Raw genomic sequence first — 118,369 nt, 5'->3', positions numbered from 1 at the left:
CAGAGTAAACCTGGGCATTCCCTTCCTCACTTGCACAGCCTGGCACCCTTGGGAATAAAAGCTGTCTATGCCTGTTTAAGCAGCCTGTCTCACTCCCTTCCTTTCTTGAGGCATGTCTGCTGAAGAATCCAACTAATGTGTGTCACACAGAGGCAGCAGGGCCTGAGGTCAGAGTGGGAAGGGGTCTCACAGGGGGTCTAGGAGTCAATTCAAGTGGCCATCCAGCCTCTGCTGGAAGCCCTCCAAGAGATGAGTACACCAATTATCTCTCAAGACAGCCCATCATGATTTGGGGCACCTCTGATGTTTTCTAAGACAACCATGCCAAACTAGGTTCTCTCCAAGGCCTTCCTGTGGCTCCTCCTTCTGCCCTTTGGGACCCAGTAGTCAGTGTGTTTGGTTTTCCCCTACATCCGTCTTTGTGGAACATATTTCCTTGATGAAATTTTGAACTTGTGAAGATCTGTATTTGACTCTTTGTGCCAAAAAAACCGAAACAAAACAAAAAACCCCAAATGAACAGAACCCAAATCATGTTCTATTTCACTTAAAAATTGATTTGAGCAGCTACTTATTGAAGAACTCTTTCAGTTTTCTGCTTGAACCAAGACATTTATTTTCCTTGGGACTATTCCCTTCCCAACTCACCCTCTGCTCTTAAATCCCTCTCTACTTTCTTCTTGTCCCTAAACATTGATCCGAATATATTTCAGTCCATTGCCCTAGTGGTAAGCCAACCTAGGGGGGTTCACGCTGGCACCAGCATGGTGAGTCCCTCCCCAGAAGACAGACCATGCCCACCTACAGCCCAATGCTTCATAAATAGTAAATGCTTGTTGACTTGACTTCAACACAGAAGTATGGGTCCCACATGTACCAAAATGTCCTACTAACAGTTGACGACATAGCAAAAGACTGTATATGCTTTCAAAGTGGAGTGCCCATCTCTTAGGAAATAACTGAACAAGTGGTGGTGTACGAAATGATGAAATGTTATTGTACTATAAAATGATTAATTTAAGAAATTCAGGAAGCCATGGGAAGACGTTTAAACTTGTATGATGCAGGGTGAAAGAAGCAGACTCAGGAGAACCTGTGGACACAGAAACTACAAGAATACAAAATTAAAACAGGAGAAACATGAAGCAACTAGCATCTATTAAGTGCCTACTGTTTGCAAGGCATACGATGACAAACAAAATGGCCCTGTCCTCAAGGAATTTTATCAGGAAAAACATGCCCACAGAGTTAGATGATTTTACTGTTGTACAGTTTTGTCTGACCCTTCCTGACCCTATTTGGGGTTTTCTTGGCAAAGACGCTGGCGTGGTTGGCCAGTTCTCCAGCTCATTTTACAGATGAGCCAAAGAGGGTGCAGGGACTTGCCTAGGGTTATATAGTTAATAAATGTCTGGGGTTGGATTTGAACTCAGATCTTTCTGAGTCTGTGTTTTCTCCACTGTACTATCCCCAAGATAATTTAGTGAGGGGCAGATTGGGGGACAGGGGTAGCTGGTGGGAAACAGGAAAGGTGGGGCATGGATGTGGTGAAATGGAGAGAGCTGGACCTGGAGTCAGGAGGGCCCAAGTTCAAATCTGACCTCAGACACTTACTAATTGTGTGACCCTGGGCAAATCTCTTAACTTCTCTCTGCCTCAGTTTTCTCATCTTTAAAATGGGGATAATCGTAGCACCTATCTCCTACGGTTGTTGGAAGGATGGAATAAGATATCTGTAAAGCCCTTAACACAGTGCTAGGAACATGGTAGGAGCAATATAAATGATCTTCTATGGATCCAGAGAAATTCTATAGATAAATGATATTTTACAGAAGGTGGTGCTTGAATGGAGTTTGGAAGGAAGGAAGGCATTCTGAGGCCTGATGTGAGAAGGGAGATTGTGCAAAATCCTGGCATCTGCTGGAAGCTGGCATCTGGAGATGTGTAGGGGCACTCCATAGGTGTCAAGGGGAGCAAAGCAGAATAAAGCCGAAAGGGGGGTGTTTTGTATACCAAATAGAGGGGCTTAAATTTGATCCTAGAGGCAGTAGAGACCCATGGGAGCTTGTTGAGCTGGGGAAGGACATGGGCAGACCTGTGCTTCTGCAGTTTGGCAGCAGAGTGGAGGATGAATTGGAGAGGGGAGAGAGTGGACCCAGGTGTCCACTGAGGAGGTGGCTGGAATAGTCCTGGTGAGGGTTCAATGGGGGCCTGAGCCAGGGTGAGAACCAGGTTGTGAGTGGAATGACAACGTGGAGGGAGAATTGATGAGAATTGGCAACTGATTGGAAATGTGGTTGGTTCGAGGGAGAAGGAAGAGTCCAGGGTAATCCTGGCTGGAAAGAACCTCATTCTATAGGTCCATCTGGTTAGAGCATTGGGCCTGGGGGTTATACAGGGACAAAGACCCTTGGGTAAAGGAGAGCTCTGGAGCTGCAGGCAGAGGGCATGCAGGAGGAGCTGGCTTCCACTCGCTACCCCTCCATGAAGGGGAGTTCACTACCTCCTGAAACAATCCCTTCTACACAGGCGGGTTCTCACTCCTCCATTTCTCTGAGTCCAGGCCCAGTCTCTCATCCTCCACACAGCCCTTTTTGTCCTTGGGGACAACTTCGGCCGGACATCTGGTCTCCACCCACTGTTTTTTGTTCCGCCTTCCAGGGCCAAGGACAGACTGACAGAGTCTCAGAGCTGGGAGCCCTATGGGCTCAACTAATCCAGCTGATACCTGACAGAAATCAACAACATTCCCATGACAAGAGGTCATTGTCCCTTGTGTCCCTTGCGTAAGCCTTCCAACTCACTGAATGGCAAAGTGGCCCCTTCCATTTCTGGATGGGCTCCAACAGCCAGAAACTTGTTTGCTTGTCCAGGGGCCAAATCTGTAACCTCTCTGCCCATCACTTCTCATTCTGGGCAAATGGCCTTGTGGGGGAAAGGGGATGTCTGGGGGCAGGGACCTGGGAGGAGGAAGGTAAAAGAAATTATACCTGGGGATCATGGAGGCTCTTCACAACTTTATTGTGGTCCAGCCTGACTTCAGATCTTCCTGGGACAGAAAAAAATACCACCACCACCACCCCTGCCTGCCCACCATACACCAACCAACCTGCTGTGCCATCATTCAGGCACTAGAAATCTTGGGCTCCATGACATTTCTCCTTGGAGTAGGCAGACATCAGTGGTTCATAGGTTGCAGAGACAGAAAGTCTTGGAGTTCATGTGACCCAAGCCCCTGGCTGTACAGCCCAGAAGTAAATCAGGGTGCCCAGGGGCATCTGCTCCCATTTCTGGACATTTCCATTGCTGGTTACCACTGCTTCCCCTTAGGTCATGTCTTCCCTTTTCTACCTCCTTGTCATTTAAAAAATAAGATTCTTGGCAATTATCAAACATTTATTTTTTCTCTTTCTCAACCCCTTCCCACCCCCCCCCCCCAACCCCCATACACTGAAAAACCAAAGAAAAGCCTTGGAACAAATAAATATAGACAGGCAAAACAAGTTTCTGCACTGTCCATGCCAAAAATCATCTCCTTGCCATGGAGGAGGAGCCTGGCCCTGGCCTACCTTGGTGGGGGGCAGGCAGAGTGTGGTGGGATACACAGGTGTGCAGGGCCTTCCCTTGGGGCTTTGCATCCCTAGCACCCACTTCACAACTGACACAAGCCCAAATCTTAGGCAATTCCAAAATATCTGGTGATTGATGGATTGATTTTTCAAAAAGACTGCTGGACAAGAAACCTGGCAATCTGGTTCTAGATAAGGCTCTGCCTCATGGCATTGGGCACAGAATCGCTGGATCTGAGAACTGATAGGGATGGCACTCACCTACATCTACTCCAGCCTAGGATCCCCCCTAGGTCCCTGACAAGTGAGCCTCCGGGGTGGGGGGGGACTCCACATCTGGCCGGTGGACAGCACTTAGTGCTTGGTTTCCTGAAATCGATCCTCAGTGAGCCTCTTTGTAAAAAAAACAAAACTCCCCACAAAGGGCTTCAGGCTCTTCGGCCATCCCTTCCTCCACACGACACCCCTTTACATACTCAAGCACAGCTCCTAATTCAACCCTCAGTCATTCAACTGATCCTTCTATGACTCGACTGGGACTCTTCATCTTTGTGGCCTCCTCTGGACACTGCCTAGGTTTCCTGAACCTTTCCAGATCTGGGGCCCTCAGAGGGAAACAAGATTAAACTAGGTTCCCTTTGAATCCAAACATCCCAGAACAAATCCCCTTCATAAAAGGATTTTGTTCTGTAAAACTTGGACCCAGTCAAAAGGCCGCACCCAAGGACCTAGAAGGCCACATGTGACCTGGAGGCCCAAGGTTTAATGACAGACTCCACCAGCACTTGTGAGCTATTCAATTCAGTACCTGCTTATTAGAACCAAAGCATTCAATAAATCAGAATCTACTTTAATGCTTTCTTTCCTTCCTCCCTTCCTTTCCTCCTTCTTCCTTCTTGAATGATCAGGACAAAGTTCTCTCTTACTATAGCCTACCACCTCATGAGCCTTTGGGGGCGCCCCTACATCATATGGAGTCAGCAGTCCATTAGACCCTCCTGACAAACCGAGCTCCCCCCCACCCTCGGCCTTGTGGAGCTAATTCCTAAACTAGATGATACTTTGCTTTTTCCTAAAGAACTCAATCTTATCAGACATGGATGAGACCGAGGAAATCCTTGGGCACTGGGACTTTGTCCTGCCCCGGCTTTGTGCTGTTTACAAGTAATGAGCATCCCAGGGATGCCTTTTCTGGACTTTAGTGGCCTCAGCCATGGATAGCTCAAAGCCTCAGGGCCACCTCTCTAACTAGATTGATTGCAGAGAAGGGGGGAGCACCTGTGCAGACAGCCAACTGTCATCGGCCAGGTCATAAACAATAAGGCCTCCCTGGAGATCAAGGCCGAGTGGAGCTCTGGCAGGATCCTGTTATCTCCATCTGATTACACGGCTTGCTTTCCTCACTCTCCTTGCAAGCCTGATTCGCTAGCTCTGTGGTGCCACTATCATGCTCCTCGGGAGTTGGGTTCCCATCTGATAGGACCGTTGATTTGTTCCTTGGGGGTCTCAAAGTCCTCTGTCAGCAGAGGAGGAGCAGGGAGACAGGCCACTAATCTGGGAGGGTTCACCCTGCACTCTGAGGACATAATTTGTTTTCCCCAAGAAGCTTGTCTGTGGGCCAAGATACAGCTGGAAAAGTAGTCTTAAGTTCCTGACCCTGAACTCCCTCCCTCCCACCACACCCATCCCCTCTCCTTGGCTCATGGGGCCTCAATGGGAGAATGAGAGCACTTTCCAAGGTCTCAGAATCCAATGCCAATACACGCATCCCTGAAAAGGAAGCCTCCTGGACTGGTGAAAGGGACATATTGATAGATTGAATAAATAAGGCTGGCGAGTGCCAGGGTGATGCTAAGTGCTAGAGATACAGACACAAGGGAAAACACAGATCCTGCCCTCAAAGAGCTTACACTCAAGTGGGGAAAGAAAACTATTAAATGGAGCTGGGGGGGGAGAGGGGCAGTAGTTCTTAGAGACTTGGACTGGACCAGGCTTGAAATGAGCATGGCTGGTGTGAATGGGTATCTCCCCAACAGAGGCTCCACAAAGAAATTCACCCTGAGGAGGAGGAGGAGGAAGAGAGGGCAAGAGGGAAAATGCCACCGAGACTGAGTTGGACAAGTTCAGGGAGTCATGAGGTGAGTCTGCATTGTCTAGAGCTATGAATTGGTCCAATCATCAGGTAAAAACAATTTACAACCTTAGGAGAAAAGTCACTTTGACATCCTAGAGGACACTGGCTGGTCCCTAAGTAAGTTGGTGCCAGAAAGGAGGATGTCATATTTAACAAAATAGTCATGGCAGCACTCCTTGTGATAGCAAAAACCTGAGAACAAAGTGGATTCTGAGGAATGGCCTCCAAAGATGGTGGCATGGGAATTCGATGGGCCATGAAAATGGATGAGTATGAAGAATTCAGAGAAAACCAGGAGGACTTGTGTGGACTGATGCAGGGCCAAGAGACCCAGGCATACAGTGATAACAACAGTAGAAATGAAAATGGTCAAATGGAGCCCAGTATTATATGATTCTAATGACCCACCTTGCCCTAAGAAGACATAAGGATGTGTCCTCGGCAGATACCCGAAGATGGCGAAGTAGAAAGACGCACATACACATAGCTCCGAACCCACAAACCACAGAACGGCTAGAGGGGACCAAACCAGGGCGAATTCTGCACCCAGAGACCACGGAATATTGGAGCGAGGGAGATTTCTGTTCCGGAGAGACCTGCAAACCTCTCGCGGGGGGTCCTTCGCGCCGTGGACTGGGCGCCCGGATGGGGAGCAGAGGGCAGCCCTGCCGCGGCCACGACACCATGAGGAAAAGATCCGAGAGGGCTACGGGGACGGGATCTCCAGCGGCCACGCGGGTCCCCCCACCCACAGAGGGACCTGCAAACCTCTCACAAAAGGTCCGTCGCGCAGCAGACGTGGAGCCCAGCCCGAACCTGCGGCGGCCGCGGCTCTGAGAGGAACAGATCTGAGAAGGCTCCAGAGACGGGATCTCCAGCAGCGGCACAAGCCCCCCCACCCACAGGTGACTGACGGGGGTAGGTGAGAGAGTCTCTTTGGCAGGTTGAGAGGGGAGTGGGGTGCCCCCATGGCTCGGGCCCCCCCAGGAGATAGAAGCTGAGAGGCGGCTACAGACAGGGGCTCCCCAAACGGGCGGGAGCCTGGATCCATTGTGGAAGGTCTGTGCATAAACCCCCTGAGGGAACTGAGCCAGAGAGGTGGCCCTGCCCCTGACCACCTGAACTTAATTCTCACACTGATTAGCAGCCCTGCCCCCGCCAAAAACCCTAAGGCGGGAAGCAGCATTTGAATCTCAGTCCCCAAACGCTGGCTGGGAGGACCAGGAGGCGAGGTGGGTGTGAGGAGAACATTCAGAGGTCAGGTCACTGATTGGGGAGAATGCCCAGAAAAGGCAAAAGAAATAAAACTATTGAAGGGTATTTTCTCGGAGAAAAGACACTTCCTCCCTTCCTTTCTGATGGGGAAGAACAATGCTTGCCATCAGGCAAAGACACAGAAATCGAGGATTCTGTGTCCCAGCCCACCCAATGGGCTCGGGCCATGGAAGAGCTCAAGAGGAATTTTGAAAATCAAGTTAGAGAGGTGGAGGAAAGACTGGGAAGGGAAATGAGAGGGATGAGGGAGAAGCATGAAAAGCAGATAGCTCCCTGCTAAAGGAGAACCAAAAAAATCTTGAAGAAATTGGCACCTTGAGAACTAGCCTAACTCAGTTGGCAAGGGAGGTGCAAGGGGCCAATGAGGAGAAGAATGCTTTCAAAAGCAGAATTAACCAAATGGAAAAGGAGATTCAAAAGCTCACTGAAGAAAATAGATCTTTCAAAACTGGAATGGTACAGATGGACGCTAAGGACTTTATGAGAAAGACAGATATCTCAGAATATACCGCGCAGATTCGAAAAATGGAAGATAATGTGAAATATCTTATTGGAAAAACAACTGACCTGGAAAATAGAATCAGGAGAGACAATGTAAAAATTCTGGGACTACCTGAAAACCATGATCAAAAGAAGAGCCTAGACATCATCTTCCATGAAATTATCAAGGAAAACTGCCCTGAGATTCTAGAACCAGAAGGCAAAATAAATATTCAAGGAATCCGCAGAACACCGCATGAAAGAGATCCAAAAAGAGAAACTCCTAGGAGCATTGTGGCCAAATTCCAGAATTCCCAGGTGAAAGAGAAAATATTGCAAGCAGCTAGAAAGAAACAATTCAAGTATTGTGGAAATACAGTCAGGATAGCACAAGATCTGGCACCCTCCACATTGAGGGATAGAAGGGAATGGAATAGGATATTCCAGAAGTCAAAGGAACTAGGACTGAAGCCAAGAATCACCTACCCAGCAAAACTGAGTATAATACTTCAGAAGAAAAAATGGTCTTTCAATGAAATAGAGGACTTTCAAATTTTCCTGATGAAAAGACCAGAGCTGGAAAGAAAATTTGACTTTCTAACACAAGAATGAAGAGAACCATGAAAAGGTGAACAGCAAAGAGAAGTCATAAGGGACTTACTAAAGTTGAACTGTTTACATTCCTACATGGAAAGACAATATTTGTAACTCTTGAAACATTTCAGTATCTGGGTACTGGGTGGGAGTACACTCACACACACATGCACACACGCACACACACATAGAGACAGAGTGCACAGAGTGAATTGAAGAGGATGGGATCATATCTTAAAAAAAAAAATGAAATCAAGCAGTGAGAGAGAAATGTTGGGAGGAGAAAGGGAGAAGTTATATGGGGCAAATTATCTCTCATAAAAGAGGCAAGCAAAAGACTTATTAGTGGTGGGATAAAGAGGGGAGGCAAGAGAAAAACATGAGGTCTACTCTCATCTCATTCCACTAAAGGAAAGAATATAATGCACACTCATTTTGATAGGAAAACCTATCTCATAATACAGCAGAGTGGGGGACAGGGGCACAAGCAGGGTGGGGGGGAGGATAGAGGGGAGGGGAGGGGAGGAGAATGTAATACAAGGTCGACACTCATGGGGAGGGAAAGGACCATAAGAAAATAGAAGTAATGGGGTACAGGATAGGATGGAGGGAAATATAGTTAGTCCTATACAACACAACTAGTATGGAAATCATTTGCAAAACTAAACAGATATGGCCTATATTGAATTGCCTGTCTTCCAAGGGGAAGGGGTGGAGAGGGAGGGAGCTAAAGAAGTTGGAACTCAAAGTGTTAGGACCAAATGTAATGTTCTTACCACTGGGTAACAAGAAATACAGGTTAAGGGGTCAAGAAAGCTATCTGGCCCTACAGGACAAAAGAGAAGACGGAGACAAGGGCAGGGAGGGAGGATAGAGGAGAGAGCAGATAGGTCACAGGGGCAATTAGAAAGCTTGGGTCTGGGGGGGGAGGGGAGAAAAGGGGAGAAAATTTGTAACCCAAAATTGTGTGAAAATAAATGTTAAAAGTTAAATAAAAAAAAAAAGATGTGTCCTCTCCCTTATTCTAAAGACTGGGCACAATGTTTCCTTGTTTAGTTGCTCAGAGATGTTTCTCTGTTTAAGAAGGGAAGGTTTAGGTGAGGTGGAGTTGAGTGGGGAGAGTTGTATCTGGCAAAAGGCATCATTAAGACTTTTTAAAAGGTACTTCTTAAGTCTCTCAATTTACCCAATGGATCTGAATTCAAATCCCAGCTCTTCCATCTACTGGAAATAGAATGGAGAGTGATGAGAAAGGTTCAGGAGTCACTAGAGATCCCTGGCAACCTAGCCTGGAAAGAATTCACTGGACTCAAGCAATCTTAAGTCAAATAGGCAAAAAAGTTTATTACTGCACCTTTCAGTGGGCAAGAGTTCTTAAGGAACTTGCAATTTAAGAGTTAGAGATAAAGTTAATATAATTATTCTATAGTAAGATGTGTGCCAAGTATGCTAACTAGGTGCTTTGGGGTGTAACTAGAGAGTGGTTAAGGAGTGGTCAGTTCTTAAAGAAACATGCACTTTTGGTATCTACTGCTCAGGCATTTTAGCCAAGATTCATCTGGAAATAGCCCCAGGCGGGGGGCTACATGTAGGTGTGGTTTTGGGTCTGAAGCGTCACTAAGTCAACCAATGGTCAGGGCTGACCAGGAAAAATCAGGCTGCTCTCATCAATGTCTTGTTAGACAAGATTAATGTAAGAGAGCATACATACATCCAAGTATAGGATGCATAGGATTGGTCAGTGAGTAGTAAATGTTTTATGACCCAGTACACAGCCAGTTCAGTCAGTATGCAACTGGTTCTAACTGACAAATTCTATAGGTACAGCTGGCTACTATGGCAGGAAGCGAGATAACAGTTCCTGCTGGGACAGGCTGTCCTTGAGCTGGAGGAAGACTGCCTGAGATAGTGTTTTGAGGTTAGAGAGAAATGTGATTTTTAAAGGGAAATATGATTTTAGAATTAGGGTCCAAGCACGTGCACCCAAACATCCCATCAGGGGGACTATGTGGGTGACTTGGAGCAATTTACTCCCCTATTGGAGCCTCAGTTTCCTCCTCAGTAAAATGAGAATGTTGGATTAGATGTCCTCTAAGGTCCCTTTCATCTATGAAACCCAGAAATGCTCTGACTTATAGGTTCCTTCCTTATGTTCTTCCCTCTGCAATGGCCCTACCCTCTAGTCAGAAGGCTTGGACTCCAGTCAATGATGCCATGCTGGTTTACTGTAACTCACCTCCAATTACAATCCTTAGCAACTCCCCTCCTCCTTACCAGATTCAGTTTATCTAAGTGTGAAATGGAGTGAAATACATAAGGGGGAGTGGTACTGTCCAATGGGATGTCCTGGTACCTGGAACCCAAACAAGGTTTTCTGCTTCACATCTAGGTGGAGATTTGGGGAGCCTGCCTCCAGATATGCATGAAGACACATGAGGAAGGGGCTTTCTACCCATCTTCCCACTTCAGTGCTCGTGATTTCACTATGTAAAGCATTTTAATGGCTGCTGAGTCAGAACAACGGAAAGTGCATACATAGGATCTAAGGAAGGGATTCAATCTCTCTCTCTCTCTCTCTCTCTCTCTCTCTCTCTGTCTCTGTCTCTCTGTCTCTCTGTCTGTCTGTCTGTCTGTCTCTCTCTCTCACACACACACACATACACACACACACACACACACACACACACACACACACACACACACCCCTCCCTTCTTCCCTATCTGTTCTCTGCTCTCTCCATTTCCCACCCCCAGCTTTCCAGTAAAAAAGGAGACAAGCAGAGCCCCACGGTGGTGAGATCCCTCCCTACCTGGGAGTCTTGTACAAGTGACCATTTTACTCTTCCCTCTTTACTGTATTTATTCTCACCTGATCCTAAGCTAATGAGTATCAGACATGAAATAATTTTTTGAGCTTTCAAAGGTCAGATGGGCCACCCATGGTCCAGTAACAGTGCAGAGCCGAGCCTGCTCAGCTGAAGATGCTGAGCCTGATGAGCTCAAACAGCCCTGAGCCTGAGAGCAGCACTCACTTTACCTGGTAATCAAGGCATTATGTTCTTCCGAGCAAGGGGACCAACCCACCCCCCTCCATCAAGGGAGCTTATTGGGAGGAATGCTATGGAGCTGTCCCATTGAATTTAAGCCCACTCTCCCTCAGGCCAGAGGGATATGGGAAGGATGCTCTGGTTGTGGGTGTGTGTGTGTGTGTATGGAGGGGAACATTTTTCTTCTTTGCCTCTTGCTCTGCCTTTTCATCCCTTTATAAAAGCTAATTGATACTAACTGGTTATCAATGATATCAAGGAAATAGCAGCTATTAAAACGATAGTAGGTTGCTAAGTATGATTAGATGACATTGGGGAAATATTAACTGGTGTTGATATGAGGGAGATACACCAGATAGGAGGTTGTGTGTGAGGGGGACACTCTAGCCTCCTTAGGGTTACTCTTGGAACCTAGGCACCAAGTTAGGTGATAAGGAAACAGTCCCTGCTCTCAAGAAGTTTACATTATATCTCAGAAAACATCTACATTTAATAATAACGTATTTCTCCCGGAACAAGGAGAAAGACCCAACCTCTGGGAAGCTGACCTGTTAGTTGGAACCTGGGTTGGGAGACTGATGCCAGATCCTGTATGTGCTACAAATAAAAAGCCAGCTTTCTTTGCTTCCTAATTAAAAGAATAAATGAGATTTCTGGCATTTAGAAGCTCGAGGTTTATAAAGAAATGGCCCATCATAGATGGTACCACCATCCAGAAATCCTGGGTGACAGACAAAGAAGTTCTGAGAGATCCAGATGCTTGCCTGAGGTCACACAATGTGGTCAAAACTTTCCCAACCAAACTCTCTCCCAGGCCACCTCCCCCTGCTCCAGGAAGGCAGATGTGATGTATCCTCTTCCACACACGTACATGCACTCGTGAGAGTTCAGTGATTTATATTTTTGTTCACTCAATTGTAAAATCCAAGATTTATTAAGCACCAAGCCACCCTCTCCCCCACCTAGATTTACTGCTCTCAAAAGGCTTGGATTGTTAGAGGGAAATGGTGCAAGAAACAAATGACGTCAGTTAAACTTTAAAGATGTAAGTTGAGTCCAGTGGAGTAGAGTGTCTTGGAGTTAGAGGATGTGAGTGGGAGTCATTTGCCACATGTGAGGCCTTGGGCAGGTTGCTTAACAACCCTGGCAGTCAGTCAATCGTCAATAAGAATTTTTGAGAAGGCTACCATGTGTGGGATTAGGTAACAGTGGATAGAACACCAATCTTGAAGTCAGGAGGACCTGAGTTCATAATTCAGACTCAGCCTTTACTAGCTATATGACCCTGGGCAAATCACTGAACCCTGATTAACTTTTTTTTTAAAAAAGCCTGCTATGCACCTGGCACTGTGCGAAGGCTGAGGATACAGACAGTCCCTGGCTTCAAGGAGCTCACAGTCACAAATGACTATGTAGAAATAAGCTCTAGACAAAATAAAGAAGAAATTACCAATAAAGGAAAGAGGCCAGAATGAAAAGGAATTAAACAAGAATCTTTGGAGAAGGTGAGATTTTAGCTGGGAAGCTGAGAGGAAGAAGTAAGAAGGGAAGGTGGTCCAGGCATGGAGGGCCAGCGGTGGAAATGCCTGGAATGGGGAGATGGAGGAGCTTTTCTAAAGATTAGCAAGGAGAGTTACTGAATCAGAGTGCTCAGAGGGTAAGAAGGCTAAGTTGGGGGTAGGGTGCAGATTCTGCTAGACTTTAAAGGCCAAACAGGATTTTCTATTTGATACGGAAGGTGCTAGACAACAATAAACTGGAGTTTATTGAGTAAGGAAGTGACATGGTCAGATCTGTGCTTTAGGAAGATCACTTTGATGGTTGATGGACTGGAGTGGGGAGAGACCCAACAGTGTCATGAGGTCAAGAGGACCCACCAGGGTGGTAGCCATATAAGAAGAGAGAAGGGGGAGAATGGGAAAGATGTCATGAAGATAAAATTGACAGCCTTAGCAACAGATTGGATATGGGGAGGTAAGAGAGAGGAGTCAAGAATGATGCCTAGGTTATGAGCTTGGGGGACTAGGAAGATGGTGATACTCTCAACAGTAACAAGGAGGATGGAGTGGGGAGTACTGGAGGGAAAGAAAGTGAGTTCATTTGGGGAAATATTAAATTTATGATGTCTATGGGACATCCAGTTTGACATGTCAAATGGGCAGTTGGAAATGCAAGAGTGGAGATCAACACAGATATGTAGATAGGTACATATCAGCATAAAGATGACACTTGAATCTATAGGAGCTTTTGAGATGACTAAATGAAGCAGAATTGAGCTAGAAGAGGTCCCAAGACAGAGCCCTGTGGGACAGCCACAATTACTATGTATGACTTGGTATAAGATCTAGCAAAGAAAACTGAGAAGGTCACATAGGCAGGAGGAGAATCAGGGGAGAGAGGAGTGTCCCAAAAACATGGAGGGAAGAGAGGACCCGGAGAAGAGGGTGCTAGACAGTGTCAAAGGTTGCAGAAGGGTCAAGAAGGATGAGGATGGAGAACAAGCCATTCAATTTGACAATTAAAAGATCACTGGTAACTTTGGAGGTTAATTCTCAACTTTTGACTGAGTGATGAGGTCAGAGCCAGATTGTAGAGAATTAAGGAGAGAATGAGAGGAGAGGAAGCATTAGCACCTATGATAGCTGGCCTTCTCAAGGAGGCTGGTCACAAAAGACTGGAGAGATAGGGAGTGATAGGCAGGGTATGGAAGGGTCAAGAGAGGGTGAGAGAATGTGGATGTTTTTGTAGGCCATAAGGAAACAGCTGGTAGAGAGGGAGATCCTGAAGATAAATGAGGGAGGGGGCAATCTCTCAGAGAACATCTCTCATGTTGTGCATGTAGAAGGGTTAGCCTTGGTAAGGAGTAAGGCCACCACCTCATGTGAGAAAGGGGTAAAGAAGAAGATAGTGGCAGAAGGCATCTGGGTGCTGGCAGATAAGGAAGAGTAAGAAGAGAGAGCTCTCTTTTTTAATAAAATATGAGGCTGGATTCTCCTCTGAGAAGGGAAGGGGAAGGGGAGCCATGGAAAGTTTGAGAAGGCATGGGAAGATTAAGAAGAGCCACTGTGGAGAGAGGGAAAGTGACTTAATTAGGGAGGTAGAAGGATTGCCTAGCAGCAGTGAGGACCCAGTTGGGGGTGTGTAGCATAACTTTGTAATAGACTAGGGCAGAATGGTCTTCTCTACCTTTGTTCATGAGTGTGTGTGTGTGTGGGGTGTGTGTGTGTGTGTGTGTGTGTGTGTGTGTGTGTGTGTGTGTGTGTGTCTCAGACAGATGGGAGAGATACCATGCTGAGGCTTGGCAGGGTACAATTGGTGATATGATAAAGGGGCAAGAGATTCAAAAAGAGGAGGACCATTGTGTTGAACTGGTTTGCCAAAGGGTCAAGAAGGGGAAAGAAGGAATCTGTGGCCTGTGCAGGACTGGGAGAAAACTAAGGGATTGAAGGTCTCAGTATAGAAGAACAGGGTTTGATATGTGCAGGCAGTAGGAGAAGATCAGATCAGGGAATTTCAGGGTTCATGAATACGGAGGCAGTGCATGGGTAGGGGATGGCATGACCAAGAGTACAATCATCTTGTGTGTGGCTGAGGTGAGGTGGAGGAGGAGGTCACGGGAGGTGAGTAGGTGGAAAGATATTTGAACAGATAACCCCACCCAGTGGGAAGGTGCAAGAGCCAAAGCTTAGGGATATATTTTTTAACCCCAGGCAGGAATTTATGTGTTTTATCAAATCTACAACCCTTAGCCTCCATGTCCATGGAGAGCAGCTTCCATTATTTAAGGAACAAGTATTATTCCCATTTTGCAGATGAAGAAACTAAGAATCTGAGAGCTTAAGGCAGAGTGGAGCAAAGTCTGGCTCTGGAGTCATAGGAAATAGGTTTAATTCACCTTTGTCACCTCTGCCCCCTGTGACTTTGAGCAAGTCTCATGCTCCAAGCCTTACTGTGCCTCAATTTCTACATCTGTACATATGTGGTGGTTGAGAGAGAGATGGCCTTGGCCATTGGTGACTCAAGAAAAGTGTTTGTAGAGAGAAGGTGGTGCTTCTGCTGAATCTGGAAGGGAATGAGAGAATTCTACAATGAGCACTGCATGGCTCACCCTAAAGCCCAGACACCCATAAGGGAGGTACCACAAGGCTGATTTGGTGCCCAGGAAGGAAAGCATATAAGTTGAGGCTAAGGAGACTAACGGTGACACCTCCGGGGATTTTAGGGGGCCTGAGTTTGCTTTATACTCAAGGTCTTCAAACGTGGAGTCAGGCTTCCCAGAGTTACCCTTGGAGGGCGGACCTCCAATCTTTTTTTTTTTTTAATAGTATTTTATTTTTTTTTCCAATTACATGTAAAGGTGGTTTTCAACATTCATTTTTTAAAATAAAATTTTGAGTTCCAAAATTTTTTCTCCCTCCCCACCTCCCCAAGATGGCAAGCAATCTACATAGGTTATATGTGTACTTCATATATATACATCATTAACATATCTCCACATTAATCATGTTGTGAAAGAAGAATCACAACAGAAGGGGAAAATCACAAAAAACAAAAAGGTAAAAATAGTCTGCTTTGCTCTGCATTCAGTCACCATGGTTCTTTCTCTGGATGTGGATAGCATTTTCCATCATGAGTCTTTTGGAATTGTCTCAGATTTTTACATTGCTGAGAAGGGCTAAGTCTATCAAAGCTGGTCATCGAACAACGTTGCTTTTACTGTGTACAATGTTCTCCTGGTTCTGCTCACTTCACTCAGCATCAGCTCATCTAAGTCTTTCCTGGTTTTTCTGAAATCTGCCTGTTCATCATTTCTTATAGCAGAATAGCATTCCATTACATTCATATGCCATAACTTGTTCAACCATTCCCCAATTGATGGACATCTCCTCAATTTCCAATTCTTGGCAACCACAAAAAGAGCTACTGTAAATAAATATCCTTGTACATATGGGTCCTTTTCCCTTTTTTGTGATCTCTTTGGAATACAAATCTATTAGTGGTGTTGCTGGAGCAAAGCGTATGCACAGCTTAATAGCCCTTTGGGCACAGTTCCAAATTGCTCTCCAGAATGGTTGGATCAGTTCATAACTCCACCAACAATGCATTAATGTTCCAATTTTCCCATATTTTCTTCAACATTTATCATTTTCCTTTTCTGTCATATTAAGCAATCTGATACGTGTGAGGTGGTATCTCAGAGATGTTTGATTTGCATTTCTCTAATCAAGAGTGATTTAGAGCATTTTTCCCTATGACTACAGGTAGCTTTAATTTCTTCATCTGCAAACTGCCTGTTCATATCCTTTAGCCATTTATCAACTGGGGAATGACTTGTATTCTTACAAATTTGACTCAGTTCTCTATATATTTGAGAAATGAGACCTTTATTGGAAATACTAGTGAATAACCCTCAATCTCTTTGCTAACATTTTATCTAAAATTTGGTCTATAATTATCCTTCTCTGTTTTGGTTCCTCCTGATTTAGGTATCAGCACTATTCTCATGTCATAAAAGAAATTTGATAGGATTCCTTCTTCACCTACTTTTCCTAATAGTTTGTATAGTATTGATAATTGTTCTTTAAGTATTTGGTAGAATTCACTTGTAAATCCATCTAGCCTGGGAGATTTTTTCTTAGTGAATTCACTGATGACTTGTTCAATTTCTATTTTTTTTTAAAAGTGGAGTTAAGTATTTTATTTCTCCTGTTAATCTGGGCAATTTATGTTTTTGTAAATATTCATCCATTTCACTTAGATTATCAGACTTACAGTTGGGCAAAATTTCTCCTAATTTTTGCTTTAATTTCTTCTTCATTGGTGGTAAATTCACCCTTTTCATTTTTGATACCAGTAATTTGGTTTTCTTCCTTTTTAAAATCAAATTAACCAAAGGTTTCTCTATTTTATTGAGGTTTTTTTCATAAAAACTGCTCTTAGTTGTATTTATTAATTCAATTATTTTCTTATATTCAATTCTATTAATCTCTCTTTTGATTTTTCAAATTCCTAATTTGGTATTAAATTGGGGATTTTTAATTTGTTCTTTTTTCTAACTTTTTAAACTGCATGCCCAGATCATTAATCTGCTTTTTCTCTATCTTATTCATGTAAGCATTTAGAGATACAATATTTATCTTAAGGGTACTGCTTTGGCTGCATCCCATAAATTTTGGTACGTTGGCTCATTACTGTCATTCTCTTTGGTCAAAGTATTGATTATTTCTATGATTGGTTGTTTGATCCACTCGTTCTTTAGGAATACATTATTTTTAATCTAATCTTTTAATCTATCTTTCCAGAATCTATCTTGCCCCAGAATTCTTTTAGGAACATGATTTAACATCGCTTCTGAGGGAAACTGGGGAGAGTGCAGGCAACTTCCTCACTTCTCTCTACCTTCTTGAATCTCAGACCGTCAACCTTTAATGAAGCAAAGTCAAACCTCAGTGACGAAAAACTCGGAGAGATTGGCTGGGAGTTGGCAATAGAACCACTGAGGAAAGATGGCATCTAGGCTTCCCCACTCTAGTGCGTGAAAGGCTCCATCTGCCTGAATCACAAGTGAGGCAAAGCTGAAATGGACCTTAGAGTCATCCAGCCCAAACCTCTCTCCTTTTTACGGATGAGGAGACTGAGGCCCAGAGAAGGGAGGCTACTTTCTCTTGGTAAATGGCTGAATCTCTGGCCCCAAACCCTTGAGATATAATTCTCTCTACTGCCTCCCACAGGTTGTATAGTGTGTTTTTCAGAGGAACAGCGCTGGGTCAAACAGAAATCTTTACAACAGGTCAGGCACCCTGTCTTCCAGTTTCCCTTCCTGGCAAGTCACTACGCCCCATCCTGTATGTCCTTGGTGTCACAGAGACTCAAGAAATTTGGGCCCTGAAATTGACCTAGATGAATCAAGTTTAGACACCAAGGGTTATCCAAGGCTCTTCCCAACCCTGACTGACACTCTATGTTCTAAGGCAATGGAGTTCTCAAACTTTTTTGGTTTCAGGACCCCTTTTTCCTCTTAAAAATTATTAAGTACCCCAAATATCTTATGTTCATGGGTAACTATAACTATTGATATTTACTGTATTAGAAATGAAAGCACATAAACTGACAAAATGTTCATTTAGTAACTCATTTGAAATAATAAGCCTATTATATATTAACAAATAAAATTTTTTCGAGAAATAACTATATTTTCTAAAGCAAAAAAATTATGGAGAAGAGTGGTATTGTTTTATGTATTTTTACAAACATAATGACTGGCTGAATAGAAAATTATAACTTATTGTTATCATTATTATAGCTTATATATAGCTTTTACTATAGAAGACAGCTGGATTCTCCTGTCTCTTTAACATTCAATGTGTTGGGATAGGTTGTTTTGGTTGAGGTTGAATAGAAAATTTAGGGTCACACAGACATGTAGTTCAAAAAGGGAGGAGCATTTTAAGAGGCAAATAACATCTTGGTATTGTTATGAAAATAGTTTTGACCATGTAGTCCCTTGAAAGGGTATCAGGAACCCCCAGGGGTCTGCAGACTACTTTTTGAAAACTGCTCTTGTGAGGTAATAATAATTTTTGTCTGACTCTTTGTGACCCCATTTGAGGTTTTCTTGGCAAAGATAATGGAGTGGTTTTGCTAATTCCACCTCCAACTCATTTTGTAGATGAGGAAACTGAGGCAAACAGGGCTAAGTGACTTGCCTAGGCCACACAGCAAGTAACTGTCTGAGGCCAGATTTGAACTCAGGTCTTCATGACTCCAAGCCTGGCACTCTATGCCATCTAGCTGCTTAATAACAAATGTTATAGCATTTTAAGGTTTGTAAAAATTGTAAAGTTTCTAAAAATATTGTCTCATTTTATCCGTATAACAAGTCTTGAAGGCTGGTGCTATTATTAACAAATAAGGAAACTGAGGCAGCTCCAGCAGTTAAATTAGTCCAAAGTGACAACTCTAGTGTAGGGTTTGTACACAGGACTTCCTTACATTCAGACTCATACTCTGTACTCCATCACTTACTATTCTAAGGCCTCTTCTAGCCTTAACATTCTGCTTTCAATAAATACAAACTAACCTACAACCATGCCCAGCTTTCTGAATCCTTCCTATCTGGGAAGGGGCCACATCAGGTTCTTATAAGTAGGTGCAGTGTAATTATCTAATGTAATTAAGTGCTAAGTAATTAAAAACATATGCTATGTAAAGGTACAACTTTGGAATCATAACAAGTTATGAAAATTTGCTAGGATGATACAATAGCAACTATTGAGCCAAAGAGGGTGTGTTCAACTTTCGTTGTCAAAGAAGACCATGCCATCAGAGAAATGATGACATGTGTTGCACTTGACTTTGTTTTGAGTGAGGAAGGGCTGTGCAGGTCACCAGCCTCACTTTTCCTCCAGAACCATCTGAATCCAGTAACCAGATAATCATCAGGATGACTGGAGATGACCCAGGATGAGGCAATTGGGGTTAAGTGACTTGCCCAAGGTCACACAAGCTAGTGAATGTCAAGTGTCTGAGGTGAGATTTGAACTCAGGTCCTCTTGACTCCTGCACTGATGCTCTATCCACTGCACCACCTAGCTGCCCCATGCCAAAGAGGGTGGGTCATGAAAAAACCTTGAAAGAGAAATGCTGGAGAACAAAAATGTATCTCTCTAGCAAATAATGACTATCCAGTTCATAGAAAGGTATTGACAATGAAAAATGCCAGATAATTGAGACCTTTCCCCTTCTCCCCAATGGACAGATATATGTTTGATGATAATCAATGTAATCTCATGGTATCGGCTACAAAACAACAAGAAATGGGTGGGATTGTTTAGAACCTATGGACGGAGAAACTCCAAATATGTCATCTCTATAAGGATGATTGTCAGAGCCATATTCTCTATCCAAATCTATACTTTTTTTTGAGCAGTAGTACCACATTACCCACTACTCAATGGACATTTCAAGCTGTGTATCCCATAGACACCTCCAGCTTAGTATGAACAAAGCAAACTCCATTGTCTTTCCCCCAAAACTTTCCCCTCCTCTGGACTTTTCTCTTTCTTTTGATAATTCCACCACATAGGTTCATAACCTGAACATCATCAGTGACTTCCTTCACCCTGGCCTCACATATGCCACCCACTGGCAAACCTTGTCTTTTCTGCCTTCACAATGTCTCTTGCATCTCTCCATTCACAGAGCCACCATCCAGATTCAGGCCTTTATCACCTCTCACCTGAATGAGCACAGTCACTTCAAGTCTCTCCAATCCACCAGTCTTCCATTTCCAAGGACTCTGATCCATCCTGAAGCATAGTTTCCTAAAGTATAATTCTGACCCTGAAATCCCCTGTTCAGTTGGCTCCAACAGTGCCCCATTACTCCCAGAATCTAATAGTAATGCCTCAACTTGGCATTCAAAACTCTTCATAACCTGGACCCTTCCCAGGTTTCCGGTCTTGTTACATATCATTTATAATCTGGTTACTTGTTCCTGGCAGACAACACTCAATCTCCCATCTTTGTGCCTTTGCACAGGCTGTCCTCTATACCTGGAATTGTCCCTCATCACCTTTCACTTGCTAACTTCCTTCCAGAGGCCCCTTCGATCTCACCTTCTAGAGGCCCACCTTTCCCAGTCTCCTAACTGCTAGAGCCTTCCTCTCTGAGATGACTTTCCATTTACTCTGTACATATCTTATAGGTGCCCAGTTACTCCTAATGTCTCCTCCCTTAGAATGTCAGCATAGTGAATGGCATCCAGCAAGCTCTTAATAAATTCACATTCACCGATTAGTTATATAAACAATGACAAAAGTTCACATTTATAAATGGTACTTTAAGGTTTACAAGGAACTTTATAATTGTTATCTCATTTTATCCTCACAACAACTTTGAGAGATAGGAGTTCTTCTTCTCCTTTTAAAGATGAGGAAACTGAGGCAGACCTTGCCAAAATCTGCCAGTTAGTATGTGATGCCAGGGTATGAACTCAGGCCTTCCTGACTCATTCTGTTATGACCAGACCAGTCATAATAAGCATCTTGAGTTGTTATGATGGTATAATACCACTGGTGCCTTATGAGGTACTTTGGGGGGATGGACCCAGGTCAGCCTTCTGGGCTCCCTTCTCTGACTCCAAGGATGTTGTCACAATGACTCAAGCGCCTTGTTGCCTCAGTGCCCCAGGCCCTTCTTATTCTGCAATATCCTTCTGCCCTCCTGTCTCCTTCCTCCCTTGGGTCAGTTCCTTCTGAGGCCTCCATTTTGGAAGGAGGCCAGTCGTGATTCATTCCCCAACCCTGTTCTGCCCCCTTCCCCCATGCTTCTGACTAATGACTCTAAGGACTCCTGCATGGAGATCCCTTCCCATCTTCTTCCCTGTCCCCTACATTTCAGCTCCCTTTTATGTCCAAAGTATTTTTCACTCCAAAAGCAGTTCAGACTTCAGGAAGAAGGGAAAAGAGGCTAGAAGCTGGCCCAAACAGCTGAGTTGTTAAGGAGTGCTATCTCTCAATTGGATGTTCCCAGGAAAATGTATCTCATGGAGGCTCTGTTGGCCCATTTCCCTGTGGACAGTATTAATGGAAAATGTGGCCTGAGTGAAACAGATCACTGGGGTGGTTGCTGCTGATGAAACTTGGTCCTCACCACCTCTTGTCTGAGAGCAGAGCTCTGAGGGGTTCCCTGTGCTTTGATACCCTTTATTCTCTGTGGGGAAACAGGAAAGTTTCATCAGCCTCATAGAGCCTCAGTGACTGATTTCATGAAATCTTCCATTTCTTTTATCTCTGAGTCTATCAAGAAATCTGATTTCCTGGATATCTTGATACTGAGAACTGGGTGCTTTGCTTAGCAGAAATTGATATCTTATCCCTAGAGAGATAGACCACTCTAATATACTCTGTTCCTGGTAGAGAACAATTCACATAAGGCTGCTTAGAGTGCCCCAGTGGCCCTGGAGTCTGAGAGCTCACACACGTACTCCCAGCCCCACTGAGCTGGAAAACTTGACCTTGGCCCATGATGCCACTGACAAAACTGTATGGCAGAGCTCATGAGGGCCAGCCTTGGACTCCTTACCAGCCTTATCCATAATGACCCCATTCATTCAAGTAACAAGCATCTTTTAAGTGCTTGCTGTATGCCACATACTGGACTAAGTGCCGAGGATAGAAAGAAAGGCAAAAAATAGAAGGAGCGAAAAACCCATAAGGGCCTTGGAAGGGTTTTATTTAAAGAAAGGCACTTAGATGGGTAGACCATGTGACCACATTCCACGGATTTTATTCCCAGTAAGTCTGAGAGTCTGTCAGCAGAAGCTGCGTCATGAAAAAAGGAAAAAAATACTGAGTTCAGATTCTATCTTCAGGAGACAGGTCACAGGCTTATCTGACAGCAGTATCCCAAGGCAAACTTTCAGACAGAAATTAACCTGAGATGGAATCTCCCTATGTCAGGCTCGACCAGATGTTCCCCAGCTATGGGGCTCCTCGAGTGACCAGGGGGTGTCTGTCCAGTGTTTTCTTTCCTGTTTATAGGAAACCCACACAAGCACCCTCCAAGAACTCATTGCAGCAAGGAAGAGAAGCACAGGTGTTCAGAATGACAGTTGGAGTTGGAAGGAATCAGGTTGGACATGACCCTTGGCAAGTATCTGAACCTCTCTATAAGAAGCGGCCATTAGATCAGATGACCTTGGAGGCCTCTTCCAACTCTGGATCCATGAACTTATGAAATGATAACTCAGACAAAGGTCTTGTAAGAGGGAGGTGAACACAAACCAACATGGCGGAGTCAAGGCAAAGTTGGAAATGGTCCATTGGAGAGATCCCCTCCTCCAGCCTGACCCAGAATCCTTTGTGGGATCCTCTTATGCCTCTACTGGAGTGGTTTATTTACAGGTCTCACGTCCTCCTAGTAGAATATAATGAGCAACCTGAGTTCTCTGTATCTCTTAAGATACCCAGCTCATGGTCTGGCAATCAATCAATAGGAAGTATCTGCTATAGGCCAGGTCACTATGCTAAGCACTACAGCTGAAAGCAGGTGTTTTGTATTGTTTTCCTTTTGAGGCAATCAGGGTTAAGTGATTTGCCCAGGGTCACACAGCTAGCAAGTGTCTGAGGCTGGATTTGAATTCAAGTTCAGATGAATTCCAGGGCTGGTGCTTTATCCACTGCACCACTTAGTTGTCGCAAAATAGGTGCTTAATAAAAATTTAGTTGAATGACCTGTGATTCCGTAGATGGAAAGTTGCCCCTTCCTTCTTCCCCAGTGCAGATGCCTGGATTCCAACACCTCTATATCTTAGTGGGCAGTCAGGTGGTGCCATAGTGCACTAGAGTCAGGGAGATTCATCTTCAATTCAATTCTGAACTCAATTACTAGCTATGAGACCCTGGGTAAGTCACTGCACCCTATTTGCCTCAGTTCCCTCACCTATAAAATGAGTTGGAGAAGGAAATGGCAACTCCCAACAAAACCCCAAATAGGGTCATGAAGAGTCGGAACAGCTCAAATAACAACAAGACAGGGGTCTCCGGGAATGGCCACTGCTGAAAAAACAGCATCATCCTTTGTCCAACCTGGCCACGGGACTTTAGGCAGATCCTCAGAAAACAGTCACATATTATAGTATCACACGGAGCTCATGCTTAATAAAAATTAACAGTTAATATTTATATAAGCTTATTATATAACATAATATGCATTATGCATATTACATATATAATATATATTACATATAAAAATGTTATAAAATAATACATATAAATAATATTTACATAAATCTTTAAGGTTTGAAAAGCACCTGATGTGTGATCTCATTTGGTCCTCATAACAACCCTGTGAAACAGAATAATAAGGAGCATTCCTCTCAGTGTTGAGGTTTGCCAAGCACTTTACATTTAACCCTTACAATGACTTGATGAGGTAGGTCCTTTTACCAGATCAAAAGAGTTGATATTTGTAAAGCACTTACAAAAGTGCCCAGCACATGGTTATCACTCTATAAATGCTTATGCCCTTTCTTTCCCTATTATCATCCCCATTTTACAGATGAGGAAACCAAGGCAAACAGAAATTAAGTGGCTTGCCCAGGGTCACACAGCTAGTAAGTATCTGAGGCAAGACTCAAACTCAGGTCTTCCAAACTACAAGTCCATGGCCCTATCCACCATGCCACCAAGGTCTAGGCTCAAGCTTCCCAGTTGGGTCAGGTAGAACTTTGTTGGTATTGAGTTGTTTCAGCCTGATTCGTTGTTTTCTTGGCAAAGATATTAGACTGGTTTACCATTTTCTTTTTCAGTTCATTTTACAGACTAGGAAACCAAAGCAAACAGGTTGAAGTGACTTGCCCAGGGTCACATAGCTGCTAAGTGCCTGAGGCCAGATTTTAACTTGGGAGAAGATGAGTCTTCCTGACTCCAAGCCCAGGAATCTATCCACTGGGCCACCTAGCTATGCTATATACTCAGTCTGTTGGGCCTAGAGGCAAGAAGACTCATCTTCCTGAGTCCAAATCTGGTCTCAGACACTCACTAGTTGTGTGACCCTGGACAAGTCACTTTACCCCACTTGCCTCAGTTTTCTCATCTGTAAAATGAGCTGGAGAAGGAAATGACAAATCGCTCCACGATTTCTGCCAAGAAAACCTCAAACGGGGTCTCAGAGAGTTGGATGCGAATTAAATGACTCAACAACACCAACAAAATACAGATTCACTGAAACACCTTTACTTCACCCAGAGCAACTTTTTGTCATGGTCTTTGCTCACTGAACTAGGGCATAAAAGTTGCCAGTAACGTTGTTGGTCAGCCTTAGTTTTGAAGAGGACCGATGACGTCAGTGGGCAGTGTGTTGACTTGCGTGCGGATTGGATTTAGGTGGGAGTCGGTGGTACAAAGTCATTGACCTTGCTCTCCCTTTCAGTCATCGATGTCCCCCTCAAGAGTCAGGATGACAGTGATGGCCCAGGATGCAGTCGTGACCTTGGAGTTTTTGATGTCTGACCAGGCTCTAGGGACTTCAGGACCCTCCATGGGCATTGGGAGAAATTATTCTCATCTACCCTTGCCACCAGGGAAAATTCAAATCCAGCCTATGATACTTACTAGCTGTGTGACCCTGAGCAAGTCATTTAACCCTATCTGCCTCCGTTTCCTCATTTGTAAAATGAGCCAGAGAAAGGAATGGCAAACCACTCCAATATCATTCTAAGAAAACCCAAAATGGGACCACAAAGAGTCAGACACAACTGAACAATTCATTTTATAGAGGAACAAAATGAGACCTAGAGAGAAGAAACAGCTTGTCCAGGGTTACATATGCACAAAGTGGCAGAAAGTCAAACTCAGGCCCACCTCCCTCTATCACACCACCTGGCCTTCCCCTGACCTCCTCTACCTGAAGGATGGCCCTGGCCCTTAGACAGCCCCTCCCCAGGCTGCCCCTAGCCTCCTCTCACTTCCTTCCTGGCTCAGTCTTGCCCCAAGTCTTACCTGAGGGGCCCAGTCCCAAAGACTCTGACTCTCTCCTTGGACTTTCTGCCCCTCCCCACCCCCCTTTCCCCATCCTGCCCTGGATTACCGATGTGGCAGCTCCTTGAAAGCAGAGCCTGCTGGTCTTTCTCCAACATAAACTATAGGTCCTTAATCAAAATACTATTGAATTGAAGTAATTGAAATGCTATTATGGAGCACATTCCAAGGCCCTCAGATTTTATCAGGATGAGTTGTAGGAATATTTCAGATTTCACCAGGCTAGGACTCTCTGTCCCTACAAGGCCATTAATCAGACCTCTCCAGAACCAGGGGGAGTTGCCCTTCAGCACCTGCCATGACCCAAATAATCCATCCCCACTGTGGACAGCCCAGCTGCAGGACTCTTCTCTGTGCCAGGCTGGTCCTTGGACAGCAGATGCACAGTCCATCACTAGGCCTGGCCCTGGAACCTGCCTTCAGCAAGCCAAGGCCACTCCCAGGGGATTGCTAGATGGGCTCAGTTAAAGATGGGGCCCTGGGGTGGGATGGAAGCCAGTCCAGACAGCCCCCTTCTGCCTCTTCCTTTAACCAAAAGTGGGTATTTACAGGGCTCAGAACTGGTCGTTTGCAAACCATACCAAGGAGAGAATCTTGAAACCTCACCTGGCAAGAGACTACAGAGGCCTCAACCTGTACCTGAGAAGGATCCACTCCAGGACATCCCCAAGGAGTCCCTGTACAGCTTTGGAATGAATACTTCTGAAAAGGATGAACTCACCATTTTCCATGATGGGCCATTGCCCCTCTGGACAGACTGCCCCCTTTGGCTCCAGAGCCCCTGCTCTGATGAAGGCCTCTCAAGGCCCACTCTGTCTAACGAGCTTCTCCAGTTTTCTTGCCTTAGACTCCCTTCCACATACAGTATCCTGCTCTGTAGCAGTTCCCCAAATTCTCTCCAATAAAATGGGAGCTTTGGGAGGTCACAGACTGTTTTTGCCTTTCTTTTGTGCTTAGCCCAGAGCCTGAGGCTGCCCAACCCTTTGCATGGTGCTCATCCACCTCTGGGGTCCATCAGTCACCCAACTGTTACCAGGGACTTCGAGAAGCTGCAGCCAGTAGAGTGGCCTCATCCCAGTAAACAATCTTGGCAGATGAGCTAGACCAGGTTGAGGGATTTCAGAGCCATCAGTGAGTTTGGGTTATCTACCCCAAGTGTAGGAAGCCTTCCCATGGATGAAGTTTAGAATTGTTAGATCTGGTTCAGGTGTGAAAGAATTCACTTAGACCTTCTCTGTAGTCATTGTGAGCTTTGTTGACCCAAAAGCAGTGGACCTGAGATTTAGCAAGGAGCTAAAAGGCACTGATATAGGAAATGGATCAAATTTATATAGGATGATTTTAGACTTTCCTTATGGTGGTTGGAGATCTAGAGTAAGTCTTGCAAGATAAAGAAGTCTTGCATGATAAAGATATCAGATGAGGACGATGAATGACACAAGATAAGGGAGACTGGGAAATCCCATTCCCCAGGATGGGGGGCAGGGAGAACAAAGAATTTTATAGTCCAGGATAAGGGGAAGTTTTGTGGTAAAGGGAGATTTTAGGGTGCCTTCAGGTTAAAAAATAAACCAGGGGCTTCACAAAGTCAGTCCTTCATATATTTTTAATTCTTAGAGCATTGTTTGTGTTTACATCACCATGGTGGAATGGGTCAGAACAATTTGTTCCAAAGGCCAGGAAGGTGAAGGTAGCTTAAGTAGGCAACTGGGAGTGCTTAGAGCTTGGTTATGCATCAGAGACACCCAGGTCATCCCCTGCATCCTGGGCCCTGGTCAGGTGTCTTGACTTTTGTCTTGACAAAGCCTCATGGTCTCAATTTATGAAATAGGGACTTGGACTATATCCTCCCTGAGCCATCTCCTGGCTTCATGCCACCCCCAGTTCAAGGACCTCCACTAATTCCCTCTTGCCTCTAGAATCAAATACAAACTCTTCTATTTGACTTGTAAAGCCCTCCACCATCTGACCTGGATTGCTACAAGTTGCTCTGCTTCATTCCAGACCATCTAGCTTACTTGCTTTCCTTCATCAATGAATGAAAAAATATTGACTAGGCCATTACTATGTGCAAGACCCTGAGATCCAATGGGAGCAGCTTTGATCCCTGTTAAAAGGCAAATGAATATTTTAGGTTGTTACCAATCATTTCTACTATCATTTGAATGAAGAGTCTGAGAGTCCTGCTTGTTTGACAAGTGGAATGGGAGGGGAAAAGAAATTGGGGGTGAGTATTGGAGCCTGGGAGCCCCCACTGACAAGAACCAACACCATGGACTATATTCATTCTGAAGGCAAATTTTACCTACTTCTCAATCTTGTCTCAGTCTCTGCACCAATGCCTTCTACCCTTGAGTGAACTTTGATGGGAGAAGGAATCCTTTCCTCATCTCCTGGTCCTCCTCCTAAATCTCCAGGCTGACTAAGTGGGTGTTATTTATGCCTGTGGTTAGAAGCCATCTATTCCAGTCTACTGTCCCCAGAAAAGATGTGTATATGTTAGGACAGGTAGTCACCGTCCTGTTCTAAGCACAACCACATTATGTTCAAGGAAAATTTCAAAAGACCTGCTGTAACAGCTCTTAATTGGAGAACTCTTCCTTTTCCATGTAACCTTAATACTTTAGCCAAATACCTCTAGCCTTTTTTTTTTCTGGGGTATTTAGTCTAATCCTTTAATGATTATAGAAACCCATTGGGGATACATAATGGAAGAGACCTCCCCTTTTCAGATCAAGCAAAAAATATTCTCTGAGCTCCAGGTGGAAGGAAGCCTTCCCCTCCTTCCCAACCCATCCCCAGCACATGACCTCTAATGAAAGCCTATATCTAGAATGTCGTCACCTACATTGCGTTAAGGTAATGCATATTTATTCATTTCCAACTATGTACCAGTCCCTGACCTCAGATGACTCACTTTGGTATAGAGCCTGTCAAATCTCGAAAGTTGAGGAACAATGTGTCATTAATTAAGTTAATAGGGTAGCAAATCTGCTATCCTAGGGCGTATCCCATAAGTGCAGAGCACAATGGATTTCCCAACCCAAAACCTCCTTATACCTTTAGGAGGAGTAAGGAGGAAGTCCTAGAAGGTAGCAAGGTCAAGCAGTCATGAGACTCCAGTGGTTCTTGACAATCTGAGCAAGGAAATCCACTTCATTCTGGCTGGTTTTGCCCTTTATGATATGAATCTCAACAGAAAGGGACAAGAACATGAGAAGCTTCTATCCAGTTTAAGTTGGATTCCTTTATATGATAAAATCTCTGGATAGGGGAGATTTAGGGTATGGTTCAGCTCAACCTAATCAAGAGTAAATATCTTAAAAGTAGGAATATAAGGACTTTACTGAGATTCTGACATGACAAGGATCTTATAAGGGAGTAGCAGTCCATTGGTATAAACACTTTCTGTCATTATACTAACAACTATGTCAAAAATTTTCTGTCAAGCTCCTGGAGCCACTTGGAAAATAGCTGCCTTCTTCCCCTTTTCCCAGCACCAGAGCAGTGAAATATCTGCCAGATTAGTTTCAGGGACAGTAGTAGACCAGCTTTGAGGGAAAGAGGGGCCCTTAGAAAGAAAAAACACCCTAATGGAGGTGGAAAGGAAAGAAGGGTCTCATTGAAAGCACCCCATTTTGCTCAAGTGACTAGAATGGATGAAAATACATTTCCATTGAATCAAACAATCAGAAATGAGTATGAACAGGGCCTGTACACCTCCCAGAACCAGTCAAAGCTACTATGTAAGAAACTGTATCTGCCTGAGGGCCATTTGTATAAAAAGAATAAACTATCTCAGAGCAGAGGGAGAGAGATCTGAATTCAAGGAGTTAGAGTAAAGTAGGTATTTCCAGAAAATCTTTGGGGAAGAAAGGGAGAAAAGAGCTGTGGCAGATTTGGGGAAATATTGAAGAAAATCACTGGCTTTCCAGCATCTCCTAGCAGAAAACTCAGGCTGAGAGGTGTCAAGAAAAGGCAAGTTCCTTCCCCAGGTTACCCTCTTGATGTCCCCTCTATCCATAGGCACCATAATATAATCTCTTTTGCTACTGTTTCCAATAAACTGAATTTTGCCATAACCACAAAGAGGTCAGAGGTTGCCTATAGATAAAAGTAAAGAAAGGTGAGGAAGAGACCTCAGCCTTTACCCAAGGATTAGGAATTTTCCTAAGGGGCCTTGGGAGTGATTGTGGCTGAACTCTGAACTTTTAAAATAAATTCACTAAAGCAATAAAAGAAGGAACCAAGTAGACCTTCTCTTCCCACCACCCCCCCCTTTTTTTTTTGGCTTTTCTTGGTAGCACTTCAAGGTATAGGTTTGGTAAATGGGCAGGTACCCAAGAACAGAAGCAGTGAGGGGGCAAGAGAGAATGGGCCCAGACAATTCAGCTGGAAGATTGTGGTAGGTGGGCTCTTTGGGTTCCTTCTCAGACAGCATCGGGCTCTTTCTTCTCATTGGAGAAGTCTAAGGGGGAATCATGGGTAGAGCTATGGCCAGAACCAGGAATTCTCTTAAAGTCCACCATCCCTGCAAGTAGGACAGCTGTGAAAGAAGTTTTTCCTTTTGTTTTTGACTCTTGTAGATATTTTTCTGGACAGTGAGGCTGGTAGGAGCTAGAAGTAGAGGTAAGCATGCTCTGTGCCAAGCCCCTCTCCATCTTCCTATAAGACCTACTGATGTGGGTGGAATCCACTCCATAGTACTCCCCCACCATGATTTATCATGAATTGTGTTTGTTTCCAATCTGGCCCTGGAGAACTGTGGTCTGGATCCCACTCGGGATCACTTGGATCCACCCTTCCATGATTCTGGCCCTTAGAGGGGCAAACCTTCCTGCACTCTGTGACATCACCCCTCACTATTCACTGACTCCCAACACATACAATCTCCCCAGAAGTTTGCATTTCCCAGAAGTTTTGTAACCTATTATCTCCTACCACTTGATGGTTCAAGGAGTAGTCACTTTGGTCAGACCTCGTGAGAAAAGTCTCTAGGAAATCTTGAGCTCAAGATGATAATTCCTCCTGAATATGGTAACTTAGAGTCAGAGAGGCTGATGAACAAAGTACTGTGCTGGTCAAGGGATGTGGGCTCTAGACCTAGTTCTGCTTACTGCCTCAGTGTGTGACCCAAGACACATCCCTCAATCTCTCAGGGAACCCTGAACAGTGTATGGGTGACCCCTCTGCCAAGGAGATTTGGTAGGGCTAAAAGATGCTGGCCTGCCAGCTCACTTCAAGTTCTCCAGGGCCTTTTGACCTTGAAAAGGACTTCATTCCTCTAGAAAAATTCTAGCTCAGAAAGAGGAATGCCACACAGAGAAACACAAGAGAAAGGGGAAGGAAGAGAGAAGCCATGCTGAGTATGGAGCCGTGTGGTGCCCCGGCACTGACTCTGGGTGATAAAACAGGGAAAGCCTGTGGATCAGAGACCTGACAGCAGGAGGGAGGGAGAGGAGGAGGGAGGAAGGGGGAGAGAGACAGAGAGGGGAAGGAGAGACAGGGAGAGACAGAGAGGAGTGAGGGAAGAGAGAGAAAAAGGGAGGGAGAGAGGGAGGACAGCAAGGGAGGAGAGCTAGACAGAGGGAGAGACATAGAGATAGAAAGATGGACAGATTGAGAGAGAGAGCATGAGAGACAGAGGGACAGAGACATGAAAGGCCACACAATCGAATAGTCCACGTTGACTGGGATGGGCTAGACAGATCACCTGTGTTCTCCCTCTTTCCATTCCCCTAGCCTCTTCTAGACACATAGCAGCACAGTGAGTGCTTCCTGGTTAAGCTGTCCTTTACCAACGCACTGGTCTCCCCCTTCCTCTTGGCAGGGTGGGAGAGCTAACTAGTCCAGGAAAGGGACTCCACCCCCTCCACTCTCCGGCAGAGATCAAAGCCTGCAAGAGCAATTCCTTTAAATGTTTATTTGCATTTCTGTGACTAGAGACTAATATTTAAAATGAAGGCTATTTACAAGGATTTTAGTTCAAACCAGTAAGTGCCTGGCTGAGGTGGGGGGAGGGGGGAGGTAACCCCAAGGGGAGCCATTTTCCTCAGCTCCACCTGAAATGGGGACAAATAGATGGGAGATCAGACTTCTGTCCTCTTGGTTCTCTCCTCTCCACCCAGTGCTGACCCTGTCCTAGGCTCCTAAGAAACAATGAAGAGATAGAGGGTCTGGTATTTCCTGACCTGGTTCTCTGTGCTCAAGTTGGGGAGACAGAAGAAACACAATAGGAAGACAGCAACCTCTATTTGTCTGTCTGTCTGCCTATCATCACAAAGTAGTGGGTGGTTAACACTCTACACATGTCAGGTCAACAAGCATTCATGAATCTCCTAGAAAGTGCCAAGCACTGTGCTAGGGGCTGGGTCTACAAAAAACACCAAAAAATAAAAAACACCCAGGTCCTTCCCTCAAGGAGTTTCCAGGTAAAATGGGGGCTGAAAGGACATCCTGACTGAGTGGAATTAACTAAAGTTAGTCATAATGGTAAATCTTGTTTTCATAGAAGCTTTACTCTTTCTTCCCACCTACACAGTGAGAGGGTTGTGTAAGTATTCTTGTTTGTACAGATATGATAAGGAATCTCCTTTGAGGATCTGAACCCATAATTTCAGGCTCTTAGCCCAGTGATCTCTCTAACCCACTATTACACCCTGAGTTTTTTTTATCTTCTTTTGGGGGGGAAATGGCCACTTTGGGCATTCAGTCTGGTGAAGCCTCTGTGCCCCCTCTCAAGCTCAGGTGTGTAAATGCACAAAATCTGGTAGACTGAATTGCTGAAGAAACCAATTACACTGAACACTGAACTCCAGTTGTTAAAAGGCATTAAAAAAAAAAATTCATGGACACTAAGAACTCCTGTACTAGGTCAAGCTGCCTTTCAGGCCAGAACAAAGGTCTTCCTCCCTGGGTGCTTGCAGGAACTACAAATCGTCACAAAAGACAGAACAAAGTAGAAAAGGCAAGAATGACAGTCATCTCTGGGGCCATCTTCTTTAGGAAACAGCACCAAGGACAGAAGGTAGCAATTCGGCAAGCAGAACCCAGGACAATGGGCTCACCCACTCTGAGATCAGGGAGGATTGGCATCAGAGAGGCAGAGGTCAGCTCTCTTGACAATCCTTTCAAGACATGTTTTTTGATTTTTTTTTTTTTTTTTTGCAGAATCATAGGATGTAGTGGGTGACATGTGACAGGTCACCTAGTATCTGAGTATACCTCTGCTTGGAAAAGAGCAGTTCTTAAGAGCCTTTCCAGCTTTCAATTTGTCTCTGTGACTTTTGGGAAATTAAAAATTCCCCCAAGAGAAACTGAGGAGAAAGGAGTCACATTCTCTCCTCCCTCCCCTCAACTTATCTTTCTAGCTGCCTATGCTATTTCTGGAGGAACACTTAAGGGGGATCTAGCCCAGTCCCTCCATTTTGCAGTTTAGGAAACTGAGGCCCAGGGAGTTGAAATGACTCCTCCAAGGTTGTACATGTACAATCAGAATTTTGCTTGTAGTGGGTCCAGCATTCAAAGCCAGTTCCTCTCATCCTCTGAACTAGTGGATCTTTTAAAAAAAATTTTCTTGGAAATAGTATTTTTTTTCCAATTACATGTAAAGGTAGTTTTCAACATTCATTTTTCCATAAAATTTTGAGTTCCAAATTCTTTTCTCCTCCCACCTCTCCCCCCTCTTCAAGACAGCAAGCAATCTAATATAGGTCATGCATGCGCAATCATGTAAACATATTTCCATATTAGTCATGTTGTAAAAGAAGAAAGGGAACAAAAGAGGAAAGCCGTGAAAAACAAAAAAACCAAAAAGAGAAAATAGTCTGCTTTAATCTGCATCCAGACTCCATAGTTCTTTCTCTGGATGTGGAGAGCATTTTCCGTCATGAGTCTTTTGAAATTGTTTTGGATCACTGTATTACTGAGAAGAATTAATAAGCTAGAGGATCTTAACCTTACTTACTTTCCCTTTCCTCCCTTCTTTCCTTCCCCTCTCTCTTTCTCCCTCCCTCCCTCCCTCCCTCCTTCCTTCCTTCCTTCCTTCCTTCCTTCCTTCTTTCCTTCCTTTCTTCCTTCCTTCCTTCCTCACTGTCTTTAGACCCTTTATCAAAATAATCCTTTTAAATGCATATAACATAGAATTACTAAGGACAACAACTATATTTGTTTTAAACAAGTTCGTGGACCTCAGCTTAAGAAATCTAAAGTCCCTGATCCTGCCTCATCCCCACACCCTCAGCTGAAGTGGGTCGACCTCAAATTTCCTGCAACCCTTTTCAGGGCAAGCCTCCCCTTTGCGGCCCAGCACCCCACTCCTTTGTCCCGTGTGTGTGTCTGTGTATGTGTCCATGTCTGCGTGTGTGTCTGTGTATGTGTCTATGTCTGTGTGTCTGTGTCTGTGTGTCTGTGTGTGTATGAGTGAGTGTGTGTGAGTGTCTGTGTGTGTGTGTGTGCCCGCTCCCGCGCCATCTGCTCCCTGGCTCTGCTTTCTGGTTCTTCAGGTGCTCTCTTGTCTCTTCCCTTCCCTTTCAGCATCTCAGACGGGCAGCGACAACCTCACCTCCACTGCCGGCCTCCCTCCAGCCTCCACTCACAACCCCCTCAAGTTTCTTGGTCCCCCATCCCCAGCCCCCATGCTTCCTTCTGAGATGGTCACTTCCCACCTATTCTGCAGGGATCGGGCGTGTATATCCCGTTAGCGTGATGCCCAGCTCTCAGCAAAGTGTCCAGGGCATAGTAAGTGTTTGCCAAATGATACGGATCACACGGCTTTATTATCCATAAGCTAGTAGGGGCTAAGCTCCTCGAGGGCAGGGGACATGCTGTTCAGTTCGTATTACCAGAGACCCTGGACAGGTTCTCAACCCACCAATCAACAAGCACTTATTAAGAGTCTCCCTACTCTGTGCTACGCGCTGTCTTCCAGGAGTAGCATGTGCGGGTGTCTGCCCCAAGCGGCGCTGGCAGGGCTGGGGCCTCAGTTTCCCTGAATGCGCTGGGGGGGCAGGGCTGGGGCCTCAGTTTCCCTGGCTGAGCTGGGGCCTCAGTTTCCCTGGCTGAGCTGGGGCCTCAGTTTCCCTGGCTGCGCTGGGGGGCAGGGCTGGGCCTCAGTTTCCCTGGCTGAGCCGGGGGGCAGGGCTGGGGCCTCAGTTTCCCTGGCTGAGTTGGGGCCTCAGTTTCCCTGGCTGCGCTGGGGGGGCAGGGCTGGGGCCTCAGTTTCCCTGGCTGAGCCGGGGGGCAGGGCTGGGGCCTCAGTTTCCCTGGCTGAGCTGGGGCCTCAGTTTCCCTGGCTGAGCTGGGGCCTCAGTTTCCCTGGCTGCGCTGGGGGGCAGGGCTGGGGCCTCAGTTTCCCTGGCTGAGCTGGGGCCTCAGTTTCCCTGGCTGCGCTGGGGGGCAGGGCTGGGGCCTCAGTTTCCCTGGCTGAGCCGGGGGGCAGGGCTGGGGCCTCAGTTTCCCTGGCTGAGCCGGGGGGCAGGGCTGGGGCCTCAGTTTCCCTGGCTGAGCTGGGGCCTCAGTTTCCCTGGCTGCGCTGGGGGGCAGGGCTGGGGCCTCAGTTTCCCTGGCTGAGCTGGGGCCTCAGTTTCCCTGGCTGCGCTGGGGCCTCAGTTTCCCTGGCTGAGCTGGGGCCTCAGTTTCCCTGGCTGCGCTGGGGGGCAGGGCTGGGGCCTCAGTTTCCCTGGCTGAGCTGGGGCCTCAGTTTCCCTGGCTGCGCTGGGGGGCAGGGCTGGGCCTCAGTTTCCCTGGCTGCGCTGGGGGGCAGGGCTGGGGCCTCAGTTTCCCTGACTGCGCTGGGGGGGCAGGGCTGGGGCCTCAGTTTCCCTGGCTGAGCCGGGGGGCAGGGCTGGGGCCTCAGTTTCCCTGGCTGAGCTGGGGCCTCAGTTTCCCTGGCTGCGCTGGGGGGCAGGGCTGGGGCCTCAGTTTCCCTGGCTGAGCTGGGGCCTCAGTTTCCCTGGCTGCGCTGGGGGGCAGGGCTGGGGCCTCAGTTTCCCTGGCTGAGCTGGGGCCTCAGTTTCCCTGGCTGAGCTGGGGCCTCAGTTTCCCTGGCTGCGCTGGGGGGCAGGGCTGGGCCTCAGTTTCCCTGGCTGAGCCGGGGGGCAGGGCTGGGGCCTCAGTTTCCCTGGCTGCGCTGGGGGGGCAGGGCTGGGGCCTCAGTTTCCCTGGCTGAGCCGGGGGGGCAGGGCTGGGGCCTCAGTTTCCCTGGCTGAGCCGGGGGGCAGGGCTGGGGCCTCAGTTTCCCTGGCTGAGCTGGGGCCTCAGTTTCCCTGGCTGCGCTGGGGGGGCAGGGCTGGGGCCTCAGTTTCCCTGGCTGCGCTGGGGGGGCAGGGCTGGGGCCTCAGTTTCCCTGGCTGAGCCGGGGGGCAGGGCTGGGGCCTCAGTTTCCCTGGCTGCGCTGGGGGTGGCAGGGCTGGGCCGCAGTTCAGAGCTCCTCCCGGGGCGTCGGGGGCCGCGGGCCCAGCGGAGCCCCGCGGGGGTGGGAAGGGGTTCGGCGAGAGCAGCCGCGCGGTGGCGGGGGCCGGGGAGAGGCGGGGCGGACCCCCCGGGGCCCCCTCCTCCCGCCCGCGCCACGCGGCTCAGCCAATGGGCGCACGGGCCCCGGGCTTGGCCGCCGTCCGCCGCCGCTGGTGCTGAAAAAGGCTTCCGCGCGCTCCCGGCCGCACCGAGCCAGCGCGCCGCCGCCCGCTCCGGCCCGCAGCCACCATGGCCCCGCACTCGGAGTCCGCGGGCGCCTCGCCGCGACTCTTCACGTGGGACGAGGTGGCGCGGCGCTCGGGGCGCCAGGAGCGCTGGCTCGTCATCGACCGCAAGGTCTACGACATCAGCGAGTTCAGCCGCAGGCACCCGGGGGGCTCGCGGGTCATCGGGCACTACGCGGGCCAGGATGCCACGGTGAGAGCGGGGCCCGGGGCCGGGCGCGGGGCGCGCGGACCCCCCTGCTGGAAAAGCCGGGGAAGGAGGGCCAGAAGGGGCGTGGGGACCACGGCGTTCCTGGAGGAGAGGTGGCCGCTGCCGGAGGGCCTGGGAAGCCTGGAGCCGGGTTTCCTGGGGGGATGGAAGGGCCGACGGGGGCGGGGGTGGGCTTCCAGCTTGCCAAGCTAACGGCCAAAGCTGGCGGAGATGGGGTATGGCACCGAGCTGGGCACCCGGGAAGGGTGGGCCGTTGGCTGGGTGACTGTGGGCCCGACTGGCACAGATGTTCGTGGGTCGAGACAGCACGTGCCCGAATGCTGTCCGAGTGGGAAGGGAAGGTCCTAAAGGAAGCGCCGGGATGCCCGGGAATGCGGGCCGGCTGTCAAGACACGAGGCTGGCATGGAGCCTAGCTGGGCCCGGCCGCTCTCAGGAGCTCGCGCTCCAGGGGAGACAGCGCTCCGGACACAAACAGGGCACGGCCGGAGATGCCCCCGAGGGATGCGGGGGATGTGGGCTCTGGCTGGCACCTCGGGGACCCAAGGAGGTCATGCCAGGCCCGGGGGCAGGACAAAGAAGGATCGAGGACCAAAGGGCAAGGGCACGGGAAGGCGCCCCTGGGGAAGGCGCCCCGCATCCTCCGGGAGACCAAAGCTCCATCTGGGCCCCCCGGGAGCTCCCCCGTCCTCCCGCCCCCAGCTTGGGGGAGCCGCGTGTCTCCGGTACTCCTTGCCCTGGCTCTGGTTCTGGCTGACCACCCAGAGGCCCCGAGGGCAGGGCTTCTCCCTGCCCTGCCCCCTCCCTTCTTCTTCCCCTCCCCGCCCCCAGACTCTCGCGACCCGGCTTGAGTCCCCGCTGTCTCCCCTGGAGAAGGAGCATGCGCAGCGCCGTCAGTAGGCCGGGAGCGGAGGGCGGGGCGCAGCTGCCCGGCTTCGGCCTTTTCCGTTATGTGACTTTGTTCCCACTGCGGGAGCGGTGATTGGTCCTCACGAGTGGTACCACCGCACCTTGGTCCCTCCTCTGCCTCTGCTCGCCCAATAGGGGCGTGGGAGCGGTCCTTGACCCTGGGGAGGGGGCACGGGGGCGGGGCGAGCCCCCACGCTCCGCGAAACAGGGTGAACCTCTCTCAGCGAGCAGCCGGAAACCGCTGCCGGGTAACTGGAGGTGGGGAGGCCAAGAGGAGGCCCTTGGGAGGAGCCCCGAGGGGGCCGTATCTCCCCTGTCTGCGCTGCAGCCACCTGGGGGAGCCGCCAACAGGACCCTCATTTTACAGATGGAGAAACTGAGCCCGAGACGAGGGGAGTCTCCTGGGAAAGGAGTCCCCCGGGCTTGGATCCCTTCCGGGATGGCCCTGCAGCCCCCCCCACACACACACACACCCCAGGGGGCAGGTCTTGTCTACACCTACCTGGAGGGGTTGGGGGATGCTGGCCCCGGGGAACCCCCACCCCCGCTCGCTGAGAAGCCGGGGGAATCACACAGACCGGGTCCATGCCGGCCAGTCCAAAGAAAGGCAGAAACAAAATATGGAGATTGGTACCCAGAAGTCATCGCTTCTCTCTCTGGACGTGGGCAGCATCTTTTCATGTTGGGTCAGCCGGTCCAAGCCAGAGATCCTGGAGCGGATCTTCTCCAGCTCCTTTTACAGATGAGGAAACTGAGGCAGCCAAGGTCACCCCACTAGAAAGTGTCTGAGTCTCCCTGAGTCCGGGCCCTGCATGGCATCCTCTGCAGCACCTAGCTGCCCCTCCTGAGTCCTTTGGAATTGCCTCGGACCACGGTGTGGATCAGAGTTGCCAAGTCTTCCTCGTCACAACATCGCCCTTACTGTGCCCAGTGATCTTCCAGTTCTGCTCACTGCCCTTTGCATCAGTTCAGCCAGGGGGTCAGCCCCCGATGGCACCTTCAGCCCTTCCCCGGTGGATGGGCATCCCCCTGATTTCCAATTCTTTGCCACCACAAAAAGAGCTGCTATAAATATTTTTGTTCATATAAGTCCTTTCCCTTTCTCTGGTCTTTTCATGAGGAATGCTTGAAAGTCCTCCATTTCATTAAAAATCTACTTTTTCCCTTGAAAGATTATACTCAGTTTTGCAGAATAGGTTATTCTAGATTCTTTTCTCTCTAGAATATCATTTCAAGTCCTCTACTCCTTTAATGAGGAAGCCGCTAAGTCTTGTATGATGCTGTGGCTCCATGGTAGTAACATTGTTTCTTTCTGGCTGCTTTTTATGTATATATATGTATGTGTCTTTGACTTGGGAGCTCTGGAATTTGGTTACAGTATTCCTGGGAGTTTTCATTTTGGGATCTCTTTCAAGAGGTGATCTGTGGTTTCTTTCAGTTTCTATTGTATCCTCTGGAGCAAAGATATTGGGGTAATTTTCCTTGATAATTTCTTGAAACATGATGTCTAGATTCTTTCCTTGGTCGTGGCTTTCAGGTAATCCATTAATTCTTCAATTCTCTCTCCTTGATCTATTTTTCAGGTCAGTTGTTTGTCCAATAAGGCATATTTCACATTTTCTTCTATTTTTTTCCACTCTTTTGATTTTGTTTTATTGTTTCTTGACGTCTCGTGGAGTCATTAACTTTCTCTTGCCTGAATCTAATTTTTAAGGAATTATTTTCTTCAGTGAGATTTTGTACCTTTTTTTTTTTTTCCTATTTGGCCAATTCTGCTTTTTAAAAGTTCTTTCCTTCGGTGCATTTTTGTGCCTCTTTCACCAAGCTGTTTAATTCTCTTTTCATCATTTTCTTGTGTGATTCTCATTTCTTTTCCTAATTTTTCCTCTTATTTCTTAACCCTTCCAGGAACTAGCTTTTTCTTGGAGGCTTTTTGGGGAGCTGTTTTCACATTTTTATTTCATCTGAGTTTGTGATTTGGTCTTCTCTGCCACTGGAATAATTTTTTATGGTCATTCTTTTTTGTTGTTTTTTTTTTTTTTTTGCCTATTTCTCAGCCTATTTCTTGACTCTAAACTTTATGTTAAAATTATTTCTGTGTTGCTATTTTTAGAGCTAATCCTGGAAGTCTGCAAATTTTTGTTGCTTGCATGGTGGTGTGATTCTGGGGAATGTGTGATCAGTGCTCTCCTGTTCTGGGCTCTGGTCTTCGCCCAGACCTATGACCAGGGCCCCTGCTCCCTTGGAACTGACCATCAGTGCTTCTCTTTGCCCTGGAACTGCATATGGGCAGTAGGGTTGCCAGTCAGTGCCAGCTGTACCCAGTGGTAGCAGAGGGTCCCCTATAATCTCTTTCTGACCAGTTGTCCAACACCATTCCCACTTCTGGGCTGAGGCTGCTACTGCCCCATGTGTGGGTTCCAGACAGGCTTCCCCTCTGGTGTCATAGACATGCCAACCTCATAAGTTTTCTTCAGCCAAAAAATGTCTCACCCTGACCTTTCGTTGACTCTAATGCTCTAAAATTTCTTCAAGGTGTCATTTTAAAGTTGTTTGGAGGCCAATGTTGAGAGAGTTCAGCTGGGTTGCCTCTTGGCCCCCACGGAGCATTTTTAGACACCCCCTGCCCATCCTAGCTGCCCTCATAGGAAGGCTTTCTAGCTTTTCAATGTCCCCCTTAAGATGTTGGTGCCCAGAACTGAGCTCACACTCTAGGTGTTGTGTCTGGAAGCCCTGAGGATGAAGACATCCCTTCCTCTCCAGAGATGCACAAGCAGTTCTTGGAGGCTCTGGATTCTCTCCTGATCTCCACCCCTCTGGCCATGTCGTAGATGGTGATTTCCTGGGGTTGACCAATCCTCTGCCCTCTGGCTGTCCTGGTGGTGAGCCATCCCTGAGGTCTTATGTTCTGCTGCTCTGGCTCTGGAGTGCCCAGGTCACCTGGCACAGAGGATGACTTGACTCGAGGCCTTCTGTTACTCACTATCACTTTTAAAAATATATGTAGGCTTTATGCTTCACCCACATGTAAAAACACTTAAGACAGCCCCTCCCTCTAACCTCTTTATTAGTGCCTGGGTTTCAGTATTTTTCTTTAGGCAGAAAAAGGCTATGGAGCATTTAGAGAAGGAGGTTAGGCCCTGGAGGCCAACAAGGTGTTCATTTTATAGCTGAGTGAATTCCATGACCGCAGAGTCTGAGGCTGACCAGGCTGCTCCTATCTGTTGCTAAAATCATAGAGCTGTTTTAAGTAGGACTCCTTGGTCAAGAGGCGTTCCCGAGCACCCAGATCCTAAGATGTATAATAATAACAATACAAGTTTCTAAGGTTTGCAAAGCCCTTGTGTTGCAACCACTCAGAGAAGCAGGTAGGGGGTGCTGAATTATTTCCATTTTCCATCAGGGTCACCTCTCCCCAGGCACCTGTGACTCCACACAATTGGGTGCCAGAGCTTACCACCCCCCACCCCCCCACCCCCTTGCTGGGATGACAGGGAGGAGCTCAGGAGCACCTGGTGGAGCTCTAAGAGGTCTCCTCTTGCCCAAGTCCACATTTTACAGAGAAGATGAGCCTGAGGTCACAGAGGTTTCCATATTCTACACACTCTCTCTGCCTCTGCCCACCTCCTTCTTTTAGTTTGGACCTCATCTCTTTGGAGGTGCCTCTTGGGTCTTCCAGGCTCCCCCTTCTCCAGCCCATCCCAACATGGCTTCCATAGCAACCTTCTTGGGGCACAGTTCTGATCTCATGTTTTATTGGAGTATCTCCCCCGGCTTCCTGCTGCCTCAGAAGCTTCTCAGCCTGAATTTTGAAGCCCCTCTCTTCTTCACATCACTCCAGCCTTCCGACCAAACCAGCCCATACTGCCCTCTATGCCCAGAATGCCCTTCCTGGTCAATGACCCTTCAGGGCATAAATCAAGCACCAACTTCTCTGGGAATCCTTTCCCCCCACTGGGAAGTACCCTCTCCTCCCAAGTTTGCCAAGCTATTTACACACTGGGTTCCCTGGAGAATGGGAGCATCCCGAGGAGAGGGGCTGTCTGGGCACCTCCTGCAGAAGGAGGCAAACAAACAGGTGACTGCTTTAATTCAGTGCTCACTGAGGAAGCTGGGGCTCTGAGAGGCCGAAACCTGCCAGTCAGTCTGGGCAGCAGGATGCAGACCGAGCTTCTCCTTCAAAATATCTGTCCCAAGGACTGGGGTATTTTAGCAGCTTGGACATGGCCCACTGTGTGTTTTTTAAGGACTCACCTGACCTTGGTAAGCGCCAGGTCATGGAGTGTGAGTTTTATCCCCTAGGACTTTTATCCTTCCTGCCCAAAGGATTCAAGGTTCTCTCCTCCTGACTCTGGTATTCACTTTGGGTTTTAACCTAAAGTTACTTAGATTTTAACATCTTAGAGAAGCTGGAAGAACATTTGCTCCTTCCGCCATCAATGCTGACTGGGGTCATGTCCTCCCCTGAAAAGCCGTTTGGGGACAGGGCTTCCAGCCTAGAATACCAAGGTGGGTATTGTGGGGGAGAGCCAAGTGCCCCCTAGTCCCAAGAAGGGATGGCCTGTAAGCCTCACTGACCCTTACTGGCCTTGTGCCCTTTCTGTGGTTCAGTGTCCTCAGCTGAATGTGGGGGTGCGTGTATCTGTGGGGGTACGCACATCTTCTGTTGTCCTTATGGAGGAGCCTGAGGTAAGAGTCAGTGGGGTCAGTGGTCTCTGTGACCAGGTAGGGCTCAGGGTGGGTCTTCAGTTGCTTTTCCCTTGTCTTCTCCAGGATCCCTTCACGGCATTCCACATTGACAAAGCCTTGGTTCAGAAGTACATGAATTCGCTGCTGATTGGGGAGCTGGCTCCAGACCAGCCCAGCTTCGAGCCCAACAAAAATGTGAGTTGGTTAGAGAGCCAGGAGGTTGATGGGGGGCCTGGTCTGAGGTTTCCCTGTACTCCCAAGTATCTCAGATGCAGAGCATCCTAGAGAGCCCTTCTGAGACCAGCCAGTATTTCTCTAAGGAAAGAATAATCCCACAAAATGGCATCTGTGCCTCTGCTTGAACATCTCCAGGGATGGGGAACTCACCACTTTATATGGCTTCAATTGTTAGGAGATTGTCTCTTGGATTTCCTCCCTCCCCTCATTTTCTGTGCCCATCCTCGTGCTGGACCTTGCAGAACAATTAGGTCTTTCTCCAAGTGACAGACCTCCCTTTCCCATCAGCTTCTGACCTGGCTACATGGCCTCGGCCTTTTTGGCCTCCCCTTTCAAGCAAGGGCTCTTTCCTCCCCAGCCCAACTCCCATTCTCTCAGACACACTGCAGGTGGTCAGTGCCGTCAGTCACTGAGCACAGCCCCAGGGCGCAGGCACAGCCGCACCTCTTGGCCATAACATTCTACTAAGACCTAGCAGGATGTCCATAGCTGCCCAGATGGGCAGCCTACTCACCATTGGGGGGGGTCAGAGCAGGACACTGCCTACCCTTTGTCCCACAGAAACAACTCACGGATGAATTCCGGGAGCTGAGGGCCACTGTGGAGCGCATGGGACTCATGAAGGCCAACCCCATCTTCTTCACACTCTACTTGCTGCACATCCTGCTCTTGGACGTGGCAGCGTGGCTCATACTCTGGGTCTTTGGGACATCACTGGTTCCCTTCCTTATCACCGCAGTGTTGCTTAGCACTGTCCAGGTAATGATACCCAGGCTACCTGCCTCTCTTAGCGGCCTGAATGTCCGCTCTACTTCTGTCCATAGCAAATGCTTTTTCTCTTTGAGAGGATGTTAGTGTGAATTATAGAAAGGAAAGAGACCCCACACTCAGGCAGAGAACAAGCATGTTAGTGAGAGAAGAGATCTAAGAACATGGATCATTTAATATCAGAGCTGGAAATAACTTTAGATAATGGAATGTCAGGGCTGGGAGGGCCTTAGGACATGGAGAGTCAGAGCTGGGAGGGCCTTAGAGCAGGGGATGTCAGAGCTGAAAGAGACAAGCCTTTGGATGGGGAGCCCCATTCTGTAGTCCCAGAACATGAACATACTGGAGACAATCTAGGATCCCAGATCCTCTGCCTCCAACAGACCAAAATCCATCTCCGGCCCGGAAAACTGGTCTAGGGTTGCCTGCAGCAAGGTAACTTGCCTAGGGTCACTGCCTGTCAGGGTCGCTGACACTGGACCGGAAACAACTGGTGTCAGGATTGCTCTGGCCAGGGGCTCAAGAGAGGAAGGCAGGCATTTCCAAAGGTGAGAAGCTGACATTTCATTGCCACCCATATCTCCTATTCTGTTCCTTTTCTCGCTACCATGCAGAGCGAGCCCCCAGCTCCTTGGGTGGCCCCTTCTCTCTCCCCCCACTCTTTGTCCTCCTGCTCACTCCCTGTGAAGTCTCCCCAGGCCCCTTTGAGCTTGGCTCTTTCCCAACCCAGCCCCGTTCCCACGGGAATCGATGCTGCTCCAGAATTGAGACTCTGGCTTCCTAGAAAGGAAAGGCTTTCATTCTGCGCTTGCCTGTGCTTCCTGCATACTGATAACGCCAGAGCTGGTGCTGAGATCTGGAGCCTCTTCATCTTGGGCCCAGCTCTGGCCTCCTCAAGGTGCTGGTCCCCAGGCTTCGAGAGTAATTGTACAATTGTCCATCAGTCCCCTAATAAGCACTGACTGAGCACTTGGCATGTTAAGGCACTGTGTTAGGCACTGGAGATAAAGAAAAATTTTAAAAAACCCAAAACCTGCCCTCCCAGCCTCCTGGAACTCACAATCTACTGGGAAAAGCAAGCCCTATAAATCAGTATGCAGGATGCTGGGACAGCATAGGTGAAGGTTAGCCTCAGAAGGGTTGAAGCAAACAGCTGGGGTGGGGGCGAGGGAACCAACAAGGGTCCACAGGAGGCTGCCCTTCAGCCAAGGGGCCGAGGACTCCTCCAGGTGGGGGCAGGGAGACGAGTTCAAATGTTGTGTGTACAGAATGGCAAGGGGGCAGACTCTGAGGAGGTTGGAGAGGCAGGATGGGGGCCCATAAGAAAGTCTCTGCCCTTCTCCAGATGAGGGGGGACTCAGGCCCTTGGGAGAGGCAAGGGACAGAGATATGCTGACAGAGGAGACCACTCAGAGCTGAATGGGAGGCAGGAGGCCCCTGAGGTCGGGCATCTGGGGAACTGGGATAATGGTCTCCTTGAAGGTCAGAGGGGAGGTTTGGAGGAAAACAAGTTATGGGTCATCCACTGGGGAGTGAGGTCAGTGAGGTCATTTCATTTTAAGGGTGGGGAAACTGAGGTGCAAAGAGGAGTCACATGGTTAAAATGCTTCCTGGCTGTGTCCTCTTGGCCAAGTCAGACGACTTCTTAGCCTGCCTGTTTGCTCCTTTGCAGAGTGGGGCTAGTGGTGGGTGATAAAGCTGAGGGAAGGGGTGCAGTGGGAGGCATCCTCTCCTCAGAGGACTTGGGGCCCAGCCCCGCTGGCTCTGCCCTCTCTTCTAGGCCCAGGCGGGATGGCTGCAACATGACTTTGGACATCTCTCAGTCTGCCGCACATCTGCGTGGAACCACCTGATTCACCACTTTGTGATTGGCCACCTGAAGGTTGGCAGGCTACAGCGTTGGGCCTGGGGATGGGTAGGAGCCCAGCTTCTTCGTTACCCACTCAGTCTGTGCCTCTCATGTCCAGGGGGCCCCCGCCAGCTGGTGGAACCACATGCACTTCCAGCACCACGCCAAGCCCAACTGCTTCCGGAAGGACCCAGACCTCAACATGCACCCCCTCTTCTTTGCCCTGGGGAAGGTTCTGTCAGTGGAGGTGAGCCGGGGCAGGAGGGAAGGGGGAGATCCAGGCTGCCTCCATCCTCCTCGCTGTAGCAAGGCCTAGAAGGCAGGGCCCCCCAGATCTTAGGGGACCTGAGGAATGATGGGGAGGAGTCAGGCTCAGGCAATTCCCAGGCCCATCCTTCTCACCATGCCTCTGGCCAGGGGCTCAAGAGAGGAAGGCAGGCATTTCCAAAGGTGAGAAGCTGACATTTCATTGCCACCCATATCTCCTATTCTGTTCCTTTCCTCGCTACCATGCAGAGCGAGCCCCCAGCTCCTTGGGTGGCCCCTTCTATCTCCCCCCACTCTTTGTCCTCCTGCTCACTCCCTGTGAAGTCTCTGGATAGACCCACGATGGGAAAGGAAGACAACGCTGGTGACTGGGGAGTCTGGCAGCCTGGATCTGTGAGGTCAGGATCTGGGTTAGAACAGAAAGCCAGGAGGGCAGGCCATTGAGGGGCGTTCACAACAGACACCAGCAGAGCGCTACAAAGGCAGCAGCTGCCTGGAGTCAGGAGGGCCTGAGTTCAAATCTAGCCTTATATACTTACCAGCTGTGTGACCCTGGGTGAGTCACTTCCCCTGTTTGCCTCAGTTTCCTCAACTGTAAAGTGGGGATGATAGCACTGACCTTGTAGGGTAGTTGGGAGGATTGGGCAAGGTAATCTCCATAAAGGGCCCTATATAAATGTTAGCTCATTCTTATGCAACATTCACCCAAGACGCCATCCCACATCCCACATCCCAGTCTAGAGGAGAGGACGTCCAAGTGAACTGTTATGAAGCCCAGCGTTAATTACGCAGCGAGGGTGCTAAGGGAGGGACCCAAGAGTGCTGTGATCCTTGGGATGGGGGACCAGAGGAGGCTCCTCCAGGGAGGGCGTGAAGGGTCCGGGGTGGTGGCAGGGGAAGAGGGCAGATTCACCCACAATGTGTTGGATCTCCCAGCATTTGCAAACTGAGAACCTTTTATGTGCCTCACCTCACCCCACCCTCAGGACCACCCCTAGAGGGACTGCACATGGTCTTTCCCCCATTTTACAGATGAGGAAACAGGCTTGAAGAGGGAATCAGTCATTCAACCAATAAACATTTATTAAGCACCTTCCATGTGCCAAGGACATAATAGTTGGTATTAAGCATCTGAGGCAGGATTTGAACCGAGGTTCCTTCTTCCCTCCCTCACCTGCTGCCTGCCTCTGACCCTTGGAGAGTAAGTTCATCATCATGTATCTCTTGATGGAGGGGCAGGAGCCAGATGAGGTCAGGCAGGGAAGGTTCCAGAGGCTTCGACCAGAAGAGAAGGGGAGGTGGCATGGCAGGAGAAAGGAGAACAAACTTAGCTTTCCAGGTGGAGGGCAGGCTGTACCAGGTGTAGTCTCGGCAGGAGAGGTCGTAGTGGGGAGGGGCAGGGCCTGGGTGGCTTGGGCCTCTGCCAGCTGCTGCCCAGATAGGGAGGCTCCCATGGGTCGGGGCCTTGGCCCTGGACAAGGTACTTGGCATTTCTTGGCCGAGGCTTCCCTGCTAAAGGTCTTACAGAGGCAGCTTTAATCTGGTTCCCTCACACATGTGTCTCCAACCACCTAAGAGCCTTACTTTTCTGGGAGGGAGCCAAGTGTTTATCCCATTCTTTCCCACACACTGAGAATCACAAGGTATTTCAGTGGGCATCTTGTCACACTGGTGCCTCAGCCCAGGAGCCCTTAACAGCCTCCTCCATTATATGCTGGGATAAAAGAGGGGGCTGTGGGGACCTTGAAGCTGTGGGTCTGGGGAGCAGGCACTCCGCTTTTCCCTGGGGGAGAAACTGGGGAACTGTGTAAGGAAACTGAGCTTGCTTGGTGTCCTGGGACATGACAGAGAGCTTTAGATGTGCTTTCTAAGCTGCTTCTGGCCCCTCCTTGGGGAGGGGCTCACAATGTTGGGTCCCTCAGACCTAAATGACCTCAGCGACCATGGGCACCCAGGCCTCTGACCTTTGCAGCATCACTGGGCAGGCAGAGTCTGGTAAAGGGGCACATGGCCAGCCTGGGGGGCAGGAACTGGCCCTAGACCCAGGCTGGGGGGGTGAAGATCACAGCCCTTTCTGGCATCCCTCTTCACCCTATCCCTCTCCTCTTTCCAGCTGGGGAAGCAGAAGAAGAAATACATGCCTTATAACCACCAGCACAAATACTTCTTCCTGAGTGAGTGTCCTGTCTGGGCCATGGGGTCAGGCGGGCCAGAGAACGCAGCCTGGCCAGCCCAATGAGGCCCCTTCACACTGAACCCACCTGGGCCCCTGGGGGGAGGTGTTCCTGACCAGGTGGGAGGGTCATTTCTCTTGAGGTGCTTGAAGGTCCCACTTCCTTAGCTTCTCTTTCTTGAAAATCCCCTTTCTCCTCCTGGGCAGAAGGACCCTGGACCCCAGTCAGCCCCTGGTGCATTTGGGGGGACAGGTTCTGTGGTCAAGTGAGTACTAGCCAGGCCCCACAGGAATGATTTCCAGGAGAGGAGCCTCACTCTGGGCATCGGCCTAAAGAAATGGAGGCTGGGCCAGAAGCAGCCCTGGAGGGAGCCCAGAGGCCAGGGGCAGATAGATGCTGGGCTTGCTGGGTAGAGAGGCAGTAGCAGTTCTCAGGGCCCCTTACTGCAGCCAGGCCCTGCAAGTCTGCTTAGAGTGACCATCCCTTTAAAAAATGAAGACACTCCTGAAAGGTCAGAAAGGCCTGTACGTGAGTTAGCTCAGTCACATTGGGTTTGCTTCTGAGACCTGCCTTGTTTAGGATGTCAGTTATGGGCAAAGAAGAATTTGTGGGGGAGGTCATGGCACCTCCTAGTTGGGAGTGCTCTGAGGAGGGAAGCTGGGGTGCTGTTCTCACCCTCCCTTCCCCTCCCACTGATGGACAGATGAACAGGCATCTTGCCAGCTGCTCCAGGAGGGCTTGACTTCTCCTATCTGCAGGTCTGTCCTCACACCTGCCCAGGAGAGCTCCCTGCAGATCTTCCCTCCTCCTCCCCTTCCTCCTCTCCGCAGATCTCTGACTGGACATTTTGGATTCGTTCACATGCCACCATTTTGCTTCCCCTTTTTCTTAAAACCCCGGGCTGTTGTCTTGTAGCCCAGTGATTAGCACATGAGGTGAGCAGGGCAGGCTGACCTGGAGGAAGTAGCTTGCTCGGTGGCTCAGCCTGAAAGGCCCAGCATCCCAGTCCTGCTCTACCCCTTGCTGGCTCTGTGACCACAGGCAGCCCACTTTTGCCTTTGGAGCCTCAGTTTCCCCATCCATACAATAAAAGGGTCAGACTAGGGCCAACTCTCAGGTGGTTTCCAGACCTCAGTTCTCTGAGCCAGGGTGGAGTGGGCAACTGGGCCCCTCGAGGGCCGCTCACACTTGTGTCTTTGCAGTTGGCCCTCCCGCCTTGTTGCCTGTCTACTTCCAGTGGTATATCTTCTATTTCGTGTTCCAGCGCAAGAAGTGGGTGGTGAGCGTCCTTGGGCCAGCACCCCTGGCTCCCCATTGTTCCAAGGGCTCTAGGGGAGGAACAAGGCTGGGGTCTTTCCCCGAGCCAAGGACATCGTCCTGTAAATAAAGACATGATACCATCAGACCTCTCACATTTGGCTCCTCAGACAGGAAGCGCTTGGGTTGGAGACAGGCACCAATGTCTCTAGAATCCTTGGACATACATTCATTTCAGACATGTCTGTCGAACACCTGCTATTGCAAAGAGACAGACAGACAGAGAAACATGGGAGGCGAGGGGGAAAGAGAGATAGGGAGGGGAGAGAGAGGGGGATAAAGAGACACAGGGTGGGGGGCAGAGTGGCCTCTCCTGATGCCTCCTCCCTCTACATCTTAGGACTTGGCCTGGATGCTCACCTTCTACCTGAGAATCTCCTTAACTTACATTCCCCTGCTGGGCCTTAAAGGCTTCCTGGCCCTCTTCTTCATTGTCAGGTAGAGGCTGAGGGCAGGGTGGGATGGGAGGGGCCCCGGGGGCTCATGCTCACTTGGGGTGGGGGACATTTTACAATATCCACTATGTCTCTGCTTGCCTAGGTTCCTGGAGAGCAACTGGTTTGTATGGGTGACCCAGATGAACCACATCCCTATGCACATTGACCATGACCGGAACGTGGACTGGGTCTCCACTCAGGTACCACCTGGACCTGGTATTTGGGAGGTCCCAGGGAGGCAGGGGGACACTGGAACCTTTGGGTGGGCTTAAGCAGGACTCCTGAGAGGACTGTGGTAGTTGGGGAAAGGCCCCTGGCTATGGCCTTACTGACCCTGGGATCACTTTCTCCGGCAGCTGCAGGCCACGTGTAATGTGCATGAGTCTTTCTTCAATGACTGGTTCAGTGGACACCTCAACTTCCAGATTGAGCACCAGTGAGTCTGGGGGGCTGGAAAAGGGCAGCAGCCAGGGTGGGGGATGATGAGGACTCAGCAGGATTTGGGGCCAGGCCAGGGAGACAGGACACCCAGCAGTGTGTGGGGACTGGGGAACAACAAACCAGAGAGGTCACATGGGCAGCCCCTCTTATTTTACACATAAGAAATCTGGGCCCCACAGAGCCTTCCAATGTCTCTGTTCCAAGAGGAATCCTACTAAATGTCTCCCTTGCTGTCCCCTTCAGTCTTTTCCCCACCATGCCGAGACACAATTACCACAAAGTGGCCCCCCTGGTGAGATCCTTGTGTGCCAAGCATGGCATCGAATACCAATCCAAGCCTCTGCTCTCCGCCTTTGCCGACATTGTCCAGTGAGTGCACAGTCCTGAGAAGAAGGCAGGCGGTGGGGAGGGGGAGGGGCTGTGCTGAGGCCTCGTGGGCTTCTCCCCAGCTCCACCTGCCCAGGGCCCCCTCGGGATCTCCTCCAGCTTCTTTTCTCCCCTCCGGCCTTCGTTCTCACCCTGCTAGCCCTGAATTGGCTTCCCAAGCCAGCAGACTCCTTCTTGGTTCCCTCCTGCCCTTTATACTTTATACTCTCCCCTGGGGAGAGAATGTGGGGCATCATCTGGCCTGCTCAGTTCTGCGTCCTGCTGTTCCTGGGTGTGGATGAGTTTTCTCTCTCCAGTTAGATTGAAAGCTGAGGGCAGGACCTACCATGTTTGGCCTCTGTAACCCCAGGATCTGGAAGGTGCTTGGCACATAGCAAGCATTTAGTCAGTCACCTAGCGGGTTCCCTCTCAAATGCTCACGAGGGCCAGACCCAAGTGAAGCAGGACCGTCCTGTGAGGAGCTTACCCTCAAGGGAGACCACACGTACGTCCAGCTCTAAACATATACAAAGCATCAGGTGTTGGAGCTGGACTTTGAAGGATGCCAGTGATACCAGGAAGGGGACCTTGGGAGGGATTCTGGGAGGCTCAGACAGAGGAAGTCCAGTTGGCCTTCAAGCTCTTGCTTGCACTTACACTCTTGCCCACTGCTTCCCCGGAGCCAGGATGGGGAGGTCCCCACACATCCTCTCTTCTCTGCTTGCCTCCACAGCTCACTGAAGGAGTCTGGGCAGCTCTGGCTGGATGCCTATCTTCAAAAATAAAGCAGCAATCTCTGGAGCAGGAGGAGGAAGGGGAGGAGATCTCGGGGCCAGAAGGGGAGGGATAAGGGACTATGCCACTTCAATTTGAATTTCCAGCAGGGCCTGGGAACATGGGGAAGGGAACGGCTGGGCATGACAATAGGGAGAAGCCAGTGGGTGGGCAGTGACATGCGGGATCCTTTCTCTCCAGGATGACAGGCACCAAGCTGAATACCAAGAAATGTGAACTTTTGGAACTCAGAAGGTCAAGACAGATTTAGTCAAAATACTTAACCACTCGAGGTCCCACCCCTACATCATATGCCAAAGTCAGAGGAGGGCAAGGTCCTTCTCTTTCAATAAGGGCCCTGGAGGAACTGAGCTCCTGGGCCTCGCCCTCCTTCCACAATGACTGGTCCACTAGAAAGAGCAGTTTGAGCCTTTGGAGATTTAAAGGGAAGACTCAGGAATGCTTCCTTCAAACCTAGAATGCTTTAGCTTGACCTAATCTCTTGCTTGAGTGTTTCAAGACATGGGCCCAGAAGAGATGGGCAGCCCCAAAGCTAACTACAGCAGAAGGGCCTATATCTCTGGGTAGGGTTTGGGGAACAGGAGACTCATCCTGCCTCCTTCCCCCGCACCCCCTCTGGGCACACCAAGGGAACTGGGTTCTAGCTGTGACTAACATATCCATTTCACATTTGGTATACAATGCTGTGGTGCATTAGAAATCCATTCCATGTGCTGAAAACCCCTCATTTTTCCTCCATAACTTAGCCTATCTCCGATCTACCGATCTACCGAAAAGAACTCCAGGAGAGACCTACTCAGTTCTTCTACCCCTCCGTGGGGTTCCATGGGAAGGCAGGCCTTTCTTTCCTCCTATCAACAAATGGGGTTCCCCAAGGTTTCCCCTTACCTCCCCACCCACAAGTTCTATGTAACTACAGCCAGCCAGGATGGAGGATAGGAAGGCACCTGCCAGTGCTCTCACATGGAAAACATTCAAGGCACTCCTTCAGTGGTGGTTGGATCCTACTATAAACCCAAACTGCCTCAGGCTTTGTTGAACGTAAAATTAATGCACTGCTCTTAGCCAGAGAGAGGATGATGAAAGCCACAGGAGATGTGCTCATCCCATCTCGTGGCACAAGATGCAGATACTGCCTTCCTGACACAGAAACGACCTTTGGAGGCGCATCCTCCAGGCGGGTGGCCCTCTTTTCTCCTCTCAGCAACATTCCTGCCCTCTACTCCCTAGGGTCCAGATCTCACCCCTCACCCCACGCCTGCCATTGGTCACCTGATAGATTATGGGGAAGGACTCTGAAACCCAGCTGTGTTACAGAGCTGGTTCCCTTCAGAGGGAGAACAGTAAGTGGGAGGGTGAGGGCATGGGGCCAGGGCATAGCTTGGATAATCAGGGTGACGAAGGGTAGACCACCCCGGCCTACAAGATGTTATTGTAAGCAAATGCCTAGTAAGTGCTTGCTGACCGATGGACTGTGGAAGCATAGATTAATGAGGTCATGTGACAAACTGAATGTAAGGTCAGAAGGGAACGTGGACTTTTAAACTTGGATATCCTTAAATTGGCCCTGCCAGGGAACTGTGTGGTCAGTCTCGTTCCAGTCTGCAGCCCTTTGCCAAGCCCCCCCAGGTGTCAGCCTCTGCCTCCTGGGTTTCGGTGCTACCATTCTAGCTGGAGAAGGGGGAATATGACTTGTTCAGCCAACCTGGGGACCTCAGATCCAGAATACTTTTAAACAACGTGGCCTTCCCTATTCTCAGCCTGGCCCTGTGGTCAGCAGCAAGGAATGACCCAGAGTAGGCTCCAGAAAAGGGCAGTAACAAAACTACACCATTTTGCTGCCAAGTCTCCCCATCAGGGGGCGGGTCTCTGCTAGGGCTGGCTCCGTGCCTATGCCAGTGATGTTGCTGTAAAAAAATCAAGGATGGAACTTGATGCTAATGAATAAAACTAATGTCTTTTGGGTCCAAGTTCTTCTGTGATCAAAGGAGCTGTGAGCACTGTCCCTCTTGATGTCTTTGACCATACCAAGTCCTGGGCAGGGGCCTAAAGTCTGGGGTGGGAGTGGTGACTGACCTTGGGGAAGTGCCCAGGCACCCCTGGAAGCCTGCGGCTGTTCTCTAAGCTCTCCTTGACCTCCTTTCCTCCCCCTCACTCTGTCCTTGTACTTCCAGCCAGGTCTCCTTGTGCCCACTAAGTTTGGGTTGGCTCTGAAAAATTTCCCAGCCTGAACAGCAAACTTGAGCCTTCTTAGCCTTACTAAGCCTAATGCTACTTGGAATGTATAAAGCTCCTGGGCCCAGCTGCCAACCAGGCTCCCCTCCTGCTGCAGGGACATTTAGCTCTTAAGAGTTTGTTCACTCATCAAATGCCAGGCAGCGGTAGCCTGAGAACAAAGTGCCCACCGGCCACCAGCTGTTCGGAATGAAAACTGCCCCCAAAACTGTCAAAATGCCTGCCCCAGGGTATGGAGCCCAGAGGGAGGCCTCCAAAGGCTCAGACTGGTTTAACAAAGTTCTCATAGGCCTCTGGCTCACCTGGGGACCTGCTTGTGGCTCACTGGCCTCTGCCATTCCTGTCCAGTTGAGTTCTTCACAGGTGGACCTTTCTCTGCCAGCTTCCAATGGCCCCCAGGCATCATCTCTAAGCTCTCCCAAGCACACCTACAAGTGTGATGTAAGGCTTGGGCAGGTAATCTCCTGCGCCAACCACCCCCCACCCCATTAATCAAGCCACCCTGCCTTGCAAGCACCAAAGTGCCTAAAAATTCCATGCCTGAAATCAGCTGGCATATGATGCCACCCACACTCACCCACGGTTTGGGAGTAGAATCTGGGAGGCTCCCTCCCCAATTTAATACCATGGTGGCTGAGGACAGCTATGACTGGTCTGCTTTCCCCTAGGATAAAAGCTCGGCTTCATTTAGAGGTGGTCACTCCCTTGGAAGGCAGGATCTCATACCCCTCCAGAGCAAGGACATAAATTATAACCTTTGCTCCTACCTCAGGTTAAGTTTAAAAAACAACGAAGCCCACAACTTTAATTCCTTGGTCAAACTTGGGCTGGAAAAATAACTAGGCCCACTAGACACGCCCCACCCCCCTTCCCCCATCAGCTGCCTGGGTGCACAGCAGGAGGGCAGAGCTCCTCTCAAGGCCTGCAGGCACAAACCACTAAGCAGTCTAGGAGGGCGGGGCTGCTGGGGCTATTTCATAGGGCATGGTGCCACCTTGTGGCCACTCCCCAGCATCCCTCCATAACCCACAGCCAGGAAAACAGAGGCTCCAACCCTGGCCAGGCTTGCTGCATCAACGGCTTTCAAAGACGTCCCTTGTAGCATCTAACAACTTTATTAACATTTTCTAAGAAGCTTAAGCAAACATGAAAACAACTATCTTGTCCCGAGGACCCAGGTTGGTGAGATTCTCGGGCCAGGAGAACAAGTACAAACATGGTGGCTTCTGCCTCATCCCAGACTTAGGGGGATAGGGACACTTTTGAATCCTCTTGGCAGGCCCCATTGCATGGCATCAGGCCCCACTGCCAAGGTAGTGACAACTCAAGAGCCAGTCCTGGCTGTTCCCTGACAAGCTCCCTGAGATGGACATCCACTGAGCTGACCCACATCATAGACAAGGAAACGGCAACTCCCCCAGCCCTAACCACAAGACCCCAAAGGCATGCCAGTGGAGAGGGAAGGGCAGGGCTTTATTTCCCCTTTGTGAGCTTGCCTGCGGCGGCAGACTTTGCTTTCTTCTTGGCAGCCCCCTTGGGCTCCGGCCCCTTCCGTTTGGCTGAAGTGAGGCAGCCTGTGACCTTGAAAAAGTCGTCCAGTCGACCCTGGGTGCTGCCCTGGCGGCTCTTGCTCAGCCGCTTGACTCCATTGCGGATGCGCTCCTCATTGAACTGCTTCTCACCGCACATGAACTGGACCAGGCCCTCCTCATCGGGCTCAATCCACCGGAGCTCCACAGCGTCAGGATCCAGCACCTCGGGCTCCAGGAAGAGGCGATGGGCTTCCTTGTGTAGCCAGTTGTCAGGCACCGGGTACTTGGTGGGGTCCAGCCGCCGCACAATCTCCTCAATGCTCTTGTGCTGCTGGATGAGGTCCATGGCACGCTTGGGCCCAATGCCGCGGATGCTCTCACAGTAGTCGCTGCCCAGCAGGATGCACAGGTCCACAAACTGCTCCTGGGTGAGGCCCAGCTCCTGCAGCACGCGGCTCAGGTGGAACTCCTGGATGGGCAGCTTCTTGGCCTCGCTGGCGGTCAGGTGCCGCATCAGCACAGGGCTGCCAAAGGTCAAGCAGTCCATGTCCTCGGTGGCAGCGGCATAGACCTTGCCAGCCTTCACCAGGGCGGCGCAGCTGGCCTCGGCCTCGCTGGGCGCCTCCAGGTAGGGGATGCCCATGAGGCGCAGCAACCGCTTGCATTCATCATTGTGCTGCTTGGTGACCTTCACCAGCCGCTTGGTAAACTTCTCCACGTCCTCCTCCGCACCCACTTCCTGGGCCTGCTGCAGCTGCTTCTCAGCTTCAGCCCGCCGCTCACCACGCCTGGCCAGCTCGCCTGATTTGAGCTGTGGTGGCTTGCCATCAAAGACATACACAGGCTTGATGCCGTTCTCCACCATGCGGATGGTGCGGTAGAACATGCCCATCAGGTGGCTGGTGGCCTCGCCCTCTTCATTTTGGAGCACATCTCCACCTTGCCTCACCGCAATCAGGAACTGGTAGATGCTCATGGAGGCGTCGATGGCTACCTTCCGTCCAAAGTAGCTCTTGATGTCATTCTCCCTAATGGCACTGGGCGCCACATCCGCAATCAGTTTGGCCAGGCCGTGGATTCCCATGGCAGTCAGCGGCACCTGAGAGAGGGAGGGAGAGGGAGGTCAGAAGAGACACCACCACCCCCTCCTCCAAAGAAGCTGGACCCATTCTTGCTCCCCCATGGGACTCTCAGTGTTGTGCTGGGTGCCTCTTAGGGCCAAGCCCTCACCCCTTTCAGGACCGTGGCAACAGGTAGCCTTGATGAAGGTTGACTAACTCTCACAGCACCCTGCTTTCCCAAGTATACCCAAATCTTATTCTCTACTGGGCATGACCTAGACATTTATGCACATGGCCTCTATTAATTTGTACATATTGCTATGGTCCCAGGGTAGGGAGGTGGCCCCACAGTGCACAGGGTGCTGGGCCTGGAGTCAGGAAGGCCAGAGTTCAAATCTGTCCTCAGACACTTCCTAGCTGTGTGATCCTGGGCAAGTCACTCCAACCTGTTGGCCTCAGTTTCTTCATCTATAAAATGAGCTGAGGGAGAAAATGGCAAACAGTCTTTGCTAAGAAAACCCCAAATGGGGTCCTGGGGAGTTAGACACAACTGAAGTGACTGGACAATAACAAAGATGTTTCTAAGTTTTCACATTTTCTTATGAATTACATCTAAGGGTGTGCTGCAGCCAGTTCAAACCAGAGACGACTGTTAAATTTTCAGCAGCCTCACAAAATCAGGGAGTTCAGAATGATTTTTGCATTTTCTAATCAAATTTTGGTGCACTGAACTCAAGGGTGGCCAGCTGGAGTGGGCCCTCTGCCTGCAGTTGGCTGAGCCCTGGTGGAGACTTAGGGAAGCAGATTTAACTGAAAAGTGAGGCCTGCCGTGATCCTGGGACCATCAGAAGCAGCCAAAGAAAGAACAGCTTTCCTCCTGGGCCCCCATTTCAATGACAACTAAACAATCTTGGGCGTCCAGCCTGACAGCGCATGATGCTTCTTTTAAGAAAGAGACCTTTCATTCCTCAACTGATAAAATGGTCAAAACAGGCAGTTTTCAGAGGAAGAAATTAAAGATATCTATAATCACATAGAAAAATGCTGGGAATCCCTATTGATTAGAGAGATGCAAATCAAGACAACTCTGAGGTACCACATCTCACCTATCAGATCGGCTAACCTGACAAAACAGGAAGATGATAAATGTTGGAGAAGATGTGAGAGAGTTGGAACACTAATTCATTGTTGGTGGAGCTGTGAGCTGATCCACCCATTCTGGAGAACAATGTGGAACTATGCCCAAATAGCTACAAAAATCTGCATACCCTTTGACCCAGCAGGATCACTGCTAGGACTGTATCCCCAAGAGATCATAAAAGTGGGAAAGGCTCCCACATGTACAGAAACATTTATAGCAGCTCTCTTTGTGGTGGCCAAAAACTGGAAATCAAGGGGATACCCATCCATTGGGGAGTGGCTGAACAAGCTGTGGTATAGGAATGTAATGGAATACTATTGCGCCATAAGAAATAATGGACAGGAAGACTTCAGAGAGGCCTGGAAGGACTTATATGATCTGATGCTGAGCGAAACGAGCAGAACCAGGAGAACTTTGTACACAGCAACAACCACAGTGTGCCAGGAATTTTTCTGATAGACTTGGAACTTCATTGCAATGCAAGGACCTAAAACAGTCCCAAAGGACTCTTGAGGCAAAATGCCTTCCACATGCAGAGAAGGTACTATGGAAGTGGATCACAGAATGAAGCAGACTATTTTTTCTTGGGTTATGTTTTGTCCTGTTTTGGCTTTTCTCACGGTTTCTCCCATTCATCTTAATTCTTCTATGCAACATGACTATGGTGAAAATGTGTTTAATAGGAACATCTGTGTAGAACTCCTATAAGATGGCATGCCGTCTTGGGGGGGAGGGGGAGAAAATCTAAGACTTATGGAAGTGATTGCAGAAGACCAAAAACAAACAAATTAACTTTTTAAAAAAGGAGACCTTTATGAAGCATCTGCGGAACAAGGCTGAAGCTGGCACAGCTGGTGCCAGGACGCTCACCAAGCAGAGAGAAGACACATAGCGCCAACGCACAAGAGAACAACGCTGGGAGTGGAGGCAGAAGAGCCTGGAAGGAGGATGGTGGCCCGACTGTGCACAGGGCATGCTCCCTCCTGCCTCCCCCATCTCTGGCTGGAGGGGCCCCAGCACCGTGGGTGGTTTCGATGGGCCTCTTCCCTGGGCACAGTTGGCACGGCTGGCACATCTCACCCACGTCCCCCCGCCCCGGTTGTTTGGCACCGGTCCTGCATCGTCCTCCCTCTGGCTTCCTTCAGAGTCACACAAAGCCAAGGAGGGGAACAAGCATTTATAGAGCGCCTCCTGCATGCACTTTACAAACACTGTCTCATTTGCTCCAGGAACGTCAGCGCTGTTTTCATCTCCATTTTACAGAGGAGGAAACTGAGGCAGGCGGCTGGCTTTGAACCCGGTGCCCGGTGGTGCTGCCTTGTGCCCGCTCGGACCCCTGCCTCATTTTCCCCAGGAGGCGTCCGGAGCCCCCCCGGGGGCAGCGGCCCCGACCTGGCCCAGTCACCTCCCTGCGCCTGCCTCAGTGAGCCCGTCTGTAAAACGGGGATAACACCACCGCCTCCCGGGGTGGCCCTGAGGGTCACACGGTCCCGGTGCACGGTAAATGCCCACCCCCTGTCCCTTCCCTACGGCCCACGGGCTAGACGGCGCCTGCACACAGCAGGCGCTTAATGAATGCGCCGGAACAAAGGGGGGAGGGGAGGGTCATTTGTACGGGAGGAGGACACAGGGCTGCGGGCCCTCCGGGGCACTCTCCGCCCCCCCTGCGGTCTCGGTTTCCCCCCGGAGCAGCGAGCGGGCCAGGTCTGGGTGCGCGATGACCACTCACGATGACCACTCACCTGGTCCGTTGGGTCCTGGCTGCGCGCGCGCGCTCTCGCTCCTCCTCAGCTCCCAGACGGTGGACGCCGGCGCCTTCCAAAGCCCGCGCTCCCGTCACGTGGCTCTCTCGCCGCGCTCGGCATGCCGGGACTTGGAGTCCACGCTCGAGACACCTCCCTCCGAGGGGCGGCCCGCGGGACTACGAGGCCCACGATGCTCCGCGCGGGCGCCGGCGCCTACGTAGCAGCCGCTTCCGCTTCCGCTGCGCTCTCGACTTCCGGCGGCAGCGTTCCCGTGTCGGCGGACGTGGCCTTCCGGTCCTGGAGTCCTAGCGGAGACCCCGGCTGCCGGCAGCATGGTGAGGGGGCCCGCGGGGAGGCAGGCGGGGACACCCCGGCCCCGCTGTACAGGCCGGGAAACTGAGGCCCGCAAAGCCTCGGTCGACGCCGTGCCTCAGTTTCCCCATGAGCAAAATGAGGGGTTGGGGTCTTCCCCGCTCACGGAGCCGCCGTGCGGTGCTGTCGGGGTCCGCATTTGACAGATGGGGAGACCGAGGCAGACGGGGTCGGGGATGCCCCCTGCAGCGCCGGAGAGCGCCCCCTGCCGGGCCTCCCCACCCTCACCCGAGCGTGTCTCCCCAGGAGTTGGAGGCCATGAGCAGATACACGAGCCCGGTGAACCCGGCCGTGTTCCCGCACCTGACGGTCGTGCTGCTGGCCATCGGCATGTTCTTCACGGCCTGGTTCTTCGTGTATCCTGGGGGGCCTGGGGGGGGCAGGGGGCGGGGCCGCCTGGGGCGGGGGGCGGGGGGCGGGCCGCCTGGGGCGGGGGGGGGCCGCCTGGGGCGGGGGGGCGGGCCGCCTGGGGGGGGGCGCCCGGCTCGCGGCCTGGCCCTTAACGCGCCCCAGCTACGAGGTCACGTCCACCAAGTACACGCGCGACATCTACAAGGAGCTGCTCATCTCCCTCGTGGCCTCGCTCTTCATGGGCTTCGGGGTCCTCTTCCTGCTGCTCTGGGTCGGCATCTACGTGTGAGCCCCGGCGTGGGTAAGAGCGCGGCCCCGGCCCGAGCCTGCCAGGGCAGGGACGGTGCCTCAGTTTCCCCAGAGGTTTGGCCCTCTGACCCCGTGCTGAGCGGGGGGAGCCCCCTGGCTTTTCCCCTCGGCTCCCCGTATCTCTCCCGCAATGACTACCGTAAAGGGTCGGGGGGGGCTGGGGGGGCCTGCCCGGGTCACTCACTGGCTTCTCTCCTCGCAGGTTCCGTCTGCATGAAGTCACCCCGTCCTGCCTTTGTTTCCCTGCCATTTTTGTACCACTGGCTTCTAATAAATGGAGGTGTTTGCCTTTGTAAATAAAGCAAGGCCGGCCAGATCTCAGTGTGGGGGGAGCCCCTGGGCCGGCGAATCGGGGTGCTCCCGTACAAAGCAGGAGGGGCACCCCGCCAGGTGCCTGCTTCCAGGAACGCCCTGCCTCTGCCCCTTGGGGCTGGTCATCAGTGGGGGAGGGGAGACGGGGCCCCAGGCCTCTGCCCCCTGCTGGGTTGTGACGGGCCCTGGCATTTCTGTACCCTGGGGAGTTTCAGACAGGCTCACCACCAGCCTAAATCAGAAGGCTGTGGGCAGCTCTTGTTCCAGAATGTCATGTAGTGGACGTGACTCCCCGGGGCCTCCCAGGCCTGGCCAGTCTGTGAGAAGGGGTGGAAGCACCATGAGGCTGCACAGCATCTGTCATGCTCTTCCAGACGGGACATCGGGCATCAGGCACCGTCGCGCTTGGTTAAATGACGGAACCCGAAGGGTGCTTGGTGATTCCACTCTGAGGGGGTACAGCGAGGGAGGCGGTGCCCAAGCCTGGAGGACGGCACAGCGCCCACGCTTATTAGACAGAGGAGAGACGCAGCTAGTGTGCCAGGTGACTGCACAGTCTAGTCTAGTCGTGTGGCCCTGGGCAGGTCACCTACTCTGCCTCAGTTTCCTCAACTGCAAAGGGGAGATAAGCACTTCCCTCCCGGTAATTATAAAGTGCTTAGTGCTGTTCCGGCACCTAGCAGGCGCTTACATGAATGTTAGTTATGTTACTTGTGAGTCCAGGACCCCAGCGGCACACAGCAAAACACAGGTCACAGAGGAAACCAAGTGTCAGGGACTGAAATACTCTTTAGAAAGTTCAGGGATCCCAGGTTAAACTGCCTTGGTTAGGCCTCCTGGGCCAGCCCCACCCAAGACTGAGTCAAGAGGGCTAAATGTAAAATGCTAGCGGACCGGGGACACCATTTGAATGAAAAAGATCCTGGTGTTTGAGTGGGCTTGGTACTTGGAAGTGAGCAGTCTTCTGGGGCTGCTCTGGGGTCTGGGCCCGCATTTGCTCGCCAGCCCTAGTGGGACCACAAGGGGGCCCCACATCTTAAAGAGGAGGACACTGATCAATCAATGCTTGGCTGCCCAGTAGGCGCCTCCCCCCAGTTCTTGTGGGCATGTGACAACTCCCCACTATGTTGTCCTCTCCTCCCTGCTCAGCGCTCTCCCCAGCATTCTAAACCGTGCCCTCTTCAAGCAGCCTTGACCAAGGGTCCCCCCTTTTGCCTAGCACCACAGGACGCCCAAACAACGTACTGACTTCCTCCTGAAGACTCCAAATGTCCCTGAGAAGCCAGAACTTTGATGGGAGAAGGGGGGGATGTTGAAGGGCTCACTGCCAGAGCCCTCAGCAGCAGGGGTGAGAGAAGGGGTTCAGGGCCTGCAGTGGCTCACCATGGCGTGGCATTGTGGGAGGAGGTGCAAGGTGTACATGTGAAGGGACCAGGGATGTGTAGGAAGGCCCAAAAGGGAGGGCTTTCTTTCTCCCAATCAAGGCAAAGGACTTTGTAAGTCATTCAAGGTTTGAGCCAAGGAGGGTCTCAGTCTGACTGGGGAAGGTACTTTTGGCACCTTTGTGAGCCCATTCCCCTGGTGATTTGTCATAACGTCAGCCATCCTGGGGTCCATTGTCACCTCTGCACACAACTGACCTTCCAGTCTGCACAGCCTGCCATGTCTGACATCACTACTGAACTCGTCCCCATTTCTGCCTTCCAGTCACTTGGGTCCAAGGCCTGAGTGTTCCTTGCTTCTCCACCTCCCTGACCCCCACATACAATCAGTACCTAGTCTTATTGGTTTTCCTGCACCCTGCTCCTCTTCATTCATGAGGCTACCACTCCAGTTGGGGCCTGTTCACCTCCCACCCAGGCAGCTGGATCTGCTGGCCTGCAGCCTCTACCTTCCCTCTTCCATCATCTCACCCCCTAATGCACTCATCCGACCATGTCTCCTGCTCAAGAACCTTCCATGACTCCCTAGTGCCCCCAAGATAAATCCTTTGTAGCCTGGGGTGTACTGCTGTGACCTTCCTTCCCAGGCTTACTTCATTTACCCCCTTCTCTTTTGCCCCTGTGTTTCAGCTAAACTGGACTCCTCCCTCTTCCCCACTCCCAGTTGCCTCTCCATGCATTTGGTGACTCAGGCCCATGCCTGGGATGAACCTCCTCCCCCTTGCTCTATGTAAGTCAGCTATATGACAACCCCCAAAGGACCCTCCATTGGATATGGTAGGGGAGGAGATAATCATGTCCTGTCAGGGCTGGTTAAACCACACCTGGCCTCAGTTCTAGGCAGCACCTTTGAGGAAGGGCCTTGATAATCTATAGTGTCCAGAGGGGGAACCCACTTTAAGGAAGGGTCCCACCATCATGACTGGAATTATTTGAAAGACAACGTTGAATCTGGAGGATTATGTGAAGGGCAACTCCCAGGAAGAGAGGCTAGAAAGGACAGTCACAAAAATGATGCTGGATGCCCTGGCAGGTGGTGGACTCCTCACCAGGGGTCTACAGAAAGCAGCTCACAGGTCACTGACCAGGGAACCATCCCTCGGATGCTAGGCCACGTGCTCCCTTCTGCCTGAGCTGATACTCGTGAAATCTTAGGGTCCATCTGAGTGAGGCCCCTGCAGGTGTGCCTTCCCTCTTCTCGTCTTCTCCAAGCGCTGGGGGTCTCTGTTCCTCTAATACATTACCTTGTATTATACTGAATATCTTCCCCAGTTGATAAATGGTCAAAGGATATGAACAGGCAGTTTTCAGAGGAAGAAATTAACGCTGTCTATATCACTTGTTTAGAGAGATGCAAATCAAAACAACTCTGAGGTACCACATCACACCTGTCAGATTGGCTTCTGATTGGCTAACATGCCTAAACAGAATGATGATAAATGTTGGAGAAGATGTGGGAGAGCTGGAACACTAATTCATTGCTGGTGGAGCTGTGAGCTGATTCAGCCACTGGAGAGCAACCTGGAACTATGCCCAAAGGGCTACAAAAATGTGCATACCCTTTGACCCAGCGATACCACTTCTAGGACTATCCCAAAGAGATCATAGAAATAGGAAAGGGTCCCACATGTACAAAAATATTTATAGCAGCTCTTTTTGTGGTGGTCAAGAACCAGAAATCAAGAGGATGTCCATCAACTGGGGAATGGCTGAACAAGTTGTGGTATATGAATGTAATGGAATACTATTGTGCTGTAAGAAATGATGAACAGGAAGACTTCAGAGAGGCCTGGAAAGACTTATATGAACTGATGCTGAGTGAAAGGAGCAGAACCAGCAGAACTTTGTACACAGCAACGACCACAGTGTGTGAGGAATTTTTCTGGTAGATTTAGTACTTCATTGCAATGCAAGGACTTAAATAATTCCCAATGGACTCGAGGCAAAATGCCATCCACATCCAGAGAAAGAACTATGGACTTGGATCGCAGAATAAAAGAGAATATTTTTTCTTGTTATGTTTTGTTTTGTTACAGTTTTTCTCATGGTTTCTCCCATTCATTTTAAGTCTTCTGTGCAACATGCCCAATGTGAAAATGTGTTTAATAAGAATGTAGTGTAAAACCCATAAAAGATGGCATGCCATCTCAGGAAGGGAGAGGAGAGGGAGGGGGAGAAAATGTAAAACTTATGGAAGTGATTGTAGAAAACTGAAAACAAATTAATAAAAAAAATAAAAATTACTGACCATCCTCCCAAGCCCCACAGACTGGAGGATGCTCGAGGGCAAGGTCTCCCTCCCTCCTCTGGGGCTTGATGGGATGAGGTGATTCTCTCTGGAAAGACTGGCCAGGAGGGGTCGGGGTTCAGGAAGAGCTGAGGCCACAAGCTTGGATACAAAGCAGTATTTATAGATTTATTTATATATGTATATTTGCCTCCGGAACAAAGGACGGTCTACATGGACAAGCCAACAGAAAACCGAGTGAGAGGGGCACTCCCGTCCCACCGTCAGACTTAGCACAATATAAATATGAATCCGAGAGAGGGGAGGGGAGGGTGTGGGGCACAGGGTGGTTAACATGGGGAAGTGGGCATGGCCGGAGGCCTGCGGGGGGTGGGGGGTGAGAGCAAGCGGACAGTTAGTGCCAAGGGGTCTTATTTACAGCAGGGGTGTGGGATTCGGGGAAGAAGCTAGAGAAACAAGACAGGGGCTCTTCTGATGCCCATGGCTGGCAGGGATGGGGGTTGTTTCTGGGCCTATCAGCACCAGAATGGGGGGCTCTCTCCTCCCTGGGAATAAGGCAACTTTGGTCCAAAATGAACGCCCCCTTGGGATTTCCTCTGTGGCCCAGGCCTTGGTTGTCCTCTCACACCCACCCCAGTAGACTGGCCCAAAGCCTGCTGCTGACCAAGGAGAAGTGCCATCTCCCTCCTGGAGGCAGTGGAGAGAGACCCTTCCTGGGGCAGGACAGGAAATTTCTAGACTAGGGAAATGGTTCTAAGGCACCAAGCAGGGCTGCCCCCCAATATCAGGGACAGAGGGAAGGGCAGGTGATTTCCTGTAGAGTCCATTCCTCTGCTCTGTGATAGCAGACCTCAATCCTATGCAGGAGAGACTAAGCTAGGCCCCTTGGGATGAGAGGTCCTTGCTGACACCTGCCCCCAAACTTCACCCTTCCCTGGGATAAGCTTTTTGAGATCCCTAAGTGCAAAGGCATTCTTGAGCAACAGCACCTGCTGTGAAATCATCCAGGTGACCAAATGTGAGGCATGTGGAGGAGGGACCAAGGCCAGACTCCCACCTGGGGCTCGGGAGAAAGAGAATGGGGGACTGTGTTCCCTTCCCTCCTGTTTTCTCTAAGGGCACACAGAGGCCCCTCCCAGTGCAGGAGGGAAGCACTGCAGCAGCTTCCCTATAAATTCTGCCCCCCATATCTGGCTTTGGGGTTCTGGGACAAGAGGTCCAGCAGCTGAGGGGAGAGAGGTCCTGAGAGGAGAGGCCAAGGACCGCTTTGGCAGTGGAAGGCTTTAGGCCAGGCTCGGGACGTGTGACCCTGATGGACACGTGGCCCTCAGGGATGGAGGGGGGAGGTCTAACTGCTTTCTCATGCCCAGCTCTGCCCTAGTCCAAGTGCATGTGAGTGATCAGCTCCTAACAGTAACAGAACAAGGGCTGCGGCCATCTCTCCAGCTTCCCCTTCCTGCTCTCCCCATCTGCTAAACAAAAGCTCACTGGATTACAGCAGTGCCCGATGGTTGGGGTTCACAAGCACAACCACCTGGCCAGTGGGGCCCCCGATAGTCACATCTGGACTGTCGGTAAGAGCTGGTCAGTCCCCATCCTGATGGGGAAAATCTGCAGGCTGCCAGCAGGGTCAGAGGGCCTTGGATTTGGGAGAGTGGCAGGGCAGGCAGGCTTCAGAGACAGTAACCCCAGTGTATGGACTTCCAGTTTCTCCAGTCTGGTCCAGTCCCCCAGCTTTAGTCTTTGCAGCAGGAATTCCAGTGTGTGCCCTGAGAGCTACAGTGTCAGATGGGGCGAGCAGATAGTGGCCCCAAGGGGTGGGGGGGTGGGTGCAGGGTCACCATGCCCCCACCCTGCTCCAGTGTAACATGGTCACATCCAGTGTGGGAGAAGAGAAGTGGCTTCAAGGGGCCCCAACGCCCTTGGGGCGGGGGGCTCTCGGGGCACAAGGCCCAGCTTAGTCACACAGGCGGTAGAAGTGGAAGAAATAGTCTGTGACAGCCTGGGTGGATGCCTCCGAGCTGCAATTGGCCTGACCCTAGGAAAGAAGGGCAGGGGACAAGCCTGAGCTCAGTTTCCCCCGCCTGGCAGGCCCCCGCAAGATGAGCGCACCCTGCAGGCCTTCTTTCCTGAGCCCAGCTTCCCTGCCATTCCTTGACACCATGTTAGAAAATTCAACTCAGGAGCATTCACTAGGCACTGGCTGTCTGCCAAGGTCTGGGCAAAGCCCTTTGTGAAGCGGGGGGGGCCTCTCTTGAGCCTCGGAGTTTGGATCATAATGCCCCCCAGTTTGTGTTTGGGCATGGAGTGGGGGGTTGTAGAGGGAGGCTGGGGAGGAGACCCGCACTTACCAGCAAGGCCACTCGGAAGTGGTACACAAAGTCCTGGAAGGACAAGATGGTCACAGGCCACTGGTGGCAGGTACCCTGGGGAGAAGGGATGGAGAGAGTGAGGGTCAGTCCCAGAACCCCCGACCTTGGATCCTGGCATAAGTCCTCACACTTCCCATCCAGCCATGCCTCTGGAAGTATGTGAGGACACTGAGGCCACCAGATACGCTGGAGGTCAAGGGAGCCTGGGAGCTAGCCATGACAATGGCAGCCCATCCGTTGATCCAGTATTTACTGAGCACCTACTGTATGCCAGGCCCTGGGGAGCCAAAGATAGGACCCTAGGGGCATCTACACAAGCTGAAAACAATGGTCGCATCTACAGGGCACACTACAGCCTCACAACATCCCTGGGAGATCCGTGCAGTTCTTAGCCTATTTTACAGATGAGCAAAAGGAGGAGAAAGGCACAGAGCTGGGAAGCAGTGAGGGCAGAATTTGAATTCAGGTCTTGCTGACTATGCACCACCCAGCTACCATAAAATACAGAGCGTATACAAACCAAGCCTAGGCAGCCCGGAGGGGAGGGCACGTGCCACTCCCGTGGCACGGCTCAGGGAAAGGGGGCTTCAAGGAATGCTGGCTAGGATGGGGGATGGCCAGGGCAAAGATGGGGGCAAAGGAGGGTGCTTCTCACATAGTAAGTGCTTTTTCATTCATTTATTCTTTCATTCATCAAGTCATCTGGACACACCTCCATTCGGACATAACCTCCATCTCCCACCTCCAAGTCTTTGCCTCGGCTGAGTCCCATGTTTGACAAACGCTCTCACTTCCCCTCAGCCTCTTTAGTCAAACTGGCATTTCCCTCAAACATCCGCTCCATCACTGCCTTCTGCATGAAGCAGTCCCAGCTGCCAAAATCACTTTTCTACTGCTCTGTATCTCCTCCTATAGAATGCATGTGTCTTGAGAGCTGGAACCGCTTCCCCTTCACCTCTGTCTCCCTTTGGTCTAGTACAATGCCCGGTGCACAGGTGCTTCAGAAACGCTTGCCAAGGGAGGGAATGCCTGATTTCCTTGTCCGGACCCCAGGGACGGCCACACTTGCCATCTCTCTTCCCAGGCCTCCCCGACCCCGGCCCTGCTGGTGCCCCCTCTGTTCGAGGTCTCCCCAGGACCAGCCCCTACCTGGGTGTCACTGTGGCTGCGGAGGCTGCGGGGAAAGCTGGCCTCCCCACAAGGGTTCTCCTGAGACACCAGGCTGCAGAATGTCACCGAGACAGGGGAGCTGGAGCTGAGGAGAGACAGAGGGGCAGGAGGGGAGGAACTGAACCATGGTCCGACTGGCAGCCCCTCCCTCACTGAGCCCCGAGCCCCTCTCCACACCCCTCCCCCCCACAGGAACATACTTCATCTGCAGGGTCAGGCTGAGGTGGAGGGGGGTGTTGCTGCTGATGGGAATGCGGTAGGTGAAGTTCCCTGGCCTGCAGGGAGGACAGATATTGGCCTGTGAACCACCCGCTCCCAGCATGGGATGGCCATCTCTGTGGGTCCCTGGTAATCTGTTCCCTGCCCCCACCTGAGAGAAGCCCGACCCCTGCTCACCTGCAGGCATCACCTGGAGCACAGTATTGGCGTGTGATGGACAGAGAGTTCTCCAGGACCTGGATAGAGCTCAGGGAGGGCCGTGTGCCTACGGGAAGGGCCAGTGCCACCTCAGAGCAGGTTGCCAGCCCCTCAGGGCCCCTCATCCCCCCACTCCCTGAGGTCCCAAGGCCAGCTAAGGATCCCTCCCACCTCTTAAAAGAGAGATAAGAGGGAAGGAAAACAGGTGGTTGGCTCGCTTGACCAACGGATGTGCTGCCCTGCATCCTTACCAAGTGGGCCACCAGGGCGGGTAGGTGGGGGTGTGGCAGGGCTAGGCAAGGGGGCTCCACGGCGGGCACGAGTAGGGATAGACAGGTTGGGGCTGTTCTTGGCCTTGCCCTGCATGCCAGTGAAAGGGGCTGAGGGGCTGGCAGGGGGCTCCAGGCTCTTGGGGGGCTTGACATGGGCGATCCCATTGGCCGAAAGACCCCAAGATTTGGCTCTGATGCTGGTGACTGGCAGCAGCGAGGTCTGGCTTGGGCCTGTGGAGAGGGAGAAAACGGGCTGAGGGCACCCGAGAAGGGCTAGGTCGGCCCTGCCCTCCTCTCCTCGCCCCTCCCCCATCTCCCCCATACCTGAGCGGTTGGCAGTGGGGCCAGGGGCAGGAGGGGCAGGACTCCTACTAGAGGAGGGGCTCGGGGTGGGCAGAGAGCAGCAAACAACGGGACAGGGAGGACTGAGGCACAGGTCCAAGTGACGGACAGTAAGGGTGGGGGCAGCGTCCGGCAGGCCAGTTATGGCTGCAAGATGAGAGATGAGTCAGGCTGTGCCTGAATGATAACTAACATTTACAGAGCGCCTACTATGTGCCAGGCACTTTGATCCTTACAACAGCTCTGGTCAGCAGGTGCTATTATGATCCCCTTTTTTACACCTGAGGACACTGAGGTAGGCAGAGGTTCAGTGCCTAGATGCCGCTAGGAAGTGTCTAAGGTTGGATCTGAACTCGGGTCTTCCTGACTCCAGGCACTTAGCTGTCTAGCCCCACATTACCCTGGGCCCCAGTCACCCCTTCTTTTTCCAGTAAGGTGAGGAGGGACGCACCGGGCTGGTGGGAGGGCTGGGGTCCCGGTGGGCTGCTGGAGGCTGGGGACTGGCGGAGTTGAGTCGTCCCATAGTTCTGACTTGACCTGCCATGGGAACGCAGGGGCTGAGCTTCAAAGGCCCAGCAGTGGTGTGAGAGAGAAAGACCTGACAGTGCCAAGTTAGGGAAGATAAGGAAAAACAGGAGGGGCCAAGGGATGATGAGGCAGCAGCAGGGGGGCCAGAGATGTCCTGCCTGGAAGGGATCTTTAGAGCAGAAGCGGGAAGTAGGAGACTGGGCAGAGTCAGGATCTGAACCCAGGGCTTTGCCCTAGCTGAGCTGGAGAGGAAAAAAGGGGGGTGGGAAACAGGGATGGGAGGACCCATGGAGAAGCCAGATATGAAGGGGCACCTGGCATGCCGGGGCTGGGGGTACAACAAAGGCAGGGGCAGTCACGTACCATGGGCACAGGGCCACACTCCCCCCCGGGTCCCGGGGCCGGAGGAGGGCCAGAAGACAGGAAGTAGACACAGCGAAAGAGCTAAGGACAAGAGGAGAGGGAGGGGGGATGTAGGCCAAAGAGAGGCAGAAACAGGAGACCCTCATCTGCAAAGGCCCCCCAAGAAGGGCTGGGGAGAGAAGAGTCAGACACCTCCCCCTCCCACAGCCCCAGAGCCTGGCCCAAAGAAGGCAGGGAGGAAGGTTTTCATGTAGAAGGGCTGCCCTCCCCCCACCAGGCCTCAGTTTCCCCTTCTCATCAGTGAGATTTACCCCAAGGAAAAACTGGCTGTGGTTCCCCAAGCCTCCAAACCACATGGTCCCTTTTGTAAGGCTGCCATGACAGGTTCCCCCTAAAAGCCTCCCTCAGCAAACTTGACTGGGGGCCCACCACCCACATGGACCATCCCTCTCCCATATTCCCATTGGGCCTGTCTTCCCTGTCCACCCCAAGTTACAGGCTTAGGGATCAAGGTCCTACTGAGGATGACTTTGGGCCCCCAGGGGACATACCCGTCCAAGTCCACTAGATCTTCCTCATTGCGCAGGCTGAGCACATACAGGGTAGACATGGACACCACACTGGAGATCAGAGGGAAAGGGAGAAGAGCAATTAGCTGCTGGTCCTCCCACCAGCAAGGCCTCCCCTCCCTGGGCAGGACCCTCCAAGACACCAAGGCCCTATGTGCCCCATCCCTCGCCCTCTGGGGCCAGTGAAGGCTGAGATCAGGAGAGCATCCTCCAGGGAGGACAACGTGGCCTGAGCTGGCAGCCCCCTCTAGGGGAGCCTCCCCCAGAATCCCTACGGTGGGAAGCTCAATCAGGCCTGCTGGGGCACATCTGAGGCTGCTGTCCATGCCAGGACATCCCTGCTGGTCGCCCTTGGCTGGGAGGGGGTGGTCACCTGAAGGCCATGACCACCACCAGGGCAATGATGGTCCCCTGCAGGAAGCGCTGGCTGATGCAGGCCTGGTCTGGGACCCCGGAGGGCGCCTGGAAGGGAAAGCACAGAGACGCAGGAATGAGAAGTCCAGAGGAAGGGACCCCAAAGAGGAAGGGGATCAGGGGGGGCCATGGGAAGGACATGCTGGGGTGGTACCCTCTGAGGGAAAGAGGCATGGGAGACCCCCAGATTCCCCCTCCTGGCCCTTCACCTTGCTGGCCATCTTAGGGGGCCGCTTCTTGTGGGGGACGCTCCCAGCTCGGCTGAACTGGCTGTCTGCTTGGCTGTGGGGAGAGGGGCTGGGTCAGGAGGTGCTAGACAAGGACAGCTCCAGTCTCCCTGCCTTCCCAGGCCCCAATGCCCCAAGAGACCCACCTGAAGGCCCCCGAGCTGCCTGTGGACTTCATACTGTCTAGCCGGCGCAGCTTGGCCAATTTGTGGCTCCAGCGCTCCAGCTCATCGATCCGTGTCTCCAGGTTGTCCGTCAGTTTGCAAAGCTCTTTCACGGCCCCTACGTTCTCCATGAAGATACGCTCCTGCTCAGAGACACGTGGGCACCCATGCACACCAAGGAGGTGGGCACTCACCCTAGCCAGGGCTCATCCCTGAATGCCCTTCCCTTTTGGGGGGTAGACCATAGATTCAGGGACCTGGGCCAGTCCAAACCATAGCTCTGTCAATGACTATTTCACCTACCTCTGTGCCACAGTTTCCTCATCTGTAAAATGAGGGATTTGGCCAGTATGTGATCTTCACATCCCATGTTCTAAGGCCTCCTCCAATTCTGATATTCAAAGTTCTGCATTCTCAGGCTCCTCCCAGCTCTGACTCTCCATGTTCTAAGGTCCCTTCTAGTTCTGACTTTTCTGTATTCTAGGGCCCCCTTAGGCATACTTTTCTAGCCCCTGATCCCATCCCTGAGGACCCTTCTGGGACCAGGTCTCCTGTCATGTCCGCAGGAGCAGGTCAGGTCCATACCCATGCCCTGGGGCAGGCTGGGCTTGCCAGCCAAGGCAGCTGTGGCCTAAGCCATACCCAGGTGACCACACCAGCTCCCTGCCCTCCTCCAGCCTGGGCACCTACTGACCTTGTTCACTACCAAGAAGTTCTCGATGGTCTTCCCATTAGCAAAGACCATGTCTCCAGTGTCCTTCACAGCCTCTGGGAGGATTTCCTTCACTTCCTGGGCGATGACCCCTGCACAAGGGAGAATCCTGAAGTGTGTGGGCTGGGAGTGGGGGAGAGGAAGGAGAGGGAGCCATATGCCAGGCGCACTAGACACTAGAGAACTTTACTGACATCTTGAGGGGCAATCCTGGTGATGAGGGCTTTTGGTCAGCCAGGGGCAGCAGGGGGAGAGCTACAGGAATTATGAGGGAGGGCCCGAGGGCAGAGGCAGAGATCCTGAGGAGGACAAGCCCTCAGAGGCTTCTAGTCCTCTTATCTGACAGATGGGTAATCTGAGGCTTCTAGTCTTGCTCAAGGTCACACTGGCAAGATTGTAAGTGCCAAGAATTATAGCCAGGTCTGGTGTGCCTCACTGTTGCCCCCAACCCCATCCCAGGCCAGGTCAACTCCATACCAGTCTCAGGGGAGGCCTCTATGCCCACGCTGGCTGCAAACTCCGGCTTGTAGCTGTAGTGTACCAGCCGCATCCGGGAGATCCTCTTCAGTTGCTCAGTGGTATCCACCTGAAGGGGGGAGCAGGGCGCTGAGCACCGATGCCTCTCTGACCCACCCGGATGTGGTGGGCTCCTCCGCAGGAGCCCGGCCATGGGGTCTCACCTCCTGCACATGTTCCTTGGCCCGGATGTCTGAAGGGTGCATGAGGGAGCCCATCACTTTCACATTGCCATGGACGACCAGAGCCTCATCTGGCCGATCTGTGTTGATGCCCACACGGCCATGGTGGAAGACGGTGTCAGGCAGCTGGGCCCGCTGCCACAGGACGTCACTGTCACTCTCAAACTGGCCCGGGTTTGAGGCCTGAGGGTGCGGGGCAGAGGCAGAGAGGCAAAAGCTTCTTTACTTCTGCCCTCTGCCCCGCAGTGGCCATTCCAGTCTTCCCTTCGGCCCAGGGCTTCCTCTTCTTCTCTTCCCTCCTCATCTCACAATCGCTCCTTCCCTCCCACAGGTGGCCAACCCCTCCAATGTACTTGGGACCCCATCTCGCCCATCCTCTGTAGCCAATTCCCCTCCATCGCTGCCCCCTTCTCTCTCACCTTACCACCACATCCATTCTAAAAGACCCTCCCCGGAACCCACTGCCCCCATTAGCCGCTGCCCCGAAGCTCCCTCCCCTTGGCTCATGGCCCCCACCCTCATCCCTTCACGGAACCTTCTTTCTCCAAAGCTGCCACCCAGCTGCTCATTGTCCCCTCCCTCTCCTGGATGCTGTCTACCCTCTGGGTGTGTGTGTGGGGGCACTTCCCTCTCCTGGTTTTCCTCATCTGTACCTAAAGAGGGGTACCCCAAGCTGCTGTCTGGGGCCCTTTCCTCTGTCTGGGCATTTCTAGTTAATCATCTGCTCCCCATGGCCCCCCCCTTTGCTCCCACCAGAGTGTGTGCTCCTTGGGGGCAGAGGCTGTTTCTGCGTTTTTGCCTTTCTTTGTATCTCCAGCACTGAGCACAGCCTTCAGCATACAGTAAGTGCTTAATACATGCTTGCTGCCTGCCTGCCTGCCTACAATGCTGAGCAGACTCACCCAGTATGAGAAACATAGGCTTGAGGCAAGGGAGGTAGGGAAAGGGTTCTTAGGAAGGACAGTCAGACCAGCCTCCAAGACAGAGGCCAGTGTGTGTGTGTATATGGAGAGGGGTGGTGCCTGCCGGGCAGGCAGGAGTCCTCAAAGGCCCCCAGAGCAATGGACTAGAGAGGCCAGGCTAGGTTCCCCCTGGCCAGAGTCTGCAAAGTACTGGCACAGCATGGCTGACATCAGCCAGATAAGGAGGGGGCAAGCCACACAAGCAGTAGGCCCTGCAGGGATGCCGGCCCCCACTAAGCTGGTGCCCACGTGTGGAGGGGTTGGCCATCCACCACGGTCCAGCCTGCAGAGAAGAGAGGCTCAGGGCCACACCAGAAAAATGGGGTCAGGCTTTGGAGAAAAGGGAGCAAAAGAATATGCTTGAGAATCTCCTCTATCTGGGAGATCTGAGGTGGTTGTTTTTCAAACCGCCTTCATTTGCTAAAACAAAATTTCCTCTTAAAGAATTCAAATTTTAAAGAATTCAGAGAATTAAGGAAGAAGTTTCTCTGGACCTCGAATTTCAGCTCTGTAAAATGAGGCATTTAGACTAGATGATGCAAGGCCCCTTCCAGCTCTTGACATTACATGTTCTATGGTCCCTCCTACCTCTAATATTCCATGTTCTAAGACCCTTCCTAGATCTGACATTCCATGTTCTAAGGACCCCTGTATCTAATATTCCATGTTCTAAGATCCTTCCTGGCACTGACATTCCACATTCTATGTTTTAAGATCTTCCCCAACTCCAATATTCCAGGCTCTAAAGTCCATCCCAGCCCTGACACTCTGTGTTTCTAATCTGGTTCTGTGGTCCCACACGTAACTCTAGAGGGCCTCCCCCAGTGGGGTGAGCCTCTAACGGTGGGGGAAGATAGGCCTCCTTCCCTCCCCCCTTGCTGTGTGGTAAGGCTTCTCTTACCCTCACGATAATGCGCTCTGAAATCTGGGCTGCCAGCGTATATGTCTGGTTCTGGGCATGAGCCTGCAACGCCACCACCAGCATGAAGTACCTGAGGTCCACATTGTGGGATTAGTGTGCTTCATTCCCATCCCTCTCTGTGTCCCCTGTGCCCACTCCCCCTGCCACGGGCTGGCCTGGCTCACCGTTGGTCTGGGTTCGGTTTGCCTTTCTTGCGCATGTTGTTGGCCGTGGTCTCGCTGAAGTGCAGGCGGCCCACTGTCACTTTGGTGACTTGTTCTGGAGGCAGTGTGACCCTGTGGGAGATGGAACAGCTCAGACAGAAAGGCCCTTGGCAAGGCTAGGGACCTGGGACAGAGGGTGGCCAGGGGGCTTCTCCTCCCCGGCTCCCCTGTAATTCTAGATAACAATATCCTGTTAATGCTGTTTTCGGTCCAGAGGAGCTGGTTTCAGGATGGTCACTAGCTCTAAATACTTGTTCAGGGGATGGGGAGTGACTCTTCAAGTGTCTGAAGGGTTGTCAGTGAGAAAAAGAATTATACTTGTTTTATTTGGCTCCAAGGGATAGAAAGGGAAGGGATGTAAAGAGATAGAAGGACAAGGGTCCAATCACACAGTGTGGATTTAGTGGAGAGTCCCAGAGTGGAATGGGCAGCCTCAGAAGCAAGTGAATTCCTCCTCACGAAGGTCTGTAAGGGAAGCCCAGATGATGCCCTGGCGGGATGGGATGGAGGGCATTTCTACTCAGATCTGGGTTGGAGGGTCTGTCCCCACACCATCCCCCAGCTTCTCCCCTCTTTGAGGTTTGGGACTCACGTGACTGGGTTGAAGGGCCGCTTGCTCCGGTCAGACTGGGACTGCTCAATGTTGATGGACTGATTCAAGGCCTCCAGCTGAGGGGGAGAGAGAGACTTTGGGGTTCAAGGAGGGCACTTTGCTAAATTACTTATGTCCACACTCTGAGGTAGGTACAATTACGAGCTTTCATTTTACACATGGGGAAACTGAGGCTGAGAAGTGACTTGCCTAGAGCTACACTATAAGAATCTGAATCAAATTCAGGTCTTCCTGACTCCAAGCCCACTAAGCCATGGTACGATTATTTCTTAACAGATGAGGAAACTGAGGACAAGTGACTTGCTCAAGGTCACACAAGTGATAAAGGTCAAAGATGGTTTCCAAATCTCTAGACTCCAAGCCCAGCACATCTCCCCCCACCCCATCCACCCTCTTCCATAGTGAGGTTCATATGTAGACCTGAATCTTGACCCCACTTTGTAAAGAAAACAAATCATCATGAACTCCTCTGATAATCAAGCCCAAACACAGATTGGGGTCTGGCTTTGGAGAAATGGGAAAAAAGAGTGTGTCCCAGAATGCTATCTATGAGCTTTGGTTATTTTTTTTAATAAAATTTATTTAATTTTTTTTACGTTTATTTATTATTTATTTTTTGAGGGGGCGGTATTTTTTAGTGGGCAGCTAGGTAGCGCAGTGGATAGAGCGCCAGCCCTGGAGTCAGGAGAACCTGAGTTCAAATTCTGCCTCAGATGCTTACTGCTTATGTGACTCTGAGCAAATCATTTCACTTCGTTTGCCTCAGTTTCCTCATCTGTAAAATAAGCTGGAGTAGGAAATGGCAAAGTACTCCAGTATCTCTGCCAAGAAAACCCCCAACGAGCTGACAAAGTCAGACGTGACTAAAATGACTGAACAACAAAAAAATGTTAACTTTGCCTTACTTTTCTCAAATAAAAGAATATAAAAGGCATAGATATTAGCAAATTTAAAATAAAATAAAAGGAAGAAAGAGTGGGTGACTTGGAGTCAAGGATAAATATTTTACGTATGTAGCCTTGGGCGCTTCCATTCTCTGGGCCTCAGTTTTCTCATCTGTATAATGGGGATAATAACAGTGCCTGACTCTGGAGGCTGCTGTCCAGATCAAAGGAGATAATCTTTGTAAAGTACTGGGCAAACCGTAAAGCTTCCATGTCTGTGCCGACTGTTATCCCTTTGTTTTACAGCTGGGGAAACTGAGGCCCAGGAAGGGGCAGTGCCCAGCCCAGGATGCCACCAATGGCCCTTCCAGATGACCTTGGGCCTCAGTCAAGGTTAATGCCGCCTCTGCCAGTCCAAGCCCCAAACCTGCCTTGACTCCATGCAGCTTTAGATAGAAGCAGTCCAGGGGCTTTAGGCCTTCGGGGGTCTTGACGTACTTGGGCTCCCCGAGCATGCCAATGTACACCGTCACCTGGAAATGGTTCTTCTTCTGACACACGAAGGCGTCATCGCCCACGGAGAAATTGAAGCCCTTGTCAGCGTCCACCCGGTAAGTGAGCATGGGTCTGCAGGTCGGGGACAAAGGCGGGGGAATGGGGAGCACTGTGCTCAGGGTGGGACCCCTGCCCAGACTGTCAGGGGCACATGGCCTGGTGCTCAGGACTAACGGTTAGAAGGGGAGTGAGGAAAACCGAGGTGTGGAGAATGGAAGCTGTCTGCCCATGCTCTCACATCACGCCTGACTCTCTTTTGCTCCTCACTTGACACACTCATCTTCAGACTCTGGGTGTTATCTCTGGAACCCTCCCCCTCCTTGTTCCTGCCTCCTGGGAGAGACTCCCTGGCTCCCTTCAAAGCCCAGAGACAAGCTCCCCTTCTGTCAGAAACCCCTCGGAAGGCTAGTGCCTTCCTCTACAGATTGCTTCCTGTGGCCTAGACCTTGTGAGCTCCTTCAGGGAGCAGCAGCTTTGACCTTCTTTTGTATCTCCAAGTGTTTGTTGACTGACTCATCTTCTATCCACTTAATAGGATGGATGTAAGGTTCTTGAGGGCAGGGCTAGTATCCCCTAGGTGTATCCCCTAGGGCCTGCCACACAGCAGGAACTTGAAAGGTGATCCATGGATGGATCGATCCATGAAGTTGAAATGAATTCTTGGAGGAGCTTGAGGGTCTGCCCCCTCACTGCCCCAGACCTCAGCCCCTTTACAGAATGGCTTTGTTAGGTTCCTCAGCCCTAACCTGAAGGCCTAGCCAGGCTGGCCCTCTGAACACAGACATATCTTCCACACCCAGCTGAAGTTTGCCTGTCCTGCTGTGGCCTGGAGGAGGCTCAGGCAGGAACCTGTGGGCTCCTGAGTCAGAGACAGCCCCCCCTGAGGAAAATGTCAGGGAGGGCTGGGGCCAAGGGAGAGGCAGGGGGCCCTCAGACCCCACTCTACCCTTCTCTGGAAAATCAGAACCACCTGGAGCCCCACTGGCCCCTTCCTGGGATACGACCCGGGCCTTGGGGGAGAGCCCGCCATCTGGGGAGCCTCATCTCTGGCTGACAGCCCGTCGTCTTGGAGACACTGAAACTATGCAGCAGGCTGGCTGAGGGGCCAGCAGGCCCCAACTCCCCCCTCCAGCCCCCGCCCAGCCCACGGGGATCCCACCCTAACCTGGAAGCTCCCGAGGGGCCAGGCACCGCCTGCACCATCTGCTCAGCCCCCCCACCCTCCCATTGAACTGCCTCCCTCCTCCGCCTCTCAAAGGCACTGTTTGGGTTTGGGGGCCTGGCTCTGGTCTCAACTCTGGGACTCTGGAGGGCTGGCTCCAGGGACAGAGCACAGGAAGACCTTGGCCTCTCCCTAGCTGTGGAATTCTGGACAGGTCACTGCACCCTTCCCTGGAAAAACAAGGGGCATGGACCAGCTGACCTCTAACCTCCCAGCTCAAAATAATACCAGCATGTGACTCAGTTTTCTCTTCATTCACTTGAGGATGGATCTATCTGCCCACCCCCCTCCTAGGCAGTGAGGAAAAAGCGTGGTGCTGGGACCCTGGGCCCGGTGCTGCCCCCATCTCTCCACTAGTGGGCCCCAAAGTCCCAGCTCTGATCATAGTCACTCTCAGTGACTCCTTCTCCCCAGGCCCAAGATCCTGGACCCCAGGATCCAGGGTCAGTACGGTGTTCTGATTGGAAGAGAAGGAAGGAGGAGGAGGAAGGGGAGGAAGGAGTAGGCAGGGACTCATAGGATATGGTTAATCTCCAGCTTGGAAGAGCCTTGGCTCTGCTGCTGCTGCCTCCTCCCCCTCCCTCCTCCTTCTCCCAAACAGCCCATGCATGCTGTTCCGTGACTGACCTGGGTTCTGGGGGCCACAGTCAGTTAGGGCCAGCCAGAGGGTCAAAGTCAGGGAGAATGGGGTCTGAGGGGAGCTAAGAGGCCATGGGGTTGTTCTATGGTACCAGAGCCAGAGAAATTGAGTTCAGATCCTGGTTCTGAGCCTCACTTTGGTGAGTCGCTGGAGTCCCTGGGCCTCAGTTTCCTCCCCAGTAAAAGAAGAGGTCTGAACCAGAGGGTCTGGGAACCCCTGGGGCTGGGGAGAGCATTGCAAGGTCAAGCTTCTGGGGGCTCCCCCTGAGCTGCTCACACGGGGCAGTGTTTCCCTGGACGTCTCTGAACAAGAGACCTAACCCCAGGACTTGGCCATCACCTCCTAGCAGGGCTATCCAGGGGTCCCAACACCTAGTCTCAGCACTCAGAAACTCAGCCACTGCCCTTTCATTCCTGGAGGTGTGAAGTTCCCTTCCAGGCCAGCACCAAGCTGCCCTTGGGCCAGTTCTAATTGGGGGGAGGGGGCGGAGGGGAGCAGCCCTACAAATCCTTAAAGGGCACAAGGCTTTGAACGCCTGGCCAAGCCTCCTGCACCCACCCCTGACTCTGGTGCTAGGAGAGCGGAAGGCGGAGGGAGACCTGGGGCTTCCTAGAAGACCCCTCCCCATCCCTCTATGACCAACAACCTGCTACTTTTCTGGAAAGCGTGGAGGAGAGGAGTGAGCCAACCACCTCTGCCCAAAACATCCACCTGCCACAGCCTGCCTCCTCTGGCCCATAGACTTGGCCTCCTTTGGAGGGGGGACAGAGGCTGCCCTGAACCGCTTCCCCAGCCCCAGGGCCCGGTCACTCACAGCTCTTTGTAATTGGCATCATAGAGCGTGGCCCACTTGTTCTGCTGGTGGGGCTGCCACTTAATAGACTGGTAATTGGGGTCCAGGTAAGACCCGTTCAGGCTCTCAGTGTCCTGCATGAGGCCTAAGAGAGGAAGGGGCACTGAGCTCAGTCCTGTTGCAGCCCCTGCTCCACTGAACCCAAGGAGCTGGGCTGCTTCCTTCTCTCTTCCCTTCCAGGAACACCCTGCCCATTCTCCCTCTTTGCCCCAATCCCTTTGCCTGCCCTTAGTGGCACTGCCAATGGGCACCCCCTCCCACCCCATCCCCCAAAAGGTGCCACTGAGGCATAGAGACAGCATACCTGGTGAAGGTGCCCCCTGCGGATGCCAAGGTGGCGTCTGGACTCTGGCAATGCTGAGGGGGAGGGATCCTGGTCCTGGCGAGAGGGGACCTTGCTGATGCCAGGGTGGCGTTGGGGCTCTGGCAGGATGGAGGGGCAGGGATGCCACCGTACCTGGCTCCTGTTTTATCATCCCGTTGAGCATCTGGGCGTTGAGGGTGTTGGGGGGTGACTCGGAGTGCTTCCTCTTCTTGGAAGGGTGTGCAGGGAGCCTGGCAGGAAGCCAGGACCCTGAGCTGCTGGGAATGGGCACCCTCCAGCATGAGGAGCCCTTCAACCCCTGCCCTGTCCTATTCATACACCCAGTTCCCTATCATGATATCAGCAAGAAGCTGTCTGGCTAAGCTGCTCTGTCCCCATGATCTCCCACCTCCAAACCTTTGCCTACGACCAGGACACCCTCCGTCCCCAACAGTGCCTGATGAATCTCCTTTCATCGTCTTTTCTAATGCACACCACACTAGACCCTCTAACAGAGTTGTCTGTGTTTATGCATCTCCCTCCCATTGGCTGCAAGTTCTACAAAGGGGAAAGGGGGCTCCTGCTGGTTACGCTTCTGTCTCTGCCAGTAGGTATCTGTACCCTGCCCAGAGTAGTTGCTAAAAAGGTGTTGGTTGAATGCAACTGAATCTTCAGAGGAGAGGCAGCATGTTGGGATCCAGAAAGAGCATTATATCCTGGGGCCTGAGTGAGAAGGTGGACAAAGGCCCTCCCTTCTCTCTGCCTCAGTTCCCTCTTCTGTAAAATGAACTTGGACTAAATCAGGGGTTCTTAACCTGGGGTCTGTAAACTTTATATATATAGATATATTTTAAGGCTATATATCTTTCAATATAATTGGTTACCTCTGTAATCTTATGTATTTTATTTTGTCTTAAAAACCTTGGTGTTTAAACATATTCTGAGAAGGGGTCTTTGGGTTTCACTATGGGATCCATGGGATCCATGGCCCAAACATGGTCCCGGACCTTTGACTTTGAGGTACCTTCCAGCTCTGAGGTGACTGCCTCAGTTTCCAGCTCTGCAAACTGAGGTCAGACTAACTGACATCCCAGGCCTATGAATTCTCCCTCTTTCCCCTTGACCCTCCTGTGGCATGAGCAGCCCAGCCCCAGGGGCCTCCCTCATCCCAGCACCTCCCCACCGTGTAGCAGCCATAGCCAAGGGGTGACGTCAGCCCACCTGGCCAGCACTCAGGGCTCCATGAGCTCACCCGGGTCAGCCCAAACGAGTCCACTCTCCCATTGTTCTGCAGCCCAGGGAACAGGGGAGGAGGGGAGGGTGCTTACTCAGTCCCATGCTGCTGCAGCAGCTGGTGAAGCATCTGGGACTGCTGGGCATGGTGCAGGTCTCCGGGGGCCACACCCTGCCCCATGGCATAGGGGGGCATGAGAGGCTCTGCCTTCATGTACAGATCCCGCTGCAGAACTGGGTAGTGAGGTGGGGGAGGCAGAGGCCCGGCCAGGTGGGTTGGAGGAGGGGGAGGGCCAGCTAGGTGGGTGGCAGGAGGTGGAGGGGGAGGGTGCTCCAGGCGAGAGGGAATGCTGACGTGGCACATATTCTCAGGGGTCATCGTTCGCAGGAGGTGAGGGTCTTCAGGAGAGGGAGAGAGCAGGAAGGTGGTGGTTAGAGAAAAGGAGCTCCGCCCGTTCCTCACCCCTGCCCGCCCCAGGCTCCTCCCCAGCGGTCAGCCTCCTTTCCTGGGCTCTTCCTGGGCCCCCCAAGGCCCCTGAATTTCTGGCCCAGGCACCAGGCTTAGAGGACGTCCAGAGCTGAGGCTGGGAGAGAAGAGGGAATCGGAACAGTGGGTCCCTAAGTGGGCACCAATTCTCCTCCCTGCACCAAGAAAGCTGCTTCTCAGTCCACCAGTCAGACCCCCCAGCCCATCTCTCCATTTCTCCACCACTCCCTGGACAGAGGGAAGGAGTGTCCCCTCACACCTGGCCAGGTGCACAAACCACCAGGGAAGGGAGTAGGATCCATGGGCCAGTGGCCAAGGAAGCCACTTCTCCTTGGCCTCTGGGTGGTATCACTGCCATTGGGGCAGGGGAAACCTGGACTAGTCCATGGGGCTGAGGCTGAGGAAGGGCTGGTAGAACATCAGGCCCACTGAGCAAGAGCTTGTTGCTGTCCAGGCAGGGGAGAAAGGGCCTTGGTCCCCAGGACACAAGGGGCTGCTGGCAGCAGGCTGGGCATTCTCTGCTCAGAACTGGAGGGATGAGGCAGCCCTGAGGCAGAGCCCACCTCCCCTGCCTCTGCTGCTAACATGATCAGCCATGGAGGCTTCCCTGGAGAAAGCAGACCCTCCCCCTTCCCCGGGGTGTAAGGGCCATGGTGGGGAGGGGGCCTAGCTCCCTTTGTTCCCCCCTGAGGAATTCCAGGCATGTTTCTGGTAAAATAAACAGAACTCTTGACCCCTCTCTCAGCTGCACTCCCCAAGCCGTCTGTCAGGGTGCTGCCAGGGTACAGAGGACCCCTCACCAGACACAAACCATCCCCTCCCCACAATCAGTGGGTAGTTCCCAGTGCCAAGAAGGGGTAAAGGATGGGAAGAGTCCACCTGGGCTAAGCCCAAACCCCCAGCTCCAGTCTCCCAAGCCCCCCAGGATGGGCACCCCAGACCCATGCCCCCACTTACCCTCAAAGGGCGAGAGCGTAGTGGCCCAGAAAGGCCGGGATGCATCTCGGGGAGGCAGAGGCAGCCTCTGGGGCTGGAGCTAGATGTGGCTCCCTGGCTGTGCTGCCAACCCCAGTGCCCCCCACCCCCACCCCACCGCCTTAACAATAGGCAAAAGTCAGGGAGTATTTGCCCAGTGATAATCTCCTCACGTTCAGCGGGAGCCTGCCTCCCTCCCCCCACACCCCCGATAACGCCGCTCCAACCACTTTCCCAAAAGGGGGGGAGGGGAAGGAGGTGCCCCACTGGCCTTACCATTCACCTGCTGGGGAGAATATGCTTCCGAGCCCGAGTCTGGAGGGGAGTCTGGCAGGGCGCTGTGGAGAAACAGAGGCCAAAGTGGTCAGGCTGACCTGAACCCCACCTGGCCCCTCACAGCCCCACGGGGCTGCTGCAGAGCTCTCCAAGGTTCTGAGCTGAACCTCCCCTCTCCTCATTGTACAGGGGGAGGAAACCGAGGCTCAGAGAGACGCCCAGATTCACACAAATAGCAGGAGATGGACCCAGAACCTCGGACCACAAACCTCCTGGACAGGCCTCAAGGGGGGGTGCTCAGCTGTGTGCCCACTGGGGCCCCCAGGTTGAAGCTGCTGTCCCTGGGCCTCCCTCTCTCAGATCGCCTTCCCTGTGCTCTGTGTGCCCCTTGGGTCCAGTCAGGTATTTATATTCTGTCTCCATGGTTAGAATTGGCAGTTTCTTGGGGGCAGGTTCTGTCTTTGCCTTCCTCTGTATCCCCAAGGTTAGCACAGTGCCAGGCACACAGTAGGTGCTTAATACATGTATGTTGACTTGAATTGACTTCTCCGTGGGAGGAAAGAGTCTCCATCTCAGAGAGGAGGGGCCGTTCGGATAGAGGAGATCTGGGGGTGCAGGAGTGGGGGGTGGCTCCCCAGTTCATGCCCATGGATACCAGCCCAGGGTCCCAGGGCGTCTCAGGAGGGACAGAAGGCTCTGCAGTCTAGGCTTGACCCTCCCCGGGGCCCAGTTGGAGTAGGACTCGACTTCCTGCCTCCCCCGCTCCTGAAAGGCGGGACTACACTAGCCCTTCCAGAGACAGCCTCGCCCCAACTCCCCCATTTCTGCAAAAAGCCAAGGGGGTGGTGCCTTATGCTCTGCCCCTGGCTGGGAGGGGGTGCGATCCAGGGGAGGAGAGGGAGGGGCAGGTGTGGTGCCCAGGTGGCTGGACGCCCAGCTCCTGGGGGAAGGGGAGGGGAAAGGAGGGTTCTTTTTTATCAGTGGCTTCGGCAGAGGGAAAACGTGAACTCAGAAAGGTCATGATGTACCCAGCAAGGCCCTCCTGGAACAGAGGGAGGGCTGGGCGATGACATGCCCAGGGTGCAGCTCAAGGGTGAGGGGCCATTCCCTCCTGCCATGGTGGGAAGCCTTCCTTCCCAGGCTGGCCAGAGATGCAGGCCCTTGGATGGGGCAGAAAGAGTGGGCAGACAGGAGGCCACATCCTCCTAGAGGCTTCTGGAGCAGAATATTGGTCATGGTTAGGAAGGGACCTAGTGCATTCTGGGAGAAAGCCAGCCTGGGGTTGGGGAAGGGTTCACCCCCTTCTCCAGGGCCCTGCCCAGGCCAGCGGCTGGAGCCTCTCTCAATCTCAACCCCCTATCGACCCCTGAACAGAGTTTAGGCCATGCCAGAAGGACCATCAGGGGCCTCCCTCCTCACAAGGAGCCAGGAAGGAGAGGAGCTTCAGGGCGTAGCACAGGAGCCTCTTACAAAGGAAGCACCTCCAGGGCACTCGGGAGAAATCAAGCTGGGGGGAGGGGAGGAGGAGGGTCGCCCCTTGCTCAGATTCGTCTCCCTTGGGCTCCTCCTTGGAGAGACGGAACCAATGGATGAGGACCAGTGGATGGCCCAGGATGAGAGCCTGGGCATCCCTGTCTTACCACACTGAGCCCACGATGCTGCCCAATGTGGCCCTTACAGTCTCCTCAGACCCCTGGAAGGGTACCCCTGAAAAAGCCCTAGGGGCCTGTCAATTCAACCTGGTCCTGGAACCCAAAGCTAACCCCATTGGCCTTCCTCCATGCCAGGGCAGCCACATTCAGAGGCAGCTGGATGTTGCAGAAAAATGGACCTGGTGTCTGGAAGACTTGAGTTCAAACCCTATCTCAGACACTAACTGTGTGACCCTTGTCTGCCTCAGTTTTCCCATCTATAAAATGGGAGCACCTACCTCCTGAGGTTGTAGGGAAGATCTAGTGAGATAATATTAGTAAAGTGCTTTGCAAACCTTAAGTCCTAGTTATTTCAGTGGGCGTGGCCCGATGCCCTTGGGCAATGCCACCCGTCTACATCACCACCATCCTTTGAGCAGGTATCCAGGGAAGTATTGCCAGAGGACTTTGAGAAAGGACAAGGGGTAGGAGGGTGGGGGAGAAAACTTGGATCTGGCCCAGTGTCCCTCACACAGTGGACACTTAATCATGGGACTGAATTGGGCAAGCACTGGCCGAGGGTCGGTGGAGGCTCTCTCATCTCCCTAGGCCTCTGATCCACCCCCCACCCCGGCCCCACCCAGAGGGGTCTCAGCATCTAGGCTATAGCCAATATTGGGGGGTCTCCTCCCTAACAACCCCCCTCCTTGAACCCCTAGTTCCCTTCACAACTCACTAAAGCTCCATCATACACAACTATCTAAACCATTCAGGATGCTCAAAAGTGGAATGAGGTGCCTTTAGAAGTAATGAGCTCCCCATCACTGGAGGTATTTAAGGGGATGGCCCCTCGTAGAAGATATTGTAGGATTCGCCAGCCAGGTAAGGGTTGGGCTGAATGGCCTTTCAAAGGAGGACCTTTTCAACTCGTGAGGTACTGATTCTGCCCCTTTGGACATTTCTACAGGATCACCACTTGGTAGGCAATGAACAGACACCCTGGCCCAGATGGAGAGGAGATGAAAGAATCCAAATGATGGTAACTTGCCTACTCTGAGCTTTGTAGCCTGCTTGGTGATTAATACATGCTTCTTGAGTGACTGATGGTAGATGATCACAGAATGGGGGAGTAGTAGAATGTGGGAAGATTGGAAAGGTAGGAGGGGGCTGGGCTGTGGTGCCAAACAAAGGTCTTTCTATTTCTACATGGGGAGTAGGGGAGGGATCCGTCACTTTAGGAAAATCACTTCATAAGGAAGCAGACGAGAGAAGGAAGAAAAAATGATGACTGGAACCTGGAAAAGAAGGACAGGGGGAGGTGGTAGGGCACCAGGGCATCGTGGAGCCTCTCAAAGTCAAGGTGGGGGTGGGGGTGGGGATCTGGAGGTGAGTTTCAAAGGCATCTGTACTCTGCTGAAGAAGGAAATGGCAAGTCCTCCAGTATCCGCCCCAAATCCCTAAATGGGATCATGAAGAGTCAGATGTGACTGAGATAACCAGACAACAGCACCAAATCCCACAGGGCCTAGTACACAGTAGGCTTTTAGTTAATGCCTGTTGAATGGAATGAGTTACATAAATTCTCTATGAAAGGATGGAAAGAGCATTTATCAAGTGCTTACTGCGTGCAAAGTACTAGAGATACAGAGAGAACAATAAGTCAGACAACTCTTCTCAAGGAGCTCACATCAGAATGAGGGAAACACCGATATGTAGAACATTAGGCAAAGTCAAACCCTTTGGTGATGGTAGATTTATCACTAGATAGGACTTCGGGTTCATCTTGTCAGAGCCCCTAATTTTACAGAGAAATAAACTGGGGCCAATAGAACAAGAGCCCAGAATCTTTCCACTAATAATGAGCTGGTATGAGCTGGTCTGGATTCGAATCCAGATTCTCTGACTCTAAGCCCTACATACTTTTCCTGAGCTTAAATTGACCTCTCCCGAGTGTCAAAGAACGTCTAGCATCCCCTTACTTCTGCTTGGCTGAGGGGGATCAAGAAATCTGTTTGGCCAATAGGTGCCACAGAAGATTCGCCGGATTCTAAAGCTGTCCCTTCACGCACATTCTTGGCTGAAAGGTCTTCAGTGTGTCCTTATGACTCGCTTGGTCCCCATCCCCACCCCCCTTGCCTCCACTGTCACTATGATGACCATTCTGGACTGTCACAGGCCTGGTCCTACATTTCTGAAGAAGCCAGGGCTTCAGGTGCAGACCTGCCATGATTTTAGACAAGGGAAATCTCTGAGCAGGGAAGGACCTCAGAGGCCAAAGGCCAATGCATGCTTGGAAAAGACCCTCTCCCTAGCCTCCCTAGACTTCCAGCTTGAAGACCTCCAAGAAGGAAAGACTGACTCCCATCCAAAGCTGCCCATTACACTGAACCTGAATTGGCCCCTGCTGCTTCTACCTTCTGTTCTTGGTGACAACAGCTTTCTTTCCTTAATGAATCCCTCTATGACACAGTCTCAAGGCCCCACATTGTTCCTTCCTGTGAGTTTCCAACTGCATCTCTCAGCCAATGGACAACATGGTGCCACGCCTTCAGACAGTGACCTCTGCATGTGCTGGAGGGGATTGGGATTCTGTGCTGAGGCACAAGGATGATACAGCTACAGTGGTGACCCCAGTTTTCCTAGGGGCAGGCTCCAGGGATCCCTGCCCCAACCCCAAGAATGAAGCCAAGAGGCCTATGGCCCCACGGGTACCAAGCATGCTCCTGTGGTTCCCCTAGTGCCCTCTGCTGGGCACCATGGAGTGGGAGTGTGTGAGTGGGAGTATGCATGTGTAGATGCTACACTCTGGATGGAGTCTCAGATAAGAAAAGCTCAGGATGTAAGAGCTAGAAAGGAGCTCACAACCCAGGCTTCTAAGAGAGCATGGGTCCTAGACTGAGGGCTGGGCAAGGCCAATCCCCTCATTCTGGAGAGGAGGAAACCGAGGCTGGGAGGGTTAACAGGTCAAGGGGCAGGTAGGTGGCAGGATGGAAAGGGCACTGGGCCTGGAGTCAGGAAGAACTCAGTTCAAATCCAGCCTCAGACACATACTGGCTGTGTGACCCTGGGCAAGTCATTTAATCTCTGCCTGCCTCAGTTTCCTCACCTGTAAAAGGGGATATCATAATAGCACCCACCTCCCAAGGCCGTTGTAAAGATCAAATGAGATCATATTACAACCCTTTAAGTGCTATGTAAATCCTAGCTATGATGATGATGGTGCCCAAGGTTAAACTGGTAAGTAATTAGTGGCCGAGCTGTGATTGAAATCCAGAAGCACCAAGCCTGAAAGCCAGGGGTCTCCCAGCCCATCCTCGAGCTCCTCCCAGATCACCCTCCTCCAGGCAGCCCTCTCCTCTTGGGGACAGGCTCCCAACACTGAGTCTCTAACCTCCCTCCCTGGCTCCAGATTCTGTCCTGAGGCCAAGCAGAGAATCTAACCCAGCTGCCACCAGCAGCCTCCCGGTTACTCAAGAACTGAATCATCTGTCCCACCCGGGAGAGTAGGGGGACTGCTCAAGGCTCTCCTCCTCCTCCGGGCTAATCATTCCCAGACAAGGGCATAGGACCCCTAAATCCCAACCCAGTTCTCCTGAGCTAGAAGGGGTCAGAGGGAGGGACCTCGGAACCTTAGGACATCAGATATGGGAGGAAACTTAGAACCCAGGATGTCGGGGCTGACATGACTCTCCTGTATATATTTAGGAGGCTGACGTGATCCAGTTTTGGGGTGGGGGACCCATGCTTCTGACCCTGCTCAACTAGTCCCTAAAGTCACAAAATGCCGGTGCTGTGGTCACCTAATCTGAGGCCTCCTCTCCTGCCCGCTCCCTGCACAGACCTGGCCCCGTGGCCTGTGGTCCATGGCCCATGGCCAGACACAGCTGCTTCTGGCCCCCCTGAGCCGAGGTTGCCCCCTGGGTGGGTGCCTGGCCACACCCCAGGGCCCTGGGGCTGCCTCCCTGCCCCTCCTGCCCCCGGCCCAGCCCCATCCTCACTCACCCTGGGGCATAGGCTGCCTTGGGCTCCGATTTGATGGGTGGCCCCGAGCCCCCGCTCAGGCAGTGCCCTGCAAAGCCTTTGGCCACCGCCAGACCATTGTTGTTGTTGATGTTGAGGTGGGCACTGAAGCCAGACCCGCAGGGAGGGGGTGGGAGGGGGCCATGGCGGCCTGAGGAGGGTCCTCCCCCACCCCCTGGAGGATTCAGGTGGTGGCCACTGCTGGAGCCCGAGGGCTGGGTGTGTGGGTAGCCGGCAGGAGCAGGTATATCGGGGAAGCAGCTGTGGGCGGAAGCAGAGGGTTCAGGGACAGTTTGGGAAGAGAGCTTGAGGCACCAACCCCCAGCCTCGCAGATGGAACACTGGGCAGGGAGCCGGGCAGAACTGAGTTCTAGATTCACCTGAGACATGTACCAGCCATGTGACCCTTGCCAAGTCACAGAACTCTGCTCTCTCAGACTCCAGATTCCTTGTCTGTAAAATGGGGATAATATTGCACCCACCTGCCAGGGCACTACCCACATTCACTGTTCTGCCAAACTTAATGACAGATTGATACAGATACAGGGATACTAGCTATAGTAACATTAATGACTTGAGTGTGGAACGTTCAAGTTCATTAAGTTCTCAGCCTGATGCAGTCTGATCACAGTTGGAGTCTGAGTCAAAGGCTCTGGATTCTAATCAGGACTATGCTACCTATAACCCATGTAGCCTTGAGTAAGACACTGACCCTCACTGGGCCTCAGTTTCCTCCTGCTAGATAAGGTTGGGCTAGATGACCTTGGAGGTCCCTTCTGACTCTGTATCTATGTGCTGTGATCCAGACTCCCATCAGGCAGGTACAGCAAAAATGGATCTATTCTCATTTTACAGAAAAGCAAAGTGAGGCTACCCAATGTCACACAGCTAGGACAGGTCAGATCCAGGATGAAACCCAAGAGTAGATCTACTTCTATTACCCAGCTTGGGGAAATAAGATGAAAACCTAAACATTCCCCAAGCTGGGCCCTGAGCTCCCACATCTTGCCTGGAAGGCCATAGCCAAGGGCCTTCTCAAAGATGGCGGCCTGGCTCCACTGTCTTCCTTGACAATCTCAAAGATGAGGGAAATGAAGAATTTGCTTCCTTCTCAGGGGGCTTGGAATGCTGTCACTCTTCCTTTCTGAATCCCTGGCCTCCTTCAGGTCTCCGCCCAACCACCATCTTTGGTGGGAAGTTGGGGGGGAGTGTCTCTTCAGGGTCTTCCCCACTAGTCTTGCCTTCTTCTACTCTCTTCATCCCAAGTTTCCACCCATTTATGTACACATTGTTGCCCCCACTAAGCCATCAGCTTCTTGGTGGAAGGACTTCATTTTTGGTTTTTCCTTGGACCCCCAGCCTGGTGCTTGGCACATAAATATTGGCCAGGGAGTTCCTGGTCCAAGCAAACAGGGGTCTGTCTTTCCCTCTCTGCAGCTGGCCCTGCTCTCCCTGTTGACCCCCAGGCCCACCTGGCTAAGTCCCCACAAGACATCCCTTTTCCTTAACACTGTGCCCCCCATCCAATCAGTGGGGCCCCCTATCTCTCCCATTGGTCTTGACTGTTCTCTGGGGACCCCTGCTCTACCTCAGGCCTTCATGCCCTCCCAAATGGCCCCCCAGCCCCGTCCTCCAGCCTCTCCCCTCTCCACCCCATCCTCCATAGACAGGGCAAAGCCAACTTCTGTGACTACAGGCCTACCAGGCCATGAAGGGTCAGTGACTTGAAGCTGCAAGGGACCCCCCCACCCACCATTTACAGGTGAGCAAACTGAGGCCCAGAGGAGAGCCGGATGATCTTCCAAAAGAGAAACTTTGATGTTTAACAGCCAACTCTGCTTGGCAAAGTCACTTCTCTCATCAAGTCTCAAGCTGCTGTTCTGTAAAATGGGACTTTTCTTGTACCACCTCCCTTCAAGAATCTGAATCCAGGTCCCTTGCTTCAGAAAGCCTCCCCTGATTTCCTCCAATGCTCCAATCACTCTATATTTCTTTGTCTGGATATATAAAGTCTCCCTTCCTGCCCTCCAAGTAACGTAAGCGCCTTGAAGTCCATGACTTTCTTCAGTCGGTCAACAAACATTTATTAAATGTTTGCCGTGTGTGGATCACTGTGCTAAAATGCTATTTCACCTTTGTCTTTTGACATATTTTAATAAGAGTAATTATTATTAACAACTCATCACCTGGGAACTATCTATCCCCTAACAATAATATGAATAGTTAATATTTAAATAGCACTGCAAACATACACACACACACACACACACACACACACACACACACACAGGTTGGCAAAGCATCTCACATATATGGGATCTTATCTGACCCTCCCATCCACCCACCTGTGGTGTAGGTACTATTAGGACCTGAATTTTACAGATGAGGAAACTGAGGCTGAGAGAGGTTTGCTTAATCCGATATTTTCTAGGCAGTGGGTATTACTAAAGGATGTTTTTCCATCTACAGTCTCCCATCTCCCACCTCCAAGTCTTTGTACAGCCTGGAATGCCCTCCTTTTCCTCCTTTGTCTCTCGGAATCTCTAGCTTTCTTTAAGGTTCAGCTACTACAGGAGGCAGGCCTTTCATCAGCCCCCAGTTGTTTCTTTCACCCCTTCTAGCCCCCCCCCAATTACAATGAATTTACTTTGTGTATATTCTGCATTACTTTTTCAAGCTGTTCCCACTCCCCAGTGAAATTTAAGTTTCCCAAGGCCAGGGACTTTTCCTTTTGTCTTGATCTGAAACCTGGCTCGTAGGAGGCGGTCAATCAAAGCTGTTCAGACTGGGTTGGACCCCTCCTCAGGAATTCACAGCTCCCATCTCTCAAGCCCTTTAAAGGTTCCTAAGTACCTTCCTCTCAACACTCTGATGAAGAAGGTTGTATAAGGATGATTAATCTCATTTTACAAATGAGCAAACTGAAGCTGAGTTGGGCAGTGATTTCCACCAGTCAGGGGACTGTCCCCTCTCCTGCCCCCATCCCCAGAGATGGGCCACAGGAGCCCCTGCAGGGAGGGAGAGGGGCGGGGCAGGGCAGGACTTACATGTCTGAAGAGTCCTCTTTGCTGATATATTCCTCCAGGATGCTGGTGTCTATGTTAGAAGGTTCGAGGGCCCCATTGATGTCGTGGCCTGGGGGAAGGAGACACGATAAAGGAGAGGGATCAACTCAGAAACACATTTGGGCAGAGTCACCCTGGCTCCCACTCCCTGTCCTCTCCCTGAAGACCGTCAAGCCCGGGGATCCCCTAGGTGTTCCCCCTCCCACTCCCAAGTGCAGCATCTGGAACCATAGTCAGCACTTAATCAACATCTGCTGCTGGTAGATGGGGCAGGCCCCTTGCTCCCTGGAGGTCTGACAGCCAAGGCTGGATGGAGGGCCACTTGCAGGTGCATTATGGGGGGGATATTCTGGGGATATGGGCTGGGGGCAGGGTGTTGTGGATATCTCTTCCAGCTCTCAAATCCTACTAATAAATGAATCAGATCCTTTAGTTGATAGAGCCACAAGCTGGATGGATGCACAGCCACAGCCTGGGACATCTCACCTCCCAAGAGCCCCCTCCCCCGGCTGCTTCCACAAGCCCCCCCCCCCTGCCCCGGGGCTCCCAGCAGTATCTTTCTGCTGTTTACTGTCTCCTCTACTGCCATCTCTTGATTTCACATCACATTCATCTCCCACTATGACACCCCCAGGTCCATATATCCAGCCCTCAACCCCCCACTGCCTACTGGACATGTCCATCTGGACATCCTGTGTAGACCTGACTGTGTCACCCCTCTGCTAAATCAACTCCAGGGGCTCCTTAATATCTCCAAGATCCAATAGCGATCCCCCCTCCTCTCCCTTGGGTTGGACACATCACTTCTAGCCCAGCCAACAAGGCACTCCCATCTCCCCCTCCCATGTTGGCACTGGCAGCTCCCCTTGAGTGGTTGCACCCCCTTGTCCTCTTGACCTCCCAGAATCCCTAGCTCTCTTCAAAGCTCAGCTCAAACGTTCCCCCCACAGCCCCCCACCGCTGCCAGTGCTCCTTCCCAAATTACTGTGTATTAACTTTGTCTATATAGCTATATCCATCCCAAGAGTGGCTGTTGTTTCACCCCCAACAGACTAGAAACTCCTAGAGGAGTTTGGTTTTGCCGCTTCTAAGTCAAAGTAGATGCTTAATAAATGCTCAGTGGTTATGCTGTAAAATTCTCATTTTCCAGAAAAGGAAACTAAAGTTCAGATACCGCCAATGACTTGCTTAAGGTCAAAAGCAGAGCAGCTTGGACTGGACCCTGGAGGTTCTGCTAGCTCTGGGCCCACAGCTTCCTCTTCCAACTTTGGAGAATCTCAGAGATGGATGGCCCAACTGGGGGGGCCACGAGTCTAGGAAGGAAACACCTTTCACAGAAGCCCAGAGAAGGCTTCCATAACCTCTGCCTCCAGCCCCTGGGGAGGAGAAGCCCTCCTGACATTTGTGGAGCCATTTAAAGTTTGCTTGACACAAATTGTCTTGTTACACCCTCACAACAACCCTGTAACAGGCTATTATACTTATTTTACAGATGGGGAAACTGAGGGACTTAAGACATTTTCAACTTCCCCACCCCCCTTGATTCCTGTCTCGTGATCACCCCACACATCCAATCAATTGCCAGTTTGTCATTTCTTTTTCTATACCATCTCTTATATTTGCACGGTCTCTTCTGACCTGCCCCCCACCCTGGTGAAGACCCTTATCCCTTCATGCCTCTACTGCTGCAGTAGCTGCCTGGGGGTCGGCCTGCTCCAGTTTCTTCCCCTCCAATCCATTGTCAATTCAGCCACTAAAGGGACTTTTCTAAAATGCAGGTCTGATCGTGTCTTCTCTCCTCTCCCCCCTCCCCCCACAATAAACTCCAGTGGCCCCTATTGCCCTCAGGCTCAACTATAAAGTCCTTTGTTTGATATTCGATGCCCGCTGGGACCTGGCCCCTTCCTCCCGGGTTTCCAAATTATATTCTCCACCTACGGATTCCACTCTTCTCACAGAATACTCTCCCACCTCAGTGTCTTTGCGATGGCTGTGCTCCCTGCCTGGAATGCTCTCTCTCGCCACCTCCTCCTCTTAGAATCAATCCCCAGCCAAGCACCATCTCCTTCGGGTCAGACTACCTACTCCCCTCTCTCCTCAGCTGCTGGTAACCCCCTTTGAAGGGGATCTCCATCTGCTCTGTATTTTCCTTGTATGTTCTGACTTCTGAGTATCTTCCCCCATCAGATTGAGGGCTCCCTGAAGCAGGGGTTGTTCTGGTTTTCTTTCTATTCCTGGCCCTTACACAACGCCCAGCACATAGTAGGCACTTAAATGTTTATCAAATGACTGCTTTCCCATAGATAATAAGTGTTGGAGGTGAGATGAAAACCCAGATTTTCCTGACCACAAATTCAGCCCCCATCTCCTATGTCACTGCTGCCCTCAGACAAACCATTCCATCCATCCATCCATCCATCCATCCATCCATCCATCCATCCATCCATCGAGTGACCAAGTGAGCCATTATTAAGTGCCTACTGTGTTCCAGCGCCTGAGCTTCCATACCACACCATGGCGTGACATGGCTTGGACCCTTATTACTTGTGTGATATGACCCATACCCTTCAGTCACCTCATCTGTGAAATGGGGGCATTTGTAGAGGACTTTGGAGCTGCCCCGCTCCAGACCCTCTGTGGGCCCTGGAGGCTGGTTCTCCATCAGCCTGGGCCTTCTCATCCCGGGATTCTGCCAGAAGCTCTCCCTGCTCCTGCCCATGGAGGGGGAGGCTCATCAGGCCCTGCCTAGAGGAAATATCTGCCCAACCCAGGGCCCTCCCAGCCCTGTTCAGAGATGCCAGGCAGGGGAGGGAGGGAAGGAGGGGCCAGCCTCTCTCCCTCCCTGAGGTCACCTTCCCAGGAGAGAGGCTGAAGTGATAACAGTTCTGACGCCAGTGGTGCGTCAGGCAGGCTGGGAAGTCGAGGGAGAGGCTGCTGGGCAGGGTCCCAGTCACCCACCCCCACATGTACAGCCTGCAGACTCACCCTGGCCCTCCGCCCCCAACCTCGGCTCTTATTGCCACTCCTGGATTCAAATCTTTCTTCCCACCTTGCAGAGAGTCAGAGTGCTGTGTGTGACCCTGGATAGAGAGCCGGCCTCAAAGAGGGGTTTAAGCCTCGCCTCTGACCCTCACTGGCCAGGTGACCCTGGGGGTTTTAGCTGGAAAGGTGCTGATCTGTAACAGTGGAGAGTATTTCCCCACCTGGGAAATCCCAGGTCCTGTTCTTCACTCTCTTATTTCAGGATGGCACTCAGTACTCTTCTTAACTCTGGGCATCAACAGTTGTCCTGGCTAAGACCTTCTGCGTCCCTACCTCTCTTTCCCTCCTTACTCTTCATGTTCTGTCAGCTTCCACCTCTCCTCTCTCCCAATCCTGGTCATCATTAGTCACCCCTCCCCAGCTCATCATCTCCTCTCTCCAAGAGGACGAAGAGCCCAGCACTTGGTGCCAGCAAGAGAACATGGCAGGAGAATGGGCAGAACATCTGCCACCCACTCAAGACCTCAGTTTCCCCATCTGTAACACAAGGATCCTTGCAGCTCTGTCTAGGATCTCTTAGACACCTCCCAGATGGGAGAAGCTCTCTGTGCCTCAGTTTTCTTATCTTTCCCCTACACCTGCAGTACAGCCCTCAGAAGGATGACCAGGAGGCTCTGCCCTGGAGGCCTGTGAAGTGGTTTGTAATCCTCAAACTTATAGAAATGTCAGTGGGTCCTTCTGATCCATATCTGCCCTCCTACCCATCCTGAAGGCCTTGATCCTGCCGCCCCAGGCCGAATCCAAGTCCCCCCCACTCTCAAGCTGCCCAAAGGCAAGGCATGTGTGGAATGCCTCATGGCCCCAGCTGAGCCCTCCAAGGCTCTGGGGCCACCTCCAGGCCAGCTTAGCTGATTAAGGAGAGTCACGAGCTGCCAGCCAGTGACATCCTGAGACCCTCCGGCCTCCTGTTCTTCCCCAGGCAGGGATTAGGAAGGGAGCAGGCCTGGGGGCCCGGACACCCACTGAGGTTCCAGGACAGGGGGTGGACAGGGCCTCCGGTCGGAGCAAGGAAGGTTCTCCACCCCTGGATGCCTGCCCACAGAGTCTGATATGTGAAGGCAGCCCCCTGCCTCCATCAAGTGGCCTGGAGAGCCCCACGGAACCCCTGCCCTGAGCAGCAGGGCCTGCCTTATTCCTCAGTCTCCCACCTGGTCCTAGGATCTCAACCTCAGAGGTAGATTTTAGGCAAAATCTAGACCAGTCTGCCCATTTTGCAGATGGGGGGAGTGGAGGCCCGGGAACAGAAATTACTTCCTCCAATTAACGAAGCTAATTAGTAATGTGATTAGAATGTGAGAGGTAGCACAGCAGTGGGGAGATAGTGGAGCTGGAAGATAAGACCCTGGTTTTGCCCCCTCCTAATGTGTGACCCTTCTCTCTGGGCCTCGGTTCCCTTGGCTGTCACAGTGAGGTCTGGGGTGGACTCGGGGGCTCTAAGGACTCCCTCTCGATCTAATTCCAGGGATCTACCCAGTGGCCCATGAGGTCTTTCCTGCTCTGTCCTTGGGCCCCACAGGGGGTACTAAGAAGAGCTGGGCACCCTCCAATCCCCATGAGTCCCCGGCCCGAAGAGGTTAACGCCGCACGGCTGGCGTCTCTCCCGCCCTGCTTATTCGCAGGTTTTTGAGATTAAACTGCAGAATTTACCTTGTGTGATAGGCTGATAGGCTCAGGGCATTTCTATTTATAACCAGCCTTCTCCCTGCTCCCTCCTCCCTCTCTGGGCCAAGCTCTCTCTAATCACCCCTAATCCTCCGGCCTCCCTCCTGGGGGATGGGGTGGGAGGGTGTCGTGGCGTGAGGCATCCTGGGATACCTGAGCTAATGAGAAGCAGATGTGGCCATCCGGCTAGGTGGACGGATGGGGGGAGGGCTGGGGCGCAGGCTCCCCAGGCCAAGATGGGGGCAGACTGACCGTGTCTGAGCACTCAGGTTTGGCCTGGACAGCAGCAGCATCACCAGGCCCTGCCCTCCTTAACCGGCAACAGCACTCTACTAGGGAGGGCAGGATGGCACAATGGGCAGAACCATCCCCTGTGGACTTGACCCACAGCCTTCTCATCCATCCCACAAGGGATCAGGAGAGCACAGAGCATGAGTTGCAAAGTGCCACCCTCTCATTTTTCAGAGGAGGAAACTGAGGCAGCTGGGAGTTAGTGACCTCGCACTGTCAGAGGGGGTTAAACACCTCGGCCCCTCCCCCACCCCTGAGCTGGGCCCCTGGGCTCCATGACCCCAAGAATCCACACTAGAGATTTCTGAGCAAACACTCAGGCAGCTGGGCTGCTGGAGGGAGGGGCAGCTGCTTCTCTCCACACATCTTCCCCTCTGGCAGGGTCCTGGATTTCCCTGGGGAGGGAAGAGGGGCCACATCAGACAATCCCTGCCCCTGGGGGAACAGGGGGAGGGGACTCCCAAGGGAAACATGAGTGTCTGTGAGTCTGTATGGAGGGGGGGGCAGACAGTGGGAGCCCTCACCGCACCCCCACCCCCACTGCTGTTCATCCCTTCCCTCTATGGGTTAATCCCATCCCCTTCCTGGACATGGGCCACACTCTCCCGGCTGAGATATGTTGTAAGCATTCCTCATTAATTATTCGAATTATTACCTGACTCTAACGATAACCAGTAGGCCCCCTCGGCCCTTCCCCCAGCTTTCCTGTTGGAGAGGGAAGATCTGACCACTCTCCCCTCCCCCCCTTTCCCTCCAGACCACCCAGGGCTCCCTCCCCCTCCACAGACCCCAAAGTGCTCCTGGTAGAGAACAATGATGAGCCCAGCTACCTAGGAGGCAGTGGGGTGTCCAGAGAGGACCAGGGTGGGGTCTGAAGCCCCCAGTCAGCTATCCGCTTTCTGAGGGACCTCAGGCCAGTCTCTGAGGCTCACTGCCTCATCTGTAAAATGAGAGGGGTGGATCGAACAGGGATTCTGAACTGAGTTTCAGAGTGTATGTGTGTGTGTGAGTGTATGTATACGTATGTATGTGAGTGTATATGTGTGTATGTATGTGAGTGTGCATGTATATGAGTGTGTATGAGTGGGTATGTGTGTGTATATGTGAGTGTATGTATGTGTGTGTATGTATGAGTGTATAAGTGTATGTAAGTGTACATGTGTGTATGTGTGAGTGTGTGTGAGTCTGTGTGTATGTATGTGAGTGGGTGTGTGTATGTATATGTGAGTGTATATGTGAGAGCATGAATATGTGAGTGTATATATGTTACTGCATGTGAGTGTGTGTGAGAGTATGTATATGTGTATGTGAGTATGTGTATGTGTGTATGTGTGTGTGTGTGTGTGTGTGTGTGTGTGTGTGTGCCCACCGAGGGCCCCAGACCAATGGGGCAAGTCCGGGAAGCCTGTGGCCGCTGTCCTCCCCACTCTGAGGTGACTGTAGGCAAGGCTCCGCTTCAGGGAGAGGTCAATGGAAAGGAGACCCCATTTTTCTGCTCCCAGTTTGCAGACCTCCTGCTGGGTTGTCCTGGCCCCCTGCTGAGGGCTGGTGCTCAATGTCCTATGATCTTGGAGGACCCTCCAGTTGGGGTGGGTCACCGAGGGTCACTGGGATAAGGGCATTCTTGAATGGGGGGGTGAACTTGACTGGGCAGGAGGGGACGGGCCACAGGTGGTACACTGTCCCTCAGCCCTGAAGGGGAGCATCATCAGCCCCTCCTTGTCCCACCCTCTTCCGGCCCCCCCACTCTGCTCCCCACCAGCTGTGGCCGCTGGCTCAGACCAGCCCATTGTCCATAGGGCAGGGGGAGGGAAGGTGGGAGCCTGGGCACAGTGGGAGGTTTGTGCCCTGCCTGGGTGCCCCCCTCCACGGCCCCCGTCAATGGGTCACTTGTCAATTCATGCACCAAAGATGGCGGAAGTCACCAGCAACACCACAGAGGGGGCAGGGGCCAGGGACACATTGCCCTGTTTGTTTGACACCCGGGAGCCTGAGTTGGACACACGACCAGCCTCAGACCCCGGACCCCGAGGCGGCCCCCTCCACACCTGGGTCAGTGGCCCTGGGACACAGCCACACAGTTAAGATAATGGGACTGGTGAAAAAAGCACAGAACTTCTGGGTGGAGGACCTGGGTTGGAATTTCAACTTAGCTCCTCCCTGTGTGACTCTGGGCAATTCTGTGGCCTCTGTGGGCCTCAGTTTCCTCATCCATAAAATGAACAGGATCAGATTAGCTCTCTAAAGGCCCTCCCTTGATCTTGGGTCTGGGACCACCATCTCCTCCCGCCACAGGCCTCCCCACTAGGACCTCCTGTCCATCATCCCAGGTCATTAGGTGTCCACTCAAGTCCTTCCTCCAACACCAAGGCAGCGCCAACCTCACTAAGCTCAGGGCCTGATGGGAACATCGCCCATGTTCTCAGCCCCAAGCACCTCCACAGGAGCTGGTATATTCGGTGAGCACAGACAAGCCTGGGTTAGTTATGGTTCCCACAAAGGCGGAGTCCTGCTTCCTCCCAGGTTAGGAGAGGCTTAGAATGGTAGTTCATACCACTGTCCTTCGGCACTGGAGGATGCGAGGGGGTCTCCCTTCCCTACCAGAATCCCTCCTCTCTGAGCCCAAGGAAACACTTCCTGTCTGCCCTCAGCTAAACTTCTACTTATCTCTTTTGACTTCTATCTCCTTCCCTTCAGATATCTCTGAGCCCCTGACCAGGACTGTTCCAGGAGCGTGGTGCTAGACTAGGAATCAGGAGACCCAGACTTGACACTCTCTGACTTGGACAAGCCATTTGACTTCTTTAGATTTCCTTTTCTTCATCTATAAAATGAGAGATTTGGGCCGGATGACCTCTTGTGTCCTTTCCAGCTCTGTATCTTTGAGCCTACAGCCTTGAACAAGTCACTTCTCTTCAGGCCTCAGTTTTCACTTCTCTGTGTATGTGTCAGGAAGGGGGAGGGAAGGACCAATCTCAAAGCTGATGGTCATGAGCACCATCTATCCTGCCCACAATAGACTCTGGAAATGGCTGCTGGCAAGATTAAAAACTGACTGCTTACAGGTCAGCCTATAAACCTCCCTGAACCTTAGTCTCCTCTTCTGTAAAGTGAAGAAAACAATCCCTGTACCCCTTTAAGATCTAGGACCTGAGAAGGGCAAGGGACAGGGAAGGGGACAGTGTGGACCCTCCCCCACCCACAGGACTCTCCACTGACACTGTAAAACTTCAGAGAAAGGAGAGAGGGTAGACTTGTTATCTCAGGAAATCCTCCTCCCTTTCCTTATAAAGGATTGAAGAAGTGTCAAGTGACTTGCCCAGGGTCACACAGGTAGTGAGGATCTGAGGTGAGCTTCACCTGGGGCTCTAGCCATTGTTCCACATTGCCCCTAGGAGACCTAAGTCTTTCAAGACTTCACCAGGGAAGCCAGTTCTGGCAGGCCCTACACGGCTGCACACATGGGCCTGAGAACCAGCCTAGCTAAGGGCAAAGAGACCATGCTGAAGACATTGAGTCCAACCAGACCATGGCCAGGAATTCTTTTCTACAACACCCCCCATGATCCTCCAGCCTTGCTTGCAGATATCCAGTGAGGGGAAGCCTAGCACCTCCATGCTCCTCATCGGGAAACCTAAATTTGCCTCCCTCAAGCTCTGTTCCCCCAGCCCAGCCCCTACTCCCATTGCAGCCCCATGGGGTCAAGCAGAGCATGTGCCAACCCTCTTCTGAGAGGCCACTCCTCAAACCCTCTCCTGCTCTCTCCTCCTTCCACTGATCCTCCAAAGCCTCCATCTTTGGGGTCTTCATCATCCCAGCTGCTCTCCTCTGGACACTCCCTAGCTCACTGACGTCCTTCCCTAAAAGGTGGCACCCAGAAGCAAACACAAGACTCTGGACAGTCAAAGTACAATAGTGCAAATCAAGAATATGGCCCCTCCTTCCATAGCCCCTGACCCCTAGTCCAGGATCCCATCAGTGGCACCCTACCAAACCAGCAGAAGCAGAATTACTGACTTGAGGGTTGGCAGGGTCTTCAGCAGTCAGCTAGCCAACCCCAGCTAGCCAATTGAAACGAGTTCCCACTACTTTGTAACATACAGCAACTCCCAAAGAGGGTGAGATCAGAGGCAGCCCATGCTACTTTGGTAGGAAAATCTCCCCTAAATCAGGCTTAAGATGACCCCTATCCTCCCTCTCCCTGGTTCCATCCCCTGAGGCCAAATGGGAAACAATCCCTTAGAACACACAGAACTTTAGGAGATGGAGTATCATCAGCAAAACCTCTTTCATCTTGCTATGATGGCACAATTGATTGTATTGACCTATGTGCAAGTCTTTACATTGATGCCCATTAAATTAATTCCCATGTTTTTACCTATCATGACCTTTTGGAACCTTGATTTTATCAATCAGGTTATCACTTCACCTCTCCCAGTCTTGGCACATCTGAAACTTTGGCCAGCATCTTACCTGTGCCTTTATTCAGTCATGGCTAAAAATGTGGAAGAGCCCAGAACCAAACCCAGAACCCCTACAGACTGCCTCCCATCAGACCCTGAGTCACTGTGCTTGGCACTGGCCACCTGAACCACATGTGTCCATCTTTTCCATAAAACTATCAGAAGAGGCTTTGCCACCAGAAAATACACCATTAAGCACCTGAGACTTCCCCAGAGTGGGCACACCCTCCACTAGTGAGGATGCTACCTCGTCTTCCCTTTCAAAGTCTCCACACATTAATCTGACCAAAGCTTCCGTGGCTTCATGGTCAACCTGGCAACATGCCACTCAAAGCCTGACTAGCCTGGCCCTCAAACAGCACACATGTGCCCCATCACCAGGCCTACCCTCAAACCTTTTGCAGCCAAGTTTAAGACTTTGAGAGCCTGGGGTCAGTTCCGCACTGGGATGAGCCAGAGTTGGAAGGAACCTCGGAATCTGACTTCTTCATTTTATACATGAGGAAACCGAGGCCCTGAGAGGCCAAGTGACACGGCTCATGTGTGCCTTTGGGCCACAAAGCACATCCCTCTGATTGGAGCTGGAAGAGACTCAGGAGGCCAATGAGGGCAACCCCGCATTTTACAGATACGGAGAGTGAGGCAAGGAGAAGTTAAGTCATGTGCCAAAGCACTAGGGTAGCATGGGGGACCTGAACCCAGGGGCTCTCACTCCAAGTCAGGGGCCCTTTCCTCCATACCACACTTCATGAACATCACTACCCCTGACTTTCCCATTTCAGACTCTCAAATTCCACTCATCAGCGGTTACTTTTCTTCAATCTCCCTCAGACTTGGGGTCCCCTCCTCCCTATCTGGGGCATCTACCAGACTCCTTTCCTTCCCCCACACCACTAGCCTGACCTAGAATCTCTGTCTGGACACTCCTGGGGAACCCTTCCTGGGTCACACCCACACATCATCTGCCAGGGGAGGCACGAGATGAGGACAAGACACCAGGCCTGTCAAATGTAGCCTCTGAGGGGTTCCCCCTTTGGTCTGCTATGGCTAAGTGTCCTGGGACAGCCATAGGGTCGGACTGATGAGTGCCCAACACCCCTAACCCTGGCTGAGGAATTAATGAGATACTGGTACAGAGAAGAGAGCCCTGGATCTCCTTCCTCCTCCTGCCTGACTTCAGACCTGGGGGACTGGGTGCAAATCCCATCTCAGATCCTCAGAAGCTGTGTGTCCTTGGCCAAGTCACTCAATAGTTCTGGGCCTCAGTTTTTTCATCTCTAAAATGAGGGGACTGAACCCAGTCCAACTCTAAGTCCATGAGCCTTTGATCCAGAGCAGAAAGAGCAGAGAGAAAGGACCTTAGAGGTCTTCTGGTCTAAGCCTTGGGGAAAGGGCAGGCACAGTTTCCCGTCTCCAACCTGCCTCTAGCCCCTCCATGGCCCGTGATGGGCCCTGCACCCTTCACCTTCTCTTTGGGGGTAGGAGGCAGGCCTCAGAGAGCCCAGCTCCCAACTGCCCTCTCCAAATCCTCAGCAGATAGAGGAGCACGACACAGAGGGCCAGCCGAGCCCTCAGAGAGGAGGCTGCCCTCAGCCCCTGAGATATCTCAGGGACCCACTAGATGAGTGAACACTCCACGTGCCCCTAGGCAGGTGGTCTTCCCTCTGAGCCCTGACTCCCAATGGGAGTGCTACAGAAATGTCAGGGGTGACTCTCATCATCATAATCAAGTGGCCTTGGCTTTTCTGCCTTCCAGTCTGGCCAAACCAGATTGTTCCTCACACACATCCCACTCTCCATCTCCTCCCTCTATGCCTTTGCCTAGGCTGTGCCTTGGAATGCTCTCCTTCCTCACTGCCAGTTCTTAGAACCACTAGCCCCTTTTAGAACCTAACACAAGTGCCACCTCCTACAGGAAGCCCTCTCTTCCAGCTACAAGGGCATCCCTGCTCTCCAATTACACACACACACACACAACCCTATACACATACATGTAGATACACAGAAATACATCCACCCATATACCATACACACACATAATCTGCTTCTACAGAAGTTCAGAAACACAGGGACGGTTCTGTTTCTCTTTGTATCAGCGGTGCCCAGCACACTGCCTGGCACAGAGCAGGAGTCTGGAAGGTGCTTGTTGATTGACTGACTGATGTGTGATTCCTGAGTGTAGCACAGAAGGCTAGCTTCCTATAATGAATCCCCAGCTCCTTTGTTGCCTCCGGACCCAAAGAAGTCAGGAAAAATATCTTGAGTGCTGGAGGGAAGAACAGGAGGGAGGAAAAGAGGAATGAAAGAAACTGATTAAGTGCCTACTATGTGTTAAGCACTTTACAGATACTACTTCATTTGATCCTTACAACAACTTTGGAAGGTCAGTATAACTTCCATTTTACACGTGAGGAAACTGAGGCAGGCAGCAATTAAGTGACTTGTCTAGGGTCACTTAGTAAGAATCTGAGGAGGGATTTGAACTCAGGTCTTCCAGACTCTAGATCCAACCTCCATCCACTGAGCTCCACAGCTGTGCAACTCCAGAACAAGGGCACACAGAGATCTTTGTAGGGTATTCTGACTGCCTTGAAAAATGCCCCCAGATCTGCTCACAGAATCACAGGACCAGAGCTGGCAGGGATCTCAGACATCAGCTCATCCAAGTCCAAATTCATCATTTCACTGATGACACCACTGAGGCCTAGGGAGGAGCCGGAGGTGGAATCTGAACTCAGGTCGTGGACTCCAAAGCCAGTGCTTTTCATACCCAGTCAACCAAGTCTCAGAGGGATGGTGAGCCAGCCAGCCCTAAACACACAACCAGCTTCAGACATGTGATGAGCATGCACGTACATACACAGACACACACAGACACACAGACACACACACACACACACACACACACACACTCAACGACAGCCCAGTGCACAGACACAGACATTCCCTCTCACACAAACACATGCCCTGAAAGTTCAGAAGTTGAGGCTCAGCTTTTTTTCCCCTCTCCTGATTCTTACCCTTTGTTTTCCTCCTCTCCTCCTCCCTTCAGGTCCCAACCTGAATCCAGAGTAAAGAGTTCTTCTGCCTCCCATCCAGAGGTGCTGGTGGGGGAGAGGAGGCATGGACTCCCACCCCAGCTGACCAGGTGTGGAGGCTGAGCCTGGAGGGAGGAGGCAGGGAGGTGGGGTGGGGCGTACAAGCCAGCTTCCTCCAAATGCTGGGAGTCTTCCTAACCTTCTCTTCCCCCTGGAGGAGTGTGGAGAGCTCAGGGTTCTGAGCTCTGCCCCAGCACTGCTACAGAGACAGCGGAGCTGGTGACAGCTCCGAGGACACACAGAGCCCAAGAAGGTAGGCCAAGTGGGATGCCCCAGCAGCCTGCAGTCACACAAAGGATCCTGGACCAGACACGAAGATCAGCTGATCCCCAGCCTCCCTCCTGAGGCTGGAACAATGGACACCAGAAGCCCTAAGAACTGGGAGCAGACAGAAGAAAGAAGGAGCATGATGGGATAATGGGCACTGGGGGAGCCCACAGTGGCTAACAAGCCTCCTGGTCTGGAGGCTCTCCTGCTCTCCACACTCCTCTGGGTCCAGAGAGTCTCTGGTCCTGCTCCAAGAAACCAGGGCCATCCACCTCTGCTGTCCATGGTCCTACTGTTACTGACCTTGGCAGTGAACAGAGCCAGGGGACCAGGGGTGACCCATCCAAGGGCCCCACTCCTTCCTAGAACTGCAGACTTGCAAAAGACCTCAGAAGCAGCTAATGTCTGTAGGCAGCTACATGGCCCAACAGATAGAGAGAGTATCTTAGCTTGGAGTCACAAGACCTGTGTTCAAACCCTCCCTCAGACATTAGCTGTGTGACCTCAATTTCCTCATCTATAAAACAGGGCTAATACTAACATCTTCCTCCTTAGGAGGTGCTACTTATTGTTGTGAGGAACAGGTGAGATAACACACACAAGGCACTCTTATTGAGAATACAAACACAAAGGTGAAGGAGGAGGGGGAGGGAGAGGAGGAGGAGGGAGAGGGGGAGGCTGCAGCCCTCACTCTACAACACACTCTCAGGACCATTTCTCCCCACTGAGCATTCTCCCTTATCCTTGTCACTTCTAATCACTCTCCCGTCCTTCCCTCTGTCTGTCTTTCCAATGCTTGGTTCTGCCATCGCATCCCCCTAACTTTTCCTCTTCAGGCTGAATACTCCCAGTCCTTCGTTGGGCTCTGAGGCCTTTCCCCACCCTGGTCAGCCCCCTTCCCCCACTCCTCACTCCCCCACCCCAGGCTAGTGACATCAGAGCCTCCCAGACTGAAGAGATGGTTCACTATGAGAGGAGAGCAAGACCACCCAACGGCTTGGGCTCAAGCAGCATCCTCCCTGCTCTTACTACTAATATTATAATATTAGTTAATATTCACAACTCACCTTTTAGAGATGAGCTACATTTTATACATGCTTTACTCAACACTGCCCTGTGAGGGAGCCCTATGGACTCATTTCAGAGACAAATAAACTGAGGAGCACAACATGGATTTTGAGCTGGCAGAGACTTCTGGGGTCAGAACCCAATTTTTTTTTAGGTGAGGAAACAGGCTTGCCCAGGGTCATGCTGGCATTAAGGGGTACAGCTGGAGATCTGAGACCCCCCACTTCCCACCATGTCATACTGTCTAGGGTTCACAGAGCTAAACATCAGAGTTAGGACATGAAGTTACGTCTCTGGACTACCAGCCCAAGTGCTCCCCATCTTGTGGGTAGAGGAGGCCAGGAAGGGCCTGTGGTCTTGGGGGTTCCTGCCCAAACCCTGCTGAGGGTCTCCACATATTGCACCCTGAATCCTAAAGAAAGCCAGTGGGAATGTGGGGTTGGGGTTACCTCAGTGGGGCAAGAGGAAGACAAAACTACATTTGGGTTGTAGAGGAGGCCCACAGGCTGGGCTGAGGGGACACAGCCAGTAGGAAAATGATGAGATGCCAGGGGCCATCCCTCTGGTTGTGATGCTGAATGTACCCACTCACCCCAAGGACAAGGGGGTAGAAATGAGGAGCCCTGAGATCTCTCCTCCTTGGCTTTTTTCCTGAACCTAGCACCTCTCCATCAGACCCATGTCACAGAGGAGAATGTGGGTACAATGCACCTAACTGCCCCACCAAACCGGGGCAATGGGCACTTGGCTGCCCCTCCCCCCTGCCCCAATCATTCCCTTTATGAGAGGGGAAAGAGCCCTGAGCTCAGAGTGAGGAAAACCAAATGCCAGCTCAAACACTAACTAACTGTGTCACCCTGGACAAGTCACCTACCCTTGAACCACCTTAGTTTTCTCATCTGCAGTGAGGGATGGTAACCTTGGTTTCCCAGTCTGGCAAAGTTGTTGTGAGCAAAGTCCTGAGCTTGGTGCTGAGACACCTCTGTCTGTGAGGGAAGGCTCTGGGACCGTTCCCATCTGACAGAGGAGGACTGCCCAAGGTCACAGTGTAAATACCCAAGCCCCTCCAGATTCCAAATTCACTGTCTCATTGATCGTCAAGGGCTGCAGAGAAGTGAGTTATTCCAGCTTGATCAGGGAATGGGGGCAAAGGGGAGTGGTGGAGTCTCAGGGAGGAAACTGAGGCCCGGGGGGCTGGGTTTAGTCCAGAGGACCTGAGTTTGAATCCTGCCCTGTGTATAGATGTGACCCTGGCAAGTCACTTTTACCACCTTGGGCTCAGTTTCTTTATTCGTAAAGCAAGGGGCCTCTGAGGCCCCTCCCAGCTCTAAATCCACGACGGCAGGATCATCCAAATGAGGACCCAAGAATCCCAGGTTTACCCCACCCCCACACCACCATGAGGCCCCCCTAACTGCTTCCTGCAGGAGGGAAAAAAAAAGAGAGGGTGGGAGGGAGAGGCCCAGCCAGGGCTGGGCAGACTGCAGGGAGCCCCAAGTTAATAATTCCAGTTAATGATTTCTGCTGCAGGTTTCTTATCAGTCGGCACAAAGTCCAAGGCAAAGCCAATCAGCGGTCAGTGCTAGACAGTTACCCAGCATGCTATGCTCCTGTTGCCCTCCCCCCAACACACATCCACACCCACCAGTGAAGTGGAGAGGAAGGTGGCCCCCTCAGGAACCATCCTAGGCTGGTCAAATAACATCCAACCACTCAGAGTTGAAAGGGACTTTAGAGATTAGCCACTCCAACCCTTTATTTTACACATGGGGAAACTGAGGCCCAGAAAGGGGAAGTTATTCACGCAAGCTAATTACCATCAGATCTGGATAAACCCAGGCCTCCTGACTCCCAATTCATCTACTACCTACCATGGGACCTCCCCAACCCCGACATAGGAGAATTCCCCTCAGATCCCTACTCCCTAAGATTATCTCAGAGGCTATCTGCCTGTCTGTCCTTCCCTCCCTCCCTCTCTGTCTCTCTGAGACATTCCACCCTTCATCCCTAACTTCCTCCAAACCAGCCTCCATCTGGATCCCTATGGCCAGACACTCCTACACCAGCAGAGGCTCCCTAATATCCTCTCCCATTCCTCCTGATCACAGCCCCCTCCTTCCCAAGCCTTAGTCTGCCCTTCCAAAGGGGGACAGGGACTTTCTCTTTTCTTGCCTTCACTCCCCACCTCCTTCTCCGACTTCTCCAGGGGCCTCCTCCTCCCACCCCAGACCATCTTCAATTCTCATCCTAGAACAGACATTCACAGAAAAGCCTGAGGCTGCCACCCAGACCAATTCCTGAATTCTATAGCTCCAAACCAATCCTCAGGGTCAGAGGAAGAGTTTTAAGGGCACCCCAGGTGTTCTGATGGGAAGCCTCAGGCTCCTCTCAGTACCCCAGGGAGGATCCCTCCCTCGGGAGCCACCCCCTCTCATTCTTCTCCCTTTATCTTTCTGCATTTCCTGTCTCCTCTCAGATTCTGCCCCTCTTCCCTTGGGACTTGGGCCCCAAATTCTGACTCTCAGCCCTGGTGGGTGAGAGCCCCCTCAGGCTTCACACCCCAGTCCCTTGTCCCTTCTCCAACCCTCCAATCTCCTTCCTAGAACACCACACCCAAGGGCCCCCGATATCATTCTCCCCCTTGACCTAGATCAAAGCTTCTCCCATTCTGAAGTCCCCCTCAGAGGGGTTCCCTGGCCCTGCCAGGACCTGGAGGTGTGTCTCTGGAGCTGGATACCACCTGCTCAAGAGATTGATTAAGCAGATGCAACCCCTCCCTCTAGGCACCTGGGGTTACCTGCATGGAACCAATGCATTCTGCCCCTTCTTGGGGATGTCTGTCTTCGCCAGCCCCAGGCCCAGCTTTTCTGTGGCCTCTGCCCAGCCGGTCAGTCCTCTGGGCTGAGGGGCCTGGGGATTACCTGGGGCTGATCCTGGGGGGCTGGGCAGTACCAGGCTCCCAGAGGCTGCCACAAAGCTCCTTAGCTCCCCCCCTCCCCAAGCCCCTGCCAGGTGGGGATGCTGGAAGGAACTCTCACTATGGAGATGGAGGACCCTGGTTTGAATCCTGACTGCCCTCAGAGGTGGACTAGATCTCTGAGGGCCCTTCCAGCCCTAAATCAATGATTCTATAGAATGGGGCAAGAGGAGACAAAGGATTTCCTCTCTTCCCCTTGACTGTAAGTGGAATGTGCTATGCCTCACAGTGGCCCAAACTGGCCATGAGACTGAGAGATGGAAATAGTGCAGGAGAACCAGAGTCTTGTCTCAGGCAGTCAAATCTAGAAGAGGCTAAAAACAACAAAGGGCAGCCAGGTGGTGCAGTAGTTAGAGCATCAGCCCTGGATTCAAGAGGACCTGTGTTCAAATCCAGCCTGACCCTTCCTAGCTGACCCTGGGCAAGTCACTTCACCCTATTTGCCTCAGTTTCCTCCTCTGTCAAATGAACTGGAGAAGGATATGGCAAACCACTCAGCACCTTTGCCAAGAAAACCCCCAATGGGGTCCAGAAGAATCGTGCAGAAGGGAACCAGGGAAGGGTCAGCTGCTCCCACCCCCACTCTGGCCTGGGGGCACAGTTGGTACTACTTTCCCCAGGATCCATAATTGGCCCTCCCCGCTCCCATCTCTCCATTGTCTCCCCTGTCTGGCCTCCAGGACGAAAAGGAGGGTCCCAGAGCACAACCTCGTACCTGGAGCTAAGAGGCCTGTGTCTGAATCCTGGTTCAGCTTGGGTAACCTTGGGCAAGTCCCTTTTTTTCTCTGGACCTCAATTTCCTCATCTCTAAAAGGAGGGCTAGACGAGGTGGCCTCCTAGGCCTCTTGGGGATCTAGGTCTACGATCCCATGATCTTTTCAGCCTGAAGAATCTAAGCCTCTTTATTCCCCTCTCCCCAACACATACACATGTGTCCTACTCTTTGGTGATAAGGATGACTTATGTTTCTTCAGTGCCTGGGAGGTGGGGAAGGCAAGGTTCAGCCCCAATGTACAGATGAGGAAACTGAGGGTCAGAGAGTGGAAGCCTACACTGGAGCCAGAAAGCACACACATACACATACACACATATACACACATACACACACGCATAAGCACACACACATAAACACACACATGCATGCGCACACACAAGCACACGCACACACGTACAGACACATACACACATGCATACACATGTACATGCACGCACACATAGAAACACGTACGCACACAGAGACACACATACACACAGGCACACACACACATACACCTTCACACCAGCAGGCACCAGGTTAGGATCATTTCCTATCTCCCACACACACTGGTTCCTGAAGGCAGACACCCCCCTGCATGCTCACCCTAAAGCCTCAGCCCCGTACACAAAGTGAGCAGACAAGTCAGTGCCCCTCCCCCTGTTTCTGGCCCTCCACACTCTATCCCAAAGCCCCCTGAGCGGGTGGGCAGGGCCCCCTCTCCCCACAAACATTCTTGAGCAGCCTCTTATCTCCCGGGATGAGGGCCGCATGGCTAAGCCATGGCGTCAGCACAGGCGGCCCCCCCCACCCCCACCCCCAAGGCTGCCAAGGCGGAAGGTCTGGGTTTCTGCAGAAGGGCCCTCCTCCACAAAAGACAGACCCTCTTAGGGGAGACCTAGCCCAGCCCTTCTGGCACCTCTGGGCCTTCCCCTCTGCCTCTCTGGTCCCCCAGAACAAGGAGCTCCCCAAATAAAGAGAAGCCCACAGGGACCCCACTACTCCTCTATGGTTACCCTAGAATGAGAATCTACTTCTCCCTGGTCACCCTCAAGAACAAGGGGGAAGGAATTCCTGGTTTTGCCCGCCTTCCAAAATAATGGGGAACATATCCCCAGAATGAGTGATCACACCCTAGCTCTCTGATCCCCCAAATAAGGGGGATCCTATAGGACCCCCAGTCTCAACACTGCTTTGGCTAGGAGGCTGGCAGAGAGGGTAACAGGCGGGCAGAGTTCTCTCTCCCTCCACCCCCAGCTGGTTGTGTGAGAGGACAGCCTGTCCCCAGCCAGGAAGAAGTGAGAACATGAAGGGCCCTCTGGACAGGGCCTGGCCTCCAGTGAAGAGGGGAGGTGATGGGAGCCAGTGGACTCAGCACCCCCTATGCCAGAGGCCCCCCTGCTGCCTGAGGGACACCTCCTCCTTCAGGGAATGCCCCCCAATGATCCCCCACTGTGATGCTGCAGCCACAGTCGGTCCCCCATCCCTCCTGGGCACTCTGGAATTAGAGAGAGCCCACAAAGCCTTTTGGGCCAGGAGCCCACAGAATACCTAACACCATCGGGGGGAAAACAAGTCCTGGAATGGAAAGGACGGACTGGGGAGGAAGGGCCCAAGGGCCCTGCTGGCTTTCTCCCCTGGGTTGGGGAGCCCTCTCTCCACTCCCACAAAGGCTCCCTCCAGGAGCAGGGAGGCAGGAGCTGCTGCCTTAGGTTCTTGGGTTCTGGGTACTGCTTTGAGGTGGGGTCTCTGGATCACCCTATACCCCCCCCACCACACACACTGGGGGCCCTCTCCTCCACACGGAGGACAGTATACAGACCCAGAAGATAGAGAAAGACAAATGACCTACTGAGGTTAGGATGAACGCTAGTTCGGGCTAAGATGAGCTGGGAAGGCTGGGAGTAGGGTCTCCAGGGATGAGGAGCCCACTCCCCCTTTCACTGGGAGATGAGAAGGAACCCCGCCAGACATCTTGCCTAGCAGGGGGCAGGGAAAGTGGGAATGAATCCAGGAGTCCTAACTCTGGGTCCCAGGCACTCAAACAGGTGGGGCAAGGAGGGCTCCCCAACAGAAGAGCGCCAGGACGGTGTGTTTGGAGTCACGGGGCTGGGGGTACCAGGGAGCCGCCAGTGAGAGCTCAGGGTCAACAAAGGGTGGTAGATCTAGGGGTAACGGCCTCCCTGGATTGGGGTACGTCCTGGCCCCCAGCCAGGGAAGCCAATCGCCTGAAGCCTGGGGGATACAGAACCCCGTCTCCGTATCGGACATCGGGCTGTGGGAATGGGGAGGCATAGGGGCAGGGGGTGATGGGAGGGACCCAGGCGGACGAGGCGGGGCTGACACGGGGGGATGGGGTGGGATGGGGACTAGGAAGGCTCACTCATCTTTGGGGTTGGATTCCTGGGGGGTGTGGGGGGATCCTTGCACTTTGGCCAATATTTGTGAGTGGGGGGCCGGGGATCTAGTGTGGCAGCCGCTGGTTATGGAAGGGGAAGGACATCTGAGGAGAGAGAAGCAGGGGTGCGGGGCCCCGCTGGGGAGAACGGGGAAACCCCCCGGTGCCCTCCCCCACGCCTGATTCTGACAGAGGGTGGGTGGGAGGGGTGGACAGGCCAGGGGGTCAGAGGAAAGGGGGCCGGGCAGACACGGAGGAGACCGAACGGGGGGACTGAGGGGTGGGAGCCCCCAGGCACTCTCCCCCGACGGAGGTCGGGCCTCGGCCGCTCTCACCTTCGAAGAACCGCTGCAGTGCCTCCGTCTCGTCCACCACCTCCATGTCCGCCCGGGGCCCAGGCTCCGGCCGCTACAGTCGGGCCCGGCGGGGCCGCATCCCCGGCGCGGTGCGGGCGTGCGGCAGCAGCAGCAGGTCCAGGTCCCAGCCCCGGCCCGGCCCGGCCCGGCAGCCCCGAGCTGCGCTGCGCCCTGTGCGCTCCCTGCGCCCCACGCTGCGCTGCACCCCGAGCGCTTCCCGCGCCCCCCGCTGCGCCCTGAGCTCTCTGCGCTCCCCGAAGCTCCGCAGCTCCCCCGTGGGCCCGCCCTCGCCCCGTGTGCCCGCCCCCCTGGCGGCCACGCCCCGCTCTGCTGCCCACAGGGCAGCCCCCGGAGCAGCCGGACCCGCGGACCCTCGTTCGAGTCCTAAGGCGGCCCCTCCAACGTCCAAGTCATTCGGACTAGCCCAACTCGAAGGCCGCTTCCATCTCTAGATCTACGACCCTTTACAGACTTTTCAGGGATTCCCCCCTCCCCATTTTACAGGTGAGGAAACTGAGGCCCATTGCCTGAAGCATGATTAGAACCCAGGTTCAGCGCCTTATTGAGGCAGCTTAGCTGGGCAGACAATACTGGATGCTAAGCTCAGATCTTGCCTGGGACGTATACTCGGTGACACTTCTCTCGTTCTCAGTTTCCTCATCTCTAAAGTGGAAATAATAATGATGCTCTACCTCACAGCATTGTTGGTGGGATCAAATGAGATTCTATGTGGAAGGCTTCTGAGACTCTAAAGTGCTCCATCCATCAAGGCTAGCAATGGTCAGCACCCTCTGTGGATCAGACCCTTCCCTTCCCTGTCAGTTTCCTCTTCTGTAAAATGGGAGGAGGCTGGAGCAGATGCGTTGTTTTGTCCTCTTTCTTCTTTGGGAACAGGCCAGAGACACTTAGTCTCCTTGTGCTAGGCTTGTCCAGGGTCTCCAGAGCCTTCAAAACTTGACAAAAATCACTTTTCTCAGCAATGTGAGTCGGCCCAGTGGACAGAGCCCTGGAGCCTATATCTCGGAGAAGGTGTGGACTGTTTTATCTGGGGCTTTGCGTCTCAGGGCCTGGGAGACACTGGACAAATCATTTAGGTTCTGTCCCTTAACAAAATGAGAGACTTGCATGAAAGACCAAAAGTCTCTGCCATCTTCATCCCTGTGTTCCATTGACAGATGGGGAAACTGAGGCTCTTGAGCTGAAGTGACTTGTCTAAGGTCACAGAGCCAGCAAGGGTCTGAGCTGAGAGGATGGTCTCCCCCGGGGGCCCAATGCTCCGGTCCCACCCGCTCCCCACCCCAGATCCCGAGTGGGTTTGTGTGGGGGTGCAGGGTGGGCAGGCCTGACCACTGTCCAGATGTGGGCAGGGGAGGGTCAATGCTGAGCCCTGCAGGGCTGGGGTGGGGGAGGGGGTGCTGCACTGGGCCTCATTCTCCCTGATGCAGGGCAGACTCACAATGAGGTTTTGTCTACCCCGGGCCTGCCCAGCAGCCTTCTTCTCTTACATATAGAATCGGATTTTGCTGGAAGCCCCAGCTGTGCGCTGACCAATTCTTCTCTGGGGGAGGGGGAAGGGGACAGGGTGGAGGGAGGGGGAGGGCGCACTAATAGGCCTATTCTTTCAGGGCTGAAAAGCCCAGGAGGTCTCTCTTCCTCCGCTGAGACCCTGAGGAAGACAATTGTTATCTCTCTGCTCCTGCCCTCGATGTACCCCTTCCCCCAGACCAGGCAGCCACCCCTTAGTGCCAGGAAGGTTCTACTGCCCCCAAATATCTCCCCTACCAAGCCTAAGATTGAACCATTAGGCATTCATTTCTTTGGTTAAAGCATCGTGACTCTTAGAAGAGGCAGGTTTGTGTAGTTGAAAGAGACCTACATCAGAGAGCTGGATTTGAATCCAGGCTCTCCACCTACTGGTTGTATGGGATCACAGACCAATGGTCCGCTGAAGCCTGGGGACCCCTTCCCAGAGCCACGTACTTCAAGGCATAGAACAGAAGGACAGGATAGCAAACGAAACTAATTGCATAGACATAGACCCTTGGGTGTCCAAGGGCTCAGGTCAAAGGGAGGAGGAGTCGTTCTCATTAAAATGCGAAGCCTCCTGGGACAGGAGCACATGGAATCCCTGACAGGAGGGTGGAAATTCACGTTGTCTGGTACTTCCCAGAAAGAAGAGGATAGGCAGGGGGTGGGAGCAAGGGAGGAAGGGGAAGGACCCTGCTAGGTTCAAATTCATGGATGTGGGGAGGGAAGGGGCAGCAATATTTGATTATAAAATTTAGAGCCAGAAGGAATGTTTTCTGTTGTTCTTCTTCCCATTGTGCTGATGAGAAAGCTGAAGCCCAGAGGGGAGGAGGGGTGTGACCCTCACACCGACAGGGTGATCTCAGCCCTGAGACAGGGTCCCAGCCTGACGCCCCCAGCCCAGGCTCCTGCTGGCAGACTGGGTTCTCTGCACAGGGCTGTCACCCCCATTGGCCATTGGCCCCAAGTCTGATGCCTTCTCAGGCAGAAAGAAGCCAGAGCTCAGGACAGAGAGATGCAGGGTTTCACCTCCAGACCGAGGCAGCAGCAGCAAGAACCAGTCGTGGGTCCCTTGCTCTCCCCCTCTGACTTCCTATCTGTCTCTTCACTTTACCTCCCAGAGCCAGCACAAGGAGCTGAAAGTCCAGCGCCTGGGCTGGGGGCCCTACGGCACTTCATGGGGTGTCTGTGGGGTTTGGGGCTACTTCCTCAAAATGAAAGAGCCCATGAGCAGGCGGCCCTGCTGTTAACTTTTGTTTTAAAAAAACATGAGAGCATCGGACTAGCGGATATCTGAGGTCCTTTCCAACTTCAAATCCTCTCTTTTACACATTCTGAGAACTCAACTCAACCCCAACCCTGCCCCAGTCTTGGGGGAAAGGGAGGGAGGGAAGGGGAAAGAGAGGAAAGGAAGGAAGGAAAGAAATACTTATTAAGGACCTGGTAGGTGTCAAGAACTTTATAAATATTATCTCGTTTAATCCTTATAAAACCCTGGGAGGTAGAGTGCTATTATGATCTCTCTTTTATAAGTGAGGCAAATAAAGGGTTGCAAGCAGAGGACCTATCCAAGGTGACCCAGTAAGTGTCCAAGGCTGGATTTGAACTTGGGGCTTTATTTACTGCACCACCTAGCTGTCTTTGGCTGGGATGGGTTCAAGATCTGAGGATCAGAAGGTGAGTTCTCTTTCATTGGGTCTGAGTGAGGATCGATCCAAAAAGCCCAGGTGGAAAGATTCTGGGTAGAAGTAGGCATGTGCTTAAGGACTTGTGGGTATATGTAGGTGTTTATGTTGGAGTTGAGGTGAGTGGGGCACTGCCTGCTCCTGTGGGGAGGGATCTGACCCTCCCACTCACTCCCAGGGTTCAGCACCCAGTGTACTCCAGGAAGACACTTAGAAGTAAGACCCACAAACTGGTTCAGCATCAGCTTGGGCTCCCCTCCAAAGCTCTTTCTATCCCCTTTCTTCATCAGGCTGTGGCCAGAGAGGCCACAGTGGGACACAGTCCAAAGCTCCCATGCTTGGGGTTAGAGAACTTAGGTTCAAATCCAGTCCTTAAGGTTTAAGGCCCCTGGGATCCAGGGCAGATTGCTTCACTTCCTCCCCTCTCCATTTCCTCATCAGTAAAAAAAAAAAGAGAGAAAATAAGGGGGTTGAAGCAGATGACCTCTGAGCTTCCTCCCCTACCCCAAGTATCTTCCATTTAAAGGGTGTATACCTTATGTATACATCACTGTTGACTGAGGGCAGAGACTGCTTATGTCTCCCCAGCCTTTAGCCAAGTGCCTGGAACACAGTAGGTGCTTATTGTAAAATGCTTATTGACCGGGTGATTGACTGAACCACCTCTTTCTGGCATAGAGCTGGCAAGATGGGACTGATGGGGAGGGTAGCCCCCTGTGGGATCTGCATCAGACAACAGTTTGAGCAGGGTGGGTGGAGAAAGGACTTGATTTTGGGGATCATCTGTTAAATCCCTGATCTAGATTCCATTACACAGTCCCCTTCAATGGAGACATCTCTTCTTTTGCCCACTTTGCTTACTTTCAGTTTCTTCACGTGTAAAACGGAGAGGGGGATTTCTAGGGTCTCTTCCAACTTTGAAAGTCTATGGTTCTCACTGGATGTGTCAGTTTTTGGAAGAAGGAGTTCTGGGCACAGAGACCCCATCCTATGGTTAGGTCAATCCAAAGGGAGAGCCAACGTTGCTCTGTTGCCATGACCACTCCCTGAAGGGCCCAGCAGCACCACCTGCTGTCCAAAAGGAGAACATCCTCCCAATTAGGGTCATCTCACCATAAATTTGGAGCAGGGACAGCAGAATCCAACCCACTCATTTTACATGAGGAAACTGAGGCCTAGAAGATTGAATGACTTATCCAAGGGAGTACACCGGGATTTGGATTCTAGACTTAGAGCTAGGGAGGGACCTCAAAGCCATCTAGTCCAACCCCCTCATTTCACAGAGAGGGAAACTGAGGCTCGGAAGTTGTGATTTGTCCAAGGTTATCTAGTTAGGCACACCCTGCCCACCCCACCCCTCACATTCTGTAAATGGGGGAACTGAAGCTAATGGAAGGGAACTGGCTTACCCAGGCACGTAAGCACCCAGACATGGCAGCCTGACTGGGACTGACACTTTCAACAGCTTTGCTTTGGTAACATAGGCTAAAGAGCTGGTTGTTAGGAGAGGCAGAAGGTTAAAGGTGAAGGAGAACTTAGACATCACCTAGTTCACCCTATCCACCATTACAGAAAAGGAAACTGAGGCCAGATAAAGGGCCTCTCCTCCCTGGGTTTTCATCTTTGTTCCATCACAGTTCTCTTATCTGTCCAGTTCTATCTCTTGTAAAATCATCATACACATCCCACCTTCCACCTCAGGTGTATCCACCCCAGAGCCCTGTCCTGAGCCACCCTGCCTCTCTGTCTCTCTCGCTCTCCTCTTTCCTCCCTCTCCCTCTCTCTCTCCCTTTCTTCTCTTTCCCTCTCTTCTTTCTCTCTCTCCCCTTTTCTTTCTCCTGTTCTCTCTTCTCTCTCCTCAGTTTCTATGGGTTCAAACGATCATTTCTACATAGGTAACTCCCAAATTTTATCCATCTTTCCCTCCCTCCCTTCTCTCTGTCCCTCTCTTGTTTCTCTCTCCCCTTCTCTCTTTCTCCTCTCCTCTCTCTCATCAGTTTACATGGGTTCAAATGATCCCATAGGTATATTACATAAGTAACTCCCAAATTTTATCCATCTCTCCTGAGCTCCAGTCTACAACTTCAACTGCCTGCTTGACCTCTGCACCTTGTGGTCCCATAGGATCTCCAGATCAACATACCCAAACCAGAACTCCTTACCTTTTGCCCCAGAGTTCCCTTCCCTGACCAAGAAGCCACCATTCTTCTAGTCAGTCAGGTTTACAACTAGCAGCTCTCATGAGCTCTTCTGTCTCACTCATCATCATCAGTCAGTTGCCAAGCCTTGCTGACCCTTCTCCTCAAAACATTTCAAATTCAGTCCCTTCCTTCTACTCACACCACAGCAAGCCCAGTCTGGGCCACTCACCCATAGCCTAACTGGTTTCCCTGCCTCCTGACTCTCATTCTTCACTTGCTGCCAAATTGAAATTCTAAAAGCACAACGATGTCATTTCCTTGCTCAAAAACGATTTAGGGTTATCAGTAGTTTTCCTTAGCCTTTAGATAGAATGCAGACTTCTCTGGAATTTAGAGTCCTTGAGATCTGGCTCAAGCTTATCTTTCCAGCCTGACTATACAGCACTCCCCTCATACACATTATGGTTGAAGCGAATTGGCCTAATTGATGATCTCCATACACAAAATTCATCTCCCACCTCTGTGCCTTTACATAGACTATCCTCCATGCCTGCAATGCTGTCCTAGCTCACCTTCACTTCTTGAAATCCCTTGCTCCCTTCAGAGCTCAGTCCAAAGATCATCTTCCTTAAGGTGCTTTCTCTGAGCTTTTTCCTTTGTTCCATCATCATCATCACACACACACACACACACACACACACACACACACACATTCGGGTCCCCAACCCCTAACACAGAGGAAGGCGGGGGGGAATAAGCATTTAAATATTAGTACCTATTATGAGCCAGGCACCATGTTAAACCCTTTTATAAATATCTCATTTGATCATCAGAACCCAGGAGGTAGGTGATATTATAATCCTTATTTATAGTTGAGGAAATGGAAGTAAACAGAGGTTAAGTGACTCGCCCAGGGTCACGGAGTTAGCAAGTATTTGGGGCTACATTCGAACTGAGGTCTTTCCGACTTCAAGCCCAGCAGTCTGGTATATAGTAGACGTTGGTTGATGCCCAAGGTTCTAGGAACAGATCTAGAGCTGAACTAAGTAGTTTGGACTCCTCATTTTACATTTAAGCAAATTAAGGCCCTGGGAAGCTAACTGACTAGTCTAAAGTCACATAGGTAGTAAATATCAGACAGAATCTGACCCCAGATCCTCTGCTGCTTTAGAGTTAGAATGCTTCCCATTGTACTATATGATTACACCGGAATATGTGGCCAAATGAATAGTTCCACCCAGTCTTCTGCCTCCAAATCCTGTGCTCATTCTACCACAGTAGGCTACGTGCATGGAGGGCAAGTCAGGTGCTCTAAGGTTAGGACACTGCCTTGGTCCAAAGTCCTGACCTCGGACTGGGGAAAGAGGGAAAGGAAAGTCCCTTCTTGAGTACCTCTTTTTCCAGACTGAGGTCTAAGATGAGGATTTCCCACGATATTTCGAAGATTCTGTCTCCTGATTCATCTTACTAGCTCCCAGAGAGATGGGAAAGAAATAATGGAAATACAAAGGCTGGATGAGGCTTGGAAACAAGCCTGAAGTGTGACTCCTATTCCTAATGATATTTCAGGGCCTTAAGAGATAAGGGCTTCACTCCAGTCTGAATTCATAGGAGCACCGAAGTATGCTTCTCTTCCGTTGCTTATCCAGGATACTAGCATGTCCAGGAGTTCGACCTTTCCCTCCCTTCCCTTTTGGGCTTGTGGCTTCTGTGCACTGACTCTTCCCCCCCTTTTCCCTAGCCCCCCATCTTCTAACTCTAATTCCTCATCTTTGACATTGAAAGCTCTTGAGAACTAGGCCCCTTTCTAACCTGCAGGGTTCTCCAGATATTCTCCGATGCAACCATGCTAGCCCAGCTGCCTGCAGTTCCTTGAACACAGAATCTTTGTGCTTTGGACCGACAATCTTTCCATGCTTAGAAAGCTCTGCCTTCAGTACTCTTGGATTTCGTGACTTGGCTCAAACACCACCTTCTACAGGAGTCCTGCCTTTCTAATGTC

At 51.8% G+C, this 118,369-nt stretch overlaps 4 protein-coding genes and 2 long non-coding RNA genes across 15 annotated transcripts; 4 read left to right on the top strand and 2 right to left on the bottom strand.

The window, feature by feature from the left end:
- Window positions 1-36,219: 36,219 nt before the first annotated feature.
- FADS1 (fatty acid desaturase 1) lies at window positions 36,220-52,767 on the top strand. Of its 2 annotated transcripts, XM_072638853.1 has the most exons (12): window positions 36,220-36,532; window positions 42,231-42,341; window positions 42,945-43,142; window positions 44,932-45,033; window positions 45,119-45,247; window positions 47,381-47,441; window positions 48,644-48,720; window positions 49,099-49,196; window positions 49,299-49,395; window positions 49,552-49,631; window positions 49,880-50,005; window positions 50,736-52,767. In XM_072638853.1, exons 1-12 carry the CDS (start codon window positions 36,344-36,346, stop codon window positions 50,785-50,787), a joined length of 1,320 nt encoding a protein of 439 aa, XP_072494954.1. In that variant the 5' UTR covers window positions 36,220-36,343; the 3' UTR covers window positions 50,788-52,767. The 2 variants fall into 2 exon arrangements, with proteins under 2 accessions (XP_072494954.1, XP_072494955.1); XM_072638854.1 differs by lacking the exon at window positions 49,880-50,005.
- On the top strand, window positions 45,744-46,363 carry LOC140524427 (uncharacterized). Its single transcript, XR_011973716.1, has 2 exons — window positions 45,744-45,823; window positions 46,300-46,363. It is a non-coding gene; the product is annotated as an uncharacterized lncRNA (long non-coding RNA).
- Window positions 52,768-54,131: 1,364 nt separating the features above from the next.
- Window positions 54,132-58,733, bottom strand: FEN1 (flap structure-specific endonuclease 1). Of its 2 annotated transcripts, none has more exons than XM_072638857.1 (2): window positions 58,509-58,733; window positions 54,132-55,663 (listed from the first exon to the last, which is right to left on the bottom strand). In XM_072638857.1, the coding sequence occupies exon 2, from the start codon at window positions 55,646-55,648 to the stop codon at window positions 54,506-54,508; it is 1,143 nt and encodes a 380-aa protein (XP_072494958.1). In that variant the 5' UTR covers window positions 55,649-55,663; window positions 58,509-58,733; the 3' UTR covers window positions 54,132-54,505. The 2 variants fall into 2 exon arrangements, with proteins under 2 accessions (XP_072494958.1, XP_072494959.1); XM_072638858.1 differs by lacking the exon at window positions 58,509-58,733 and adding an exon at window positions 58,382-58,492.
- Window positions 58,703-59,844, top strand: TMEM258 (transmembrane protein 258). The gene is made up of 4 exons (XM_072638859.1): window positions 58,703-58,846; window positions 59,130-59,239; window positions 59,397-59,535; window positions 59,746-59,844. Exons 1-3 carry the CDS (start codon window positions 58,844-58,846, stop codon window positions 59,521-59,523), a joined length of 240 nt encoding a protein of 79 aa, XP_072494960.1. The 5' UTR covers window positions 58,703-58,843; the 3' UTR covers window positions 59,524-59,535; window positions 59,746-59,844.
- Window positions 59,845-63,687: 3,843 nt separating this feature from the next.
- On the bottom strand, window positions 63,688-111,159 carry MYRF (myelin regulatory factor). 8 transcript variants are annotated; one of them, XM_072638845.1, is made up of 28 exons: window positions 110,994-111,159; window positions 90,621-90,708; window positions 87,556-87,834; window positions 81,923-81,984; window positions 80,280-80,583; window positions 79,105-79,202; window positions 78,952-79,026; window positions 78,609-78,732; window positions 75,809-76,004; window positions 74,473-74,549; window positions 73,842-73,952; window positions 73,657-73,747; window positions 71,776-71,976; window positions 71,573-71,681; window positions 71,078-71,187; window positions 70,366-70,526; window positions 70,202-70,274; window positions 69,952-70,040; window positions 69,561-69,629; window positions 69,010-69,090; window positions 68,570-68,655; window positions 68,101-68,265; window positions 67,756-68,007; window positions 67,484-67,571; window positions 67,288-67,362; window positions 67,067-67,172; window positions 65,897-65,971; window positions 63,688-65,583 (listed from the first exon to the last, which is right to left on the bottom strand). In XM_072638845.1, exons 1-28 carry the CDS (start codon window positions 111,037-111,039, stop codon window positions 65,503-65,505), a joined length of 3,372 nt encoding a protein of 1,123 aa, XP_072494946.1. In that variant the 5' UTR covers window positions 111,040-111,159; the 3' UTR covers window positions 63,688-65,502. The 8 variants fall into 8 exon arrangements, with proteins under 8 accessions (XP_072494946.1, XP_072494945.1, XP_072494949.1 ...); XM_072638844.1 differs by having other exon boundaries at window positions 78,952-79,202; XM_072638848.1 differs by lacking the exon at window positions 87,556-87,834.
- On the top strand, window positions 70,467-76,985 carry LOC140524426 (uncharacterized). Its single transcript, XR_011973715.1, has 3 exons — window positions 70,467-70,565; window positions 75,684-75,988; window positions 76,897-76,985. It is a non-coding gene; the product is annotated as an uncharacterized lncRNA (long non-coding RNA).
- Window positions 111,160-118,369: the final 7,210 nt, after the last annotated feature.

This window comes from Notamacropus eugenii, chromosome 2, assembly GCF_028372415.1.
Source record: "Notamacropus eugenii isolate mMacEug1 chromosome 2, mMacEug1.pri_v2, whole genome shotgun sequence".
In the NCBI taxonomy this organism is placed as follows: Eukaryota; Metazoa; Chordata; class Mammalia; order Diprotodontia; family Macropodidae; genus Notamacropus; species Notamacropus eugenii.
This window is presented reverse-complemented; position numbering and strand designations above follow the sequence as displayed.

What these genes read in the sequence shown, in the direction of transcription:
- FEN1 (XM_072638857.1), bottom strand. Translation starts at nt 55,648, where the DNA reads ATGGGAATCCACGGCCTGGCCAAACTGATTGCGGATGTGGCGCCCAGT.
- TMEM258 (XM_072638859.1), top strand. An exon ending in TTCACGGCCTGGTTCTTCGT is followed by an intron (nt 59,240 to 59,396) that starts GTATCCTGGGGG and finishes AACGCGCCCCAG; the next exon opens with CTACGAGGTCACGTCCACCA.
- MYRF (XM_072638844.1), bottom strand. Translation starts at nt 111,039, where the DNA reads ATGGAGGTGGTGGACGAGACGGAGGCACTGCAGCGGTTCTTCGAAG. An exon ending in GATCTAGTGGACTTGGACGG is followed by an intron (nt 69,091 to 69,560) that starts GTATGTCCCCTG and finishes TCTTGTCCTTAG; the next exon opens with CTCTTTCGCTGTGTCTACTT. An exon ending in GCTCCAGGTGATGCCTGCAG is followed by an intron (nt 67,363 to 67,483) that starts GTGAGCAGGGGT and finishes TCCTCCCTGCAG; the next exon opens with GCCAGGGAACTTCACCTACC.
- FADS1 (XM_072638853.1), top strand. Translation starts at nt 36,344, where the DNA reads ATGGCCCCGCACTCGGAGTCCGCGGGCGCCTCGCCGCGACTCTTCACG. An exon ending in TGTTGCTTAGCACTGTCCAG is followed by an intron (nt 43,143 to 44,931) that starts GTAATGATACCC and finishes CCTCTCTTCTAG; the next exon opens with GCCCAGGCGGGATGGCTGCA. An exon ending in TCCAGCGCAAGAAGTGGGTG is followed by an intron (nt 48,721 to 49,098) that starts GTGAGCGTCCTT and finishes TCTACATCTTAG; the next exon opens with GACTTGGCCTGGATGCTCAC.